Source organism: Vulpes lagopus, chromosome 3 (assembly GCF_018345385.1).
Source record: "Vulpes lagopus strain Blue_001 chromosome 3, ASM1834538v1, whole genome shotgun sequence".
NCBI lineage: Eukaryota > Metazoa > Chordata > Mammalia > Carnivora > Canidae > Vulpes > Vulpes lagopus.
In genome coordinates this window covers 28,291,520-28,435,289 of record NC_054826.1, presented here as the reverse complement: position 1 = coordinate 28,435,289, position 143,770 = coordinate 28,291,520, and the positions used below count along the sequence as shown (strand labels likewise).

The following is a 143,770-nucleotide window of genomic DNA, read 5'->3' as shown; positions in this document are numbered from 1 at the left end:
GGGGTCATAGTTTATGTCACTGGTCCTCTAATGGTGGCAATTTGGACAACTTTCAACATTTTGCTATTCTCAAAAATGCTGCTACAAATAACTTTATAAATATATTATTTCACATGTCTGTGACTATACATGTAAGATAATTTCTCCTAAAATGAAGTAGTGAAATCCTTAGGGTACATGCATTTGTGGTTTGCGCAGATGTTGAACTTGCCCTCCACGATAGTCCTGTCAACATGGGCTCCTCTAACATTTGAGGGGGCCTCTTTCTTCAGTTAACAGCTTGTTACCAAATTTTATATCTTTGTATATTTGACCATAGTGAGATGTTATCTCACTGCTTTTCAATTCAAACTATAGCAATAGAAACAATAACTGAATGCCCCTTCCTCAGTTCTTCTGAAGCCCATTCCCAGGATAAATTTCTATTATCATTCTGATGATAGCGCTCTCAGGTGTACTCACAACTTTTTGTCACTCAAAATACATCATTGTCATCACCCAGAACATACAGATCTGCTTCATTCAATCATACGATAGCCATTTCCTGAGCATGTATCAGGTTTTAGGCCGTGGAGATAAAGTTCCAAATAAGACACCCATTCCCTGTCTTGTGGAGCTTATACTCTAGTAGCAAAGACATTACAAAATGGATGAACAACTAGACTATCATTCAGGAGAAAGTAAAGTGTCCTAAAGAATAGCACTGGGTGATGTGATAGAGGGAGCGGAGGTGGGGGCAGGTGGTTCTCCTCGATATCATTAGGAACAACAACAAAAAAATCTGTGTGTAAAGTGAGCAAAGTGCTCTCACAATTGTAATTTTTTATTAGTTTTGGCCTGGACTGATCTGTTGCTTTGGTGTTCTGTCAACAGAACATTCAGATTGCCATTAAGACGGCTCAGGGGTGCTGAGCTAGAGACCGAAAAAGCCATTCCAGTCCTCCCAGATGGGCTGGCACTAATTCCTGAGATCATGAGGGAGAAGTCAGTTAAGAAAAGTTACCTCCTCCCTTTCACCAAGCACTCAAGAAACAGCTCATTGTCGACTGCAGGTTTAGAAAATCCATCTGGATTTGAAATCTAGTTCGGTTTGCCTCGCACGGATCAGGTCCTGCAAAGAGCGCGGCTCAGAGGATCTGGTCAAAGGAGCCGTGTTTTCTGAAGCCACCTTTGCGGCCCGGGTGACTGCGGACAAACCTCAGCGGGGATGCAAACTCCTGGACACGAAGCCTGAGTAAGTCAGCTTGCTGCAGTCGTGACTCCGACTTTTGTGTGGGTCATGGTTCTCTTCAGAAACCAACTGGGTCTCCACCTTGGACTTCAGTTCTGGCATAAATCTTGTCTCTCAGAACTGCTGGAAAATTCTCTGGCCACTGCCAGCTCTCAGGCATATGGTTCTGTGTGCCCAGGACATGGGGAGTGCCTGTCTCTACCTCACCTTGCTGGATCTCGAACAGGCTGCCCTCTGTCTCTGGCTAGCACCCCATTGCTGCCTTTCCTCAGTCATCGCTTCTCTTTCCCAGAGTGGCCTTCCACCACCTACAGCTGGCCTGCTTCTTCTGTCCCCAACACAGAGGCATGTCTAGTTTCTACCTTCTTCCACTCGGGCCCATACCTTGGCCAAGGTCAGTGTTTTCGCAATTTTCTTTCACACACAAACTTTTAAATGGAATCCCAAACAGAAAACAGTTAAAAAAAAAAAGGAAACAAACACCCAGACCTACTTAGACTAATTAAATCTTCCTTAAGAGAAACATATCATTGTTTGCTGAGCCAGGAGGACCACAGACCCCTAGAACATTCAAAATTTAGTTTAAAACTCTGAACTAGGTGATCTAGTCTATTCCTTTCTACTTTGTAGGCAGCCCAGAAAATAAGGGGCTTGCTGTGGTCACACAGTGAGACTGCTGAATCCAGTTTGAAGATTATGTTACTCTCAAATAGAATCCTACCTTTGGTAGGGTAGAGACCTTTGCTGCCATGTGTCACTTCTGAAGCCTCCGTGTAGAGTGCCATACTTGGCACCTTGCAGGTGCTTGATCATTCGTGGTGAATGAAGAACGCATCTTGTTGAAGAGCTCCCTGCCCTTAGCTCTGGGAATAGAACTGTGGATGAGGCTGGCCAACAGAGCTGTGGCTCCTTCTAAAACAGCACTTATGGATAGACCGGAACTTGGACCTGAAACAGCTTACCATGGAGGTTTGTGCAATAATCACAACTGACTCTTTACAGACCAGCAGAGAGGAGCCAGGCATGCCTCAGAGCTGCCCATGGGGTGAGGAAAGGAGGGGAGGTCCTCAGACCCACCTGTCCCCCACTAATGCCTTGTCTTGCTTCAGAGAGCTGGGCTGTGTCATCTTGGCTAAGGGTGTGGCGAGGCCTGCTCTGGGGGAAGGCAGTGACCTCAGCTATTCAGCTGCGGGAGCCTGGCCAGACTCTGTCCCACCTACAGCAAGAGCTGCCTGTGCCTGAAGCCCTGGGCTGGGCAGAGACAGGGCAGGTACTGAGTCTCCACCCGGCAGCTGTATGTTGTGTTCCCTGAGCCCTCCCACCTCAACCTCTGCCCAAGCTGTTCTTTCTGCGGGCAGGTGGCTGCGCCACTTTTCATCAGCCAAAAAAGTTCTTCCCGTGCTTCGAGGTGAAGTTGAAACACCACCTCCTTCAGGGAGCCTGCCCTGATTACTACCTGTACTTCCTCATTCAGGAGGAAGTGATTGTTCCTCTCCTGGCCTCACACAGTGTTCAGTCTCTCCTTTGCCTGTTGTGGCTACAGGGGCAATTTATGGGTTTTTTGGGGTGTGTGTTAGGTCATCTATCTATTCATTCCATAGCTATTTATTGAGTACCTACTATGGGCTGGGGGTTGTCGACAATGTTCCCACTTTCATAAAGTTTCCTTTTTGATAGGAGAATCAGAAAAAAAAGAAGCAAATAAAAAAAAAGAAAATATTTTTAGGTAGATAAGGGCTAAGGAAAAAAAATATGATAGTTTTGGGGTGGGGTGTGTGTGTACACTGGGTTAAACAGGTCAGTCAGGGATGGCCTTGCTGAGGAGGTGAGATTTGAGGTGAGGTATGAGTGATGAGAAGCAGGCAGCTGTGGAAGGAGCTGGAAGAAGGGCATTCCAGCTAAAGGGGAGAGCAGGTGCCAAAACCCTGAGGCAAGAAAAAACTTGGTGTGTTTGAGAACCAGGAAAAGGCTGGTGTCTTGGAAATGAGTTGGGGAGAAGGAAGAAGGCTCAGGGAGGTGGGCAGGGCCCAGGTGGGCCGCCAGGAGTCTTATGGGATTGCATAAGCCTGGGATACCACAGGACAGGATAAAGCAGGGGACAGGTGAGAGCTGACTGGTGTCCATTCATTCAGTCAGTGATGACACAGGCCTCCTTTGCGACAGGTACAGAATGAGGTGCTGGCCACACAAGGAAGGTGGAGATGCTGCTGGCCCCCCTCTAGGTATGTGTGTGGAGCGGATGCCTCCCCCGAGTAGCATCATCCCAGCAAAGTGTGGTTTTCTGCTTTGCTGACTCAGATATTCGATTTGTCAGGTTCCTCGTCATTGGGGTCCATGAGCTCCACCGCATTATCTGAGAGCATGTTAGAAATGCAGACCCCACCGCAGTTGGATGATGGAATCAGAATTTTGTATTTGTATTTGTTTGATTTGTATTCAACATTAAAGTTTGAGAAAGAGTGGTCTGGAAGCAATCAAAGCCTGGGGCAACAGGCTCTCACTAACCCACGGAGAGGACCCTAATGAGTCTAATACCAGCTCAACAATTTATAGTGGGGGCTGGTGAACTCTTACATTAGCGCTTCTCAAGACTTTAAAGTGTACACACATCACCTGGGAATCTTGTCAGAATGCAGATTTAACAGGTTTGGAAGGGGACCCCAACTTTTGCATTCCAACAAGGTCAAAGGCAATGTTGCTGCTCCAGGCCTAGGGAGCACAGAGCCAGGATACTGGGGTTAGCCACTTGATTTTCAAGACCACCCTGTTGTGAGAGGTCTGTTTGTATTATGTGGATCAGGAAACAAACATACAGAGCTTAAAATTAAGCTGTGTGACCTTGGGCAAGTGGCTAGACTTGTTTTCCTTACCTGTAAAATGGGGCTGATGGCACCACTGCTTTAGAGGGCCTCTTGCAAGAGTAAATGAACCAAACGATGCCATGTGTTCAGCACAATGCTTAGCACACAACAAAAGCTCAATATCTAGCAGCTTTTTTTGTTGTTTCCTGGGACTTAAGTCTGGGTTTTCTGATTCCAAAACTGGGGTTTTCTCACCAGGTTAGGAGAAACCAGGGTTTGGCTCAGCTAGTAGATGAGGTTAAGGCTGAAAATATTTAGTAATAATTGAATATGGGTGGAATTGGTCAGGTACTTTTCCCAGGGAAATGTGACAAGTTGTCTTCTCCACTTGGAATATTTGTGTCCTTGGAGCTGGTTGCCTATTAGGACCTCCCCTTCCTCAGCCTGTGCATGAGACACACGGACACGTCTTTATTCTCTTTTTCCCCTTCTACACCACATGCTCACAGCTTGTCTGTTCTGACAACAGTCATGACCTTTGCCCTGCCACAGTCGGATCGCAGAGATCTGCCTTGTTCTGAGCACAGTATCTCAAAGAGAGGCTCTGATTCCTAGCTGCTTCAAGCATGTCCCGGTGGCCACTTCCATTTCGACAAGGAGGCCACCTCTGAGAGCAGGTCACGGCTCCATTTATGAGCAGCTCAGCTTCAGCTTTAGAGATTGATATTTCTGGCAGTGTTCCAAATCCTGGGGATACACCCTATCAGTAGTTCCTTCACAAAAATAATCCATAGAGCACTCAATGACTATAAAATGCTTAGTTTTATTTCACCACCTTGACAGGGACATAGAACAGATATAATCCCTTTTGTAAGTAAGAAAATGAAAGAGGTGAAATAATTCACCTGTTACCACTCATGCAGTAGCTGCCTTACGAATCTGAGTTCACTAATTCAGTGTGAGCAGGTCCTGCGTTGGGCCAGGAGCATTTGACATGGAAAAAAATAGACATGCCCTTGCCTTCATGGAGCTCACAGTCTAGAGAGGAAGACTGGTGTCAAACAATCATGCCAACAAATGCAACCCTGCCACTGTGGTAAAGAGCTTTGAACGAGAGACACATGTCCCTGTGAGCATCTAACAGAGGCGATCTGGCCTAAAACAGAAGGCTGATGTGGCTGCTCAGATGACATTTGATGATGACAGGACAGGGCCTGACCAGGACCTTTGACTTTATCCTGACAATACTGTCAGGGAAATGTGACCCCTGATGGGGCTGAGGAGGAACGATAGGTCAGGCATGTGTTTTTCATAGAAAGTCCTTAGCACCAATCTTATCTCACCTTTTCAACCTTGGCTTATTCTCCTGCTTCCCTGAGACATCTTTGAAGAGAGAGATCAGGTCTTTAGTGGCATGAGACCCAACGAGATTACATTTGAGCTGGATGACTTAGTTAAGGCCATGGCTGTGCACAGCATCCTCGGTGAAGGCCTCAGGATGTAGGCAGCAAAAGCCAACATTCTAAACAGCCAGGAAGGTGGATAATATTCCGGCACCTGAGCCTATGCTTGAAAATGGGGAGAGCAAGGAATCCGGAACCCTCCATCTTGCCCATCCTTTCATGGAAAGTCAGGAAGCCCTCTCCAGTCCCATGGAATAGAAGGCAGTCAGGCATGGGTCTGTCAGATTCCTGGGTTCAAATCCCAGCTCTGCCACCTAGCAGATGCTAAGCCAATCGTGTCTCTTTTCATCTCCATTTCTTCAAGTGGGGAAGAGAAGTTGTCTTCTAAGAGTGCTGTGAGGATTGAACCATCCACCAGGATGGTGGCTTGAGCCCTAACTCCGTGTGTAGCACACAGTGAGTATTTAGAAGTGGCAGCCATAGCATTAATGGTGCCGACATAGAGGCTGAGCGATTGCATACAGTGAACCCTGATCTTCTGACTTGTCTAGATGGAAGACCTCTTGTGAAATAGCCTCCTCCTTCGGATGCAGATGAAGCATGACCTCATTACTGCCCTAGAGGGAAAAAAATGTAAAAACTCCTGAGGTTGGCATTTAAAGATGATCACCACGGGGTCCCTGCCTACTTTTCAGCCTCTGCTTGGAGCCCTCCTCAAGTATTTCACTGCCTGCCCATCATTCCCCTAATGTTCTTCATGTCTCGGCTTGGGATCTGCTCACCTGCATCCCTCTTCACCTGGAAACCTCCCAAAGTCGCATCCTCCCGAAGCCTTACCTGATTTCCTCACATAGAATACTCACTCCTTCAATGATCAAGCATTTGCTGTTGGCATATCTAATCTGTGCCAAGTCTGATCTAGACATTGAAGGTACAACGATGAACTCAAGATTCAAAGTTTGCGCTCTTGCGGCGATTACATGTTATTTGGGGAAAACAGACATGATGCAATATACAAATCAATAACCCAGGTAATATCAGATAGTAAAGCTTGCATCCCAGGGTAAAAGGTAATGTGATAGGTCGTGGCGGAGGATGTATAATCGAGGCTGTTTGATGATCAGGAGTTGGCCAAGTGAAGAGGTGGGGAAAGATCATTCCAGAGAGGGGAAGAAGAGGAGAACAAAGGGACGCAATGAAGGTCAGGGAGGCCAATGCAGAGTGAGAAGAGCACTGATTGAGCTGGAGAGGCAGGGGTGCCAGGTCATGCTGCCTCTCTGTGACTCCCACAGCGTTTCGATAATAACTCTGTGAAGTCCTCTCTATGTTAGAGTGCCACTGTGGCACCCGGGGGGCAGGCTCTCCCATGTTGGGGGCCACAGCACAGTGTGTTCCACGGTCAGGACTCACTGAATGTTGACTCAACGAGGTGCAGTTGGAGACAGGGATGGAGAGTCTGGTATGGATTCTGATGGTGCAGCAAGTCTGAGGCAGTCTTTGCTGAATTGGCACCCTCAATACGCTTGTCTCCAATTAACTCGTAGTCACTGGGCATGTGCCCCAAATTTGAAAAAAACAGCTCCGGAAGAAGTCCTGCCTCTGGTGGAGATAAACGTTAATCATTGTCTCTCCCAGATGGAGGCAGAGCGGCACAGGAGGGGTTCTGGAAATGAGCACGATTGGCTGATCAAGACCTAATCAATTTCAAAATAGAAACTGGAACTGAGTGTAAATGACATAAGAGTAAGGACAGAGGCATGGCCTCTGCAGGAAACAAAATGCGCTGGCAGGACATTGAGCATTGGCAAAGAGGGAATCCAACGGCTGAGCATGATAACTGGAAAAAAGTCAGACCCAAGTAGGATGAGTGAGTGCCCAGGAGCGAGAGTCTGAGTCACCACTAATGAAACATGGAGCCACACTCAGCTTTTCCTGTCCGCCTAGTGAAAACCGTTTGCTCAAATCCTGTTCTATTTCAGGCAACGCCAGCTGCATCATAGGAAGTCCTGCTCTTTCCACATTAGGAAGGAGAGCCACTTCTCTTTGCTTTGGGGTGCTTACACGGCACCAGCCCTGGGGCCACGGGGTAATGCTGCTCAAACACCGTGGATAGGTACAGCCTGTCCTGGGGGGTTAAGCAGGAATCCCTCTTTCAGGAAAGGCAGGGGAAAGCTGAACTGAAGAGTTGTCTCCATAAAACATGGATTTCGGTCTGCCCAAGAGTCTGAGCATGTTCCTATGTCAGCTTCAAAGGAAAGAAGAAAAAGAGGCCAGCTTTCATGAACCGTCATCTCTCCCCTCCCACCCCTCCTGTCCCCCAAGAGGAACTTTGAAACCCTGGCTTCATCTTCCCAGAGAAGCAGCGCGAGCAAGGATGCTGGAATGCACCCTCCCTGATAGGCTGATGGCTCATGTGTACTTTGACACCCAATTATTTCCCTGGGATTGTTGCTGAAAGCTGTTCCTTGAGGAGGACAGAGGGCAGGCAAATTGCACCTGCAATTTGACCTTCTCAGTGGGGGCAAGAGAGGAGTTTTTCTCCCTTTATCTCCTACAACTGACTTAAAATTTTGTAATCGGGGATGTCTGGGTGGCTCAGTAGTTGAGCGCCTGCCTTTGGCTCAGGCTGTGATCCCAGGGTCCCGGAATCGAGTCCCGCATCAGGCTCCCTGCAGGGAGCCTGCTTCTACCACTCCCTGTGTGTCTCTCATGAATAAAAAAATAAAATCTTAATAAATAAAATGTTATGATCAATATGCATTAATAAATAAAATGTTATGATCAATATGCAGTGAGGCCTGAGGACAAGATGTGCACATGGAGGGTTTTACAGGGCAAAGAGTCTTTAAGGGGTAGGGCTGGGTATTCTCTCCCCACTGAATTCTTTTTCAAAGCAGGTTAGTGAGGGATCCTCTTTGAACACTGGGATGTTCAGATGTCTCTACATACTTTCTAGATTTTATTTGGAATCTTAGTGGAGATTTCTATTACAAGGACCTCCCTAACACATGGAAAATTAATGGATGCAAAAAACAGAAAAAAAAAAACAAAAACCCTTTCCATCTTTGCTGAAGAGAGGGATTACCATGTCTGCCAGTTTTGAGATGAATTTTGGTTTCTTCTAGTTCAAAAGTAAGGTGGGTCAAGCCTGGTCCTCAACCATGGTATATTGAAAATATAAGAATTCTTTAAGATGCTAGTTTTGGGATCTGCAGCCCCCTGTAGCAGAACACATTGGTCTGGGCAGAAGGCAGGGACTTGGAGTTTGGTATTGACTCTACCACTCAGTTGCTGTTTGCCCTTAGTCAAGTTGCCACCTGTCTCTGAGCTCCACCTTCCTCTGGAAAATGAGAAGCTTGAATTAGATCACAATTCACTAAATGCTGTGACTAATTATCATAACATTATAAACCATTAAATCACATAGTAGAAACCTGTGCATAATTTAATCCTCCTTTAATCCTCCTGATTAGAAAAAGGAGAACATCTCAGTTGTATTCATTTATCTTTAACACCTTTCAACACCTCCTGATTTTCCTTTTTTTACAAACTGAGAGCACACTTTGGGCTCAGAGTCTTCCTTGGACTGCACGTATCTATCTGGATGAGAATTTAATCACACTGCTTTGTTTTCATTTTATTTATTTTTACAGTTACCTTTTTTGTTTGTTAATGAAAAGTGATCCTTGTTTTCTGTTTACAGCAGTGATGTTGAGTTTTCCCATAAAATAAAAGTGTTTGTGTAGATGAGAATATTTAGAGAAATATACCAAGGTGGTATTGGCATATGGCAAAACCCATGAGGTTGGTAGATGAATGGCTGACCTTTAGAAAACTCTGATCAAGATGACTTTTCCAGTTTTGAGGGTCCGTGGATGTGAATGCTCCAGTTTCACCATGGAGCACACATTGCTGGGCTCCAAGTGTTTCTTTCTCTTTTTTTTTCTTTTTTCTTTTTTTTTTTAAATTGGAGTTTAATTTGTCAACTATAGCATATCACCCAGTGCTCATCCTGTCAAGTGCCCCCCTCAGTGCCCATCACCCAGTTACCCCAACCCCCCGCCCACCTCCCTCCAAGTGTTTATTTATTTTTTAATTTTTTTTATCTTTTTTTAAATTTTTTTATTTATTTATGATAGGCACACAGTGAGAGAGAGAGAGAGGCAGAGACATAGGCAGAGGGAGAAGCAGGCTCCATGCACCGGGAGCCTGATGTGGGATTCGATCCCGAGTCTCTAGGATCGCGCCCTGGGCCAAAGGCAGGCGCTAAACCACTGCGCCACCCAGGGATCCCCCTCCAAGTGTTTAAGTGTAAGGTTTGTGTGTGTAGTCGACTGTATGAGACTTTTTGGCCACTGTCTGAAACATCTGGTTCAGTAGGTGGCACACGGTTGGATTTCATTAAGTGACTTTGAACGAATGAATGCATGATTCAGGTAGAAAATATGGGGTTGTGACACCTTTACATGTTTGGGAACAAAAGAGAAGGAAACCCATGCATTTCATACCCTGTGGAGCAGTGACAGGTGCAGGTGGGCACACGTGCACATGCATGCACACACACACGTGCAAAACCCCTTTACATTTTGAATGTCAACCCAAGTTGAATTTTTGTGATATCATTGAAATTTGTAGAACATATGTCATACTGTTAAAGAAATATAATTTGTCTCTTGACATCTTAGATCCTCTCTGGGAAAAGTCAACGTTTAAGTAATGAATGAATGAACAAAAAAATAAATGTATTTAGCTTCTATTTTCAGTTTTCTCTGTTTCCAAGTTTCATTGGTTCTCTGCCTGGAGTACTTTTAAATTGACTGGCTGTTTGGTTCAAATTAATGTTTTAAAGTTTTGGCGCGGGCTACAGACCTGGTGTGTTTGCTGAGTTGGGAGTTTGGGCGTGCCACCAAGTTGCTTTGGCTGGGTGACAGTTTAAGCACAGCCAAACAGCTGGTCTTGCTGGGAGAGTCATTGGTGGGAAGATTCCACAGAAACAATGTACTGGCCTGGGCATCCCTGCCCCTGTGTGTGGGGGGATCTGAGAGGCCAGGTGGTCTTTTCAGGTCCAAGGGAGAACACCGGACACAGGGGAACCTTGTGGACACCTGCCCATCTGTGTTTTCTTTTTCCTTCTTCACCTGGAGCTGTAGTTGGCTCTGACTTCCAGTAGTCATTGGGAACTGCTGCCTCTGGAACCAGAGTTGGTGGAACCGAGAGCCGGAGACTGGACTTTCTCAGAGAGGACCATCCTGCTGCCTCTGTCCAGCTCCAACCATTTGATTTCATTTAATAGCCTTTCAGAAGGCAAAGGAACATTAAGGGCATGGTGAATGGAAGTGGAATTCTTACAATGCACTGAAAAGCTGTCTAGTTGCTCAAGCAGCACAGACGGTTAATACAAAAAGAATCAAGTGATATGCTCCACAGGGCTGTCCTGGTGATGAATCGAGACAATGTGCATAAAGCATGCTGCCCATCAGAGGCCCCCCATAAATAATTGCTAATTTTTTTTTCACTCCTCACACAGTCAATGGCTCCTAGTGGGTCTCAGTATATGATTGTGGAATGAGAAAATGATGAGCTGGCTGCCTTAGAGGGAGGAGGCCAGAGGCACCCCAGCTGAAGATGTGTGTTACTGAGTTATGGTCTTGATACTCCCATCAAATATCAGAGCAGAATGAAATGAACTCAGAGACAAGCTTTAGATCTGCTATTTGTCAGCCAGTGCTGATGTCCTTTGGGCCAGGGTGGCTTTGACTGGCCAGACAGCTGCAGAATGCCTTTCCATCTAACCTCCCCTTTCTGCATAACTGATTTTCTGGTCAGAATACGCCTCAAGTGGAAACCACCATGTCTTCAGATGTCAGAGTCTTGCAGCAGCCCTTTAATAAGGCGTAGCTGGGTGCCGGGAAGCAAGTGGGTGAGGTGTCCCCTATCTGGCATAGGCTTTTGGCCAGAGGGTCCAAGGATTCTGGTCCCAAATTTGTGGAATAGTAAGGGGACACAGGTTCTCTAAGGCTGTGCCTTCTGAAAGGGTTTCTGAATCTCTTTTCCTGACCCAAGGGTGTGATGAAGCTAAGCTTTCAGCACCAAAACCTTTACTCATACTGATTAGATTAGAGGGGGCAGGATAGAGAACATTCCTGGAACGATAAAGAGAATAAAGTCCATGTGTAATTCTCTTTCTGAGCCGTCTGTCCCATTCCAAATATTGTTGGAAGTTCAACAGCATGGCCTACACATATGGTGGCCCGTAAAATCTTTGAAACTTCCCCCAGCCAAATGGGGAACCTAGAACCGTGATTCCAGGTTCAGTCTCAAGGGGAAGGGGAAAGGGGGTCTCACGGTCAGTTGTGCCATTGTGCCATAGAGGGGATCTAGCTCCACACTGGAGCACACGTTACGATGGAAGTCACTAAGGTGAAGAAAAGGCTTGCTCTGAACCAGGCAATACACAGATGTCTCTGTCAACCCTCTGAGCAGCCTGGGGCCGGTGCACGGTTGCAGATGTCCTTGCTTGTGGTCCCAGGCAGCTTTCCCACACGCCCAGTTCCCTTGGGGAGTTCTATCACATTCAGGGTTTACGGCCTTGTTGGGGGTAAATCAGATCTCTTCCCCTGGCACCATGGTGCCCGAGGTTTTCTTCAAATCATACTGGTGAGGCAAGAGAAAGTCCAACGGGAATTTCTTTCTTCCACGATTTGGGATCCTCAGCTTATCATCTGAGTGCAGAAGAAATCCTCAAGACTTGTTGATTGCAGCTTATTTTTGGACCAGATTGCGGGATAACTTCCCCTGCCTGCTCCGAGTTTGCCCTAAACCTTCTCTTGTCTTCCATGAGCTGCCCCATGTCCTCTAGGAAATTTCTTTTCAGCCAAAGTCTTTAGGTGGTCCTGAGTTCAGGTCTGTCTGCCTCCAGAGCCCATGAAACTGACCATTATGCGATTTGGTGCCTCTCTGTTTCCTCCTAGGCATGAGGTCCTAAGCTGCTGAAAATCTGAGAAAATAGGATTCTAATATGATATGATTAATTCCTTTTCTGTTCTTTCACATCTGCAAATCCCCCTCCCAAATTAGCTGTTGACTTGAGCTGGCAGCTGAGTCAGGCAGGGCGTGGAGGGCTTGGGGACCTGGGCTCAGCTGACAGACCGCCTCCCTTTACTCACCCCGCCTCTCCCTGGAGCTCCGCATCACACAGCCCTGCCAGCAGAGGCCCCGGGCCTGTCCACGAGACCCGGGCTGTCCACTTCCCTGGGAGAAGTCCTCAGATGACACGGAAGAAATCTGAACTTGAGCAACAAGGTGAAGATCCCAGGAGCTGGGACACTGCAATTGCTTTTGCCCCGTGCCATCCCTGGCGTGGCCTCAGGATGGTCTACCGCTGCAGGCTAAGCTGGCCCTCATGGCAGCTTCAAGAAACACTTCACACTCTACTTGCAGACGCAAGATTAGAAATGGTCCCTGCACAGGTGGCTCAGCGGTTTAGCGCCGCCTTCAGCCCAGGGCTTGATCCTGGAGACCCGGGATCGAGTTCCACGTCGGGCTCCCTGCATGGAGCCTGCTTCTCCCTCTGCCTGTGTCTATGCCTCTCTCTCTGTGTGTGTGTGTCTCTCATGAATAAATAAATAAAAACTAAAAAAAAAAAAAGAAAAAAAAAAGGTCCGCTGTACCACCACTAGGCAAATATAAACAGATCTTTGTATCAAAGTGGCTACAAAGTAATACTCACTTCCTCAGTGTTATTCTTCATTATTAACTAAGTAAATAATTTGAATTGTGTGAACCTTTTTCCCATTTGAGACACAATAAAGCTATTTTTATTTTGAACAAAATGAACTGGCTCAAGTTTTCCTGAATTGCCCTTGGCCAGAAGAAGTTGCTTACCATAAACTATCCTCTAGGCTCCTTTGGTGTAGGGGCTTGCATTCTTCCATCAGCTTCAGGCGCTGTGACCAGCATAGGAGGTTTCAAACTTTTTTTTTTTTTAAGACATAGAATCAGTTTGTGGATCATAGGTTTATGAGGAACTATAATGTATGAAAGAGCTAAAATGGAGCTGCTTTGTTGAAGTCACCCCTGACCTGTAGCATCTCCTATGATTAATTCTCCTACCTGGGTCCCTGAGGCATCTCTGAAGAATCATGGGTGTTGAGGAAGCATCGGACAAGGAATCATTGGACACCTGCTGGCCCCTCACGTAATTTGAACTGCACTGGATTTGGTGGTCATGGTTCTGAGCAATGTCTGAGCTAAGAAGCTTGCATTTTTCTTTCCCCTCCCTCTCTGTCTCGCCCTCCCCTCTCTGCCCCCAGACATGGCTGAAGGAATCCATAGGGTGGCTTACAGAGGGATGAGCAAAGGCCGGTCAGCACATCCTCTAGAGCTGAGGCTCCGGGCAAACAGGCCCGATGATGGAGAGGTGAGCTGGGCAGGAGAGGAACTCAGGGCATCTTGGATTTACAGGACCTGGTGGTAAGAACAAAGAAATCAGTGACTAGGTGAGGACAGTAACTCACAGACAGCTCAGGACTGGGTATCACACGCTGAGCTGTCTGCAGCCTGGGGCATTTGGGTGGTGCCTGGGCTTCCTCAGAGCCCAGGTGGACACAGATTAAGGGCCTTTGTACCAGCAAGGAATCTTGTTAAGTCCTTCTGCTTTGTGTCTGTCCTGCTGCTATTTTGACCTCTCTCTAAAAGATATACTTCTTCTCAGAACCTTTGAGTTAGTATCTGGGGCTAAGGAAGCCAGAAATCAGTCAAGGTGACATGTATGTAGTTTTATGGTTTGCAAAGTACCTTTCTACACGTGGCCTCATTGCTTCTCTGAGGACCATAAAAGGAATGTCACAGAACACTGGTGATGCCCCCACCGTGCAGGGAAAGGAAGACATTAGTGGGGTAGGGAGACAAATACAGCACAGACTGGCTAACATGCTGCTTTTTCTGTGTGAGGCCTCTGACATATGGCCGGCCACCAGGCAGGACGGTAGCCGCGATGCATTCCATTTGCAATAGGTCAGACTGGCTTTGTGCTAAGTTTCCTGGATTGTGTCACTCAAATATGTCATGTGTACTTGGTTGTCAGAGCATGTTGCTCAAGAAGCATGATCTTTTAGGCCAGAGGTCACAGACCGGTTGCCCACAAGCTGTGCTGGTCCCCAGATAGGTTCGGTTTGGTCTGCATTGGATTTAAAATTTGAATTGATTGCCATCGCTTAAAAATGAGAAGATAGAAATATCTGCATTTCTGCTTTGCTTGAAAAGTGGGAGGATCTGACAACATTGGTTTTTGCAACTGCCCCATTTCCATGAGTCACGTCTTCACCACATTGCCACAGACCCCACCCAGCCTGCTTCACTTCCACCTGTGTGGATTCCCCTGTGTTGGAATTTAAGACCTTTAGCCAAGGTCTTGGCTGTTGGCTTATGCAACTTGCCATATAGAGCGGGGCTTGGCAAACTATGACCCGTGGCCAAATCTGGCCCCCACCTGCTTGTATAAATAAAGTTTTATTGGAACACAGCCATACTTATTTGTTGACATGTTGCCCATGGCTGTCTTCACACTACTCAGAGTACAGCATCGCAAAAGTATTACATTGTCTACAAAGCCTTAAATATTTACTGTATAGCCCTTTATAGAAAAAGTTAGCTGATCTATTTTTTTTAATTTTTTTTTAATTTTTATTTATTTATGATAGTCACACAGAGAGAGAGAGAGAGGCAGAGATACAGGCAGAGGGAGAAGCAGGCTCCATGCACCGGGAGCCTGACATGGGATTCGATCCCGGGTCTCCAGGATCGCGCCCTGGGCCAAAGGCAGGCGCCAAACCGCTGGCCACCCAGGGATCCCAAAAGTTAGCTGATCTAGATCGTGGCCGGAGGGCTGACTTTTCACTGCAAAATGGCCCATCAGAGTGTTTTCTAAACAAAAGTTTTCTCCTCTCGGAGGGATTATATCACTGTTTCTTAAACTGACTTTATTTTTTTTCCCCCTCCAGGCTTTATTTATAACCCACAAACTGAGAGGGGAAGTTGGTGACCAATTGTTCCCTGGGTCTGGGTTATTGTGAGGTCATATAATGTCAGTGTTAGTGGTCAGGGTCATGAGGCAGTTGGCTTCCTTTCATTTTTCCCTTGCCTGCCTCGTCCATAGGGAAAGAACAGGACTACCTAGAATTATCGGCACCCTGCTTTTTCTGTAGCCTCTACCTCCTAGCTACAGAGATTAGCACTGCGGTTATTACTTATGAGAACAATATCTTCAGTATGTGTAGGTATGTTTCGCACCATTCGTGTACCTTTTCTCTGGTTTCCTTCTCAAGATTCTTCTGCAAGGCAAGCTGATTGCTCATTCAACAGCTCTTCTTCCTCCTATCCTCTCTGCCATGGAACTCTGTTGTAGGTAGCGGCTGAAAATAGCAGAATTGTGCTTTTCCAGCTTTCTACAGTGACTAGGGCAATCACATAATCCTATTCTGGCTAATGACAGATAAGGGAAGTCTTTTGGGAGGTTTCTAGGAAATATTTCCTTTCTTCATAAGAAAGCAATATGTGCCAGAGAGATCCCCACATTCCTTCCTTTCTGTTTGTGGGTGTGAGTTTATGAGGATGTGATGCTTGGAGCTGCTGCAGCCATCTTGGGACATGAGGGCTGCATAGATGATATGCAGAAGATATTGGGAGGAAGGATGAGAAAATCTTGAGTTCCTGAAGACATCTTTGAGTCTGAAACAATTGTCCTTCAAAGGGTTCTCATTATGGAAGAATAAAAAGCTTCTTGTTAAAGCCACTTGCCAGGCATTCTATTATTTTATAGCAAGTATCTTCATTCAAAGAATCAGGTACTATTAACTCAAGTTTGAATAATGTAAAAAAAAAAACTAACAAAAATGTATATGGTCCTTACCCTGTGTCAGGTACTGTTCTGTGTCACCACTTTTCAAATGGTGATTCATTTAGTCTTCATAACACCTATTTGATTGTATTATAAAATAAGTATTATTATCTTGATTTTACAGAACAGGCAAGTGACACTCAATAAATGCTAATACTGCATGGGGTCATGCATCGGGTGAGAGCAGAGCTAGGATTTAACCCTGGGCAGTCTGGCTCCAGAGGCTCTGGGTTTAATCACTCTCTGGTGTCCCCTCTGTAGAGGACAGGAAATGGTTTGCTCCACGTCACATGCCACAGGGTACCTCATAGCATCTGGTGCCACACTGAGCCTGGGACAGGAGTCAGAACAGTCTGTATGGCTGTCCAGATAGTGAGCACTCCGTCACTCCACCTTTATCACCCCAAGCTTGCCACAGTCTGGGACCTTAGTGGGTGCTCAATCCTAGGCCTGGATATCAAGCCTCCCTATTGCTCACCCACTCCTTCTTCCTCCCTCTCAGAAGCAGAGATCAAACCATTGACAGCCTGGATGAGCTCAGAGGAGGGTATTGCAGGGCTTGTACCCTGCACCCTGTGTCCTACTGAGGGACATTGCATGGCCCTCCGGGCTTTGGTTTTGGAGTCAGGCATAGTTAAATTCAATTATGGTGATGTAACTTCTGTTTGTACTCCCTTGGAAAAATCCTCTCTGAGCCTCAGGGTCCTCTTCCCTAAAGTGGCATAATAATGACCATCCAGGAGATCCCTGGGTGGCTCGGTGGTTTAGTGCCTGCCTTCAGCCCAGGGCATAATCCTGGAGTCCCAGGATCGAGTCCTGCATCAGGCTCCCTCATGGAGCCTGCTTCTCCCTCTGCCTCTCTCTCTCTCTCTCTCTCTCTCTCTCTCTGTTTCTCATGAATAAATAAATAAAAATCTTAAAAAAAAAAGACCATCCCAGTGAGGTGGTTTTGAGTAGTAAATGCTAGGCATTTAAAATCCCTCACAAACTACCTGGCACCTGGTGGTCCTCCAGGAAATGGTACATACTGTTGTTAATGAGGTTGCTTTTTTATTCTTACTGTCAACATTTGGGGTGATGTGTGGGCTAAGTTGTCTCAAGAACTCACTGTTCTCTGTGCGGTGGACCCGAAGCCTTGCAGTGTTTGGGAGTAAGGGAGCAGGCTCAGGGTGAGAGGCGGTACCCTAGGAGTCAGGAGAGCAGGGTTCTGTTGAAGCTTTGGGATCTCAGTGGCTCTCATTCCCCCTTCCTTCTGTTAACCCTATCTGTTAAATGTGTGTGTTGGTTGAGGTGCACCCGCAAGGGCGTGTTCCAGCTCAGACAGGCCACAGCATCAGATGCCTGCTTTCTCTCCAGCTCTCTGCACAGCCCAGGACCAGCTACTGTCCCCTTTGCCACCAGCAGGCCAAGTGCCCAGGGGCTGGCATGGTCAACAATCCTGAGCTGGATGAGTGAATGAACTCCATTGAGTGAGTGAGTGGCCCCTGTGGCCCCTGATGGTTGGACAGGTTAGGTTTCTTGCAGTATAAATATTTAGAATATGACTATGATTACAGTTTCTGGCAAGAGCAAATTACTTACTCATGGTCATGGCCTTGAACCTAACAGAACTGTGAGCTAGCACCAGAGTAAGCTGCACTGAACCGCTTGGCCTCAGAGCCTAAGGGAAACTAACTTTCCGTTGACCCAGGAGTCAGGTCTGGTTTTAGAAAACATTTTTTACAAACCAATTTCTAGCAAACCTGGTCAAACCAGATGCCTCCTTGTATTCTAAAACCTCAAAATGGAACAAAATTAGACCCCGAGTAATCCTTATTTCCAATATTGCACAATATATGCAAATAATATTAGTTACCATTTGCCGGGCAATCCCTTTGTGCTCAGTGCATTATCTCATTTATTCCTCAAACAAACCCATGAGGTAGGTACTATTTTTATTCCTGTTTTATAAGCGAAGAAAGTTGGACAGTAAAGTAGTTTTTGCCAAGGCCACATGACCATGGGAAGGCAGAGTGGGCATTTGAACCCTGGTCCGCTGGGTTCTCGGCATTGGTGGCAGCCACAGTTGCTGAGCAGGTGTGTGAGGTGGTCAGGGGGCTGAGAGGTTCGTATGGGTGAACCGTGAATCCCCAGGACAGTGTTGCCCAGACAGCCCCACTGCTAGCTCCAGTTCCAGCTCCAGCTCCAGCTCCAGCTCCAGCTCCAGCTCCAGCTAGCAGAGACGAGGAAACAGCTTTGAGAGATGATGTAACCTGCCCACAGAGACCTGCAGAGCAAAGCTATCACCGTGGGATGGCAGAGCTTGGGGAAATTCTCAGGAGCCATGAAGGAGGAGGGACTTTACCAAGGTCAGAAGGTGACTCCGAGGTTGAACTGGGGCAGGTCTCAATTGAAGACTTGATTCACTGCTGGGAGGGTGTTGTTGCAGCAGCAGCAGGAGGGGACTTGCCTTATGGGCCTCCTCTGTTGCCCTTGCCTTCAAGACAGGAAAGGGAGCTCAGTGGGCTCAGTGGATTGGAGTGCATGCTCTGAAGTCACACAGACCTGTGTTCAAATCACAGCTCCAGAACTAACTTGCTGGGTGACCTTGGGGAAGACCCTTGGTCTTCCTGAGACTCTGTTTCCCCTTCTGCAAAATGGGACAGCAGCCATGCCTGCCTCCTGGTGTTGCTGGAGTAGATGAGAGAGCACACATGAATTGGCTGGCACGATGGCTGCCACACAACTAACATGGGCTAGCTGTTGTTATTGTCACTGAAATGTTCTGAAAAGGTTGGAGAACCACGGTTCCATACAAAGAAGTCCTGAAATCTGCTTCATCATGACAACTTATTATGGTGGGAAGGAGGCCCAGAGGCTAAAGACTGTCTGATTAGGTAGGAGACATACATGCACTTGGGACCCCCCTCCCCTGCCCCACACACAGGCATTTGCACGCATGGCCACAGATACATTTGTAGTGCATGTGTGCATGTGGATGTGCACACAGGCACAAGTGTACGCAATATATGTGGTGTGTGCGCTCACACAGACATGTGCATGCGTGCACACATACAACACCAATGGCTATTCATGCTCACAAATGCTTGCGTGCACCTGTGTGTATGTGGGCACACACACATCACACATGCACATACTCTCCCTTTTTGCCTAATGAACACCTCCTCCTCCTTTAGCTCTCAACTGGAAAGTCAAGGTCACAGCCTCAGGGCAGCTGCCTGGCCTCCCAGGTGAGCCCAGGCCACTCAGGTTGTGTCCTCTTGGCACCTTGCCCATTTCCTCCTTGGTCTGCATCTTAATTATCCTCGAATCACTGTGTCATAAGTTGATTAATTCTGTATTTCTTGCTAGAGTGGTAGCTCTGCAGAAAGCAGGGATGAAGTCTGACTATTTTCCGCCTATTGAAAGCACCTACCACAGCGTGGTGCATGGTAGGCCTTCCATAGATGGGTGCCATTGACTGAGCAGAGCCACCAGGACCCCTTTTGCATGGAAGCTGGGGAGTAAGCTGCTTCACTGTGGGGCCACCTTGTATGTTTTTTTTAGCCTTGAGGTCTGTTCTGGCTTGTAGGTTCACCCACAGAGATCCAAACAGTTGGAAGCGATAAGAAAGAAAATGCAACTTTCAAGTGCATTCCTCTTCGCCAGGATAACAAGTGTGGTGGTAGACAGAAAGCCTGAGAAGTCCGAAATGCAGACAGCTCCTTACTGCTTCTCTCTCCACTTTCCCCAAGGGAGAGTAGGGGACACTCAGCAGCTGCCACTAGTAATAAGGATGACGAGTTGCTGCCTGGGCTGGGACGGAGCGGTTTTCTTTCTCTCAGACCAGATTATAGCAGTAAGCAGGCCCCCTTTAGACACAGGGGGCACAGAGGCCAACACAGACATAGAGTGTCTCAGACACTCTGACACAGAGTGACAGAGGCAAGAAAGGCAGTGAAGGCAGTGTGGGGTGGTGAACAGCAGGTGACTCGGGTCAGAGTAACCTATTTGCCTTCATTTATTTATTTAAGGAACAGTTCCGGGCACCTTTTAAGTGCCAGGCACTGAGCTAGCTGCTAGGAACACAGAAGAAAATGAGATGTATGGAGTCCTGATCTCCGGTCCTGACCTCAGGTCCACTTGAGTGATGAGCAAGGAGCCAGGCAGTTAGAAGGCAGCGTGATGGGTGCTCTGATGGGGGAGTCTGGCAGAGGGGATCCTGGGGGAGATGGAGTCCAAGATAAGAGCCAGAGCATGAGCAACAGTCAGCCAGGCTGTGAGGAGGGAAAAGAGGGGTCTTAGGGAGAAGTCTCTGCAGGCAGGAAGGAGGGTATAACATGCCAAGGGACACAGCAGGCATTTAGTGTGGCAGCAATTGGTGGGCACGGGCTGGGGCAGCTTGGAGGGCAGGGTTGGGGTGTATGGATAGCTCGTTCATATGGACTCTGAGCCCTCTGCCCCTGAGGGGGTAGCAGATGGATCCTAGGACTGAAGTACTCAGAGACTGAGACTTGGGCATTTTGAGGAGAGGTGGAGCCCTTTCAAAGAACTGGACCTTTGGCTGAGGCTGGGCTGCCAGGTTGGAGCATCTTGGCAACAGCGAGTTCTCCAGGCCTGAGCATCTGTGATGTGGGAGCTGATGCTTCTCCGTTCTCTGCTACATGAGCCCCCATTCTCTGGGTGTTTTCTCACCTGTCAAATGGACAGGAGGCCTAGGTGACCTTGCAAGGACCTTCGAGCTGTTACCCGAGTGCTTGTTGGGCTGGATGAGCTGTGTGGTCCCCTCTCTCATGCTCAGGTGCCTTGACCCCCTGGCTGACCACACAGCTCTTTCTACCCTGTGGTACCAACCCGGGCCACCCTTGTTCTCTCCATTACTGCTCTGAAGCCATGAAACCACAACTCGTGTCACAACTCTGGGCCTCAGTTCCCTAATTAATGGGAAAGTCATGGGAGTAATAATACCAACCTACTTCCTCAGTCTACTTGTCCTGTGCCCTTCCCCACCCCAGGATACCGGGCCTTCTCTGCCTCATGCTCACAGAACTCTTTCTTGCCAGGATTCTTCGCCTTTTCCTTCCCTCCCATCCACTCCTTAAGTTCATCTTGCTAATTCTTGTCTTTCCCGTCTAAGCGTAAGCATGATTTCTTCAGAGAAGCCTGCCTGAAGAGGGTCCACCGCTTGTCATATTTTATATTCATGTTCTGTATATTTTCTTCCTTACACTTGTTCCCAGGGGTCTCTCACCCAGTTTTGTGTGATGACTGAATGTCCCAATCCCCCTCTAAGACAAAAGCGTACAGGGGATACACCTGGCATGCTCGCTGCTACATCCTTTTACCTGGCACTTGTCCCAGGCATGTACTAGGCAAGGTGATTAGTTGTTGAATGGATCGACGACTAGCTCAATGGATTTAATACATTTCTTATATATGTAAATTATTAATTATAGACAGGCCAGGCCCACCTACAAATTTAAGGGGCTTTTCCATGAACATCACACACAGGTGACATATCCTGGCCGCTAGAGGGCGATGTGAAACCATAAAGCTGGGTGGCCTCAGGGACCCTGGCCCCTTTTGGAGAAGGGGAAGGGTGAAGTGAACTCTCTTCTGTCCATACTCTGGACTCACCAAATAAAAATTTAAAATATATAGGCTGTTATGACTTGGAGGGCTTGCTCTCAGAGCCTGTTTGGTCCAATCCTGGGCCAAGGCCTGAGGGAGACTGTTTCTTCTGGCTTCCCTGACCCTATGGCACGGACTTGCTCCTGGTTGTGGGGAAACCCCTCTCCTTTTCGATACTCCTATTTTCTGCTATGTAGGAGAGACAGCTGTAACTTCTGTCTGTCTATGCATCCAACTAATAGCTAGTGACTTTGAAATCCGTGCTGAGCCCTGGGTGAGGTGCTACAAACTCCAGGGTATAAAAGCAGGTCCCTGTCTCATGGAGTCCACTGTCTAGTGGGGAAGAACATTGAGAAACAATACATAGCTACTAACTGTGATCAGTGCGGAGGAGAAAGGCAGGGCCTGGGGGTAGGATGGAACTTGGCGCCTGAGTCTTTCTTGAGCTCACTCTCCGAGGAAGGGCCATTTCGTGGAGACCCGGAGGCCGTGTAGCCACTGGCAGAGGGATCAGGAGACAGGGCCTTCTTTGCCCATCTGGGCTGTCATGTGCGGTAGGACAAGTCATTTCCCCTCTTTGTCTTCTGCTCTCCCAACTGTATAATTGCAGAGCATTTCAGTCCTGAGCTTTCACCTATAGGAACTAGTACCTTACATATCTGGGGTGCTTGTGACTGAGAAGTCACAGGAGCTTGGGGTCCAACTCTTCAGTGAAAAGGGGATCTGACTTCATGGCCTCTGACTGAGAAGGTGCCAGGGGCTGAACCTCCAAACTTACAGGCTCTGGGGGAACTGTTCAGGTGAGGAGGACAGCCACCCGAAGAGTTATCTCCGGGCCTCTGACTGTGTGGTTCAGATTGGTTGCTTCCCATCACTGGGGAGCTGGTGAAGTATGCAGATTCTTGGGCCTCATTGCCCCAAACCTGCATGTTAATGAACTCTCTGGGTGATTCAAATGTACTTTAAGATATGAGAATTATTATCCTGCCATCATTCCATAGAAAGGATTTTTGACACTGAGGCTCCCAGTTGACCTTCGTTTATGTTCTATTATGCATATTCCAGAAAAGTTGTGTCTAAACTGAATTCTTGTAATTCAGTTACATTATATTCCCAACAGGAACAGGGACCTCACTTCAAAGAGTCAACCATTTGTGATGTGAATTCTCACGCCAGGGGAGTTCTTTCATGTGTGTTAATTTTCCTAAACGAGGTTCACGTCTATTTATGCTTCACGAACTAATTAATTAATTAATTTAAAATACCTAGAATTCAGCTTTGTGGAAGATTGGCAGTCTTAGTTTCCAGCAATGGGGAGACAGGGGTCATTTGTGGTGGAAGGCACAAGGAATTAAATTTCAAAGCCTAAGAGTTAAGCTCCTCCAGGTTAAGGCATTTATTTATTCATAATCACTGACCACCTGGGACAGGTGAGCACTGGCCCAGCAGCCCCAGAATGAAGCTAAAAACCTGATGCCCTTGAGGTTGCTATTGCTGAGGAGCCACAGTTCCTGCCCAGGATAATCATCTGTGGGCTTAGGGAATGGTCTGATCCCCCTCGTTCAGGGCTTGAAAAAAAAAAGGCTTGCATCATGCCAATGACTTGGCTCCGACAAGGAATATTTCAATCAGAACCCTTATCTCTTTGACCTGTCCCTCCAGTTGTTGGCTTGTCCATCTTTTCCCTTTCATGAGGCCATTGCAGCAGGTGGCTAGGCTGGCCCAGGGTGGTCCTCAGAGCTATGGTCACCCTCTTGTGGCTGCCTCTACTGAGAGCCTGTGAGCAGAGAGGTCTAACAATGGAGGTGTTAGGCCATTCAGCTTTGCCTGTCGAGGGATGGCCAGAGATCTCTGGGGAAGAGACAGAGAGGTGATGAAGACCAAGACCACATACATATGCACAGAAGTGGCAGATGCGTCTATGCTGGTAGCTACTCCAGGTCATGCCAAATCAGCTGCCAGGCTGTTGGACCAGAGAGGACAGGTTAGTGCCCAAAGATCTCCTATAATTTGCATCAATGGAGAGGGAGGAGATGGCATCCAGTGGGGCAAGGAAGACAAAACAGGCATGAACAGGAGATCAGCACTGATGGAAACCAGGATGTGCGGAAGGAAGGGGAAAGAGGTTGTTTCAAATGCTAGAGAGACACGATGCTTTTAATCTTAATGCTCTGTGGGTTTGTTGACATGTACACTTCATGTAAACTTTGCTTGTATACACTAGTCTTGTCCACTGTCTTTTTTTGCATCCCCCACCAGTGCTGTGACACAGGCTGGTCGTTTCCATGGTCCCAATGGAGAGACCGAGGCCCAGAGACACTACTTAGTGGCATGGCCAGGAGCAAGCTTGGGTCTCTGAAATCCATGCCCAATGCCGTTCTGTCAGTAAGTTTCCCACGTGCGACACTTTATGCAGGGAATACTTGTGTAGTAACGATGAAGCCGGCCTGCCCTCTCGGCTGCTCTCTTCTTGGGGCGCCACAGTGGAACTCCCTTTAGAAGTCACCAAGTTCACTGGTGCTTTGTGCCATCGGTCACCCAGAGCCACCGGCACTCTTTGGCAGAGGGAGGGGCATTGGCTTCCGTGATGAAGGCCTAGCTCAGGCACTTTAATCTGATGATGCATGCAGGAAGGGTCAGAAAGGAAAAGATAGGAAAAGGGTTGACTCAAGAGGAAGTTGACAGTTGCACGAGATAAGGCACGTGTTGCAGTGTCTTATCAGGAATTGTATTCACTTGTCGCAGGACGAGCAACGGAGCCTGTGGAAGGGAGTGGGTGGTCAGCTGCGAGCCTGAAAGAGTGATGACCACAGTGCCCAGTTCAGGAACCCCCTGCCATTGGGGTTGTGAGCAGGGGCCCTGGAGTCAGATAGACTCGAGATCAGTCCCTGCTCTGTCATGTTCTAGTTGCTTCCTTGGACCAGACTCATCACCTCACTGAACTTTTATTTCTTCATGTAAAGGGGGAATAACAGTGCTTGTGAAGATCAGTTGAAATCATGCTTCTGAAGCCCTTAACACAATAGTAACCGATCAGTAAGTATCAGTAATGACCGTCATAATTATATTGAACAACACGAATTCTATTGCGTAATGTGCATTATTGCGTAACGTAAACATGCTCCTATCTCTTCGGATAGACTCTTCTTTCCCTTGACTTCGAGCCTTTGGGGCTACCACCAGAAGTATCTTCTGCTTTTCTCACCCAAATTACTTTCAACATTTTTTTTTTTTCAGATTCCATTCACTGAAGAAAAAAATTAACCTCATTCTGTGGCTAAAGAAACTGATCGTGGAGACGGAAAGCAACACTACGTAAGGTGAGCGGGCTAATAATGTAGCAGCACCGCCTCTGGAGCGCAGGTTGTCTGGCACTACATACACTCAGCCACTGCACATGAGCAGGGAAAAGAAAGATAAACGACTCACTGGGGATGTGCAGAGGGAACTAGCTTGCTGTAGGGGATCAGGGAGGCTTCCCTGGGTGTTAGCAATGCTGAGAGGGATCAAGGCCTTTCACTGGCCGGATGCCAGCTCTGGAGACCAGTGATTGCTGAGGATAGGATGGGCGTGCTTGCAGGGGACTGGCATGTGAGAAATATAAAAATCGTAATAATTATGTGTTCATTATAAATTTTAACACAAGAGGCTCTCTTTTGACGTTTATGGGGGTGATAGAGAATTTCCTTTTTAAATATAGAAAGAGCGACATTGAATAAACAATAGTCACCGGGGTGCTTATGTACGGTGAAGCTCGTGATCACAGAAGTCTGATGCCTGGAGTTTGGCAAACTGATTTTGTAGCCCTTTGTTTCTCTCTGGAAGGGGGAACCGAGACTCAGGTGCTGAATGACTTGCTCAATGTCACGGAGTGAGGTGGTGACTGAGTTTGGTGAGATGAAAATGCATTTCATTTCTCCCCCATGCTAAGATAATGGGAAAAATGATGCATCAGGTTTGAATTCCAAGAGACACATGACATTCTGCTGGCAGCCCGATTCTCTGATTAGAATCCTGCTGTTGCTTTCTCTGTGTTTTTCAAATTAATTTCTCTTTCCAGTCTTTATCTGTCTCCCAGATCGTCCACTGTGGTGAGAGGGCCTCAGCTTTAGGAGGACCTGTGACTGAGTCGCTTGGCTCTCCCAGCCCTTAAATTATTTGGATAGGTTCTAGCTGTCAGCTGACCTTACCTGGTGATGGGGAAGGGCAGACACTCGAGTTCAAGTGCAGATGATGCCGGAGCCCAGCTTGCTTCTCCCTTGGAGTGGGGCCATGAGTTTAACCCCTTCCTCCCTGGCCGCCTGCCTCCTGGGGACATTAGACCGGATTAGCGCCCACCCCCCCATCAGCTGCAGTGAGGCACATGCCTGGTGACCATCAACCATCCAGGCTGACTCCAGAGCGCAACCCAGGGCTGACCCTATTCTGAAGTTGAGCCCAGAAACTGCTTACATTTACTTAATAGCTGGACTCCTCTTGCAGAGGATGAAGACCTGTCACTCATAAAATAATATCATGTTATAATATTTCATGTGGATTTTTGCAATAACCCTTGGAGTAATTATTATTACTACTGTTTTGGTAAGGAAGAAACTAAAGCTGAGACCTTTGAAAGAAATCTTCTCCAGGTCACCTGGCTGGTGAGTGGTGACCTTGGGACCAGCCGAGGGATTTCTGGCTGTTGGATGGGGCTCTTTCCTCACACCTCCAGTACTTTCCTCACACCTCAGCCTGCACTGAGCCACACGGGTGGCATAGAGAAGACCCTGAATGTCAGTGGATTCGCCAGCTCATTCCTGCATGGAGGTGTCATGTGGTCCGAGAGACAAAGACAGAGAAAGAGACAGAGTGAAAGTGAGAGAGAGAGAGAGGGAGAGAGAGAGAAGGAGATTTATTTTAAGGAATTGCCTCATGTGATTGTGGAAGTTGCCAAATCCAAAATCTTCAGGCAGACCAGCAGGATGAAGACCGAGGGAAGAGTTAATGTGCAGTTGGAGTCTAAAGACAGTCTGAAAGCAGAATTCTCTCTTCCTTGGGGGAAGTCAGGTTTTTTTCTGTTAAGACCTTCAACTGATTGGATGAGGCCCACCTACATTATGGAGAGTAATCTGCTTTACTCAAAGTCTGGATTTAAATGTTAATCTAATCTAAAAATACCTTCACAGCAATATACAGATGTGTCTGACCAAATACGTGTGGCCTAGCCAAGTTGCCATATGAAATTAACCATCCCAATAGATAAACATGTAATATGTAGAATAATATATGCTAATATCTGCAGACCGTTTATTATGGGCCAGGCAATAGTACTTTATTGGCTAATTCCCAGTAAAGGTTGTAGAGCATTGTACCTGACGTCTAGAAAGATATAGTGGTTTCAGGCTAAAAGGCGGATCAGAGTAGAGGTAAAGAAGGAAGTTTTGGCATGAAGCAGACCTAAATTTAAGTTCTAAAGTTGCCAATATCTAACTTGGGCAAATTATTTAACCTTTCCAAGTCTCTTTTCCCTCATCTGTAAAACAGAATTAAACATAATACCTAACTCATCCACATTGCAGGAGCTTGATAAACATTTATTGTCTAAATGACCATTGCAGGAATCTCTGCGGGAGGGATGTTTGAGAAAGAAAGGAAACAGTGGGTCCGAAGCCCCTCTCACAGTACCTGGCACATACCCGGAAGGCGTGAACTTAGCTGTGCCTTCCACTGGGCTTATTTTTCCTCTGGGCGTCTCTGCAAATAGAGTCCTGGCTGGCTGCCGTTGGGACCCCCCTCCCAGGACTTGGCCAGGGGTGGCTTTCAGGAAGGGCTTGCCTTTCAAGGCCAGGACAGAACAGACATCTTCCTCACCTAACTCAGAGGCTGCTTTCTCCTACTTCCTTGGCATCATTCCCCAGAGTGGCCAGGTCTCCCCTGCTCCCAGAACTCCCTTCTCAGAGCTCTGGCCCTGGCTGGGCTTGGCAGGGGGCGTTGTCCCAAGCACCAGGTACTGTGGTCTGGAGCCGGATGAGCTTCCCACATCGCTGCCAGCACACCGTGCCCTGTGGGTGCATAGCTTTGCCACCTTCCCTGTCACACAGAGCTTGATTCACTGCCTCTCGGGGGAGTACAGTGGCCTTCTCCTCCTCCCAAGGGCCATGGCCTCCCAAAACACACTTTACCGAGTAGGCTAATCATTCTCCTTTTTTCTAAAACAAATCGCACTTGCAATGCTTGGCTTAAAAGGACACCAGGAACACCACAAACCCGCATTATGTTAACTAATTAACCCATATTTAATAAAATATCGTGGTATACCGAAAGATGGGATTCCAGCTCCACCGTGTGACCTTTGTTAAATTTCTTAATCTCTGTGATGCCTCAGTTTCCTCATCTGTAAGGTGGAGACAATATTAATGCCCACTCAAATGGATTATTGAGGTATCTGAACGAGTTAATACATGTGAAAACATGCTTGACGCACAGTAAGTGCTCAATAAATAGTAGCCCTCCTATCATTATTGTTACCACTGCTATTCTACTTCTGTTTTGTGTCGGGAACTCTGATGGGCACTGGGGAACAGCATTTGGTAGCACATCCTGTTCCTGACCTAATGGAGTTTGCATACTCTGAGTGGCGGGGGTTGGGGGGGGGGTAAACTTTAAACAGGTAAAAGTTTAAAAAGCCCACAGATGGGATTACAAATTGTGACAAGTGTTCTGAAGAAGACCAAGGGGACACTTTAACAGACACTCGCAGTTGGCTGGGGAAGTGCTTAGAGGGCAGGCCATGGAGGGTGTCACAGAGCTGCTAATAAGTAAGCTGAGCTCTGAAGGATGAGAAGAGGAAGGAAAGAATGGTAGGAATAGGGACAGCACATATGAAAACCTTGAGGCAGAAAGCACTGAATGTTCTTGAAAATGGGAAAGGCCAATGTGGCCGGAGTGGAAAGCAGCAGTTCATTGGATCCCGCGCTCTTGGGGAGCACTCTATGCATGTTCACTCATCCACTCTTCACGTCCCCCAGGAGGAGGCACCATCGTAGCCCAGAATGGCCCAGTCTGGGGCCACTCTGGCCCACCTGCACACACCTTCCTCGGCTTCTGGCTGCCTACAGCAGCAAGCACAAATCTTTAGCTTGGCATTTCAGATGCTTCAAGATAGAGATCCTGCATCACCTACCTGTTCGTTGTATTTCCTTCTTAAAATTTGCTGCACCTTAGAATTAATTTTTTACTTATATAAGTAACATCCAAATGTTTTCCTTGTGGAAACTTAACACAGGTAAACTTAAAGTTCTTTTTTTAACCACTCTTCCCTCTTCCCCATCCCTCTTGGGTGCCTCCCCAGAGGTAATACTGCAGCTATATCCAGAGACTTACAGATGTTTCTAAAATTGACAGATTCATGGATACATTGAAAGAGTATGCAAAACTGTGCAAAAATAAATAGAATCATTCTGTGTTTTTTTAATAAACGCACACCACTTCCTCCATAACTCATTGGCTAAAACCATCATGAGCCTCCTCCATTCAACTGAGGGCAGCACACGTGGAGAGGGCAGGAAGTGTCAGGATTAGCATCTTCCCATGTGCCTGGAAAGGGAGGAAGACCAAAAAGAGTACTAGCAGTTTCTACCATAGATAGTGATTTTAAAAAAAGTCCTTTCGAAAATAAATTTCTTGAAGAAAAAATGGAGTCATTTAAAGAAAACATTACTGTCAAGAGGGGAATGGAGGGCTTATGCTTCTGGCAAAAGTAGAGAAGGTGGTACAAGAGCAGACTTTCCAGCCTGCAAGTCTGTCATCCTGTGCTCCTATGAATAGTCGTATGTGGTGACAAAGGCCACGGGTCTCTTCTTGCAGAGCTGTCCAAGACCCTGCAGGTGACCCCAGCCAGGCTTCCTATAGGAGGTCCAGTCTGAGGGACACAGGGACTCCAGTCTCCCCCCCCTTCTCTGCTCAGAGACTTCACCCCCTTCCCATCCTCCTCCAGGTGTCCATCTTAAGACCCCCTTCCCTCAAAATGCCTGGAGACCTTGGCCCTAGGTAATGACCCCTTGCTGATCAGCAGCAGCCCCAACACCTGGCTGACTCCTTCCCACTTAAGTCTCTTATGGCTCCTGAGAATGTGATACGGGACCACCAAGAGGCTCACGTGCTGTTTGGCAGGGTTCTGTTTCAAGACGCTCTGGAATGTGTCCAGAATGTGGAGCAGCTGCAGGTCGGGGAAAGGGAGGAGGAGGAGAATCCCTGCAGCTCACTCTCAGCTCCTCCTGTTTCTTTTCAGTCCTTATATTCTATTTTTTAAAAGATTCTATTTATTTTTTTTGAGAGAGAGCGAGCACGTGCGAGAGAGCATGAGCAGAGGAGAGGGGCACGGGGAGAGGGAGAAGCAGACTCCCCGCTGAGCAGGAAGCCCCATGTGGGGCTCGATCTTAGGACCCTGGGATCATGACCTGAGCTGCAGGCAGATGCTTAACGACTGACTCACCCAGGTGCCCCCTATTCCTTATAGTTTAAAATAAACAGCCCCTTTGGACCAATGTCTGTCAAGCAGCATAACAAGGCAGCTTTGCAGGAACTCAAGGTATGAGGATCAAAGGGCTGCTGTTCCATTCTACTGTTGGCTCCAGGCCCACTGAGCTGCCTGCGGAGTCTGGAAGGGGCCTGTGCTGGTAGGAGGCGGAGTGGTGCAGGAGGGAGGAGGGCAGAGGACAATGGGTAGGGTGGGCATGAGCTGAGACTTTGGCCCTGGGCTGGTTGCCTATTATGTTCCAGGGGCAAGTTACTTCTTGTCACTTATTCCTGTGCTTCTTCCCATGCTTTGGAAAGAACTGTACAGAGCACAAGCTCAGGGGATGTCAGAGGCTGAAAAGCCTGAGCGGTCAGCTTCAAGCCCAAGCCTTCCGTTTACAGGCGGGAGCACGGTGAATTGGCTTCTACTGCTGCGGTAACCCATTGCTACAGACTTACTGGCTTGAAACAACACGGATTTATTATCTTACAGCTCTGTGGGTTACAAGTCCAACACGGGCCTCGCTGGACTAAACTCAAGATGCCAGCGGGGCTGCATTCCTTTCCAGAGGCTGCCTGCATACCTTGGCTCCTGGCCCCTTTCCAGCTCCAAAGCCAGCAGTATGGGATGAGCGCTCCCATCACAGCACCTCACCCCCTGTGCCTGTCCCTTCCACTCTCAAGGACCCTTGTGATTACCTTTGGCCCAGATGGATAGTCCAGGATACTTTCCCTATGTTAAGGTCAGCTGGTTAGCAGCCTTAATTCCACCTGCCACCTGAATTTCTCTCTGTCACGTATCAGGACATATTCACAAGCTCCAGGAAGTAGGGTGTGGACGTCTTTGGGGGCCATTATTCTAGCTTCCCAGAAAGGGTTAATGACTCACCTGAGGCAGGGTTAGGGACACGTCTGACACTCAATATTCTTCTATTCCCTCCCACTGTTTTCAGCCTAGAAGGTGTAGAGCAGGGTGGTTAAAAGCATGGGCTTTGGGATCAGATAGATCTAGAGTCTGTGATCTGGGTTCAAAATCTAGCTCTGCTTTTACGAGTCGTGAGAACCTGGGAAAGTTACTTAAGCTCTCTGGACCTCAGTTTCCTCATCTGTTGAATGGGGATGACAGTAACAACTTCATAGAGTGAAAATCCACAAAAGGTGCATAGCATTATCTTTAGTGCACAGCACCCAATAAATGGTATCTCTTAGTATGGTTTATAGTCAAACACCACTCTTGATCATAAGCCCCTTGAGAGGAGAGCTTATCAGGTATCATAGCCATTTTATAGATACAGAAATGGGCTGCAAGAGTTAAAATGTCTGAAGTGAGGTTGCTCAGCAAGCCCTCGAGGTGGTGGGTCGGGAGCAAGGTCTATGGACTCCTACTAATCCTATGCTCCTTCAGGGGTCACTGTCCCATTTTGTTTAGCCTCTAGCAGGTGATCCAAGAAAGATGTTCATCTGGTTTTGGGTTTTTTTTCCCTTCTGCTAGAGAAAAAGACCCTTTACCTTTTTTTTTTTTTGAATGTCCTGTAGTTTTCAGTCTCAAAATATTAGGCTGAATTCCTACTGCAGAATACTTGGAGGTTAAGTTCCCCAGCCTTCTCCCTTGTGTAAACATGCTGTGGCTCACCACTAAGACAATATTATGCAGTTTGAGGCCGTAATTAAATTGCGGCTTCTGTCCATCATCCCCGGTGAGCGCACGTAGAACCCCTCACTGAATGATACAGCCATGATTCCTATGGTGGGATCGTAGCTTTTCATTAGAATGACACACATGTACCTGACCATTTATTTTTGATATTCTCTGGGTGCTGAGAAACTGGTACATCAAGACATTTTAAAGGGTTGGAGTGTGAGTGTTGGGGTATTTTAGAGGCCTTGAAAAATAACACCCTTTTTTGCTGCCCATGTCCAGAACTGAGGGTTCAGATAGACGAAGACCCATGATTACTGATTAAAACTGGGTAGGGAGTGCTGCGTGCACAGGAAGCAGAATGCGGACGCTTTTTCCCAGTGCCCACAGGACAGGGCCACCAAAGGCTTCCCAGCCGGCCCAGAACTGGCCACCCCGAGCTTCCTGCAAAGCCTTGAGCACAGATTAGATAGTGGTCCCCTGTCTGCTGGAGCCCAGAACCCTGAGTCTGCGGCACTGACCAGTCAGATAGATCCGCTCTTCTGGAGAGAGCTGGGGTCACCGGAAGCAGACCCGGGGATGGAGTTTGGGGTGTGAGATGTTTATACAGGATCAACATCTATATAAGGACATGGGCAGATGCAGGCCTGGGCAGAGGCAGAAGTCAAAAATCCCAGACAGTGTGGTGGGGAGCTCGGGTGCGAGCATCACCCTTCTGCATCTCCCCAAGGTGGGCCCCAATGGCCAGGCCTTCCAGACCAGCCTGCCCCAATGGGTGGGGGCACTCGGGCTGGCCAGCTGAGGCAGGCTCTGATGGAACCGACGGCTGGGCAGCAGGATCTGGGCCGCTCCTCTGTGTGTCTGCCACATAGGCCCTTCATTTTCGGCCATCTGCCTGCTGCCTCACCCTTGGCCACTTCGTGCCTCTTTCCATCACCTTCTAGTCAAGCCCAGTTGCTGAAATGCCCACAGATCTCATGCCTTTCATTCCTCTGGTCCTTGTCTAGAACATCCTTCCTGCTAACTTAGTCTCATTTCTCATGGTTCAGATTGGGCATCACCTCTTTTTATAAGGCCTCCCCAACCCCTAGCCTGGGCAGAGTACCACCCCTCTGTGGGCACCTAGCATTCTCTTTGCACTTCCTGAATGATATACCATTTCAGAATCATTTTCTGCGGACAGCCTCATCTCCACCAAGATTCAGGTTATCTGCAGAGTCGCACTTTGTACCTTGAGCACTCAATAAATTCTGGTACATGATGGGTGTTCAATAGATGTTTGTGCTCTCATCTCCCTGTCAAGGCCACATCCTTACTCAACAAATATTCACTGGGCACTTTTGGGCAAGTATTCTATGGCACTCACAGAGGGATGGGCCTTCTCCTTTACTGTCACCACCGTGGTGCCAGCCAGCAGAGAATCTTGAACAATAGAGTTTTGGGGGAAATGCCATTTTTTGAAATGATTTTTGAAATCAGACCTTACTTCTCTTGCCAAAATGGCCCCAAGACAGGATCTGGAAGCAGTGAGGGGCTTGAACAGGTATCCAGACACTGGGGCGAGTGAGGTCTGGGACAATATTTGAAAAACTCCCTAAGGAGAGGAAATGGTTAAGGTAGACTCATTTCTTGGTTTGTTTTATCTGTCCCACGGAGGAATTACTCGGGGCTCTGTAAGGATAGACCAAACCTAGACTAATAGATCTGTAAGGGGTTCCAGGGCAACGAGGTGGGGCAGGGCATGGAATCTGCACTCAGTGTCCAAGATCACACACTCCCTGAGAAAGCAGAATAGGGAGCTGGAGAAAGCTCTTGACACTCTTATCCCCTCACATCCAGTCCTGCGGGGGATGGAAAGTCATCCCATGAAGTGCTCCGGAAGAGCAGGAGAGGCCACGAAATGCCAACGCGCTCGCCCCAGATTGGCATGGAAATCTGAAAACAAACTTGCCTCGGTGTGCTGGCTGAACCATAAAGCCTGCACAGAGGCGAGATCTGACGCGTGAAGGCCAATTAGGGGCTTCAAACCAGCCAAACGGGAAAAGGAAAGGCCCCTTCAATTGTTTAAGGGAGAAGAGGAAGACCAAAGGCAATATTATCTTTCATCGGCCACTCCCTGTGGGGGAATGAGCTTTCCAAAGAGCACAGCCTTCTCTTAGCAGGGCAGGGAGGGGCCACCTCCTTCATCACTTAAAAAAGCCTCATTCTGGCACATGTCAAGTCAGTGAGCACTGGGGCTCCCTGGGATCAAAACCACAGCCGTTGACTTGGCCATGAGGGTCTCCTCTGTCCTGTCTGTGTGTGGGGACTGCTCACATTCCTGCTGCAGAAGTGCACCGGGTTGCTAAGGAGTCCTGGCTTCTGTGCTGTGGGCTGGGGACACAGACAAGATCCCACGCCAGTTCTGTCCCCAGGGAGCCAGAGGCCAGTTGTAAGGACAAATTTGTAATGATGATGGCATCAGCAGTAATCGCCGCCTTGCTGAGGGCTCACTCTGGCCCAGGATTACCTCCTTTATTCCTTATGACAACACGCTGGATGTTATTCCTTCTAGTAACACCCCATTTCACACAGGAGAGAAGAGGCTCCGAGGGTGTAATTACCGATCCAGAGTCATCATGGCGAGTCAATGGTGGAGGGGAAACTCAAACACAAATCTGTGGGACTCACATTCAACTGAGGGTGGTTTGGGCCCCTCTGGCTTCTCCAGAGGGCACTGACAATGTCTTGGAAGCATTTGTGCTTGCCACAATGCAGGAGGCCATTAGCTACTGGCATCCAGTGGGTAGAGGTGGGGGATGCTGTTAAACATCATGCAATGGGCAGGATGGCCCCACCTCCACTCCAGACATCAGCCCAGAAGGGTCAAGGCACTGAGGTTGAGAAATGCTGCTCTAGGCTCTCATGTCCACTGTACTCTACAGGTCTCTGCTCCCCACCTGTGACATTGTTGAGCTCCACTCCTGAGTGTCTTGCTTGTAGTGCTCATTGTGATGTATTGTTTTGTTACTGTTTGTCTGTGATTTCACTCATTCTCTCCCCACCCCACCCCGCTCTAAGTGGCATGAGAGCAAAGGCCGCCTGCCTGTTTCACTGCTCTACATCCAACACCTGGCAACAGCGCCTGGGACTAAGGGCCCAGTACCTCTTTATTGGATGAGCACGTGGGCGGATGAGGGTAGAGAAATCGACCAGTCCATGCAAGGTCCCAAGAACAAAGTAGTGGAGATCGTCTTGAATCCTAGGTTGGTCTGACTCCAAATCACATGGTCTTAACCCCCATGGCAAAGTGCCAAGACAATTCGGTGTAATGGGCCAGAGGGCTGTCCTCCAGGAGCTGGGAGTCCAGAAGAGGAGAGAGAGAAAAGGTCAGTGGTGTCAGGGTTAGATACCAAATTCAAACTGGGAAAGAGACAAGGGATGAAAAAAGGAGCTAAGAAGAACCTGAGAGCTCAGCCACGGGCCCCTGCTCTTGAGATGGAGTGACCACTCAGTGCAGAGTTTCCCAGATATCAAAAGAAGGTCTTAAAATGACCAGAATCAATCTTTCTCCCCCACCTTTTTCCTTTAGCAAAGATGGGCAATACAACATTTATCCTCTTCTCATCCTCAGGGACTTTGGGTCTCTTATGGTTCCCAAAAATAATGGCCGGTGGTTCCATAAATGCATATTTAAGTCCTAGAAGTAGCCTGAAGTCAAGTACCAGGCTGGCTCCATCTGGCAAGTTCTGGCCCTGGCAGCTGCGCCTCCCGCCCTGGGCTTGTGTCTGCCCCTGCAGCCTGCCAGCTTGCTGGCCAGAGGCTTTCGGGAGCCAGTGTGGGAGCAAACTCCCATGACTCATGGCTGGGGAAGCTGTCAGGGTGAGGGGAGGTAGGGGCACATGAGGGCAAGGGCAGGGAATGAGAGGAAGGCAGAAGGCAGGGGCTGGGGAAGGAAGGAGAAGGCCAGGGTTAGTGACAGAACAGGGTAAAAAGGAAGCAAGAGGTAGAAGGAGGGACGAAGGAAGGGAGAAAAGAAGTGGGGGAAGGAGGGAAGGAAGGAAATATGAGTAATAGCAACTGTAATAGGTCCTTTCTGAGTATTGAGAATTGCCTTGAATTGTGTGAAGTCTTTAGGACGCAGAATCACCTGTAATCCTGAAAACAATCCTAAGGGGCAGATTTTTTTTATCATGTCTTTTTTATGCATTAAAACAGTCCATGAGTTACAAAGATCTTAACCAATCTGAGGACACACAGGTAGTAAGTGGGGGATTCAGATGTGAAAAGCATGGGAGGGAAAGAGCTGGTATGGCAGGTGTGATGGAGGAAGAGGCACCCTGGGATGAAGGACAGAGGCTTGTCTAGGCTTAAAATTTCCAGGACGTGGGCCACCTAGGTGCGTCAGTGGTTGAGTGTCTGCCTTCGGCTCAGGGCATGATCTTGGGGTCCTGGCATCAAGTCCCGCATCAAGTTCCCCGTGGGGAGCCTGCTTCTCCCTGTGTGTGTGTGTGTGTGTGTGTGTGTGTGTGTGTGATGAGTAAATAAGTAAAATCTTTAAAAAAAAATGTTCCAGGAAGTGTGGAACAGACAATTGGGTCCTGGGAACTGGACTCTGGCTCAGAGTGGCTGTCTTTAAGCAGATGGGGATGAGGAGGATCCTACTCACCTTGGATCTTAGGCTGTTAGTATCAGCCCAAGGAGGCTCTTTGAATGGGCTTCCCTGACAGATTGTATCAGAGATTCTTTGGTGACACGTGAGCCCAAGAGAATTGCAATGCCATTGTTAGATATCGATCCTTCCTTCTGAAACAGAACAAATGGGAGCCAAAAAATTTATCCAGTTTCATTATACTCAGGAGCAAGGAAAACAAAGAAAGAAAGGAAGTTATTAAAAGAAATACAAATGGCTTCTATATGTCCTAAGGTCACTTTCCCATCTGTTGTCTCACCTGGTAGTCCTGTCTTGTGGGGAGTGTCAGGCTTCACATTTTACCAAAGAGGAACTGGGTTGAGAGACAGGAAGTTCTATTAGCAAGAATCTAGGGTCCAAAGTTGGGTCTTCCTCATATCTTTAGCTCTTTCCTGGGCCCTCTATTGAAAGTCACTCTCAGTGTCCCTTACAGGAAATTAAGTCTTGTCAAACTAACTTCCCAGAATGAAAAGTTCTAGTGAAACAAGACTCTGGCCTATTACTCAGGAAGAGAAGATTAATGCTAGGACCATTCAAAATCATGTTGCTTATGTCAAGTGTCCCTACAGTAACTGTTTATAAAAGAGCTTATTTAGAATGCAAAAAGTTGGTTCCCAAAAAAGCAGTGTGTGTCCTCCTAGAGGAGCGAATTAATAGAAGCAAACAGTAGTGTTCTTGGAAATCCCTTGGATAAATAGCTTTGTACATGCTGTTCCCTTTAGCCCCACCTCACCTGGGGTTACACCCTTGTTCCGCTCTGGAATTGAACCCTGCCGAAGTAAGTATTCTTCTCTGCACTATGGATGCCTTTCCTTCCCCCACTCCACTTTTTGTATCCTCAGCTCCAATGAATCCTTCTTTCCACATAATCCCTATTGGTACCCCTTAGAAAGCAAGCTCCACATGACGGGGGGCTGGCTTTTCTTCATTGTTGCATGTCCTCAGCATGCTGCCCCGCTCATAGTAATTGCACAATAAATATTTGTTGGACAAATGACAGCATGGGCCACTAGGCACTAAACACAGACTGGCTGCTTTGTTAATTTGAGTTCTCTTTTTCTTTACTTGTCCCTTCTATTTTTATTCCCAGTACCAATCCCAGTATACAGAATGGAAGCTCTGTTTGTCAGAAGAATCAAGGAATGCAAAAAATATTGAAGTATTGTTTTATAAAACATGCTTTCAATAGAAACAGAATTGATCCATCTTATGATATAACATTATATCTCCTCTTGTGTCCATAAAAACAGAGGAGGGGCCCTAATGGAGGGTGGGGTAATTAATAATTTTTGTACATGGGCTCATTTTTATGACATATCTGCACGATCACAGATTCCTAATGTTTCTGGGTGAGAGGCACCTTGGCCATCGAGTGGCGGTACCAGTACTAGTGATGTTTAACAGTTCTTGAGTGCTTTTAGTACAGGCACTATGCTGGGGGCTTTATCCATGTTACCTCATTTAATTCTTACAAACAACCTTGTGTGTGGTAGTAGTTCCCACTCAACCACTGAGGACACTGGCACAGTTATGTAAGCAGGACTCTACGAAGCCTGATGGGTGCCCATGGGAGCTTCTTGGCTGCCCTGGGGATGAGGCATAGGGACAAGACCGTGCGAATGCAAGAAGGACTATCTGGCCCCTTCTATATACAGAGCTGTTGTTCTACTAGGTATTGCATGTATTGGCCTTCTGCAGAAAATTTCCTAGAGAAACAGGTTTTTATCTAGCTAGAAGAAAAGGCTTATAGACAAACCATCCAAAAATAGATGTTTTAGTTTTATAGATAGGAAGACTGAGAGGTCAGGGATGTTAAATCCTATGGCAATTCTCACTTTGGCCAAGCTGGGTCTAGACATTTCAACTCCAAGGAGTCTGGGACTCGATTTCCTGTGCCATGTTGCCCCGATGCCCAGGGATCGCCATCATGGTGCTTCAATTTGGTACACTTGTTGACCAAGAGACTTGTTTGTCTAGAATTTTTGTTTCCAGAGGCATTTACTGAGCAATACTGAGTAAAATTAGGTAAATTATAAAGTAAATTTAGAAATCTTTGTCTAGCAGTGTTATTAGAGGAAAACAGGAAGGACAAGGCAAGGCTAGACAGGGCAGGAAGTGGAAAAAGCACTCAGGGAATGCAGAGAAGACCAGGGTGTGTGTGAGAGACCTGGAATATAAATGACAACAACAATAACAATAATAATATTATTTTTAAAATGCCTACCACGTGACATGTTTATAAAACTAAATGCAGGGGACCTCTGGGTGGCTCAGTGGTTTAGCACTTGCCTTCGGCCCAGGGCGTGATCCTGGAGTCCCAGGATTGAGTCCCACATCAGGCTCCGTGCACAGAGCCTGCTTCTCCCTCTGCCTGTGTCTCTGCCTCTCTCTCTTTCTGTGTCTCTCATGAATAGATAAATAAAATCTTATATATATATATATATGTATATATATATATAAAACTAAATGCATTATATCCAGCGTAACTTTTAATATGCAGGGCAAACAACTCTCTCTGTTTTCTTGAAGAGCAAACTGAAGTTCAGGGAGCCTCAAACAGCAGAGAGAAACTCAATCAAGGCCTGTTTGGAAAGGTACACAATTGAACCCCTCTGCTACATCAGGGCTTCAAGGTCCCCAGGATCACAAGGCCCCAGGTGCTTTTGCATCCAGCTCTTGGAACCGAGCTCTGGCATAGAGCTCAGGCCCCTGACCCCAACTCAGGGACACTGTGTAAGGCTTGAATTAGGTTTACCTTTAGGGCAAGCTGAGCCAGTCCGGGGTGATTGAACCACCTGCTACTTGGATGCCTGAGATTTTTTGACCTGGGGACCAGGCTTTCCATTTCCCAGTGAGAGAGAAAATGCTGGGCCTCTGGGTGGCCACGTTTTAGTCAGCAAGCCAGCCAGAAACAATGGCCAAAAGTATGCCTACCTTTATGTAGCCCTTTAAGATTTAACAAATATTTCTCCTCTGTGTTTTTCTAAGGTCATCAGAGCAGATGTTATATCCTCTATTTGACCGATCAGATCAGAACAAAAGAAAAAGTTGTGGAGGGTTACACATATCTCAGAAGAGGCATCTTCTGACACCAGTCCCTGGTCTTCCTGGGTCATTTCTCCCTTTGCGAGGCACTAGGACACTGCAGGTAGTGGCAGGGATTAAAAGTCTGAAAGGTAGGAGAGAAGTCCCCACTGAGGGGCCCAGTATGGAGAGAAAAAGCCAGCAGCTAACTCTTCAGAGGGCATAGCCTGTCTGGCCCTGCTTCTCCTCAGCTGGGTGGGGGCCCGGAGGAGCAGTGCCCAGAAGTATTTTTGTCTTGTTGCTTCAACCCAGGCAGCTCCACTTGGAATGATTTATGATGATTTCTTGGGTTTGTTTTGTAAACACAGCCCACACCACAGGGAGGGAGTTACATTCCCAGGGTCTTCCTTCATGGTGCTCTAGAATGATTATGCTCAGAGCTGATGCTACAAGTAAATGTTCTCAAGTGGAACCTAGAAATTAGCATGGTGAGAGGCCTCAGCCATGGTTAGCATGGCTCAACCACAATTAGCATGGTGGAGGTCCTTCAGCCATCTGCCTCCTTTTAGCTGGTGAAACTGAGGCCTAGTGTCTGAGAGGGAGTTGCCCGAGGCAGACACCAACTAGAGCTTGCAGCTGGGTGAGAACGCTGCATACAACCAAATGTTGCCTCCATGATTACTGTAGCTCTGGGGAGAGAATGGTGAGCACAGTAGATTGGTCCGTGGCTTCATGAAGCTTAGACTCTAGCAGGGGAATAGACATTGAACGAACAACAATTAAAGGCATGCAGTGAGGGAGTGGAGGTGCTTTCGAGGCCTTCTGTTAGGGGAATAATCCTGTGTTGAGTGACGCCTGCTTGGAGGACATGAGGTTCAGAAGGAACAGGAGAGAGCTTGTCTGGGCAAAGGGACCAGCATGTACCTTGAGGCTCTGAAAATTGGCCCATGCAGGAGCAGGGACACAGGTGAAGCTGGGCTGGGGGCAGGTAGCAGATCTGATGGGCTTCCTGGGATTTTAGTTCATATTCTAAACACAGTGGACAGCCATGAAAGTTTCAAGTAGAGGAATAAAGAAAGCGATGAGGTTCAGTTTGCTGTTGATGTGAGATCTCTCTGGCTGGACTGAAGGGAATGGGCTGGGGAGCACAGGCCTCTTGATATGGGCACTGGCTCCTCGCCCTGTGCAAAGTGCCTGCATGGCTCAGTGTCATTCATCCGTGTATGCACAGCTTGGATGGGGGATTTCAGCTGTGATTTCTTTTAAGACAGGTGTCAAACACAAAGCTGGACACAGGACGCACAAAGCTGTGCAAAACCCTTGTGACCTAAATTGGGGCAAAAGCCAGATAATGTTTATGTTTAAGGGATGCAGTGGAGGGTAGCAGATCCTGGAGGAGTGTCTGGGGTAGAGGAGGGCATACCTGGGGGCGAGGATGCACCCTACTAGGAGTGTACCAGGACTTTGGAGGCTGGCCTGGCCTCACTGTAGCTAGATCTCTCGACCTGGACGGGGGCAAAGAGTTGTGTTTGCCAACTGCACTTAGAGAAAAGGATGCATGTCTTCACGTGCCTCCAGATCTCTGAAAACTCAACCCCAAAACTGCCTGCGTGCCAAGCACGGACATCAGAATCTGGATTTTCCACCCCTGATTTCTAGGTTAGAAAACCTGGATGGGGACTGGTCTAGAGGGGCCCTTCTCTCACACTGGTCCTGATGCTTCCTTTTATGGAGAGATTGACAGTTCACAGAGCTGTTTCCCATGCTCTTTCTTTTTCCTGGCCCCTAGTCTTTCTACCTGTCTCCTTGTCATCTTTCCTGTCTGCTTTTAGGAGGCGGTATAGTGCAGTTAAGCATGGGCTTTAGAGGTAGGCACGTCTGGGTTGGAACTGTGGCTTTTCTACCTACTACTGGTTGAGTCACTTTGGGCATACTTCCCAACCTCTTGGATTTGTGGTTTCCTTGTCTGTAAAATGGGTATATTTATAATTTAATCACCACTCTGGAAGATGTGCATCAGATGATATGTATAATGCACAGAAGAACTTGGCACACAGTAGGAACACAAAAAGCTACTATTGCCCTTCGTTTGTTTGGTGTTTCTCTGGTTGCCACTGTGGGCTAGGCCCTGGGCTGAGGCACTGGTGTTATAACGCTGATCCCCAAAATGCCCCCTTTCAAGTGCTGGGCAGGGATCAGTGCCCTCCTACCCCAACTACAGCATGTGGGGAAGATGGCTTCTCTCAGGGAGGATCTGCAAAATTGCCCCAGATCTAGACATGCACCTGAGTACTGTCTATGCAATGATGCCGACACCTCAGACTCTTTTTTTTTTTTAAGATTTTATGTATTTATTCATGGGAGACACACACACACAGAGGCAGAGACACAGGCAGAGGGAGAAGCATGCTCCCTGCAGGGACCCTGATGTGGGACTCGATCCCAGGACCCAAGGATCATACCCTGAGCCAAAGGCAGATGCTCAACCACTGAGCCACCCAGGCATCCCCAGACTTGCATTTTTTGCTATATTTTCCTCTTGCAGTTTCCTTGTTCAGTTTAATTCAAACAACCAGTCCTACTGTGCCTACTACCATGTGGCAGGTCCTGGCCAGGTCCTACAGTGGACACCATGGTGAGTAGGTTGTGGCCATGGCCAGTCTAACAAGGCCCATAGGATGGTGATGAGGTGGTGATGGGCAAGAGCTGCCCCGTGAGGAACATCCACAGCAGCCAGGCTTTTTATTTAGCTTGGTGGTAAAAGACTCAGTGAGTCTCCCAATTTCTGCGGCCTATCATAGGAAAGGGGGAGGATCACATGTCACTTTTGGGTCCCCCAGAGGTAGAACCAGGGCATAGAGTAGAAACCACCATAGGACATATTTTGTCTCATTAAAAGGAGCAGAGCTTTCTAATATCTTAGGGTGTCCAGCAATAGAAAAGGTTTTCTGGTAAGCAGAGCAAGCTTCTCTGGGAAGATTCGGGCATGGCTGGGTAAACACCCACCAGAGGGTTGTAACAGGAATGCCTGCTTTGGGTGGGAGTTTTGAGGGGATGACCTCTAGGCTTCCAAGTAGCTGGAAGACGCATAGATTCTAAGTTTCCACTGTCAGGTTCCCACCACCTTCCCTTGGATGCTTGCCAACTTCCTCTCTCTGGGGCTTGCCCTGCACTCCTCACTCCTTCTCGAACCCAGCTCCGGAATCTTGCCCGGGCAACTTAGCGATCCTGGGTGCAACATGTCAGGTCGCTGGGCGTGTGTGAGATAGATTCCGATCTCTGTTCTGGCTGGACAGTTTAGTTTTGTTATCACCCCAGCCCCTTTTAGACATCTTTCCCCTTTAGGAGTTTGTATGTTCTTTCCAACCTTTATATTTCAAATGCATTTCATATGATAGATAAACACTCCAGCTTCTGTTACTATACTTCTAAGCTTGATATTTTGGGAAATCAACAGCATTGTGGTGTAGAGTCAGCTTGTTGGATTCAAATTCCAGCTCTACTACTTACTATCAATGTTGTCCTGGCCAAGCAACTTAATCTCTGTAACAGATTAATATCTTAATATCTGTAAAACAAGCTAATAATAACATCAGCTCACAGGGAGGAATGCTGTAAGACTAAATAGATAATAACATGCAAAGAACTTAGAACAATGCCTGGCATGTTGTTTTAGATAAACGGTAATGGTAAATAATAATGATAATGGTAATGGTAATAATTTAAAATAATAAAAAAAATAGCTATTTTGTTCATGATGCTTTATTTGCTTCTTAAACTAATTTTATCAATTTAGCAATAAACTTATTTAAAATGATTAAAGATTTTATTAATGTATTAATTTTAAAACTAACTTGTGCATTTTTAGAAAGCAGAATAGTATTTTTCACTTACTAGAAATCAGAATAGGATTAGCATTGAAAATGTTCTACAAGTTCCCAAATCTAACCTATCTTTTTGCTGCTAAGGACATTGAACCTCGGAGGGGGGGCAGGTATTGCTCATCTAGTGGCAGAGTCAGGAAGAGAATGCAGGCATCTTTGCTTTTGTCTGATGCCCTTTTGTACATCAAGATTTCCCTAATGAGGATTAATTAAGGGTTACCGTATTTTTCTGGTAGGTTGCTTTAAAAAATAGCAAATCACAAGCACGTAATTAAATAAGTGAACATTGAAATCCTTCCAATGAAATGTGTTATTTAAGTCATTGGAAACAGGAAATTGGGATTTACATGCTACTTCCCATTGCTGTGTTTCAGGGACTTCAGACATCGGCTTCCAGGGGTCCCGCAGGCCTGCCCATCCCTGTCCCATTCAGTCCTGCAGGCCTCCTGAGGGACAAGAGCTGGCTCAAGATAACCTCATGAGTACCTCTTCTCCACAGTCCTTCTTCTTGGAATACCACTTCCAGGGCCAGTGCTCTCAGCTTGAGTGGTTTAAAGCATTTACAAATGCGCTGCCAAACATCGATGTGTGTAAAATTTATTTTTGTTTCAGCTGCACATCACACCATGCAATGATGCCTACTGGGGAGAATACTGAGCTAAGTGGATGACGTGATATCCTGCAGAGTGGGGTCAGCTGGCTTCAGAGAGGTGTGGTGTAATGCCAAGGCATTCCAAGGAAGACTTTTCTGGAAGGTGTGACAGCTTGGTTTTGGGAGTTAGAAAGCTTGATCAGGGCAGAGCCAAGTTCAAGTCAATCTTTAGCTGAGGACTGAGGGGCGGAGTGAACCACGCAATCTGACTGTCCTACAGAGAGACCTTGTTAGAAATTAGTTGTGTCCATACACATTGCCCATATTACTGATTTTAAGTGTGTTGCCCTAAATTACAGAATTTTTTTAAAGGGTTGGGGAGAGAGTAGAGGCAGAGGGAGAGAGAGAATCCCAAGCAGACTCCACCCCCAGCCTGACATTGCGCTCAATCTCATGACCCTGAGATCATGACCTGAGCTGAAACCAAGAGTCGGACCCCCAACCGACTGAGCTAACCAGGTGCCCCACAAATTCCAGAATTTCAAATTGTACTGTGAACAAAGAAAGTCAGAGAGCCGTTATCCTAAGCATGCCATGGGAAAAGTGCTGACATAATTTTGTGTAATACTGGGTTGAGCAGAGTTCAACCTTAATTCCTCACTGCAGGATTTCTCAGCACCTTTAATGCACTAATGCATATGATGGCTCCTCCAGAGCAGGTTCAGACACACACAGCATGTGTCCATATTTCTTGTTCACACAAAGCAAAGTTTTTCTCTCCAAGAATATGCAGGGACTAGTGTTCTGAGGGAACACTTCAGCAGGTACTGTGTCAGAGGATTCCATCCTCTCTCTTTTTGTCTAAGGGCAAAGGCTGTTATGCAAGGAGTGAATCCAAAGACTGACCCTTCACGGTCCCTGATACACAACTCAGCCACTCACCTGGACACCTTACTCCCTTAAAGCGCTTTCTGAACACATCTGAGAAGACTCAACAGGCAAGAGATGGAGCCCTTCCTCATGCAAGATTGATCTCATATATTCTACTGTTAGGGTGAGAGCATCTTTTGGGGGCCTGGCCTCCTTAGCCAGATACTGTGAATCCCTTTTGCTTATAAGGCAGTTTTCAAACTGTAGCTGCCAGGCTGTGCCTGCGCTGTACACACCGTGTGTTTAGACCGATTTCTCTCCATTTCACCACACAGTATGGAAAGCTTTCATGTTTTGGCCTGATTGCTACAGGCTGGAGCTAAGCCTTCAGCCAGCATGTCAATAGCCTGGGCAAGTTAATACTTGGAATGTCTCTTCAGTTTTTTGGATTTCTTTTTTCTCATTGGTAAAATGAGGGGGAAAGACTTAGGTGCAACAAACGCTCACAAGCATTCACAGAGTGGACTCTGAATGAGATCGCGTTTCGGCAATGCACCAGTGGATAAAATAGGGTTTTTTGATAGATGCATGACCATAAATTATAGCACAGCATGCTATCTGTGAAAAGGGCTACAGAGACAGAGAGGAGGAAATCATAAATTCTTTCTGGAGGATCTTTAAGATTCTTTTGAGCTCTGGTATTTTTAGACACTGTGCCTTTAGGGTCTGGTCTTCTTGTTGCAGTTGGCCTTCTGAATCTCAAAACAGCAGAGAAGGTCCAGCATCACTGTCATTGGGTGCTAGATGATGTCAGCTGATCTCCTCTGGACTAAACTTCCTCTGGCATAGACCTCTGCTTAGCCCAGCCCAGGAGGACTGCCCTGCCCTACTCCTCCAAGTGGGGTGGGTATTCCTTAGATTTTTGGCTTGAGAAAAGTTTGAACTGTGTGCTTGTCATTCCTTCTCTTGAGCCAGCCTCCAAGGATGAGAGGATGAGGATGGGTCCCTGCATGGAACCCTTCAGCTCCATAGTGCTTCTCAATGACCTAGAGGAAATAGCCCCAGGTTTCTACTCAGCATCCTCAACCCTCCCATCTGGCTGCAGGCACACATCTCTCTTTATCACCTACCCCTTCTTACCTTCTGAGATTTAAAGAATCATCTTCCCTTCTGTTCTCATTTCTCCCCTTCTTTTCCTTTTTCCTCATTCTTCTCTCTTGCCACATTCCACATACTACTTGCTGAGGATGATTTCAGCAATTGTGAAATTATCAATACGAATGAGTTGCTGGTTATAGTTTCACACAGAAGAATCAGGGTCTGACCAACCCCAAGGGATCCAGGGTGTGAAGAAAAGCTTTGGTTCTGAGAACTTTCAGGCCTTACTAGTATACTCTGGAGAGCTATGTCTCCCTCCCTCAGCAAAAAAAAATTCCTATTCCACCAGGGACAAAATACCCGGAAGCAGCATTGTTAGTAGCTGTAGCCACAGGCCACCCACCCTCTGGCCTTCCTCACCTTCACATCCCTGGGGACACTACAGAAAACAAAGAGCTATGACTGGAGCGAGCACAGGGTGTTGGCACAAGGAAGCCTGGAAATCTGGGATGCAGAGTCCGGGAATAGGAGCCCCCCCCCCCCCCCCCCCCGCAACGCCTATTCCTCCGGGCTTTGCCAACTGGGATGCCTTTCGCTGGGTCCAATTAGGAGCAACTGCCTCCTGTCACTTCGGGGTGCAGTCAGAAATCAGGTCCCCCAACCTGAGCTCACCACACTCCTCCACCTCTCCTGACCAGGAAACCACCTCCTGCCCCCTTTGCCACTCACCATTTTCTCAGAACTCAGGATTGGCGACCACTGACCACCGTCTCCTTCTTTCTCTCCTGCTCTCTTGCTCCCTCCGTCCCTCTCTCCCTCCCTCCTTCCCTTCACCCTTCCCTCCCTTAATGTATCCCTTTCACTGGATTGACCTTATTCTTATTCTTCCCTTGTCCCTCCCTGGACCTTCCTTCAAGGTTTCTGCAGCACACCCACCCCTTTTTCTTTTCTTCTCTGGCTCCTTCTCTAAGTACAATAGATACAAGACACTAAAAAAAATGTCCAGTGTCCCATTATATGGCCATATCATAATTTATTTAACTAATCTTCTTTGTGTGGATACTGAGATTGTTTCTATGTATGTATGCATTTGCATATTCGTTTATTCATACATGCATTTATTTTTATTACAAACAGTGCTCTGATGAATTCCTTTTATATACATCTTTGCATACGTTTGCTCAGAGTACTGACCACTGCCAAACACTCCTTTTTTTTTTTTTTTTTTTGTGATACTCTTGTGTCTCCAGTTGTGGCCTTGGTTCTCTTCTGCAAATCCCTCTTTTTTTCTGACCATGCAATGCACGTTCACCCCTTCTTGCTTCTGTCTGGAGTCTCTCCTCCTGAAATGGCCACTTTGTACTCAGCCGTCTTGGCCAAGTCTTGTGTAGAAGCCTCCCTGATTCCCTAGACCAGCCTTCCCTAATGGCCTCCATTTATGGAGCACTTACTGTGTGTGAGGCTGTGCGCTGGAGCAGGCGTTATGTTATTCCATGGAAGAGTGGTGTGGTGCAGAGACTATATTGCTGTCAACATTTAAAAGTGATAATAATTGAAGCTCGGGAAGTTGAGGAACCTGTCCAGGTCACCCGCCTCCCCTTGTATGTGGAGGGGGAAGGATTCAATCTCAGGTCTCCCCTACTCTATAATCCATGAATTCACATAACCACCATGTCCCACTGCTCCTGGGACCCCACACCTACCCATCCTGTGGCACCTACCATATTGAGTGGTCACAAGGCAGCATCTAGTCTGTTCCCTTCACTAGGCTGGGAACTCCCGGGGGAAGACCCTGTGTCCCTTCTTTCTGCATAATCCATATTAAGTATAGAAGCTGCCCTGCCGAAGCCGCTGGTAGGGATCTGAATAAAGGAACCCGTGTTTGCTGAATGACGAGCCCCAGCATTCTTGGGACCAGGTTGAGAGCCAAACTGTGGTACTTAAGAACACATGCTCAGCTTGAAGTTTATTTTCTGCTAATTCATGAAAGTAACATACTGTCCACTGAGGGCCCTCATTAACTAAATTACCAGAAACTCTTTAGATTGGCAGGCGGTAGGACATAATGATTTAAGAAACAGCCTCTGAAATAAGATGTTCTGATCCCAGCTCTGCCATTCAGTAGGCCAATTTCTCACTTTCCCTAATCCTCAGTTACTCAGCCAGGAAAGTGGAACTAACGAGATGGTTACTGCGCACAGGGTGATGGTGAGGATGGGATGCAGGAGTTGATGTGAAGCACTTAGCTCGGTACCCGGCACACAGAAGGTACTCAGTATGTGTTAGTCGCACCATTAGCCTCTCACAGTCTTTGTTCAAAGAGACATGGAGCCAGCATTTTCCATTTCCCTTAACACTCCAAAGCTTTGACCAGGATTTTTTTTTTTATTGTAAATTTCCACAAAAATTATTATCTTTCTTATACTTGCTTGTAAAACAAACATGAATTGAGTGCCTTCTGTTTACCAGACCTCTTCATAGTTGGACTGTCACCTGACCGAGAGAGTCTACATTGGGGAGGATAAGCATTGCCTAGGCTAGCAACTACAGGAAGGTAAAGTTTTCCTGCTTTTTGCTGTTAAGAACATTCCTTGGTTCTCTTGAAAACACACATCTCTTTTTCTTTTCAAACTTCAAGGATTTGGTTTAAAACATGAACGTCTGAAGCTTTTGAATGTTGGTGTGTGAAGGAATATATGGTTTCAAGAGTGATTCGTGGAAGTGCCTATGCTATTTTTGTTCTTTGAGACAAAAAGCTTTCCTCTATCAGCTATTCCTGAAGGTGACTTTAGGAACCAGAATTTATTTTGTGATTCTGTGCATGGTTTCTACCCACATCCAAGAATTCGTTTCTTGGAGAGTTGTTATTTTGTTTGTGGGTAACTGAATCACCTCTTCAAGGACTATATTTGGAAGGGACCCCACTCCTGGCAACCAAAACCCAAACAGAAAAGTCCCACAAACCCGGAGCTCAAATCCCAAAAAAAGCCAACGACTCCTATAAGCAAGCTTTCCAGACTTTACCTATACATGGGTTATTCAATTCCAGAAGTGTACGTTCTCAGAGAACCATGCCTGCCATTTTAATAAAATTGCCTCACAAGGAAAAAGAAATTCCTCAGTAATGCCACTCAGCTCCAAGACTTAGGGTTGTCTCGCCTTGCAACTAATTTACATGGCTCCTATTGTGAACTAAAGTGTCCCTTCTCCAGGTGACTTCTCTGTTCAGGAAATCCAGCTCCAGGGACGCGATGCAGGCACAGCTGAAGGGGAACAGCTCCTTCTCCTTTTGGTGCTTGTCTGAGGTAGGTGTGGCTCCGGGTTATGCAAGCACCTGGTGGCAGCAGCAGCACGGGGCTGGGCTACCTGCACTGTCAGGTGACACAGCCCCCTGGGCTGCCAAGTGCTCCCAGCAGCTTGGTCTGCTGGGCGCTTCTGCCTGCTCCCTGCTGCCCTGGAGCTCCGGTTCTCTGTCAAGATGCATTGTCATCTGAACTGCTCAGGCCAACGGGGGAAGTCAGGGGAGATGGTGGGCCAAACGGCCAGCCCTCTGGCCGTGACCCCACCGAGTGACCTTGGACAAGCCCCTTCTCCCTCTGGGCCTCTGTTCCCCCCCAGTCGAGAGGTAAGGAGTTTGACCAGAGCCTTCCTGAGCTGTTGCCCAGCTCGGATATCCTGGGGTTCCAGAATCTGTTCCCCAGCCAGGCCCATGACCTGGTTGTGAAGGACAGTGAGAACGGAGCCGGAGCCGTTGTTGGGAATTCGTGGGTGGGGTGGTTGGGGCACCTCCTAATAAACCTGACAGGGGATTAAAGCAACCTGTTCCTCCCAACCTGCTGAAGGCCTGAAGGCTGAGTGAGGCCTGCCCCTCCGTTGGCATCGCAGCCCAGACATCCGGAACGCACTTCTCAGAGGGCGGCGGGCTCAGCAACCTGGCACTTCGCTGTCGCAAGGCCGACAAGCAGACAAGTTGTTCAAGGCGTGGAGCCCAGATGAGGCGCTGATGGAGTCAGTGTCTCAACTCTGGTTCTCTCAGGAGCTCCTGTCTGGTGGGACACCCTCCTCTGCCATTTCAAAAGACTTAATACAGTTTTCTCCCTGAGTAATTTTGCCCTCAGGAGGAATCGTGGGAGGGCCCGTGGGGATTTAGAAAGCTTAGTGCTGAACTAATTCTGTCCCCTAATGATTTTGAAATCCTGGGTAATGAGGGAGGTGGTGGCAGGGAGTCAGGGGCTGTGTGTCAGGAGCTTGAGTTCTGGTCCTGGCTTTGCCACCACCTGGCTGTGCAGCGTCGAGCAAGCGGCTTCACCTCTCTGGGCCTCAGTGTCTTCTACAGCAGCTTCTCCCTATGGCTTCCTTCAGCCCTCGGCGCTCCAAAGTCGGAAGCGTCCAGCCTTGGGTGTAGAATGGAGCCAAATCTACCCAGATGTTTTTCATAGTCTTCCCTCGTGTGGAGACAGAGCTCTGGAGCTTGTGTTTCCTTCCCAAGTTTCTCCCCCGCGAAGGCTCTTGGGATGGATCCCAGAAAGCAGGTGAGCGGCGTGGATTTGAGGCTTGGAAGGGGCTTCAAGGAGAATCACCTGGCTATTTCAAGAACGCCTTTTACCCCGATTGTCTGGTGCCAGATGCTTGGCATGTGTGGACGGCAGTGTTTCATAAACGTAAAGAGCGCTGGCTTCAGAGGTAGCCGGCCCTTCCCGCACACCCCCACCTTGCCAGTTCATTATTCAGCAAATATTTATCAAGTGCCTCTTTTGTGCCAGGAACTGCACTAAGCTATTTTGCCTACTTTATTGCAGGGAATCCTCCGGGGCCGTCTGAAGCAGGTACTAATTTTATTTACGCTTCACAGATGAGGACACCGGAACCCAGAGAGGTGATGTGACTCGTCCAAGGTCGCACAGCTAGCACATGGCAATCCTGGGGCCTGATTCCAGGGCCAGCGGCTCCAGAGCTATGGCTCTCAGCCACGACACTCTGCCATTTCCCAAACCTTATTCTACTTAATCCTCATTTAAATCCTCATTTGCTTTATTGCAAAGCTTCTACCTCAGTGCTTTAGAAAAGCCCCAGTGAGTTTTCCAGGCCACATCATGGATTAATGCGCACATCCACTTCTGAAGGAGGACGGAGCGGACAGACCTTGGACAGGATAGTGGGAAAAGCCCTGAAGTCTGCTCGCCTCCAACAGCTCAGCTCCTAGACCTGCCTGGCCCTCGCCAGTCATCTGATCTGAGGCATTTGCCTTCTGCACTTTTGCACCCTGGCTTTCCTCGCAAGGATTTTTATAAGAACCAATTGAGAGTATGGCTCTGAAAGGACTTCATAGATTTGCAAGTGGTGAAAGTAGGCTCCGCATTGTTGGTGTAAAAACATGTCTGTTTTTATCACTTACCAAATTGGACAGTAAATTGCATGTGGTCTTCGAGAATCTTAAATTCCCCCACCGAAGGGTTGGAGCCCTGGGGTCCCCTGACGGAAGAGGAGCGTGAGGCAGGTTTTTCTTCTTGAATGCCTGGTACTCCTGCCTGACTCATTCAGAAATGCCACATTCCGGGATGCTCGGCATTACCACGGCTGCCACTGTGACATGTGGTCGGCCCAGAAAGGCTGGAATGTGACATTCCTGAACAGATTCAGGCATGAGAAGGGAGAAGAAGAAAACACCACATTTGTAAACAGACAGCCCTGGGCTTAAGAGAGACAGGAGAAGCCAATGTTCATTTTCTGTATATGCTTGTTTTGAAAGTCTGGCTGCGCCAGCTATCTGCCCATCCCTGGATCTTATCATCCTTGGGGAAGCACAGCTTGTCACACGCCTGCAGGCAGCCCCACCCCAGGGCCCGAGCTCCGGGACCACGGACTCCTGGAGGGCTGGGTGGGGGGATCACTGCCTCAGCCACTCAGACCTCCCAGGAGGTGGTGCATGGAAGGGGCCATCTGCAGGTAGATGGAGCTCTGCACCCTGGACCACTGTTCCTCCACTGTGCCTCCGTTCTCTGTCCTCTCCCCCAGCTGTGCTGAGAGGGACCCAGGAAGGGGACCTTATTTCTTTTGAGACTTTGTGTGTGTCTAGTTTAGGGCCCGAGGTGGAGAGAGGAAACAGGCTCCCTAGTGCAGGCTGGAGACCAGGGTGTTTCATAGGGTACAGAGGCTGCCAGAGAACAAGTTGGAAGGATTCCTGAGGCACTGCTGGACTCAGACAGGCAGAAGAGAGTGCGATGCACAGGGCGGCTCTCTTGGGGTTTCCCCCCACTTTGACTTCCACCCCTCTGGACACTGGAGTGTCGGGGAAATTTTGACATCCGTCCCATGTCCCGGTTAGCAGTTCATCAGCTGTTGGCGAACCCCCTGCTTAGTGTGTACCAATTGGTAGCTGTAGTCATGGAAGTGAAGAAGGCCAACGTCCAGAGGATGCTGCAAGACAGCGCCATCGAGGGAAGGGCTGCAGGCTGGATGGTGACCTGGGCTCCAGGCCCAGCTCTGCCACTGGCTTCTGTGGCAACTTGGCCCAATCATTTGCCTCTCTGGGACTCTATTTTATGAAAGAGGGTTAGGCAATGATCCCTCAGGTGGCTTCCAACTAGGCTAACCTGCCATCTCCGTTTGCTCACTGCTGTCCTGGTTTGCCTGTGGAATTAATGTTTCATGTCTAGGAATCCCTGTTTCCACTGGAAACCTCTCCTGCCTGATGGTTCTTGTACTTCTGTTTTGGGTCCCAATTCCCTTCCCCTCGATACTGTAGATGTCTCTTCTCTTTAGAAAATCACTGGGAAAAATCCCCTCTGCTAAAAGATGTGGTCACATGTGCTACTCAAAGCAAGTGACATCCTCTATGGCAAGACACCCACTCATCAGAATGGACTGAGCCACAAGCCCCAGGGCCCCACCAGTGGGTGCTCTCTGTCCCCAGGGGCTTCCATCTCCAGGTGTGGGATAATGTCACCTGTTTCCATCATCATGCCGGTGACTTTAGGGCCAATGGATCTGAGGGATTACCTGGCTTCTCTCTTGATTCTTGTTCTCAGACCAAAGGTGATGACTCCCCAGCTCAATGATCAGATCGTCTTCCATCTACCTTCTTATGGTCTTTAAAGGTGATACTGCTCTGGGCACTGCTGACTCACCCCAGAGAATTATTTCTACCCTGATGGGGTGCAAGCATTTCTTCACTCAGAGAAGAGCCCCTAAAACACTTGGGATTGAGGAAGTTTAAAGTCTCAAATAATGGTTACTGTACATGTATCAAAGGGCAGAGGGAAGAAAACTCATGTGACCCTTGGTTCCTATTCACCTCCACATCTGTTACGCCTATCTCACCAGCTCCCCACCTGTTCTGGTCCTTCCTTCGGTGTGCTTTCTCATTTGTGTCTGCTGTGTCTTGAGCACAGTCACTTGCATGAGGCACCCATGGTGATCTAGAAGCTGGCCATGACCGCTATGGTGATGCTGCAGCGTATGCTGTGATGGTGTGCTCTAACACGCTTGGGGGCCATAGCAGCGTAGAGAAGGGTGATTCATTCTGCCTGGAGTGACATCTGGGCTGGGCCTGCAAGGTGAAGAGGAGCTACAGGTGGACTATGGGTGGGAGGAAGCAGGCACGCCAGGCTCAGAAAACAGCGTACAAAAGGCATGAGCTTCCTCCCGCCCCTTCCGTGGGTGGCACTGTGGGTGGCGATGGGTCAGGGATTGCTGGGCCAGAGGCCAAGGCAGGCAGAGTCAGCCCTCAGGAGACTGCCGGGCTCAGGGAACCCTGGCATACCAAGAAGTTTACTTCCTGTTTCCTGGGTACATGGAGGCCCAGACGCGAGATTCCTCTCTTCCCTCCTCCTGTCTCAGAATACCTGCCTCCTCCCGCCTTACAAACCCAGCTCCAACCCTGCCTTCGTCCCTCAGGCTGTCTCCCCTCTGTGGATCCAGTGCTGTCAATCCCTCCCTAGCCCTCTGGCCTGCACCCTCTCTCTTCCAGTTCCCCACCCACCACCATGGTTCAAGTACCGGCTGTCGCCCACCAGGTTGGTTGCAACAACCTTCACAGATCTTGTGATTCGGGCCTCTCTTCCTCACCGTCCTTTGGGTGCTTCCAGATGAGGTTTTTCAAAGCAGTGTTTTCCGACCTCATGCACCTGTTCTGAAATCTTTGTGAGCATATTTCCTTAGACCTTACGATCCACTACGTACAAACAAGGGCACGTTCAGGTTCATAACCCAGTTGTCTTTGACTCCAGCCTTGTCTGCCTACACTGGGCTGTGGTCTCTCCCAAAGTGTGTCCCAAGTAGTTGCAGGGCGCCCAGGGCAGTGCTCTGAGCTGGGCGAGTCTGTGCGTGTCTGCTAGCAGCCTGTGACCGGGTGAGCACATATACTGAGAAGTGTCTAGAGACTTTCATAGCAATGTGACATGCTGTGACCTCTAGCACATGTGATTTTTTATTTTATAAAACAAACAAACAAGGAACAACAATAAAAAGGCACCTGGCTCTTCACCACAGATGATTTGAGAAGGACTACTCTAGGAGTGTCTCCTACACCGACAAGTCTGGTCCCTACGTGTGCATTCCCGTTATGGTTATCCACTGGGAGCTCTGGAGGTGCTTCTTTGTGAAACTCATCCCTACGGCTTCTCCTCTTGGAGCACAGCTGCCAACAATGCTCATGGAAGAAGCAGTTTGCTTTAAAAGAGACATCAGCAATTTAGAATATCTGCCCTTTTAACATTAAATTTAAGATTCTTTTTTTTTTTTTTTCAGTTTTTTTTTTAATTTTTATTTATTTATGATAGTCACAGAGAGAGAGAGAGAGAAGCAGAGACACAGGCAGAGGGAGAAGCAGGCTCCATGCACCGGGAGCCCGACGTGGGATTCGATCCAGGGTCTCCCGGATCGCGCCCTGGGCCAAAGGCAGGTGCCAAACCGCTGCGCCACCCAGGGATCCCAAGATTCTTTTTTTTTTAAGTTTAAGATTCTTATTTCAAATCCTATATATAGATTTTTTTGCCTTCTTTCTCTAAAGGATTTTTTTTTTCCTGTTTAGCTTGGTAATTAAAAGAGGAACTTTAAAATCAACTTTACTGAAATACAACTTCATAGAATAATGTGCACTTAATTCCAGAGTACAGTTTCATGAATTTTGACCAATGAATACACTTGTGATATCACCACCCCAATTAAGCTCTGAAACCACCCCCAAGCCAGAAGGATCCCCTGTGCTCCTTTGTAGTCAGTTCTCATTTCTGCCGCAGTGACAGGAGATAACTGATCTACTTTCTGTTACTGTAGATTGGTTTGGCCTTTTCTAGAATAGCACATAAGTGGGATCATCCAGAAAATACTCTGACGCCTGGCTACTTTCAGTCACCCTGATGTTTCTGAAATTCAGCTATGATGTTCTATGTATCTCAGTTCAATCCTTTTCCTTGTTGAGAAGCATTCCATTGTATGTACCACAACTTGTTTATCTGTTCTCCTGTTGATAGATATCTGGGCAGTTTCCAGCTTTTGGCTACTTGAATGAAGCTCTCTGAACGTTCATGTGCAAGTCTTTGTTTGGACAAATGTTTTCATTTCCCTTCGCAAACACCTAGTGGTAGGACTGCGGGGTCATAGAGAGAAGATTGTGTTTAACTAGAAGGGAAACCAACATTAATGCACAGGTCATGTCTCTTTTGACGGGAATCACATGATTTCTCATTGGACCCCAGTTCCCGCTGCCCGCTGGAGGGCATCAGTTTTGGCCTGCTTCACCGACTCACCAAATCAAATGTCACATGAACTTCTCTATCTTAGTGTCATGACGAAAATGTTGTTATGATCTGTTCTGAGTTGCGCTGTGAGTAACTCGTGATTAAAAAATATTTGCAAGTTTGTTGTTTGTGAAAGATTGGCTGTGAAAAATATGTGAATACGTAGAAGCTATTGTGTGTCTGTGTAGGGTTTTAGGCTATGTTTATAATACGCACATTTTCACTTACCTGAATTCTTGTAGGCTTATCTTCTCCATTGCTATTAACTTGTAGTAAATGGCTGAATAAGCTAGCCTCTGCTTGAGCTATATATAGCAAAGACCCATAAGAACAGTGGCTTAGGGGATCCCTGGGTGGCTCAGTGGTTTAGCGCCTGCCTTCAGTCCAGAGCATGATCCTGGAGACCTGGGGTCGAGTCCCACATTGGGCTCCCTGCATGGAGCCTGCCTCTCCCTCTGCCTGTGTCTCTACCCCTATCTCTCTCTTTCTCTCTCTGTGTCTGTCTCTCATGAATAAATAAAATCTTTAAAAAAAAGTACAGTGGTTTAAACCAGAGAGAAGTCTGTTTCCCCATCCTGTGAAACACTCCCTGGGGGAATTGGTGACTGATATGGGACCTCCACAGTTATTTGGGATGCAGGCTTCTTTCAACTTTTTTTTTTTTTTTTTATCACCATCCCTAGGGCTGTCCCTGTCCTCAAGCTCAAAGATGGAAATCCAACCATCATATCCACAATCCAGACAGCAGGGGATATGTGGGTTCGAGAGGGGAAGGAAGGACACACTCCCTCCCTTGAGGACACATTCCAGAGCTTGACTTTACTGTTTGTTTCCATCCCATTGGCCTGAATTTAGTCACGAGATGACTAAAAACCTGGCGACAAGGAATTCTGGGAAGTGTAGTCACGTTGCTACCTAAAGTTGGGTGGCTATATGACAGAGGAAGAAGGGAAGAGTGGATTTTGGACACATGAAGCAATTTATGCCATATTAGCCATGATGGAAATATTATTAATAGTTATTCTCAAACTATTATGATTTCTTACACCCAAAAGCATTTTGTGGGTAATAAAAGTGGGCATGCCAGTGGGAGTGTGCTATACCTGGGAACAATGTCTTGTAAAGTATGATAAAACAGGGCAAAGACTAGTCCCAACCTCACTACCCTGATATTCAAGTGGCCTTTGTGTACTTCCCCAACTTTTCACCTTCCATTTTCATATTTGAGGGCTCAATTTGGCCAAAGGGGACCTCTGATGAATCTTAACTTTCTTCCTTCCCTGTCGTCATTAATGTTTCCTTCTTTCCCTTGAAACTTCCCTGGGTTCTTCCAACATCCTGGGGTCCCTCTCTACCTCAAGGTTCTTGCCACTTCAGGATGTACTTTCTTTCCCCGGACAGCTTTGCACCCAGACTTCTCCTTTCTGTCATTCAGATCTCCTTTCAAACATCAAATGTTCAGAAAGTTCTGCTCTAGTCCAGTTCTCTAATACCGCCTCTTCCCCAGCCCAGCCTGTCACCCTGCTTTATTTTCTCTCATAGCATTTTCTTCACTATCTGAAAGAACCTCCCTCCCTTACTTGCTTATGCTGCTCTGTGCCTTCCCCACTGGAATGCTCTAGAAAAGAAAAGCTTTGTCAGTTTGCTCACTGCTGCATCCCTAGCTCAGTGCATCACCTTAAGGAGCTCAATAGCACAGAGCTTAAAGTAATAAGTGTCCGAATACCCTTTCTTCCCTCCTCCTTACTCATGCTGTAGAGTCCACCCTACCTCCCCAGATTGCCCCTGAAATGTGTTTGATCCTTTTCCCCCAATCACATTACATCATGCTTGGCTTCTTGTCACCTTTCAAGCTGAAATGTAAAAATCACTGCTTTGGAATGGCCACCAGTGTTAACTCCAGCTCAAGCAAGTGTCCCCATCCATTGTTTTATCAGAGAACCCTGCATATTTCCTTCAGGTAGCTCTGTACAACTTAGGAGCTCCCTGAAGGAATTCTAGGTTTACTCACTCGTGCAGTTATTTTGTTGTCTCTTCCTGCTGGCAGTCAAGCTCTGGGAGTGGAGGGCTACTTCTGACTTGTATGTATAGTCCTAGGGCCCAGTACGGTGTCTGCTACATACTAGGTGCCCCCAGAAACTTGCAGATTAACTGATGAATGCCAGCATGCTCTGTCTGGACCACTTCCATGGAAGATAACAATCTCTTCCCATTATGTTCAATTGTTCATTAAATCTTGTGAAATTCTCTATCTAGAAAAGCCTTACTAACTCGGGGAAACGAACTAGGGGTGGTGGAAGGGGAGGAGGGCGGGTGTTGGAGGGGAATGGGTGACGGGCACTGAGGTGGACACTTGACGGGATGAGCACTGGGTGTTTTTCTGTATGTTGGTAAATTAAACACCAATAAAAGTTAAAAAAAAAAATAGAAAAGCCTTATCCCACTAAGCTGCCTGAAAACGAGAACGAGTTCCCCCCTTATACCTCTTCACCCTAGTATCCTGGGTTCCTTTAGACCAGTTTTTCCAACTTATATACTGGGAATGTTAATAAGAATTACCAGAAAATCAGATCCTAGGGCCAAGTTTGGTTAAGATTAGGTTGAACTTAAATATCTATTTGTTAATTGCAGAACTTTACAAGGATTTTAGCATGCTGCTGCATACTACAAATCTCCAAGAGGAAGGATAAGGGCAGTCAGCATTGTCCAAACTTATTTTGGGTATTGAACCCTCCATGTTCTTTATTCAGAGACTCATTTGAGGCACCCGGGTGTTCCATGGTACACCCTCTTTCGTCCTCTAGTTCTTCCTTTTTTTTTTCTTTCCTCTCCTTCCCTTCTTTTTCTCCAATCAGCCTCTTTTCTTGTTAAATTTCCCTTATAAGTGGCCTTGACACTGAACCCTCATTTGTGAGATGCAGAGCACAGGTGTAGTTTCTTGGTCTCACAAAAGCACCTCTGGGTCTTATTTTCCACTCACAAGACTTAAGAAGTGGGGTAATAAGCAATGACATTGCTAGTAAGTGTTCAGGAGATGCTATCTGGATCTCAGACCCCCTGTGGGGTCCATCTCTGGTTTGGAAGATAGAGCTGGTGATCTATCAGGGGCCACGAGCAGGGCATGAACCTGCACTTTGTCCTCAAGGTAAAGCACCAGTGGCTTGGACAGCTCTGCGAGGCTTCTTGGGCATTCGACTTCATGACATTTAAATAAAAGTAAACATCTGACCTGCCTACTGGGATTCGAGCATCTGATCTGACCCAGGAGACTGACCCCCGATGAACTGTCTGTGCGAAGTATTGACTCCCCAGCCACGGCAGGAGACACAAAGCAGTAACAACAACAACACCACCAAACCACAAAGCAGACACACACCTAACTGTGTCTGCATCTAACAAGGGAAGCCCCCCACAGCTTTGGGAAGTCTTCTTCTACAGGTAGCATTCTCAAAGAGCAGAGTCTAGAAGAACTGAGAGAGACATGTGGGACAGCTAGCCAAACTGAGGTCCAGCACCCAGGCAGCTGCCTCAGGCCACTCCAGGCTGGGGCTGGGACAGGGATGGGGTGCGGGAAGTTAGATGGGGGCCCTCTGCCTCTCCCTAGGCCACCCCGGGAGGCACACTCACTGCAGTATGCTGTGCTCATTGAATGCCACTGTCTGTTCTCTGACCCTGCCTTCTAAGCATGGGAGCCAAATATTTTATAAGAAACATATATTAAATTGTTTATTCTATGTACCCCTTAACTGATTCCACAGAACTATTTGCAGGCCCCGCTCCAATGGCCATGAGAAAGCACAACGGGTGACTGCAGGGCAGGGGGAAGATGACAGCATTCACTGTCCTGTCCCTCTGGGCTTCATTCTGAAAGTAGTCAGGGACCACCTTAAAGTTGCCCTAGAATCTGAGCACATTAGGGCCAGAGGGCAACTGCATAAAACCCTCATTTCATCAGTGAGGAAACTGAGGCCTGGGGAGGGCCAGGTCTGCCCTCGGGCTCACATTCTAGGTTCATTATATGTGTAAGTCGGTGTAGACCTCGGCCTCGGGTCTCCCAAGGGATGCACTTCCATGTGCCACACCTCACCACTTCTTGAAGTGGCAGACAGGCAGTTTATTCTAAACTTATTTTGGCCACTCTGGGAGCCAACACAGAAAACATGGGATGCCAGGGGGTAGGAGAGGCTGTGCTTGGAACCCGTGGCTGGGCATCTCCTGTCCTTTTCTCAGGAGAGGCTCCATAGGCCCAGAGAACTGCAGTCTTCTTTATCTGGGACTTGGCTGCAGGCTTGTGTCCCTGGGCCTCACCGCAAGCCTTCTTTCACCTGTGCCCCAACTTGCTGAAGAGTGAGGTGTGCATTTTCTCAGAATGTTCCTGCGAGATACCAGCAAGTCCCCCCGCTGGCTGCACACTGTGGACCATGGCGAGAGGCTGGATCCGCCCGTGCGGCCTGTGCAACCCACGGGGCAGGCTCCGGTCTCGCCCATCCTTGCTGCCAGGGGCTTCGCTGATGCTCCGGCTCCGAGAGCAGACGGACAGGAAGGCTGGCAGGGCCTTTGGGGAGCCGGCCCAGGGCTCTCCCTTCACAGACAGAGAAACTGACCCGAGAAAGGGAGATGGCTTTCTTTTTACCAGTCACCCCAGAGTTAATGACCTGCCACAACGAAACTCCTCAAACATGCTCTTTGGTGGTGCTCTGCATCCCCTTAGTTGTTCACGTCCATAGTCTTGGAGCTGTGGTGGAGTCCTCTTTCTCATCTTCCCCTGTATCTGATCTAGAAGCGAATCCCTCCAGATGACATTCTAAATGCACCTAGTTTTCCCTAGTTCATGCTACAGTTACCTCCTGCTGGGGCTCAGGCATTAGCTCTCCCACAAGTCTCCCCGTTTCCATGCTTGCTCTGCCCAAATCCATTGTCTTCAGCACAGGCAATGCGCTGTCAGGGCAGGTCACCATTCCCACCTGCTTAAAATCCTCCCTCGCCTCATACTCAACTTAGACAAAAACCTGCTATCTCCTTCCCACAGTTTAGCAAGCCCTGCGCGTTCTGGCCCCGGTGTACCACCCTGATTTCAACTTGTACTCCTCTCGCCCAGCTCACTCTGCTCCACAGTAAGGACCAAGTGTTGTTCCTCACACAGAAAGAGTTCGTTCTCACCTCAGGGCTCTGGCACTAGAGCCCTTCTGCCTAGAATACCTCTTTCTTGTCCCCTGGCCAGGCCCTCAGGTCTTAGCTTGAAGGTCACCTCTTCAGACAGACCTTCTCTGATCATCTAAAGTAGTCACCCAGTCACTCAGTCTATCATTCTCTTTTAATTCTCTGTATGTCATGTCATGTCATGTCATGTCATGTCATGTCATGTCATTCATTCATTCATTCTTCATTCATTCATTTGCTTAAGGCCAGGATCCTCCAACTAGAATGTAGACCACATGAGAGCAGGAACTCATCTGTCTTGTGTATTTCTGTATGCTTGCTGTCACAAAGGGTACTTGGCACACAGTAGGGTTTTAAGAGATATTTGTAAAAAATTGGCTATTTCTTAAAAAGCTCTAGGAGATAGAACCTTAAATTCCACTTGGCTGTAAATCAGATATTAAGCCATTTCCTTTTTTCAGACCCTGGTTTTCCCACTTTTTAAGATGAGAGCTTCTCCCCACATCAGCCACTCTTGTGTCCTCTATCATCATAGATCAGTTGCCCAGTTTCTGAAATTCCTCTACATGAAAACAAACGTTAGATACTCTTTTCTATCTAGCTTTTTGACTCAGTGTTATTTCTGTGAATTCATCCATATTGTTACGTGTAGCAATACTGCAGTTTTTCTTTGTTGTGCTACTATTTACGTATGTCAAAATACAGTATCCACCCTTAAAAAAATGAGGGGTTTTGGTGATGCATACTAGAGATTTACAAAGTCTGTTCCGTGGAAGTACCCCTCCCCCAGCAGGTGTAGCATCGGGGAGAGGCCAAGAGAGTGGGGCTTCCATGTCCCCTCCTTTTGCCAGCCCCCTTTCCAACTAGAGTGATGTCTGGTTTTGTCTACATTATAGATTGGCATCGAGATATCTAGTACTGGGTTGGATTGCACCTGGAAAAAAAGTTTTGCTGTTCAAAGAAAGAATTTAAATAATTTTTGATGTCAGATATGGGATTTTGAGCTCTACCACCATCAATCCGTGTGATTTAGGGCAAATGAGTTCATCACCTTGTGCCTCTATTTCCTCAAATGCATAAATTTGACTGAATAATAACACTAGTAGATTATCCGAGCTAATTCATGTAAAACACTTCTCACGTGCCTGACATGCAGTCAAGCTTCAATCAACGCTAGCTGCTGTTACTGCGATCAGTTTCCTTGTCATTGTCATTATCAATTTCATCAACCCTGCCAAGGGCTCTTTCCACTCAGATGTTCTACGTTTGTTCCTGGCTTTGTTGCAATCACAGCCTGAGCTTGGCAGGAGATGGAATGTTTCCTAATTCTATTTCTAGCCTAGTTAGGTCTTCAGACTTGCTCACCTGGGACGCCAGGAATAAGCCAACCTTAGGTTGAGGGCCTGGGAAATGCATCCTCCCTCCCCCCTGCTGCCAGTTCACATTTCTCGAGGAGAAGAAAGAAGGAAGAAAGAATATTTTGTCTCAGTTAAGCTCCTTAAGTACATTATGAACCTGATACTCTTAAGGCATCCAAGTCTGAACCGAATGTAGTCCTGCATAGACTCCAGCAGACAGATACCAACCTTGACTTTCCTTTTTAATTCAGTCACTGGGTGACCTTGGCCAGGTCATTATTTCATTATCACAGGGACTCTGGGTTCTCTGGCCATCTCTTCCCCTGCTAAGGATCTCCTGGGTGGGGTAGAGTGGTGTCATATGCCAATAGGCAGTTGGGGATGAGAAAGCTGGTGAACAATGTGCAAGGCACAGATGTTAGGCAGGAAGGAGGGCCCTTGTTGATGTTACACTTGAGAGACTGGGATCCCCAGGGAGTCTCAAGTCCTGAAGCAAGTACACCAAGGCATGGTGGGTGATGCTCCAGGACCTGTGCCCAGGGCTGCTGTCAGTCGTTCTGGTGCTTGTTTTGCTACCTGCCTTGGAAAGTCTTTCACCCACCCCTGCCTTCTCTCAGTTGCCAACTTCAAGTAAACGATTCCGTGAGGTCATGCCATTAGAAGGCAAGGCACGCTGGTTTGCTATGCTCTTCATTTGAGACTCACTTCAAACACTGATGTACTCACTGCTAACGACTTTGGGCATCTCGCCATGATGGGGGTGGTGACAGGGTAGTGGTGGAAAAGAATCAAGCTGTTGATAAGAGCAGTTTCCCATTGGTGCCATGAAGCATACAACAGCCTTCAGAGGGGCAGGATCCTGTACGCACATGTTTCATTTGCCTCTGGCCTGGAGGGCCATTATAGGGTTTGGACCACACACTAAAACAATGTATGGCTTATCTCTAAGTAGAGACCACCCTGTTACACAGCCCAGATAAATGAGAAAGTCTGTGTTTGAATCCATAACTACCCTTCATCTCTAAGCTGCTCATTCAAGGAGCCCCTCATGGGTTGGGACTGGATTTTGACTCTATCACTTGTAGCTCTGTGATCTTGGGCAAGTTTTTTCACTTTGGTTTCCTCATTTGTTGATCAGGGACAATCATGCCTACCTCACAGAGAGGTATGAATACTAAATGAGGTAATGTGTAAAGATGTTTAATACAGCACCTGGCACAGAGCAAGTGCTCAAATACACGGTAGCTACTGCTGCTACTGCAGTAGCAGTAGCCTACTTCTAGTAATTGGGAAAGAGAAATAAGAAAAATGGGGAGAAGGGAATCAAACTTGGGCATGTAATCCCATCAGATATTTATCACCACACTATAAAATATGCACCCTACAACTTGGCTGGCAGAGCACATCGCCTTTCTTGCTTGAGGGTTGGAACACAGAGCCCACGTTCCCTAACACAGTATCTCTAAATTTTTTTTGTGATTGTGCACCCTGACAGGAAAACAATTTGAAGGACTCTCCATAATTATGTGCATTCCCTTATTTGTAAACTGCGTACATTGCCAATATACAATCAAGTACATTATAAAACTATAAAAGTTTTTTAAAAAACTGAAATAAAAATAAATATCAAGAGAAGCTCTAATATTTCCTCCCATTTTGGGTGACCTCAGTGCTTGCCTGTTGTTGGGATGGGGGGATTCGGAAAGGTCGTTCCGTTAGGACCCCTGTTGCAAGGATCAAATGAAATAGCATCCTTCCTAAAGAAGTCATAGGATTTTAGTTATGTTTATTAGTATAGTTGATTAACTCATCTATGCACACAAATGATAATAATAAGAAGAAAAATCTCCTGAGGGTTATAGTTCAATGATAGAGTGACACTTTCAAGAGTCTGGTCATCACAACCTTTCTGAGGACCTACCACACACCAAATGCTATTATAAGAATTAGGGATGAAGGTGAACAAGACACAATCCCAGCCACCCAGGCAGCCAGCCACCCAGCCTGTGGACTTTTACTAGGGAAGATATGGGAAATAAATATAGCGTGTAACATATGCAGCAAAAGAAAGTACAAAATCAGAAGAGGAGTGAGAGCTCTCAGGGAAGACTTCTCAGAAAAAGTGATACCTGAATATGGTTTGAAAAGATAAATGAGTATGCAACAGATTGACAAAGGATGGGTATTTGGGTTAAAGGCATGGAGGTGTGAAACTGCCTCCACATCAAGCACTTACATGCTGTCTGGGGTGTTTGATATAGCTGATGCTATTGGACCATCAGGGTGGCAAGGAGGCCAGAGATGATTTTGGACAGGTGGTCAAGTGCCAGGTCATGGGCCTTGTGTCCCTTGGACTGAAACTTAAGACAGGGGAATTCATTAAAGGTTATAGGCAGGGGAATGGCATCATTGGATTTGCACACTAGAAGGAGCCTTCTGACTGTTCTCTGCATGGAGAGTTGTAAAGCATGAAGCTGGGAGGCTGAGGACACCCAGGTTCTGGGAGGGAGGGAACAGAGCCTGAACCGACTATGGGAGAGACAGTGGGGCTGAAGACAAAATTGGAAATTAAGAATCCAGTCTTGAAATCCATATGGCTCTCTTGGCTCCTTCAGTTTCTAACTCCTATAAGAGAGTACATTGTCACTATAGCCAGGGTGGTGTGATTGGCTAACATGCCCTCTAGGATTGGAGATTGTCTTTTAAGAATTATTGCAGGGAATTTAGGAGAATCTTGCTGAGAAAAAGTCTAAGGCATTGGAGTCTTCATACGTAAGGCTTGGAAGCTTTCTGCTCGAGTCTCACTGCCTCTAAAAAATAAGGAACTTCTTTTAGTTTCCTATACCTGGACTCCTCATACATACATTTGTATTCTTTGAACCTTTAATTGGAATTTACTCAAATACTGTCATCACTGGTGTCATCACTGCCACTCACTGTGTTGACTCTGTTCAGATGTGAGGTGGCAACCGTAGGTTGGGTTCTATACAGTTGTAGTTTCAAGTTCCAAAGTAAAGAAAGAGACTTCTTCTCCAAAGTCAAGCAAATAAAAAGCCCCCAGATTGAGTCTTGTTGACTCTGCTGGCCTGTTTGGGTGATACACTGGTCCTAGAACGGAGAAGATCGCCTTAGACTCCAATGATATGTCCAACCTGCAGGAGCAGGTGAGGTGGATCAGCCCTGCTCAAATCAAATGGACCAAGAGTGGAGGCAGATTGATTTTCCAGAAGGAAATGGGGGTAAAATTACCTAGACGATGGAAGGGTGCTGGAAAGCAAGTTCAGCAATTGTCTACTATATTTGTTGCTCCAGGGCTAAGGCCAAAAACGCTGGAATTATTCCCAAGTTTTTATTATTCTTCACCCACCACATCCATCAATTGTGACAGCCCATCAATTATACATCCTGAGGAGCTTCCCAACCTATTCACTTTATCACTACTGTCACTATTCCAGTCCAAGTGAACATTAACTCATTCTTTGACTCCTGAAATATTTCCTTATTCCTTCTTCCTTTTTTCTAAACTCTAAAAATAACAGCAGTAATAACTAACATTTGTTGAGAACTTACTGAATACCCGGCACTGGCAAAGCACTGTATGTTCATGATCTCATTCAGTTTCCAGAACATCTCTGTGAAGTAAATAACTGCCATATTCCCCATCTCTTGATATTCAAAATTCTTCAATGGCTTCCTCTTTTCCTATATTCCTGGTATCTATTATTATGTAACAAAGTACTCCAAATGTGAATAGTTTTGAAAACAATACAACCCATTTGTTTACATTAAGAATCTATGATTTGGGCAAGGCTCAGCAGGGAGGAATTATCTCTGTTCCTTGCAGCATCAGCTGAAGTGGCTTGACTAGGGGATGGAGAATCTACTTCCAAGATGGCTCACTCATATGGCTGGCAAGTTAGTCCTGGTTATCCTCTCTCTGCAAGTTCAGCTGGGTCTAAGGACCAGGGACCTCAGAAGTGGGTTTCTCCATAATCTGCTTGGGCTTCCTCACAATATGGTGGCTGGGTTCTAAAAGCATCCCCAAAAGACATGAAGTAGAAGGTGCCATTTCTTAAGACTTGACCCCAGAACCTGGCACAGCATCAGAAAGCCCAGATTCAAGGTGAGAGACCTGGAGCTCTTTTCAATGGAAAGAGTATCAAAGAATTCTTGGGTCAAGTTTTAGAACTGCCACATCCTAACTATAAAAATCCATAGAGTGAACTAAAGGTCTTTCCATGGTACTTATTAGCCAATCTATTATCTTATTCCATGATAAGAGCTGTCTGTGTACAATGGCCTTCTTTTGGTTTCTCCAAGGTACCATGTTCTCTGTCCTTTCAGTGCTGTTGTCCTGCCGTTTGCACCCACCAGAATGCTTTCCCCATCTTTACTCTATATCCTAGTTTCAGAACTTGGCTTAAAAGACCTCTCCCAGGACTAGCCTAGGTTAAACTCTTTTGTTTTAAGCTCTCATATAATTCCTGGCTCACAGTAGGGGGGTGGGAAGTAAATTTTGAAAAAAGCAATGACTGAATCAATGAGAAAATTCACTCCCCCTTCAGGCTGAAATTCCTTTCCCATCTCTATGTCCTCTCACAATGCACTGCAGCCCCACTCAATGTCTAGGTTCCGGGTGGATGGACTCTGTATTTTGCAGCATTTTGACTCTTCTTAAAATCCCATCTCCTCCAGGAAAGCGATAATTTTTTTTTTTTTTGAATCTACCCAGGATAAACATGCAACTTTCAGGACTCACTGAATCCATTGCTTGTATGAATGGAAAATCTGGAGTGCTTATTTTTATGGGACCTTTGTCTAATGGTCAGAGTGTCCCTATCTGTATTGTCACTATTTACTTTGAAGCTCCTGGAAGGCAGGCACGATCTCTCTGACTCATTCTCTTCTGTATTCTTAGAAAACAGGAAACAGATGGCCTGAGGACCAGCAGAGTAATGTTGAATTTTAATAGGCAGAGGGTACAAAATGACCAAACTGAGTGGTCTCGGTGTTCTCTCTGTTGTCCGGTGGGGACAACTTGGTTCTCATCATGCCATGGCTTGGGATCAATTTGTGGTCAGAGAAAGAGACAGATCTTATAATGGAAAACACACTGGACAGCAAGCCAGAGTTCTGGTTTACTGCCATCGGGTTATCACTTAGCCTGGTTGGGAATTGTCTCCTTACCCATAAAGCAATGGCACTTAAATAAGAGGGTGACTAGGGCCGCTTCAGTTACAGTGATGATGATTCTGACAGTGGTCCAGTTATTGCACACAAATTCAGCTTTGCCCCTTTTGATCTCTGTGACCTCGGGTAGGTGACTTCCCCTCTTTGAGCCTTACTTTTATCATCTATAATCTGGGAATAATAGTTTTTCCTTCATAAAGCTGTTTTGAGAATTCAAATGTGACAAACTATTCAAAGTATTCAGGTTATGGTAAGAACTTTATTAATTAATTAAACAAATGGCCATTGACAACTGCTTACAGATACAGTGGAGTGGTTATAATCTTGACTTTGGAGTTAGATAATACATGAGTTTAAATAATTGTTTTGGGGCACCTGGGTGACTCAGTCAGTTAAGTGCTTGCATTCATCCTAGGTCATGATCTCAGAATCCTGGGATCAAGCCCTGCATCAGACTCCCTGTTCAGTGGGAAACTGCTTCTCCCTCTCCCTCTGCCCCTTCCCCCTGCTAGTGCATGTGCGTTCTCCCTCTCTCATTCTCTTAAATAAATAAATAAAATCTTTAGAAAAAAATAAATACTGGTTTCATCATTTACTAATTATGTGATCTTGGGCAAATGACATCCTTTCTGAGCTTCAGTGTTCTCTAGAATGATGGTAAGAGATGAGAACCTGGTCCCTTATTATGGCTTGTCATTGTGATGATTCAGTAAGATGTAGTATATATAATGTTTATCATGGTGCCTAGTGTATGATATAGGCTCAATAGATAAAAGCTGTTTTTAAAATATTATGACAAATAATCATTCTTCCTCAGGGAATAACCCACGTATCAGTTTGGTTGGTATATAGAGGCAGCATATAGAAGAATCCTGGAAGATGTTGAGAAAAGATAGGCTGTGATCATATGTGGTAGTTCTTGAATTCCCAGGTGAGGATTTTGGATTTTATTCCACTGGCAATGATAAGCCACTGAAGGATTTTAGGTTTTCAGAAAGGTGATTTCAATGTAGAATATAGATTATATTGAAGAGAAAACACACTGGAAATGGGGAGACATCATTCATTCATTCATTCATTCATTCATCCATCCATTCGGTTGGTCAATCATTTGGTAATTTGGAGCCCCTACATGCCAGGCACTAGTTGGTGAGGTTGCAGAGAAAAACAGATAATTAAATAATACCTAAAATATAACAAGTGCTAGAAGAGAGAAGCATCCAACTCAGATTTTTCGAAAGATCCAAATATTTTTCCAGAAGGAAGTGATATTTAAATGGACACCTGAAGTATAAAAGAGGGGAAAAGCATTATAGGCAGAAGTAACAAGTGCCAGGGATGCATAAGCCAGAGAGAGCAAGGTGAGTGAAGAACTTGAAAGATGTTCAATCTTTAAGACAAAAGGTGAGGAGAAGCAGAGCTTGGGTGATGAGCATAGAGAGAGAGAAGAGAAGATGAATGTGTGTATCACTGTGGAGATTGAAGCTATAGAATATGACGACTGAGCATGGGGGGCACATAAGGGGAGTCAGTGGTCTCATATGACATTCCTTCCCAGCTAGTGTGTCCTTACTTCAGTTTGCCTTTTACTTCTTTAGGGTGTGTGCTGGATTTTGCTGTGTCAAATTTATTTAGCTGGAGATGACATATGGTTCCTTTTTAGGTCTTAGGCAAGAATTGTGCAAAAGAGGAACTTGTACAAGATTTGGAAGGAGGAAGTGAAGCAGTAGCCATTAATCTATTATTACAGGGGCAGAGGTACCTGGTAAAGTTTAGCTCATCTAGCTCTTCCTCTTGATGTCCAGCAGCTCTGGGCCTGCCAGCTCATCTTTGGACTACCAGGGGCCATATGTGTGAGAGGTCATGGCTTCCCACAGACTTCATGCACTATCCCTCTGCGAACCCACTTTGGTGGTTGGATGTTCTTGACTTTTCAGATTACCTGTGACTCTGTTTTTGACCCTTCAAATATGCTTTTAAGACTCTTACTTTCCCCACTTCTCTCATAATTGAGGAAGGTCTAATTTTTATAATACATCTTTAATTCTATGATACTTATAATGAATCTACCCCCAACGGAACCCTGACTGATACAGGATCATAAAGTCCTAAGACAGATTTCACTCACTTTCAACTATATCTGATGTACTCAGGTAGCCAAAGGTGGACTGATATTGGTATTTCTTCCCTTTAAGAAGAAGTACAGATCATAAGCTCACTTAGTCTAGAACCAACACCAAGAGCAACAAAAGATATTTTCTGACTTTTCTTCCCTCTCTTAAGTCAGTGGACCAAAGCGTAGGAAATGATAAACTAGATAATTAAGCAATAACAGAAGAAAAAGGAGAAAGAGGATGTTCCAAGAAGGGGGTACAGGATGTGCAAAGATCCAGAAGTCAGAACTCCGTCTACCTTAGGTTTGTTGTGGAAATCCAATGAGATCACGAGCACGGAGGTACTCAGTAAATGGTATGAAGATGTGCAGATACGCAATCAGATTGGGAGGACCACTCATTAAAGACTTTTTGTCTTCTGCTCTTTGGTAGTTCTCTGTGGTCTTCAGCTCACCTCTGTGCTCCAGCCATCAGACAACTAGAATTTCAAAGGACATAATTATGTGGTTAGTGCCAACAGGGCCTAGAGCATTTGGCTCCGAGAAAACCATTGTCTGCTTCTGAGCCACTAGGAAAAAAGGAACTGACAGTACCTAAAGACCAGTTTGTTCTCCTTTCATGCCAGGACTTTTCTGGAATGAAAGCGTCCTGGCAACCTCAGAATTACTTCACCTTTCCTGCCCTCGACGCTTTCAATTTATTTTTTCTCCTTTGTCCCTAGGGCAAGCCAAGGAGAAACATGACTATAGAATCTTGACTCCAACACTTGCTGTGTGACTGTGGATGGGTTATTTCAAGTCTCTGCCTCTCAGGTTCTGCATCAGCAAAATGGGGATTTAGGGCTGACTACATGAGGTTGTAGGGAGGATTTACTTTTTTTTAAGATGTGCTTATTTATTTTGGGAGCGAGTGAGAGCACATGCAGGAAGGGGCAGAGGGAGAGAGAGAGAAACTTCAGCAGATTCCTCACTGAGATTGGAGCCTGACACGGGATTTGATCTCAAGACCCTGAGATCATGACTAGAGCCCAAACCAAGAGTTAGACACTTAACTGACTGTGACACCCAGGGGCCCCTGTTGCAAGGATTAAGTGAGTTATATGTGTCAGGTCTTGAGAACAAAGCACAGTATACATTGAGTGATCAGCAAATGTTAGCTGATATTATTATAATAAAACTAATTTTTATTATTACTATGGAATCAAAGGTCATCCAAAGCTTCTTCGGCATGTTGCGATGTTCTCCATAATCTTTATTTTCAGCATTTTCTTCTTAGAGAAATTAAGTGACTTAGAAGATCAATGTTTCCTGACTAGTAGTAACATGGCTAACCAATTCTAGTGCACGTGAGCAGATATTGGTCCAGTTTATCTACGCAGGGTGTAACTTTGAGGTGGGAAGGAACCAGTATTTATCCTGGGCTTTCCCCCAGCTACTGCTCCAGTTTTCTCCTTGCCTGTTCAGCAGGGAACACATGTGTCTCTGTGTGCCTTCTCCACTTGCTTCCCTCCTACTCACCTGTTCCTCAGCTACCATTCAGTCTGGTTCCCACCCCCATCTGGCCACTGAAACTGCCTTCCCAAAGGTGATTGACAACTTCCTTATTTCTAAATTCAGTTAACATTTCCTTACCTACTGACGACTCCCTCCTTCTGGAATCATTCTCTTAGTAGCCTTCTAGGATACCACACTTCCTCTGTAGGCATTTTTCTTACTACCTTTCTGTTCATTTTCGTCTTTTTCATCCTTTGCAGCCTTATTCTTTTGCCCCACCCTTACACACTGGTGTTCTTCAAGCTCTATCTGAGGCCTTCTTGTCTTCTCAAGACACACCTCTCCCAAGGGAATCTTATCTGGTCCCAAGACCCAATCCTCAGATATACAGACTTCTAGCTCAGTTCCTTTATCTGAATTTCAGATACAATGTTCTGTCACTGGGCATTGCCACCTAAATGTCACAAAGGTGCTTCAAGACCAGCTTGTCTTAAAGTGAGCTCATTATCTGCCCCACTCCTGTGTTCCCTCTCTGAGTGACTAGCACCTCCCTTGGTAGATCGCTTGATCTGCCTACACTTGAGAGTGAGCCCAGCACCCTACTGCTTCTTCTCTCTCACTTCCCCATATTCTATTAATTTCTGCATCTGTCAACTTTACTTCCAAACATATACCTGGACACCCCAGAAGTTTTTTCTCCTTCGTTGTTGCTTCTGTTCTGGTTCTGACCACCATTGTCTCCCTACTGATAAATGGCTATAGCCTCTTCATTGACCCCCAGGCCTTCATTCTTGACTCTTTCAACTTATTCTCCACTGAGTTGCCAGAATTAAATTTTGTAAATGGAAAACTGACCCTGATGCTTTCCTACTTAAAACACTTCAGTGATTTCCAATAGTTTCAAGGATAAGATTGACATATCTTACCTCATATTTCAAGGCCATGTATCATCAGTTCCCTGCTTACCCTTCTGACCTCATTTCTCCTGCCCCCAGTCTCCTGGAGTATTACATGTGGCAGGGCCACTGATCTTTCAATTCTCAGAACGTGTCCCCAAGTCTGGAAGCCCTTCTCAAATAACTTCAGCTCATTCTTTAGATGGCAGGTAGAGGTTGCTTCTTCCCATAGTTATTCCTTACACTCGAGTCTGGCCAAGTCCTCTCTGGTGGGGCCCTGGATGGGTCTTCTGAGAGCTCTGTATCCTTCTTTATGATTTATTTAAACTTTGAGCATTGGAGTCAGGCCACTGCGATCTGAATTCCAGCTCTGCCTCTTGTTGCTACCTTTGAACCCAGTGAACTTATCTGGAAAATGGGTTTAATAATAGAATCTATTTTACAGAATTGCATGATTCTTCATTAAAATAGGGATTAAATGGCATTGAATTCATTATTTATATAATTAACTGTTTAAAATCTATTTTTTAATTTGAACTTAAGCTATAGAACAGCAGGGACTCGGGACACCTGCACCCCGATGTTTATAGCAGCAATGTCCACAAGAGCCAAACTGTGGAAGGAGCCTCGGTGTCCATCGAAAGATGAATGGATAAAGAAGATGTGGCATATGTATACAGTGGAATATTACTCAGCCATTAGAAACGATAAATACCCACTATTTGCTTTGACATGGATGGAACTGGAGGGTATTGTGCTGAGTGAAATAAGTCAATCAGAAAAGGACAAACATTATATGGTCTCATTCATTTGGGGAATGTAAAAATTAGTGAAAGGGAATAAAGGGAAAGGAGAGAAAATGAGTGAAAATATCAGTGAGGGTGACAAAACATGAGAGACACCTAACTCTGGGAAATGAACAAGGGGAAATGGAAGGGGAAGTGGGTGGGGGGTTGGGGTGACTGGGTGATGGGCACTGAGGGGGGCACTTGGTGGGATGAGCACTGGGTGTTATGCTATATGTTGGCAAATTGAACTTCAATAAAAAAAAAAAACTAAAAAAAAAAAAAAAAAGAATGGCAAGGACTATGTCTACCACCAAATGTCCACTGCTATAGTTCAAGTAACAACTCAATAAAAGGACAGTTAATAAATTACTAAATGTGATTTGGTATTTTGATTATTTTTTTTTAGAAATTTAGCATTATCTCATGTTTCCCATGCAATTAAGTATTTATCTATTAATTGGTTTCTATTTGGTTGATAAATAATCTATTGCATAAATGCCCCAGAAATAATTTAACTATTCATTTATTGTTAGATATTAAGGGTATTTCAGTTCTTCATTATTTTAAATAATATGACAAACATTCTGGTGTATAATTTTATATCTGTATCTTAGATTATTTCCTTAAGTTCCCTTTCTAGAAGAGAAATCTTGTTAACATCTTCTATTGAAAATGTTCTAGGACTCTCTACATTACTACTTTATTTCCTGTCACTGTTTACAAAACATCACAGTTAACCATTTGGTGACTTTTGAATAAGTGATACTGAAAGCCCAAGGCTCAGCCTAACTTATCCCTCCTGTCCTCCACACTAGGAGTCAATGTACTTGCACCTATATTGGGAGCTGGCAACATTTAAACCTCTGTCTTTTAAGATTTTATTTATTTTAGGGGTTTTTGTTTTTAGAGAGAGTGTATGTGAGTGAGGGAGGGGCAGAGGGAAAGGGAGAGAGAGAATCTCAAGCAGATTCCACCCTGAGCATATAGCCCCACATGGGGCTTGATCCCATGACCCTGAGATCATGGCCTAAAATCTAGAGTTGGACACCCAACCGAGCCACATAGGCATCCCTAAACCTCTGTCTTTTAAAAAGATATTATATATTTTTTTATCATGATAAGTATACTCTGTAATCCCTTACTTTTATTTCACTCATCCCCCCACCCCCCCACCTCCATTCTGGTAACCATCAGTTTGTTCTCTATAGTTAAGATTTTGTTCTTTGGTTTGTCTTTCTCATTCTCTCATTTTTCTTTTGCTCATTTGATTTGTTTTTTTGAATTCCACATGTAAGTGAGAACATATGGTATTTGTCTTTCTCTGACTGACTTACACTGCTTAGCATTATACTCTAGTTCTATCTATGTTGTTACAAATGGTAAAATTCTATTCATTTATATGGCTGAATAATATTCCATTGTCTATATACTATATCTTCTTTATCTATTCATTCATCTATGGACACTTAGGTTGCTTCCATATCTTGACTATTATAAATAATGCTGCAATAAACATAGAAGTGCATGTATCCCTTTGAATTAGTGTTTTTGTATTTTTTTGGTAAATACCCAGTAGTATGATTACTGGATCATAGGGTAGTTCTGTTTTTAATTTTTTGAGGAACCTCAATACTGTTTTCCACAGTGGCTGCACCAATTTGCATTTCCACCAATAAATAGTACATGAGGGTTTCTTTTTCTCCACATCCTCACCAACACTTGTTTATTGTGTTTTTTATTTTAACCATTCTGATAGGTGTGAAGTGATATCTCATTGTAGTTTTGATTTGCACTTCCTTGATGTGAGTGATTTTGAGCATCTTGTTATGTGTCTGTTGGCCATTTGGATGTCTGCTTTGGAGAAACGTCTAAAGTTTTGTCTTTTCTTCCTTAAGATAACCACATGCAAAAGAATGAAACTGAGCCACCTTCTTTCACTCTGCACAAAAATAAACTCAAATGGACTAAGGACATAAATATGAGACCTGAACCTATAAAAATCCTTAAAGACAACATAGGCAGTAACTCCTCTAACATCGGCCATAACGATGTTTTTCTAGATAGGTTTCCTGGAGCAAGGGAAACAAAAGAAAAAAAAAAAACTATTGGGACTACATAAAAATAAAAACCTTCTGCACAGTGAAGGAAACTCAACAAAACTAAAAGGCAACATACTGAATGGGAGAAGATGTTTGCAAATGATATATCTGATAAAGGATTAGTATCCAAAATATATAAAGAACTGACACAACTCAACACCCACAAAACCAAATAATCCAATTAAAAAAATGGACAGAAGAGAGGGGCTTGAGTGGCTTAATTAGCTAAGCATTTGACTTTATCTCAGTTCGGATCTTGATCTCAGGGTCATGAGTTCAAGTCCCATATTAGGCTCTACACTGAGTGAGAGGTTACTTAAAAAAAAAAAAAATGGGCAGAAAACATGAACAGACATTTCTCCAAAGAAGACATCCAGATAGCCAACAGACACAAAGAAGAGGCTTGACATCACTCATCATCAGGGAAATGCAAGTCAAAATTTTAGGAAAGAAAGAAGAATTAGAGAATCAAAAAGGAAAAAAAAAAGTCTTACTGTAGCAAAACCCAGATTTGGGTCCATTCCACAGCCCTGTGGTTTACAATCTGTCTGGCAATCTTTCAGAGGTTTGAAGAAGTAACTGTAATTCCATAGCAGTAGTTTTGATTATTCTCTTGATTTTTTCTCCAGGGTAAATTTACCTAGTTCTATCTCTTGTTCTTCTGGGGACAGAGTTTCCATATCCCTCAATAGTCCAGTTCCCCTTTTTGGGTACTGTTCAAATTTTCAGCATCCCTATTAAAGTGTGCACTCAGAGGTGGACAGAGTATTCTCGAATGTTCCCGGTATGAGCTGGTGAACACAGCTTGCACGGCACTGTCCCTTCCTGTGGTTGGCACATGAAGCTTCTCTTTACTCTCTTTTGCTCTCCGTCTGTCCCTCTCTCAGACATTTATAGCAGTGATTCTAAAATATCTTGGTCTTAGATCTCTTTGCTCTCAAAAAATTGTTGAGGATTACAAATAGATTTTGTTTATTTAGATGATTTTTACTGATATTTACCATATAAGAAATGAAAACAGTAGTTTTGTAAATCTTGATTTATTAGTCATTCAAAAATAAACCCGTTACATGTTAACTTAATCAGCATATCTTTATGAAAGATTTTCAAAGCCAAAAAAAAAAAAATGGGGAAAATGGCATTGTGTTATGTCTTTGCATATCTTTTTAACATCTGGCTTTGTGGAAGACAATTTGATTCTCTTCCAATTCTGCATTTAATTGCAATGTTGCAATGTGTGTTTTGTTGAAGGATGTAAACAAAGGCTGGCCTCACTCAGGGGCATAGTTGGAAAATGGAGAAATATTTTAACGGTCTTTCAGATAATTGTGGATATTCTTTGATATTACACTAAAACTTGGCAAAGGTAGTTTCTAAAAAGTTAGTTGCAATGTGGAATTTGGAGGCTTATCAATGAACTTTTCATATCTTATGACATAGAATCCACTGGTCTAACTTATACTTTATTTAAGTGGATCTTTTATCCAAGCATGATTTTGTAACTTTATGCAATGGTGATCGGAGAAATACCAGTTCAATGCATTATGCTGATCTAAATGTTGGCACATTTCATTCTACTCTACCAAAAATAGCCACATTCATTAGTATAACCATCAATCTCTAAGTACTGGGAAGCTGACAAGCTTATGGTAGCAGATATAAATCTTCCAAAATCCACTTGAAACTGGAATATTATCATTGGCAACAAACATTTCGAGTGATTTTCCTTGAAATAACAGGCTCACTTCACTTATTTTTGAGAAAATGTCTGCCAAATGTCCACATCTGAATACCATAGTTTGTGTGTCAGTCATTCTCTCACGTGAAAAAGTGTTTTCATGACAAAGATAGTTAATTCTTATTGCAGACCAACAACCACCAGCATATTTTTCTTCCAGATGACTATCCCACTGCAGTGCCCAGCAGAAGGACTTTTGCCTGTCTGGATTTTGTCACATAGAACATTACTGAGACGTATACTCAAGGGTCAATATTTAATAAAATTAACAGTGTTAACTGTCTAATAAAACACAGTGTTAAGTGGATCAGGCTTTTTTTCTTTATTTTGGATAGGTGGTGCAGATGGGAAAGAATGCAATGATGAGGAATAGCACAGCTGGGCGCCCCTAGCTGGATCTGTATCTGGATCCGGATCTGTGCTGAGGCGCTGGCAGTTTTAGCCACCGTTACTTCTGTACCATCCGTGTAAAAGTGAAAAAGACAACATAGTATCTTGCAACTAGTTTGGGCTTTGTGGATCCCTGGAAAGGATCTCAAGGGCTTCCAAAGGTCTGTGGACACAGCTTGAGAACTGACTTTTCAGGATGATTACTAGTTGCATTAATTATATTGAGCCTTACACTGATCCCATCAGTGGTGTCTGGGCTGTCACCAACAGGTGGGGTGTTTTCAAGGAGGTAACACGAATTATAAAAGGAACTGACATATCTTAGGTGCTGCTTCAGGTGCTCTTTATATACACCATCTCACAGCCACCCTTGCGGTAGGTTCTGTTTTAACCCACTTTCAGATGAGGAAATGGAGAATCAGAGAGGTGGGTTAACTTGCTAAAGAACACACAGCTGGGAAGTTGGAGAGTCAACATGAAGCTCCCGTCAGTCTGACTCCAGAGCCTATGCCCTGGATTGCTTGTTATTGCTGGAGAGGCTAACAGGATGGGCAAAGTGAAGAAACAACACGTCAGAGGGGGCAGGAGGTCAGGGTAGTGACTGAGAATGTTGGACCCAAGGGTTTAAGTAGCAATTCAAAGGTTTCCTCCACATCTATTTTCCCATCTCATTCTCACAAAGGCCCTCTGAGTTGGCCCACGAGAGTTCTTATTTCCATTCTATAGGTAAGGAAGTTGACTCTATCTAGCAGAGAAGGATCCCTTTGTAACCCCAGAGTCATATAACCAGGAGAGCTCCACCTTCTCACCCAATGCCAAGGACCCAAGGCCCTTCTTGGCAGTTTTTCCCCTTTGGGGTGTCCTGTTATCACATGCCTTGGAGGGGAACTTGGCAGTACAGGCAGGCAGTGATGCCGTTGCTTCTAGAGAGAGAGAAAGGAAGGGCGGGCCCATTGGCCCTGGTGCCCAAGGTCCAGGCACTGATTTGACCAGCAGACCTTTGGGTCTGTGAGGAGATTCAAAGGGGGTGCCCACTGAGGGGAGAGGTGCAATTTACATGAAATCAGGAACAGTTTATCTGTCAAAGAAGAGGGGAAATGGAGGGGTGGGGAGAAAACAGGCTGGAAAAAAAAAACACTGAAGTCTTTGAGGCCACTGACAAGGAGGTTCAAAGGAACAGAGGAAAAGGTCCCCAAATGTAGCCCAGATCTCTCTTTCTATAGAAGGAGAGACTGAGTCCCGCAAAGGAGAAGGAACTTGCCAAAAGTCACCCAGCCGGTAAAAATGCCCTGCTGGCCCCCAGACCCCCCTGATGATTCACAGCACTCTCAGAAAAGAGACCATATTTAGATAAATAAAAGCAAGCCGCCTGGTGTCTCCCTTCTGATGTCACAGAGCAAACGGTGGGGCGCAGCCAGTAGCCAAGGTTGCTTTGCAAGGAGCAGCTCAGGTTCTGGGACCCACGTTCCTTCTACAAAACTCTTGTGAACAGGGACTGAGAAGCAGGATGGAATTTCTTGGATTTCTCGGGACTTCTCCCGGGATTGGCCACGGTGTTCCTTCTGCCTACCACTCTGGGTGTTGAAATTCCGAGCGGGCTTTGTGCGCAGTTCACTCTGAGATTCTTTCCCTTTCAATGAGTTGATTTTGCCTTTGTTCTTTTGTTTATATTCCCTAGACAATCAACGGTTCCTGAAAGTTAACAGGCCTCCTGGATGCGGAAGAGGGGAAATTTCAGGACAGTTCCTGAATGTCCAAGCCTTCAAAGCCCCATGCAAGGCCAGGCCAGCACACAGCCTCCAGCGTACAGGGGGAGATCCTTTCCGGGTCAGGGTCCGCTCCGGATGGAATGCCTGTTCTCACCTCAGCATCCTCGGTGGTCTCCTTGCCCCAGGGCCCTGACCCCCCCCCCCCCACATCCCTGTGGATGTGTGCAGGGAGATCTTCCCAGGAGTGAGGGGAAGATCACCTGGTCCCTCAGCTCCTTTCCACTTTAGGGAGCTGAGTTCGGAATTTTAACCATTAGAGATTAATTCTTCAACTTCAGGTTTTGTTCACTAGGACAAAAGGCAGCATTATATTGTGGGAACATCCCCTCTCCCTCCTTCTCCCCTCTCCCCTACTTCTTCTCCTTCTACCCCCGACCTTCTTCTTCAGTTCACAAATATTTATTGAGAATCAGCTATGTCCAAGGTCCTGTTTTTAGAGCTGAGGTTTCAGCACTGAAAGTATTCTCTGGTGGAGCTGAAAGTATATAGCTGGGGGAGTGACATGAACCTATGATGGGATGTCAGGCTGTGTGCAGTGCAACCGTGTAGGTGAAGGTTCTAGAGCATGGCAGAAGGAGGATTTAGACTGGATGGTTAGGGATGGGCTTGGTTAGGACTACAGTCAGGAGGAGAGTGCACAGGAGATGAAATTTGACCTGAATGAAGGTAAGACACCTGAAGGAAGCTAGAGAATGTGCCCTGAAGCCATATGGGGAAGACTCCTCCACCAGTCACCCTAAAATGGAGTGGTCACCCCAAAAATGACTCCCCCCCGGATGTCCCAGGACCAGCTTCATCTTGTTTCTCGGTGACATCCTCCTCCACATTCCTGAAGACCATGCTCAGGTCCCAGTTAAACCTTGTTATCCCAGAAAATCTGGCTGTTATTTCCACCTAAGTTTACCTTTTGTGGTAAGTTTCCCATAAAGAGCCCTCCCCAAACAGCCATTCTAGAATCTGAGGTTAACTGACTGAGTCTTCATTTCTTCCTCTTCTGCCATTCTTGATCTTTTCAGGATTCCAGAGCTTCAGAGTCATACATGTCCTCTGAGCCCAGATGGCCCAAACCCCTCATCTTAGAGATGGAGAAAGTCAGGCCCAAGCCCAGGAATGGCCTGGTTGGTGGTTGGTCATGGAGTTAGTGGCAAAAATGGGCTAGTGGGGCCCATACCCAGCTGTGCTACTGATACAGGGCTCTTCCTCCTTCCACTTCCACTCCATACCACAACACACAGCCCCACTGGTCCACACCTATCTTCTATCCTTGGAGAATAACAATAATAGCACATATTTCTTCAGAACTCTGGTTTCCTTTTGCAATGTTGTTCTGTTCTTCTTTTCTGAGAAGGGAAACTCTCTGTAGGTTTCTCCTTTTTTTTTTTTTTCTTTTAAACTAAATATTATCTTTAGCTCTATGCCAGCCTCTAAAGGCTTTCCACCCAGGATCTCATTGAATGCTCACAACCCTCTTGTGAACCATCTTATTATTGAGAAACTGGAAAGCCCAAGTTCAGAGAGGTTGAATAACTGGCTCAAGTTCACACAGCCAGAGAATTGATGGAACTGGAATCAAAACCCAGGCAGTGTGACTCCAGAGCTTGTACCTTCACACAACAGGCCAGTCAGTTCTTTGGGTGTAGCATCTGCCACCAGCTAGTGTGGAGTGCTCCCGTGGAGCCTCTATGACTTTGGACATTTTGGTTACTTTCCTCACCTCCATTATCATGGCAAGTAGACCAGGCAAGGAGCCTACTAGCCCTCCGCTTTTTTCCAGGAGGCTCGTGACACATAGGTTAGCATGCTTAGCATCAATTGGCCTTAACACCCTGGCCACAGGTGATGCAATTCAGAATGGTAGCTTGACCCAAAAACTACCATCTTTGGGCTGGTTGGCAGCTATGGAGTGAACGCTCTGACCAACAGGCTGGGGAATCACTGAACTTGTCAGAACTTGTCTCTTGGAGATCAGTAAGATAGAGTTAAGGCACTGAATGGTGCTCATGATCAGAGGGGGCAGTGACAGATGCCCACTGCTTACAGACACGTGAGATAATCCAGTCACTCAAAACAATCACTGAAAAACTATCCAGTCAGCAAGATTCTGGCCTGCACAGGGTTTGTCTCTGTGGTTCAAATGGTTTCTTATCTTCTTTACTTTTCTGTGAACTCTTAAAATAAACCTCTGGTAAATGAATAACATGAGTGCAACTCTGTCCATGCTCCCTGGAAGGGGCTAGTAACGCTCCTCAGTCTGGGTCCCTTCAGGTGCTTCAACGGCTCAGTTGGTCACCCTCCCAGTACCAAGCACCCATGTCAGCCAGGATTCCTGCAATCATCCGTTTCACTAGCCCCTGGCTACACCTGAGACCAGTTTCCCAAAGGGAGGTCTAGGAGCCTTCTGGGAAGATTCCTGAGGCCCACTTCAGATCTGCTGAATCAGAATTTCCATGGGTGATGCTTAAGGATGGAATGTACCCAACCAAGTGATTTTTATGAATCCTGAAGTCTGAAAACAATGGTCATGGAGAGCTGCTATGGGGTCACACACTCATCTCAGGTTCTACCAAACGTAGATACCATACATTGCATGGAGAGTGAATCTGTGTTCTGTTGGGGGAATGGAGATGGGAAGCATTGAGTCACAGCAGTCAACACCTGCTGATATGTTTTAGGGACTGATTCTACCTGAGATTGCAAAATACCATCCATGAGCTTAATTTGTAGAGTGCAGATAGATTAGTTTTTAAAGATTGGAAATGATGTGCCAACTTCATGATCAGAAGATTTCATATATACAAAAGCTGATTTCTGGCTTTCCTCGAAAATCTGGGAGATCTAGTAGCACTGAGCCTTTATCCTATTTGGCAACAATTGACCGTTTCTGAAGAACAGACACCACCTCTATATGAGGCCTGGATGCCCCCATTACTACAGGTTCCCCTTTGCTCCGTATCTCTACAAATTTGAGACTGTGTCAGTGGTTCAAGAAAAATGGGAGTGAGCACGTTTTTTGGTGGATGTAAAAAATCTTCATGCTTACTAGGTCAGCTTTGTGATTGTCTTGCAAACACTTTGGCTCACCTTTCTCATGCTCACAATGGCTCACTTTATTCATGCCTGATGTGTGCCTGGTCCTAAAGACATTTGAGGTAGGACCCGGGACACTGACACCCAGCTCCCTCCCTTGGGCTATAACTGGAAGCTAAGAGAACAACATAAAACCAGAGACTATTAGCATCGGACTATGGAGTGCCATGTCATACTCCTACAGATGGAGAGATGGCAGCCCAGAAAGAGGAAGAGCCATTCTAATGGTTACCCAGGAAGTGGGGTGTGGCCGGGATGCCAGCCAGTCCTCCTCCAGAGCATCACCCAACACTTCCCCCTCTCTGTCTACACTTGGCACTATTTGCCTCGATTTCTCTTATGTATGGTCATTCCATTTTTTTTTTCTGGGTGTTTACCATATTCCAAGTACAGTGCTAACCAAAGTGTTTTACAAGCATTGTCTGATTTAATCGTTATTCCTGTTTGATGAATAAGAACACCGAGGTTTACAGTCACTTGGCTTATTAGTGGAAAAGGAGGGACCTGAATCCAGGTGCAGGTAGGTCAGGCCTTCTGCCCTGTGCTACCTCATACTGTAAACCAGCAGCGCTTCCAGGGGGACACCATGTCGTTCCCGGTCTATAGACGGTGGGAGCAAGAGGCTAAGTGGCTTGCCCGGGATCATGCAGCTGGCAATTGATACAGCTTGGACTGCAGGCTAGGTCTGACTCCAGGGCTTCTAAGCTATGGTCTCATTCACTGCTCTTCTGCCTCTCCTGAAATCCCTGGAAATCTTCCAAGAGTTCATTTGCATTGCTTGGTCTGAGGATACTCTTAGCATCATATGGAAATGTGGGTGTATGGAGGGGGCCGGGTCCATTCAGTGGCACACTGAGCATATCTGTAATGGTTTTGTGATCCTGCAACATTTTGTGCCGAACACAGTGAGTGGCAGGCACAGCCTAAGACCCTCATGTGAAGTGACTCCCGTGAACAGGGGATTTGAGTGTGCAGACAAGAAGGAGCTTCTCCACCATCACATAGTGAGAGCTAACTCTCAAAAGACTACAGAGCCCACACTCTGCAGAGCCCAAGCCAGAACACAGGGCCCAAATTTTTTTCTGCATCTCTGTTTCTCTCTCCAACACACGATGCTGGTTCCCTCCTATTCCAATTTAATCAGTAAAATGCTGCGCACTGCTGCAATGCCTTTCTGTTGTCCTTACCTGATTTTGTGAAACATGATGGCAGTGGCCTTGCATCTTTGTCTCACTTTGTGGAAGATGAGACAATGAGCCCTGATCATTCAGGATCTGATGGCCCAGAAAGAGTGGCCTTTGTAAGTGGTTTTGCCATCATGCTCCAAAGAACCCTCAGGTTTCCTGTAGCCACTTCTGAGATTTTGAAGATAATAACATCTTTGCCACCAAAGAATAAAGATTCAATTTAACTAAGGAACATGTTAATCACTCATTCAAAAATATATTTTATTGGGGTGCCTGGGTGGCTCTGTCAGTTGAGCATCTGCCTTTGGCTCAGGTCATGATCTCAGGGTCCTGAGACTGAGCCCTGCGTTGTCGGGTCTCTGCTCAGGCGGGGAGTTTGTTTGCCCTTCTCCCTTTGCCCCTCCTCCTTCCTTGTGCTCTCTCTCTCTCTCTTTTTCAAATAAATAAATAAAATCTTAAAGAAAAAACCCAAAACATATTTTATATATTGGGGTTTAGACATCATTTAAAGAGAGCATTCTGCTAAGAAAGCGAATCTCATTTTCTAAAATGTCACGGGCCATTAAGCTACAGGATACATCTGTTCAGAGATAGAAAGTAATCAGGGATCAAAGTCAAATATCCCAATAAAGAGAATAAATCAAATCTTCACCTTGAGCTCACCAAGTACCTCGCTGAAAGATGATCCTGCCTTCCCAGCATCTCCTCCTCGGTCTGCTGGGACAATGACAGTGTTTCTTCTACCCCTGCTGGACATGCATGACCTGGCCTTTATTCACTACGGAACCCTAGCATGGCCAGCTATCCCTTGGCAAGAGGGTCTGAGCTTGCTGGTGGCTCTTACTACTCAGGCTGACCTATAGGATTCTCTACTATTTCCACTCTGCTTCTAGAGCCCAGAATCTGCAGATTCTGGCCCTGGGACCTGGAGGCCAGGGTTGCTGGGGAGGGGGTGCTGTGAAGTCTTCTGGAAGTGCAGCTATGGCTGATATTTCCTCCTCTATGAGTACAAGGGATTAGGAAGGTCCATTCACACAGGAACAAACTTGAGAAAGGCAAACAGATGGAGCAGATATACACTCAGGCCTGTTCTCCTCTGTCTCCTCAGAGCCTCCCCAGTGTAGGCAGGCAGGCGTGCACACACACAGAGTCAGATTCAAAGCTAATTCAGTTGTAGTTCTTAGTAAAGTGGTTTAACTAGTCAGGTCAGATAGCCTGCTTGTCTGCTCTCCAGCCAGACTTACCTCTGTCTTTTTCTATTGTAGGTAAATAACCATGCAGCCCTGCAGCCAGGCCTGGCCTCCCTAGCAGCTGGCCCAGCCATGGACCCCTCCCAGGGCTCATCTCCTCAACACCGTCAAGGCCAAACTCCATATCATCAGGTATTCAAGATCTCAGAAGTGTAGAGCTGGGCAGGATTGAGCCATCCTCTGCAAGCCTGTCATTTTTACGTGTGGGAGAGGTGGGGGCCCAATATCTCAGGAGGAGGACATGGCACTTCTATCTTCCAAAGAGGCACACAGGATTTCTGCATCAAGCTGGAAGCCTGTCTTAAAATTCAGACTGCACAAATGCCAACCCTTGAGCTGCACCAGCCCCACACACATGTTTTGTTTGGTCCATGCAGTGTGAACTGCCACATATTGTTTTGTAATTTAAATTTAAATTTTTAAATGGGAAATTTCAGTACCCCATCCCCAGCAAAGTTTAGATTTCTGATTTCTCTTAAAAATTGGACATCTTGGACACCTAGATCGCCATTCCCACGTGGCAGGAATCTGCTGAAGGCAAAGAGCCACAGTTCCTTTTAGGCTTAATTTATTTCTCTTTCCAGTTGAGCACCGGTGGGCATTTGTATCTGCAACCTCTGTCTGAACTAAAACAACAAAAGAATATTGATGATTGTTGATGTATAGTGAGTATCCTACTGGTAGTAGACACCATGCTAGGGACTTCCTGTATGTATGCTATCTACTTCTCACTAAAGCCCTGTGAGACTGATTTATTATAATTCTCCCATTTTACAGATGGAAAATAGAGGCTCACGTGAGTTCAGAGATTTGTCGAAGGTCACACACATAAGAAGCAGCAGAGCCAGGGTTAGAAGTCAGATTTTCCCAACTCTCGAAACTATGCTGATTCCAAGGTGTGGGTAGACTCTGTTCCTGGAGAGAACTTTCATGAAGATAACCCTCAAAATCTCTCCAACCCTCTCTATGTCTTTGGAGTTTGAGTCTCTGTTTCCAATAGCCAGAGGGATTTTGCTGCCTGCACGTCTGCAGGTATTCACCAGATGAGGAATGTGAGTGACAGACCGGAGTGGACTTTGCTCTAGTCTGCTTTCCAGACTCCCAACCGCTTCTGTTCCTCCTGACTTCTCTGCTCAAGTGGCTATCTCTCCCTTCCATGAGCCATGTGGGCACTTCGACTTCATCACTGACTCTCCTCTTTGCCGTTCATGTTTTCAATCAACATTCAGCCATATACCAGGTCCTGTTCATACTTTCTCCACATTTCTGGTTTTAGACTTTTGCTTTCTGTCTTCTGCCAACCTCAAATCCAATCTTCAAGGCATTGCCACATTAATCTTCTTGACACGTTGGTTAGATCCCATCATCCCCTCCTTATACTGGCCACCCACTGCCTGGGGAGGCAGGCGGTCCTTCTTTGGCATGGCCTTTGAGACCCTCTGCAAGGCTGAAGAAATTTCTCCAGGCATAGCTTTCTGCAATCCTCTTTATGTTTCCAGCCCTCCAGCCGAACCCAAATCTCAAATCTTCCCAGTGCTTTCCGTGTCTAGATGCTTGTCCTTTCTGTTTGGAATGCTCCGCTGTTCAGCCTTCCTTGTAGAATTCTACTCCATCTTTTAAGGTTGAGCTCAAAAGCCACTTCCAGGAAGGCTTCCCTGCACAAACTCTTCGCCTCTCAGTTCCTCAGTCACTTGTTTCACTGTTTGACAACTGTTTATGGGACATCTGCTATGTGCCAGGCACCATGGATACTCATTCAGGCATTCCTCCAACTTTTGGCAAATCCTTCCTGAGTCCTTACTACATGGCAGGCACCGTCCCTATATAAGAGATACAATACTCACTGCCGGGACGTAATATCCGTGCACGAGGGAAATAGAAAGCAGCTGAATCTGATTCACAAGACATGATATAAACACGTGAAGAATGAACAGGGCCCACCAGACATCAAGGGGCACATGCTCCAGAGATGTGCAGGCCTAGCTGGACCAACCCAGGCGCAAAAGTTCAGGAACAGCCTCTGGCCATTCCGTGGCTCCTCCTGCATTCTGACTTCTTCTTTGATGTTGATCGACACTGTGGCTGCTGGGCCTCTTATTTCACTCTCTCCCAGGGAAATGCAGCAGCCCCAAGAAGGATCTGCATCTGTGGATGCAGGAGTATCCCATGGCTGGACCCTGGACACTCTGTCCTTATGGCCACAGGCGGCACCATCAGAGGAGGAAGTGCAGAGCTGAACCACAGGGGTGGGGAGTGGGGCACAAGGTTGTGCAGTCAACCAGAACAGAGCCTGCTGAGACACATGAGGGTGGACCTTCTACAGTGAAGTCTGAAGTCTGCTGGTGGGATTGCAAGCTTCGGCGGAGAGTAGCTCAGGTGTGTTGGCAATGCTGCAGAAATCACAGGTAAATTGGCTGCCTGCTTCGTGCTCCACTCTCTCAAGTCCCAGCTGTAGGGCGTCCCATGCCACTCTCCTCTCTGATGCTGATCTCCTCTCTGATCTGATGAGGACTACCAGGGAATGTGTGCTCAGGCTCTGTGAGAAGGGTGCTATGTGGTTTTCTCATCTGAGGTTCATGCACAGTCCTTATCCTTATTTTGTTGGTGAGGATACTCAGGTGTGCACAAGGAAACAAACACAAGGGCACACCAAGCACACCGGAGTGTCAGAATTCAAACCCAATCAGACACCAGACTCCAGAGCCCCTGTGTTTAACCACATCAGAGCATAGCCAACTCTCCTGTTAAAATTACACCTGACCCAAGGCCTTGTTCAAATATCACCTCTGCTGTGAAGTTTTCCTTGATTACCTTATCCATCCTTGCCTATGGCACACCAAACTGCGCTGAGCAGTAGTTGTCATTCATTCATTGCATGTTTATTGCATGTCCACTACCCCTTCTCTAAGGGAGCCCCCTGTTCAGTTAGGATCAAGGCAAATTATGCATTAGAGCTGCTATGTTCCCACTTATGAAGTAGCTGCCATCACTTCCAAGGCCTGAGAAAGTCGTAGGTCTTTTCCTGTGGTGTGATGGCCTGGGACCATCCAAGCCACTTAAGAATTTAGGTCAGACATATGGAGATTCAGCAAGCTGCAAAACAAGCAGGTGGAGAAGCAGCAGGGAGTTCCGCTAGGCAAAGCAGTTGCTGGAGGGACAGCATTTATAATTCTTGCCCCTCTGCTTGCAACCATCCCGCAGAGTTGAGTTTCTGAGTCTTCCCCCAGAGAATGTGATGATCTCCTTAAGCTGTGCTCTGCAGGATTCTGGTGTTGGGGGAGTTTGCCAAGTGTTTACGAAATCACTTTAAGCAAAGCTCTTCTTTCCTCAGGGTGCTGTCATTCCAGCACCTCGGAGACTCCTCTGCTGGGATGTAGAGGGAGCCAGTGTCACGCTGTGCCAGGTCAAGTTCCCAGGCTGGGTCAGGCCCTGGAGAAGCCCATCCCACTTCACCCCACCAAGGAACCAAAAGGTACTTCCTTAGTCAGTTAGAAGACATTGAGAAAGAAAGGTGGGGAGAAATTTTGCTGAAAAGAGCCGCAGGCAAGCTATTTAGAAACTACCGTCCTTTTGCCCCATCCCTTCTCCAGAAAGCTCTGACAGGTTCTGGAGAGTGTGGTTCTCAGCGTTTACATGCAAGAGTTGGACCTTTGAGGATCACGGCAAATTTATATAATTTCTCTCCCCAAAAATCTCCCCTCTGCCACATGCAACTTAGTGTACAGTTTTAGGGTATTCAGGGGTTTCCCTGAAAGCCACCCATGAATCCCAAGTTTGGTGTCCCTATAGTGCCGTAAGCAAACAGGATGATTTAATTTTATTTTTTAAAAATTTTTTATTTTTTATTTTTTAAATTTTTATTTATTTATGATAGGCACACAGTGAGAGAGAGAGAGAGAGTCAGAGACACAGGCAGAGGGAGAAGCAGGCTCCATGCACCGGGAGCCCGACGTGGGACTCGATCCCAGGTCTCCAGGATCATGCCCTGGGCCAAAGGCAGGCGCTAAACCGATGCACCACCCAGGGATCCCAAAAAGATTTTATTTATTTATTCATGAGAGAGACACACGCACACACACACACACACACACAGAGAGAGAGAGAGGCAGAGACATAGGCAGAGGGAGAAGCAGGCTTCATGCAGGAAGCTCGATGTGGGACTCGATCCCGGGACTCCAGGATCACGCCCTGAGCCGAAAGCAGATGCTTAACTGCTGAGCCACCCAGGGATCCCAAATAGGATGATTTTAGGAAGTGTGTGGAGAAAAAAATTTAAAATTTCAACCCCTGAGTATTTACTTGAATATGTATGCAAATCATAATTAACACATTAAATCTGCGGTCTTATAGATGTTTGGGGGATGAAGCTAACCTTAAAAAAATTGAAGACAATTTTAAACAGAGCATTAAGTAAATGGGCAGTGGTTCTGGGAGCCAGAGCTGGAGAAAAGGCTGGAAGGTGCTGAACATAGTGGACGTTTTGAATGCACAGTCCTGGTTCATGGAATCTCCAATCTGATTCGATACTTTTACCATGGATGAGGCACTCAGGGCCCGGCGGGTTTAACTGTCCTACCTGAGTGCTTGGGGTAGTCAGAAGCAGATTCAAGGAAGTCCCCAATGCAGCAGATTCACAGGCCAGGGCTTTTTTCCAGAGCCCCATTTGTTTTCTTATTTTCTACCCATTCAGATTTAACCTCAGAGGATAAAAGACAGTCCACCCTCATTCAGGGAGCAGAGTAACTTCAAGTAGCCAGTTAGAGCACTGTCATTTTACAAGGGCTTTTATAAGTATTTTCTTAGACTCTTCTCACTGTTTATACTTATAAATGAAAAAAATGTTTCAAGATGCTTGTCATTCCTCCCACATTGTTCCAGGTTTGCCTGTATAGAGTCTCAGGAAATGATCTGATGTCTTCCCCCGGGGGTTTATTCTATTTAGCTAGAGTCATAAGACAGAATCAGTTTCGTATGTTATGAGGCTTCTTTCCATTTGGATTGACATTGTGCTTGCTGGTCTGGTTACCAGGCTGAAAACTAATGGTGTATCATATAAAGAACTTTCTTTAACCCTGCCCAGGTCAGCCCCACCAGCCCCTGCAGGGAGCATTGTTCTGACCTCTGAATGCATTCATTTAAGAGGGACATGGACCTAGGGGAGTGTGGCCAGAAAAGGGTACAGGACAGGTAGGAGACTGGGGGTTGAATCAGAGGAGCGACAGCTGAAGGAACTGGCATTGGCTGGCTTGCCCACAGAAGACTCCAGGGCCCCGTCCAAGGTCATTGCCTGCAGATCTTTAAAAGCGTTATTGTAGGGCAGCGCAGGGCAGCACAGGGCAAGCGGACCCCACTGCAGGTCAGCGGGCAATGCAGCGGGCAGGCTGAACAGAGGGGGTGGGTGGGCACTTGGTGAAAGCAAAGAGCAACAGGCAACAGCTCCAGGTGATTGTTCTCACGTAGGAATGCAGGCTAGAAACCTGAATGTTTTTTTTTTTTAAGATTTTATTTATTTATTTTATTTTAGAGAGAGAGAGAAAGAGATAGAGAAAGAGCAACTAGTGGGGAGGGGCAGAGGGAGACAGCAAGGGAGAAGCAGACTCCTTGCTGAGCAGGAAGCCCAATGCCATGTGGGGGCTCAATCCCCAGACCCCCAGACCCTGAGATCATGACCTAAGCCCGAGGCAGATGCTTAACCGACTGAGCCACTGAGGTGCCTTGAAACCTAAATTTTTTTTTTTAAGATTTTATTTATTTATTAGAGACACAGAGAATGAGATAGAGAGAGAGAGAAACAGAGACAGAGACAGAGACACAGGCAGAGGGAGAAGCAGGCTCCATGCAGGGAGCCCGACATGGGACTCGATCCCGAGTCTCCAGGATCATGCCCCGGGCTGAAGGCGGTGCTAAACCGCTGAGCCACTGGGGCTGCCCAAAACCTAAATTTTTGTATGAAATCTGATTTTCAAACGGTGGCCATATATCTCGAAAACATCTGAGAACATTGTGTGGCCAAAGAAAACACAACTATGAGTCAGATCGGATCTGTAGACTATGTTGTAACTTCTGCCTCTGTGATCATGAGGTTATTTCAGGGCTCCTGGTTGCTGATCCAGTGCTTATGCCCAAGCTTGGACTCCTTTTTGGGGGGAGCCAGCTCCTGTGGCATGGTCCCATGCTCAGCACTCAGGGTGCACATGGACTTAGGACAGCATTTTCATTCCTCTCTAGGACAGAGTGGAAAGCCCTAAGAGTTGGAAGACTCCTTCTGGAGTGGAGGGAGGGTCAGTCTATGCTGGGGAACATGGAGGAGGCGCATGGTCTCTGGAAATATGGCTAGAGAGGCAGGATATCCGAGTCCTCATGACACTTTTGCCAACCCCTTGCCTGTGTGTCCTAGAACACATGCCTTCTCCCAGTCTATTTCTTTCTCTACCTAAGGAGGGACAGGATTGGATGGTGTTCTGTAATTTTATGATGGTCACGCCTCCCAACCCTCAACCTACCCCCTGAGGACTTCCAAGTCCCTATATCCTATGTCCCTTTCTAGGTTTCCACCAACCCTAAGAAACCCTTCTGCAGAGCCAACCTGGAAGCCTGCCTGCTTCCTGCCACCTTAGGCTTCTCTCTGCTTGTAATAGCTTCCTGTTTTCCCTACCTGCCACCCCCTGTTCATCCACTTCCTGGGCAAGGGCCTCCAGAACCCAGTCTCTTCCCCATTCGTATGTGCCTTTCCATCAGAGCACTCATCATGGTTGCACCAGACATTTATTTGTGTGATGATCAGATCAATATCTCACTGGGGTAGATTATCCTGATGGTCTCTTCTAATGCTCATATTCAGTGATTCTGGGACAATCAGCCAGTGAAGGGCAGAGCCAGAGCAGTGGTTCTGAATCTTTTTTTCTGTCCCATGCATCTCAGAGATTTCAACACCCACCTAGTGTGAACTGGCCAATGGGATTCGGAAACACTCACATGAAGATGAAGAGCACATTTTCTCTGCCACTTGTTACTTGTATGACTTTTTAGACAAGCCACAGTGCACCTCACTTTTCTCATCTGTAACACAGAAACAATGATGCTGTTCTACAGGTTCTTGTGAGGTATAAGTGATCTAAATCACTTAGCTACTGTGTCGGGTACAGAAGAAACATGCCATACATGAAAGCCATGAGAATAGTTTCAAATCTCAGGTCAGAGCCATCCTTATGGTATAGATCCCAGCAGGACTTTTGAATATTTGCTCTCTTCACTAATTAGCATCCCCTTGTCTACCAGAGGACCAAGGGAGACATGAGCTAAATCAGGGTTCTCAGCTCGGGGAGATTTTCCTCCAGGGGACGTTTTGCAATGCCTGGAAACAATTCTGGTTGTCACAGTGGTGGGCAGGAAGGTCCTATTGGCATCAAGTGGGTAGGGGTCAGAGAGGCTGCTAAACATTCTACAATGCACAGGGCAGCCCCCATTACAGAGAATTACCTGGTATGAAGTGTCAACAATGGACTAAATGGTAACCAAGGTACACAGACTACAATGAAATAAAAAAAAAATTCATGAGGTTTTACATACGTATAAATTATACAGGCATATATACATATACATACATAAATGTATATATTTACTGTATGCATATGGGCTGTATTCTACACTGTATGCGTGTGTACATACCATGCCCTATGTCATAAAGCCCTAGTGCTTACAGTACTGACAGCCAGCACAAAGACAAAGGCATGGCACAGACTCTCAGCCACGAGCCAAACTGACTCACCCACCGGAGGCTGATTTTACTGGAATGAGAAATTAAACATTTGATCTACGCACAACTTTTTAGGAAAGTTGAGTTTCAGGGAAGCTGGGGTGTCCCTGGTGTCCTATAGAGTGTGATCACGAAGCATGCCATACATTCATGCCCACACCCTCTTCCTGCCTAAACTTTCCAGTACCGAGCAACTCTTGAGGAAAGTGAGAGGCTGAGAGGTCGCAGGCAACAGCAAAATGGCGAGGGGCTGCCCTTTGTGCTGGGCCATGAACTGGCCAGGCCACCAACGTTGACTCCCTTTCCCCTCTTCGGCTTTAAGCCTCTCGTGGGTGAAAGGAGGGTGTAGATGAAATGACCTTGTAAATGTTCTTTTTGTCTGCACAGCATGGACTCTTAGTAAGGGAAGAATTCAATTCCCTCATGGAGGGCCTAGTCTCCCAGACCCCGTGCTTGGAAGTAAATCCAAAAAGCTGGGAACAATAGCTCAGGAATTACAGAATAAGACGAACCGAGGCTGGAAATCCTATCATCTTCTCTTACTTCTGTATAACCCTTGGAAAGTTACTTAAATGACAAGAGCTACTTATCTCAATGTCTGATACAAGGTTCAAGAAGATACTGTTTGAACAGTCTCTAACACAGGGTAAGTACTTGATAAATAGAAGTTGCTATTATCATTATTATTAATCATTATTATTAGGTATTGGGTGATGGCAGTAGTGTGATTGAGCAATGGTGTTTATACTGAAAGATGTTATAATCTACCAAGAGAACCCGAGAAGTGGCATAGAAAATGATGAAATGGTAAATAGAAGCATGACCACTGAGATGCGAGGTAGGGTTTACATTTAAGAAAGAGATATTCATTCCAACTGGAGAGATCAAGAAGGACCTTGGTTGTTGGAAAAGGCACAGAGGGGGTTGGGAGCGTTCTAGAATATGCTAGAAAATTCCATCATCTAAACTGTTGTCTGGATTCTAAATGCCATCATCTTTCCTTTCCTGGCCACAGTGAAATGGGACAAGTAAGTTCTCTCTGTGGTCCACAAGCTGTCTGTGGAACTGATGGATTCCACAAATACTTTATGATCTGCTTGCTCCTTCTGTCAGAAAGAACTGGAAAGAAAGAAGGGGGGAAAAACCCAAACACCAAATACATTCCATGTCCAAAAGGAGTACTTGGTGGCAGGATGCAAGTGTACAGATAAGGGTGGGGGCGAGGGTGGGTCACAGACAGAGAAGAGCAGGACCGTTGGCAGTGCCTCTTCTAACCGGGATTTAGAGGGAGTGTTTGAAGAGTGAATACCTTCCCCTTCAGCCTGCGGTTGCTCTGGGAGGCTCACGTGCACGTGGAGCGTGGTGCCCCCCCGACACCCAGGGCTGTCAGGGAACAAAGTGACTTCCATAGGAAGAGGGGACGGTGGGCATGAGGCCTGGAGGCCAAGGCTTGGAAGCAGATCCCACACTGCGAGACAGAGCCACAGGGTTGTGTCATAGCCTGGCCTCCCAGCGAGGGGGTGGGACGAGAAGCCCTGCCCCTGCTGCCAGCAGCCCCGGAAGGTCCTAGCTGTCCTGCGCTGGCATCTCCAGAGGCACAGTGAGTGTGGGACAAACAGGAAGCCCCAGGTGAGATGCAAAGTGCTCCACGGGGAACAGACTCTCTTATCCTTCTTTTGGGAGATGAGGAACTGAGAGGCGTTGAGGGAAAGCTCTTTGTGGGGTCTCACACAGTAAGTTAGGAGCAGGGCTGGGGAGGGGTTGTGGGTCCCAGGCCTGGGGGGCCGGGTGCAGCCAGGCCGGGCCACCTGCACAGCCCATGGGGTCACCGGGAGCCGGGACCGGTCAACACGGCCCGGCCTGCTCGCCGCCCAGGCACGCAGGTCCGTGGTGGGAAGCCCTGGGGAACGGAGAGGAAGAGTTGGGAGGACATGTGGGAAATTGAGCCCGCCAAGAGAAATGAAAAACACGTTAGCTGGTGTGAAGGGAAGAGGATGCAGAGACCATCCGTCGCTTCGAGGTTTCCGTCATCTGCGGCAGAAAGGGGAAAGGGACCTTCTGCGAGGCCAGCCTGAGTCCCCAGCCCAGCTGCTCAGGCTCAGAGCTGCTGGATCTTTCTCTGGCAGAACCGCTGCGCAGCCAGTCACCGTGCAGAATCTTCTAGGTCGGTCCCTGGCAACCAGCTCGTGTGTACTTGGGGGCGGGAAGGCTAGTCTAGCGACAGATTTCCCAACCTTTTAAGTCAAGAGACAGAGGGACACAGGATGGCTTCCATGCCAAGTGGCTGTCGTTTGCTGAGCAGAGCAATTGTCCTATTTCTGTCCTGGATCCCCCAGTGAGGCATCTGGATGGGAAGAGTGGTGAGGTCCTCCCAGGGTCCAAAATGCAGGGGGTGCTCCAAAGGGACAACCCATGCGTAACCGAGTACGACCAGGTGCTGAGGACGAGCTTGCATATCTTACGTGCATTCTATCCTTCAGCCGTTGAGGTTTCTCTCGAGTGACTAGTTTCTCTTGTGTGTTACTAGCTAGTCCTAGGTTAGATGTGGAGAATCTGAGGCCCGGAGGGGTGTGCGATTCAAGATCCCGCAGCCAATAGTCACAAAGTTGGGATTCAAAGTCCTGTCTCTTGCTCAAGAATCATGGTAATTAATGCTCTTCCCCTGGAAATGATGTTCTCATAGCATGTACACTCCTTGTTTCTTTTGAGAGCCTGTCCCTGTCCCAGCTCTGGATATTTTAGGGGAAAGATCCCAGGCTTTGGAGATGGGACGCAAAAGACGTATGCGGGGGCTGCTCACACCGTCTCCAGAGCTCCGCTTGTGCGCATCTTTTCCTCAACAACATGTTCAGTGATGCGATGTCAGTAGCTTGAAACTGGCCACAGTCGGAGTATTCCCACCACAGGAATAGGCATACTACAAATCAGCACCCCCATATCCCCCCACACCCTGTCACCAAGAACTAGCTAACTGGCACACTATGGGATGGTGTCTTGTCTCCATCACCAGTTGAGAGAAGAAGCATTTGGAAAGCTATGTGGAAATGTGATGATGTGATGTTGCCGTGACCCCCAAGTTCATGGAAAGTGGACTGCTCTCGCCGAGCTGGGTTAGGCGGGCTGGGTGTCAGCAAGTGTCAGAATCACCAGGAGTGCTCATAGGGAGGTTTGGGACCTGGGCTTGTTGAGGTAGGATCGGGCCTGCTGTGTTTTCGCCATGATTCTGGTGCCCACCACAGCCTGAGAACTGTTGGCCTGAACCCCCAACTGGGACTAGGACTCCCTCCTTGACCTTCCTCATGAGGATGATTAACATAGGCATAAACAAACAAAATCAGATCTTTAAAAGGAAGGTTCCTTATAAGCAGCACTCTGAGGCTCCAGCTCCTTGCCTGTAAAATATGGATAATTTTGTCCTCGTCTGCCCGTTATGGAGATGGCGATTCTTTTTTTGTTTTGGGTTTTTTTTTTTTAGATTTATTTTGGCAAGAGTCAGCCAGTGAGTGGGGAAGGAGGTAATGTAGAGGGTGAGGGAGACAAGCAGACTCCCTGCTGAGTGGGGAGCCTGATGGAGGGCTGGATCCCAGGACCCTGAAATCATGACCTGAGCCGAAATCAAGAATCGGACACTTAACCTACTTAGCCACCCAGGCGCCTCCGGAGATGGCAATTCTGAAGTAGTGATTTTGTAAGCAGGGAAGCTGTACAATGTGTGGCATTGTGATGGCAAAAATAGGTAGATGAGCTCTACTTTGGCTTGATTTTCCTTGGAGTGCTGGGGAACACCCTCCTTTCCCCTCCTGCTTCCACATCCTATTTTTGAACCTGGCATATTTTGGCCTAGGGATTAAATGACCAATGGAGCCAAGAAACCTGCATGACTGCCCTGCCTCTGAGTTTCCCGGCACCTCGGCTCCTCGGATCTGCCTCCCCCAGGGTCGACTGCTGGCCTCCAGCCTGGGCTGAAGAGACCCAGCAGCCCCATCTCCCTTCCTAGACTCACTTCTCAAAATCTGGCACTTAGCTTCTTACGGAGTAGCTGCCCCACCTCAGGAGGCTACCTGGCTTTAATTTGTAAAATATCCCTTTCTGCCCTGTGTTGTGGAGGAGGGCCAACGTGGCCCCAGCCAGTGACCTTTCCTGACGGGTACAGATGAAGTCCCCAAGCCTGTGGGCAGGGGCCAAAGTTCTAGTGTGCGCTTGCCATGATCTTGCCAGCCAATTTCTCCTCTCTGGGTCTCCAATTCCTCATCTGGTGTTTCCCAGCGGGGGAAGCTGTTGGCATTTTGTGTGGGATGATTCTTTATTCAAAGTCCTGGACATTACAGGAAGTTTAGCATTCCTGGCACCCAGCCACTAAATGCCGGTAGTGTCTGTTTTGTCACCAACTCCAAATGCCCCCACGTGCGTGCACACACACACACACACACACACACACACACACACATTTCCAAATGGCTCCGTGGGGCTGATTCTGCTCTGGGACTATATTCTGAAGGGCCTCAGTCTCCTCATCTGGCGAATGGGCCAGTGTGGTTCCCCAGAGCCGGAGGGGCCTCTTCAGGAGCAACAATAAGAACTGCCCTGGGCTGGAAGGACAGGCTGAGTGTGCCTCTGCTCTGTTCCCCACAAAGTTCCACTTAGATTTATTAAATCTATATCAGTTCCACAAAATAGCTTGTTTGGAGGAAAAAACCCCTGTGGCTAAAAAAAGTGTGAAAACCACTGGACTGGATCAGAGGTTGCTAAATGACAGCCCAAGGGTCCAGAGCACTCCGCACACATGTTTTGTTTGGCATGGGATTTTAAGATTTTTGGAGCTTACACTAAAAAAAAAAAAAAAAAAAAAAAAAAAAAAAAAATTCTGGATTTTAGGCTTCTTGAGAGGAAAAAAACAACAACAACAAGGAAGTGGGAAGATTTCTGGCAACACTGAGCCCAGATCTCTACAGGGTGATAGTGGGCTCCAGCTGAGTACAGACTGGCCACTGCGATGGGGCCTCCCAGTCCCTTGCTTCCTTTATTTGTCTGCCTCTGGAAGCTTCTGTGTTCAATGCTTGGATTAGATCAGTGGTTCTTAACCCAGAATACCTGGAGGGGCTTTAAAATTCCAGTGCTAGGGCCCTAAGCCAGAGGAACTTAATAACTGTCTTTGGGGGTGGGGCCTAGGTATTAGTACTCTTAAAATCTCCCCAGGTGATTTTACTGTGCAGGCAGTCACGTGAACCAGCAGACTCTAGAGGATCTCTAGTTTGGGAACTGGTACTTGCCACCCACCCTTTGGCCCCTTAGGATCTCCAAGCCTCTTTCCCTTCCTCTGGCAACCCCTGATTCCCCCAGAGACACATCCCCATTGGTCCTCTTGCTCAATAAGTGAGCTCTCACTTGGCAGTGCATCTATCTGGTGTCCCACTGGACTTAGTGCTCTCTGGTCAGATCCAATCAATGTTCTGCTTTTACTAAGGCCCCACAGGGCTCAGACCTCTGTCTTGGGGTCCCAGCCCCACCACAAGGAAACTGCTGGTCTCATATTCACTAGCTACTCTCAGCCTCTTGCCACAGAAGCAGTCTGGACTCCTTCCTAACACTGGAGTGACACCTTTCAAGACATTGCTCTCTGGGCATGATTCATTTGTATAAAACCCCAAAAGTAACCTATAGAATTCTCAAATTCAGCACTGTTGACATGTGGGGCCAGACAAGTCTTTGTTATATGGGCTGCCTTATAAACTGAAGAATATCTAGCAGCATCCCTGGCCTCTATACCCTAGACACCAGAAAAACTACAATCCCTCCAAAAGTCATAACTAAAAGAATCTCAGGACATTGCCAAATGGGTCCAAATCACACCCACTGAATAACACCACTGTAAAGTCATTCATGGTCTTACTTTCTCTTAAGGCATAGATGATATTTGGTAATATTGCAATTCTTTTTTTTTTATTTTAAAGGTTTCATTTATTTGAGAGAGAAAGAGAGAGAGAGGATGAGTGGGGAGGAGGCAGAGGATGAGCAGGAAAGGGGCAGGGGTGGAGGGAGATGGAGAACCAGACTTCCCACCAAGCAGAGGCAACTGTGAGGCTTGATCTCAGGATTCTGAGATCATGACCTGAGCTGAAGGTAGACACTTAACCGACTGAGCCACCCAGGCACTAATATTACAATTCTTATGCCACCCTCATACCTGTATACTCCCCAACCTTGTGTCCCCTGGAACCCCAGTTTCCTTTTACAGTAAATAGATCTCTCTAATCCTACCCACCTTTAATGTTTGTTACCACATCTGTAATGAAACATCCATTCACCCAGTTGCTCAACAGCCTAGAAGTCTTTTTTGATTCCTCTGATCCTCAGTTTATGTAGCCAAGTAAGAAACAAGTCTTAGAGGCTCTATGTTATTCCAAATCCTCCCATTTCTTACCATTTCCGTTGCTGCTAATTTTGTCTATCATTTCTTTTTTGTCTGGACTATTTCAGTAGTCTCATTTCCTCTTTTACAATCCATTCTCCTTTCTGCAATCAGAGGAGTCTTTAAGAAATGTAAGCAGAACATGTCGCTTAACTGCTTAAGAGTTCTCAATGGCTTCCCATTCTCAGAATAAAACCTAAACTCCTTATGAGGGCCTATGTGGTCAATCTGGTTTCAGCCAACTCCTCCAGCCACTTTTCACCTATTACATTCCCACTTGACTCGCTGCCTTTCCACATCTTGGCTACACCGAAAGCTTTCCTGCCCCAAGGCCTTTGCACATGTCATTCTCTCTGCCTACTTTCTTACATCCTGGTTTCCACAGCTGGTTTCTTCTTAAGCTTCAGCTTAAGGGCTACTGTTGCAAACAGTCACTTTCCCCTGACCCAAGTTATTCAATAACCATTGAGCAAAGTGAATTAATCCAATATATTTTTATTGCCTTTCAAACAATTATTACAAACTATAATTATCGTACCCATTTTTTTAGTTCCCTAGTTGTCCTGCATCTTACCCTACAAGCATATGTGAGGGCAGATCCCTACTCCTCTCTATTACTGTACCCTAAGACCTAGAACAGTGCTTGGCACATAACACGGGCATAGTCAATTTCTGCTGAAGGAATCGGTAAATGGATACTTGCAAGCTTCAGGTCCCAGACTCCTCAATGTCCTCATGGTAGAGGATGACTGATGCTCTTCTAGCTCTGACATTTTAAGATGCCACAGACTCTGCACCAGTAAAATGTCAATTCACAGTGGACCATTGGGAATTCCATGAGTCACTCAGGGGATTATTACAATCTTAGTGCCTCTGTGACCATAATAGGACTTCTTTGGTGGAAGGATACTGATTTCTTAAATGTCAGTGCTGGAAGGGAACTTACAATCAAGGCACAATCTCTTCATATGACAAGTTAAGGAATCCGCCCTTGAGCTTTATCATCCACTCATCAAGGTTAGCTGGCACTGAAAGATACAGAACACAGACCCATTCTTGCCGAGAGGGTTAAACCACCTCGTGCCATTGGTAGAAGTCCTACCGTTCTCATGGGCCTGGTTGGAATGGCCTGGCGCTTACTGACCATGGGCTGGCTGTACTTTCTGCCAGTAGAAAGGAAGAGATGGCACCTTATTATTTTCACCGTAAGCCCTGAGGTTGGCAGAAAAACTGGTCTTCCAAGAGTTTGTGATGATCCTTGCTCACTCCCGCCATCAAAGGGGAATGGAGTTATTTAGAAGAGTTTACACTCTCAACTTAAAATAGATATGGCTCAACACTCCGCTTCTGATGTCCATCAGCAGAGTGGAGCGAAAGAACCCCATGAGAACGAGTTGTCAAAGACTACTAGGAAGAAGAGGTTAAAGACTAAAAAGAAAGAGAGGAGGCTCATGGAAAAGAAGGATCATGGCAAAGAACAAGGAAATGTTGCAGTATCAGCTGTTATATGGGGCTGACTGAAGACCCGAAGGCCCAAGGAGGAGGACTGGAGAAAGCAGTGAGTCTCCTCCAGCGCCGTGCATCTCTCTCTGCCAATAATTTGGCATGGGACAACAGGCCAACCCCGTCTCCTCTCTGGTCCTCTGTAAAACAAAAGGGGTGGGGTGGAGGTAATGGCTTTGGAGTAATTTCTAGAGTCCTCTCTATGTGTCACTTTTTGATGCAAAAACCACAGAGACCTCCCCAAACAGAACCGAGAACACACTCCAACATCCTTTCAGTTATGTGCCAGTTTATTCAAAGTCAGTCAGTGGCTTTTGAAGCCTGATGGAGCAGAGTGACACAATAAAATAAGTGGCAAAATGCAGACCTACTTCCCTTCACCCGGGCAATTTGGGAGGCATCACAAAGCTCCTGATGACACCTGATCACCACCCCGCTTTTGTCCCCCCCAGAGGCTAAAGTGAATACTTTGAATTAAAACCAATAATAAAAGCCAATAATAAAATACTTTGAATTAAAACCAATAATAAAAGCCCTTCCATTTATATACGTGCCTTTGAAGCTTCTCACAACAAACGTGAGAGGTATTATTTTTCTCAAATTATCCACAAGGAAACTAAAACTGAGAGCAAATGATTTACCCAAGGCCACCAGGGTGCCTGCTCTCCGTCCCTTTCCTCATGCTTCCCCTGCCCTGCTTTTTGACATGAGGACCTACATGCTGCAGTTTGGCCGATGGGAGTGTATGACAGAAGAATGGAGGCGAGGTGGGGACAAGCTGACTGTTTCTCCTTTCTTTCTCTACCTCAAGGGGCATCTCTGGCAGTGGCTTTATGTGCTCTGTGGCTCCAGCTCTTGCCAAATAATCCCCTGGCTTCTGGGATCTTGTGTCACCACCTTCTCCTGTGTCCCTCCAGGCTCAGGAGCAACAGCATCCTTCTGCTATTGTTAATCTCTGATTCCTTACCATCCCTGTTTGGCTTCTCAGCTCTTCTATCACCTGTGCATCCAATTCTTTATATTGAATTTCTTAAGTAGAAAGACCTAGAGTGGTTTCCATTTTCTTTTCTTTTTTTTTTTTTTTAAAGATTGTATTTATTTATTCATGAAAGACACAAAGAGAGAGAAGCAGAGACACAGGCAGAGGGAGAAGCAGGCTCCATGCAGGGAGCCCGACGTGGGACTCGATCCCGGGTCTCCAGGATCACACCCTGGGCCAAAGGCAGGTGCTAAACCACTGAGCCACCCAGGGATCCCCGAGTGGTTTCCATTTTCCTGGTTGGACACACATCCTCTAGCTGGGGAATCAGTGCTATGAGGAGCTCTAAGCATGGCAGAAACGGCCTGAGATAGTGTACCAAATGTGTGCGTGTGCATGTGTGTGTGCGTGTGTGTGTGTGTGCGTCTATGTGTGGTAAAACAAACTTGGCCAGAGTAGCTGTTTAGTTTATCAGTCTATCTCGAGCTGTCTATTAGACGTAAGAAATACAGGTCCTTCGAGTCTGTAAAATGTACCAGCGAGCCATTTGACCACACTCCACAGAGCCACACGGGAACAGCATCACTAGTGATTTCTGGGGATCTTTCTGACTGAACCATATCAGTTATATTTGATGAAAGGTATTAATTACTTGAAACTTGGGGAGTTGTACAATTGCCCAAAAAAGAAAGTGGGTGAAAACTGGATGAAAGGCATGGGGGAAGAAAAAAAAGAAAAAAGAAAAAGAAAAAAAAAAAGAAAGGCATGGGAAAACATGGGGGAAAAAATAACTCATTCTTTAAAATGATGTCGGTTTTGACGCACTTATGCAGGCCGAATTTAGCAGAGTGTAGCTCTGACCTGGGACTGAATGAGAGATCTCAGTGTCAGCTGGTGTCCGCTCTGCCATTGACCTACTGCATGGCCTTGGGCAAGTCCTTTCTCTCTGGTCCTTGGTTTCATTGCTGGTAAAATGAAGAGGTGAGATGAAATGATTTTGTGCTGAAATAACCAAAAGCTTGTCAGTGTCTAGAGAATAAAGCCCAATTTTACTATTCTATAAAATAAGACCTCTCCTAATCTGACTTGTGATTGGCCTTCCCAGCCTCTCCATGCTCTCCAGCCCTCTGGGACAATATTTTTGCATTCTCCCCAAATCCACATGTTGAAGTGTGAACTCCCACTACTTCACAAATTGGCTGTATTCCCCCCGTTTGAAGAGTGGAACTGAGTTCGGGTGGGGCATTAGGGTGGGCCCTGCTGCAATCTGGCTGGGGTCCTTCTGAGAAGAGGGGATCAGGACCCAGATAGAGATGGTGGCAGGGGTTCGGGTGTAGAGCGTAGGATGCTGTGAAGAGGCAGCTGGAGGGTGGCTTCAGAGGAAGCCAACCCTGCCAGCTCCTTGATCTTGGACTTCCAGCCTCTGCAGCTGTGAACAAATGAGTGTGTGTTGTTTAAGGCACTCAGTCTGTGATATTTTGTTATGGCAACCCTAGCCAGCTGATACAGAAACTAAATGGGTTTTTGTTTTATTTTATTTTTTTTTCAGAAACTAAGTTTTTATTCACGTATTCAGCAAATATTTACGGAACATCTATTATGGACTAGGCAATGATTTGCTACAGAGTGCTGAAAAATCAAAGAAAGAGAAAGAGCTTCTGATTTCAGGAAGCTGCTGCTCTAGAGGGAGAGCTGGTAATCCACAGGCCGCAAGAGGAGTGTGGCAAGAGCGAGCAAGGAGAGGTCCTTGGGACTCTGAGGGCGTAAAGTGCTGTAGAGCTGGATTGGGGTGGGGGTGGGGGGCTGACAAGAAAGGGATGTTAGGGTGTACGTGTTGTTTTATGCCTGGCACCCCTGTGGTGCTGCACTCACAGCAGGGCTTCCCTGAAAGCTCTGACTTTCCAATCCTCTGTGTGAAGTGAGGACATTTCTTAACAGTCAAGGAAACAGAGCCCAAGGGCAGACTCTGCTGCTGAGTGTTGGCTGGTGACGAGGCCCCACAAAGCTAGGGCAGTGGAAAGACTGATGGGTGCCAAGGAAGAGGAAGTGGGTTCTCATTGCAGCCCCACCACAAGCTGGTGGTCTGGTGACCGGGTACGACACCCTTCCTTGTCTGGACCTCTGTTTCCTCATCTTTAGAACATGACAAGGTCAGGACAGTTCATCTCGAAGGTCCGTTCCAGCTCTGAAAAATCTTTTCTGAAATCTAGTTCGCCAGAGATACGGTTTGAGTCTCAGTTTCCTTTTTCATCACTTGAAGGTAGTTATCTTTACTTTTCCTTTTAATTCACAGAGATTTTATAAGTCAGTGAGTATTTGGAAATGCTCGAAGCTTCGGTCCCTAAGCACTGATTAATTTCAACAGGCAGTCACCCCTGAGTTAAGAGTATGCACTAGATGTGACAGGGCCTGGCCTCCGTTTCTCCATGGACTCTACTCGGTTGTGAACACTGAGAGTACTTTATCTTTTGAACAGGAAGTCATTGAAACACAACCCTGTACTAAACACAAGTCTTTGACTTAATAACTAGATCATCAACGAAGTCAATCCCCACTGAAGGAGGTGATGGGAAAACATACAAAATAAAGGCTTGATCTGTTGACATTTCCTGGAAAGAAAGTAATGTCTTCCACCCAGCTACTCAAAGTAAGAAATAGTTACTGCAAGTACCTTAAAAGCCAAGTTCTACTAGAATAGTTTGGAGAGGGGCATCTGGGTGGCTCAGTTGGTTAAGCCTCTGCCTTCTGCTCAAGTCACGATCCTAGGGTCCTGGATTGAGCCCCAGTAGGGCTTCCTGTTCAGTGGGGAGCCTGGTTTTCCCTCTCCCTCTGCACCTCCCCCAGCTCATGCTTTCTCTGTTTTTCTCTCTCTCAAATAAATAAAATCTTTTTTAAAAAAATAGAATGGTTTGGAGGGAAAGTAGATCACTTAGGGAAAAAAAAAATTGTCAGTGTCCAGAATTAGAGAAATGCTTTATAATTTTGATATATTCGTATGTAATCTATGCAGTATTTAAAATATTATTTTAAAAGATAATTCCATAGCATGTAGAAACACAACATAATGAGAGAAAAAAGCAGGATACAAACCACAATTTAGTATAATCTTATTTCCTATTAGATATTATACTATATATCCTACATGTACCTAGGGAGAAGAAAAGATCTGAAAAAAAGAAATACTCCAAAATATTAACAGACGTAATATCCAGAAGGAGGAAGTATGAGTGGTTTTTATTGGTTTCTTTATACTATTTTCCATCTTCAAATTTCCTTCAATATGCATTCATTTGTTTGTTTGGTTAGTCATTTAGCAAATATTTATTATGTACCAACTGTGAACCACTGTGTTGTAGACACTAGAGTTAGAGGTGAACCCCAGCCCTCCTGCAGTTTACCCTCTAGTGAGTGGACACAGATAATAAAGAAGAAACCCAAATGAATCAGCAAGATGGTGCAGATGGTGGTCTGGCCTGCGAATGCACCAAGGGATGGTAAAGAGAAGGAGAGTGAGTGGGGCCGTGTGTCTACGTTGCACCCAAACCACACAGCTCCCTGGCCCCAGGAAGATGCCTGGCTTCTTCAGTAGCTGCATTGGGGCCACAGAAAACTTTCACATGGGGAGTGACAACATCCCATCCCCCTCGGAAGGATGACTCTGGCTGCAGAGTGGAGAGGGGCCCCTGGTAGTAGAGGCAGAGTAGAAACCCGGTGACCTGGTAAGAGACATGGTCTCTCATAATTTGCCAATTCTGGGGATCCCTGGGTGGCTCAGTGGTTTAGTGCCTGCCTTCAGCCCAGGGCGTGATCCTGGAGACCCGGGATCAAGTCCCACATCGGGCTCCCTGTGTGGGGCCTGCTTTTCCCTCTGCCTGTGTCTCTGCCTCTTTCTCTCTCTCTCTCTCCCTGTGTGTCTCTCATGAATAAATACATCTTTGAAAAAAATAATAATTTGCCAATTCTATGACATCCATTTCCACAAGAGAAATGAAGCAGTTGGGCCAGGCCAGTGATTTCTAAGACCATTTCCAGTACTTAAAAAAGAAAACCATTATTATTTTTGAATGTCTATTCCCTTTTTGGAAGGCACATAAGCTTAAACACATGGCCCGAGTCCTGCTCCCCTCTCTATTCCCACTGTACCCCTTGTCCCGTCCCAGTTCCCAGAGAAGGAGTGCAAGTCAGGGGGGCTGTATGTGCAGATGAGTCATTCATCTTCGGGGTGCTTCCTTGTGCCCTCGCTCTGCTGAGGTCTTTATCCTGAAGGTAATAGGGAGCCATGGAAGGCTTTACAGCAAAAGTTGACTTCTGTGTTTTAGAAAGTGCTGTGTCTTGGGCAGTAATGAAGGGAAGTCTGGAGGATACATACTGTTTTCCTAGAGAGTGCCCTGGGGCTATGATAATCGAGAGAGCCCATCTGTGAAAAGAGGGGACACTCTGCACAAAAACACCTCTCTGGGGGTGGGGGGGCAAACACTGGGAGGTGAGAAAGTGTGAGACTCCACCTATTTATTACTGGGGGAAACGAGGCACAAAGAGACAAAGTGAGTCATGTGCCAAGGATTTCTGACTTCAGGGCCTCCTCTCGACTAATGTGAAAAGCAGACTCCACTTAGTGTGTCATCCAGCGGGGAGGAGGGAGTCTGCTTGTGCCAGAATGGAAGGGAGTGTCAGAGTGGGCGGGGCGGGGAAGGGGGAGACAAGCATCCTGGGCAGAAAAGGAGACCAGTGCTCTGGTACCTTCATGTAGACACTCCCATAATCCAAGAAATGCTAAAATTGGCTGAAGAGCTTGTGTTATGAAACCAGAGCAGATGAAACAAAAGAAAGAAGCAGAACTTGAGTCATCCCGATGAGAATCCTTGCGGAGAGCGTGCAAAGCCAAGCGAAAATAGATCAGAGACGCTTTCCCAGGAGACACAGAGCTTGGAGACCCTGGAGCCAATTGTCTCACGTGAAAGATGGGGGAGGCCAAGGTGGGGGCGGAAGGGAGTGTCACACCCTGGAGATGGGGAACAGGCTCTGCCAGCCGAGTCAGGACTGGGACTCGAACCCAGCTCTCCCCATTGGGAGGTCACCCCTTCACAACTAATTCTGGGTGCAACTCTTTCTTTGCCAAACTTAGAGACAGGCACAAGAGCAGGGGGCAATTAAAGTGACTTCAAATCGCGTTGTCGTGTACACACATGTACACACACATTGCTTTAGTTGGGCAAGGTCTTTCTTTCATTAGGGACCAGGGGCCATTACTTACACATCTGCATCCATCGCCCCCAGCTCAAAGGCACAGCTCACGGAACCTAGAGAAATCTCAGTCCAACCTCTTTATTTTACAGATGAGGACCAGAGTTCAGCGCGGAAAAGGAAGCAGAGTCACTTAAACCAATCTGCCCCCTAATCCAATGCCTTTCCTAGCCCTGGCCCAAGACCCGCAGGAAGGAAAACTGTGATGTTTAATACACATGCATAACTTTCCGTTCTCAAGCACAAGTTCTGAAAAGGTGTTAGAGCTTTAGACAAGAGCTAGATTAGATTTTGGCTGGGGCCTGAAATCTTGGCACACCGATCGTTGAAGTTCTACAGAAATCTTTTAACTTCTCTGAAAGTCTTTACCACAACGGTAGCAATCCCAGTCACACATTAAATAAACATTTACTTAATGTCCACTTTGTATTGGCACTCTGCTGGCTTTTTGGAATGTACTCTTTTTTTTTTAATAATTAATTTATTTTTCATTGGTGTTCAATTTGCCTGGAATGTACTCTTAATCTCTTTTAATTTTCATGATATTGTGATGCAGTTATCATCATTCTTGTTTTTTTTTTTTTTTTTCACAGAGGGAAACACAAGTTGGAGAAGCCAAACAATTTTCTCCAGGTCATAGACTCAAGAAGAGGCAGGGTTGGGATTTGACCCTCTACTGATTTTTGTTATGTGGAGCACCTCAGGTATGTGGTGGTCTCTACCACACTGTGGACACCCACCCGGGGGAAGCTCACCGGTCCTGGGGGAGCATAGGGCCAAGTTTCTCCATACCCCATCCTCTTCCGAGGTACTAAGCTCAGATGTAAGCCTTAGTTTACTCTTGAAATCTGTAAGTCACTCCCAGAGGCTCAGGGTGGGGTTCCAAAGAGCCAAGACCCCAGGTAGGCTAGGCTATGAAGAGGCTCAGATCAGACCAAAGATCGTTAGCTTGAGAGGACTAATATTCTTGAGAGGTTTGGCCCAGAGATGGGAAGGGAACTCAGTAACAATGTATTCAAGAGGGATAGACTCAGACTGCAGAAAGGATATAGAACAAGGGACATAATTTGAAAGTCTGTTTGCTGATAGAGACCTCTCTGTGTTTTATGTGAATACACCCTTCCTAGCAGATGCAGAGAATTTCCCGCACAAAACAAGAATTTCCTACAGTGTCCCTGATAGCATTTCATTTTTGCCTTAAGGTCTCCAAACGGGGAGCTCATTACCTTTCAGACTATTATAATTGTTAGAAAGTTCTAGTCTTTATACCAGGGCAGCAATCTGTCTCCCAGATGCATCTGTGCATTGGGTACAGCTCGGCCCTTTGGTTTACAAAGACTAAATATGTTTCCTCCCTACCCGGGAGCACTCTGGATATTTGAAAAGAACTTTCATTTTTTTATGCCACTGTCCCCCAAGGTGTGCTGGGCAGAGTAGTCAGTTTGCACAATGTTAATAGCTGTCCTCTATAAAGCAAACATATCAAAACAAACAGACAAAAGACCACAAATGGCATTCTGTAGGCATGCTAAGCTAAACCAGGTCAACCAGGTCTGTTTCCTGCAAGTCTACTCAGAACGTTTACCATGTTTCTGTATAGTGTGAGCTCCAAAACGGGAAGACTGGCCATGTAATGTTTCCCCAACTTTTGACCTCAAAAGATTTTTTTTCCCTCCCAGTGTACCTTTTACTATTTTCCGTATATGCCTTTAGGGAAAATGTTTGGAAAATGCTTCCTTACAAAAATCTAGGTTCTTACTACCATTGTCTCCAAGCTAAAAAGTCAGGTTCCTCTTAAGTTTCCTTTTGAGACACATTATTGAGATTTCTTCACTATCTTTGCTCTAGTGTAGGGCTGTTGGATTAAAACACAGGAAGCCTAGTTAAGTTTGAATTTCTGATAAAAAAAATATATTTTTTGGTATAAGTATGTTCCATGCAGTATTTGGGACATATTTATATGAAGAAAAGAATGTGTTGGTGATCCGAAATTAAAATTTAACTGAATGTCTTATGTTTTTACTTGCTAAATCTGGCAAGCCTGGAAGGGCCCCAAATGTCCCCCTTCCCTTGAAAAATGTGGCCTCAGAATTTGGCACGGTACTCGAGAGATGTACCAAGACAGAGATCATTGATAACTTTGGAAGCCACTGTCAACTATGCTTTTCCCTGAGGTGCATTTGTTTATTTATTTACTTAAGGTTTATTTATTTGAGATGGGGGGTGGGGGGTGTGTAGAGAGAGTGTGCAGGTGGAAGGGCAAAGGGAGAGAGAGTCCTAAGCAGACTCCACACAGAGCACAGAGCTGATGCAGAGCTCTATCTCATGACTTTGAGATCACCACCTGAGCTGAAACCAAGAGTCAGATGCTTAACCCACTGCCCCACCCAGGTGTCCCTCCCTGAGATGTTTTTATTTAAAAAAAATTTTTTAAGGATTTTATTTATTTATTAATAAGAAATACAGAGGTGCAGAGACATAGGCAGAGGAAGAGGCCGGCTCTCTGTGGGAAACTTGATGCAGGACTCAATCCTAGGACCTTGGGACCATGACCTGAGCCAAAGGCAGATGCTCAACCACTGAGTCACCCAGGTGCCCCCCTGAGATGTTTTTAAAGGGAAGACATTAATACTTTTATGGATGGGTAGGAGTCAGTCTGAGGTTGACAGATCCTTCAGCAAATTTCTTAGTCCTAGCTAGCAAAATCGTGAAGCCAATTGCCCATCTCTCACCCCTTTTCATCAATATATTTAAGTTTCTCTGGTGTGCATATTAAGGAATGTGATCCACAAATGATTTATAATTCCCTTTTCATTGTCTGTCTTCTCCATTAGACTGTAAGAAACTAAAACACGGGGACCAGCCAGCCACACCTATCTTGGTCATAGTTAGCTGACCAAGATAGCTAGATAGACCCTTGTAGCTAATACAGGCTCTGGCATTTATAAGTGTTCAAACATCTTTTCAAGGAATGAATGAATGAATGAATGAATCAATCAATCAATCAATCAAATGTTGTTTGGAGAGCTAAGTAAATCAGATAAGCTGACACTCTGAGAGGAAGCAATTGCCAACAGGGAGGTTTCTCATGGTTGGGATGTGGCCACTATCTCAAGCTTTCCCAGACCCATTAAATACCTTTCACCTGTGCTGAAGGCGATTCTGTTGGAAGTGTGTGCAAAACAAGAACATCTAATTGCTCTGACTAAAATAAGACATTTATGCCAAATACAAGCTGTTTTCAAGAAGCTGAAATACTTCCTGGAGCCTGCAATTTTTACCAAGGTGTGGAACTTGGCCCTTAGAAGCAGGTTGCGCTGTGCCCAGTGGGTGTGGGATTGGGGCAAATCATACCAGGTCTTCCCACAGAAACATCCTGATGCAAGAGGAATTGGGAAAAATGAACAAGCAAGGCCTCAGTAGAGCCCTGAGCTCCAGCTGGACAGGTATGTTATCCGGTAACTCTCACTTGGGGAAAGTGCATCTGGTGACTGGCATGAGGAACCCAAAAGGCTTGGAGCTTCTGCCCTAAGCCACAGTTGACAGAGCTGAGCGTGGTCTCCTCCCAGCATGAGCTCACCCTAGCCTGGGGCTTGTCAATATGGAAAGCATCCCGGGGACTGTCTCTGGAGCAGGCAGTCACTTATCTGCAGCTTTGCAGCTGTGGCTTCGGTGCTGGGGAGTGTTAGCACTGAATTTATAAGATAAAATGCAGCCGAAAGCAGGGAAGAACAGTGAGAGGAGCCTGAGTGAGTCCTAGGAGGGCAGTTGAGCGCAGGACAACTTGTGTTATTTCCTGACCAACTATGAAGACCTAAGTTCAAGTCCCAACCCTGCCATGTGGTAGCTCCATGCCCTTAGGCAAATCTTTTAATCTCAGTGTTTCTTTGTTTTTTTTTTTTTTTTTTTAAGATCTATTTATTTATTTGAGAGAGAGAGAGAGAGAGAGCAAGTGGGGTAGAAGCTGAGGAAGAAAAACAAGCAGACTCAACTGAGTTCGGAGCACGAAGCAGGCCTTGATCCCATGACCCTGGGATCACGACCTGAGCCAAAATCAAAAACAGGACACTTAACTGACAGAGCCACCTGGATGCTTCTAACCTTGGTCTTCTTATCTGTGAAATGGGAACGAGCATGCTGACCTCAGAGTTGTAAGGATCAGATAAGATGGCAGATATAAAAGCTCTTTGTAAACTGCCAAGTGCTAGATCAATATGAAGGATTGTTATGACACAGTGTCCCCTTGAGCACAGTGCTATGGTCTGCAGCACTTGATGGATCTAGTAGCTCACTGCCAGGATAGCATAAAAGAGCTGGGAGAAAAGAAGGATGTTCCTTACACAGCCTGAAGCAAAATAAGAAGAGCTTCAAGTTACATTACATAATTCTTTTTAATTATAGAAGAAAGCATTTCTAAGCACACACTGGAAAACAAAAAATCTCAGTGGGTAGGAGTCTTTAAAATATCAAAAAAAAAAAATCACTTGGGTCCATCTTTATGGCCTTAGAACGTAAGGCTCTAGGTGAGCCTTTCATTCGGCATGAATGTTCCTACTGATTTCCCTGGAGTCTGTCACTGGCTCAGGTTAAGGCCCTGGAGGGCTTACTGGTAAACAGGAGCAAAATACACACAAATGTAGTTCCAGTTCTTCGGAAGGAAGAGAATGCGGACTGTTGTGGCTGATAAATTTCTTGCTACCTTCTCTGTGGAGAGATGTGACACCCACCAGAGCAAGATTTGTTGATGTGTAAATATGTGCGTACACGCGTTCACTGTGCCAGGGCAGTGGGGCCACGGTGGGACATCTTGCCCTGAAAGGCTTTCCTGCCGGGCTTTGTCTGTTTCCTCCTCCAGTGTCACATTTCGTGCAGTGAGTGGTTCCTTATGGAATGCACTGCGTGGAGTCCCCCCACAGTCCCCACCAGGACCTGCAGACCTCTGGCTTCCCATCATTACATTTACTTCTTGATACCACCAACTTTGTGCAAAGGGTGCTCCGGGCTTGGTGCTGGGCAGAGGCTCTGCTTACAAATCTGAGAGGGCACAAGGCAATCTTTATGCAACCTGACCTGCCCATCCTCCCCTCCTTGCCCAGGCCAAGAATAGTCAATGATCATGTTCTGGAAGAAACCCCACCTTGTCATGGTGTGCTCTGAGCCAAGAGGAGTGGGAGCGGAGCAGGAGGTGAAGGCAGGAGGCCAAGCCTAAGAGCCCGAAGCTCCAAAGTTAGAGGGTTTGGATCAGGTCTGATACATCACTAACCTAGCCCCCACCCCAAACACTGGCTTAAGCCTGATGATACTCAGCGAAGAGTATATTTCCACACCTCTGATGCTTGCTGGGTTTCAATACCATGCACATAAATACATGAGTGTGTTCAGAGAGGCTGTGTTTTTAAATGAATATTTACATGTAAACGTGCGTTTCTAAGAAAACAACACCCAACTGTCTGTGCGAACCCTTGTGTGCACCTTTATCTACGTGAGAGTGCTTTTGTAGAGTAGATACAAATCTGATCCCTACTGTAAACATCAGTGGCTTCTAAAAGCCCTTGGGATAAAGACCCAAATCTTTAATGTGGCCTAAAATTCCCTTCACATGTGGCATCTGTCTGCCTCTTGCGGGCTTACCCCATACCCTGCTTCATTCTCCCTCTCTGCACACCAACTAAACTGACCTTTGCTCGGTTGTCTCATGCACCAGGTTTCCTCTTACTCCAGGACATCTGCACAAGCTTTTCTACCTGAGTGGCATGCTCTTATCTCCTTTCTTTTTCAAGAGATTATCTAGCTATCCTTCAGCTCCTAGTTGAAACCTCACTTCTTTGTGGGGTTGTGAGCCTTTACCGAACTCTCAGAATTAGTCAGATTCCCTCAAAACACCACAAATCTCTTCTGTAGCACTAACGACAGTTGCAACTTGGCACGCATTTTTTAAAATGAGTTCTCTCTCATCACATACAAACTCCATAAGGGCACAGATGAACTGTTTTTATTCACTCACTGTGCTTCAACACCTAACAGTTCTTGGCACTTAATAGGAATTTAGTACGCATGCTTTATTTTTTTTAATTTTTATTTTTTAATTTTTTTTTATTTTTTATTTTTTTTAAATTAATTTTTATTGGTGTTCAATTTACCAACATACAGAAAAACTTATGCTGAGTGAAATAAGTCAATCGGAGAAGGACAAACAGTGTATGTTCTCATTAATTTGGGGAATATAAATAATAGTCAAAGGGAATATAAAGGAAGGGAAAAGTACGCATGCTTTAAATCAAGGACATATAGACTCACCAAGGAAAAGGGGTCTGCACACGGACTTGTGCCTATGTAGGTAGCAGTGGGACCATGATTACAAGACGTGGCATGTTTGCTCACACAAAAGTATGCTTAGGAATCTCTATGTGTATATTTCTCTAAGGTTTAGGTCTGAGTCTATGTGGCCATATAGCTATGTGGAAATGCGCTTGTGTGGATTTATGTTGATATAGGTGTAGGCATCAACATAAAATTCTGTGTGTGTGTGTGTTTATTTGGGTGTGTGCAGCTGTGTGTAGAGGTGTATGGGTCAATATGTATGAATCATACTCTTCTCTGTAGTGGGTGGGACCCCCATCAGGTTTCTAAGTAGGAGGGTTTATGTACATTGGGCAAATAGATTCACATAGACTTTAATATAGTTTGATTTAACCAAGGTTTGGTGTCAGGGAGGAAGGGGCACTGGAGTAGTAGTCTATCACTGCAGCAAAATCCCTTGTCTTCCTGTGCTGCTACCTCCCGGTCTATTGAAGAGGGTTTGGGACTAGGCATTTTATTGTCAGTCAGAGTAATTCTTTATCACATACAAATTGTTTTCATCTACATTGTTTTATTTGGCAACACAGGAAAATCAGGATTAGATTTATTTGTTTATTTATTTGATAGGATGATTTTTTTTTGATAGGATGATTTTTTTGTGTGTGAACGTATGCAACTGCACAGGATCATTTCTTTTGTATGCCTACATTTTGTGTTCTTCAGTGGAAAGGACAGGGAAGGGAAGACAGTGCTAGCATTAGGTCCCCGAATTGCCTCAGAGCACCTGCGTCGCAGTCCTCTGGGAGTCGTCGTGGCAAAATGCAGATTGCTGGCTCCCAACCAGAGTCCTGTCAGATCAGAGTCTCAGAGACCGGGGGTCATGAATGTGCATTTTCTCAGAAATTCCCCCAAATCATTTTTGGGACCCACCGCAGTAAAATAAAATAGCGCCAAGAAACTCCTACCTATACTGACATCACTAACCCTTCCACAATCCTATAGAAAGAGATTTCTAAGGCTGGCCACCTGAGGCCCTTGAGGCTGGCGCTCAGTTCTGTTAGGTTGAGGAGGCCAGGTGATTATTTGGAATCACAGAGACACAGAAGTGAAACAAGAAAGAAATCTGAATGTTGTGAGCAGAACAGGCTTAGAGTTGGCAATGCATCTCCGCACTGTGGGCACTTCTCAACCAAATCGAAAACAATGAAAACCCACCAACAGATTATCAGGGTTGTCTGCAGTATTTAAGACTATCTAATAGGATTTTTATAAATAAAGAGGAACACTAGACGGTAGAACAGAGGCAGAATGGGTCCAATGAAGAAAACTCTCCAGACAAAGGCAGTTACAGTTGAAAGAAGGCAAGAGTTCCCTAGGACTCTAATTTTGCTTTGTCATGAGTATTGCTGTTGTGATTTTAAACACTGTTTTCTCTTCCTGAAGAAGTGAATATATTTAGAAACACCAGTCTTCCCCTCTCAGCACTGGAAAAATAATAATAAAACAAGCCAGGAGAGATGGTCCTCTCCTGGTGCCTGGGCTACCTTAGTACACTTAGGAAGTAATGGGCTTGCTCACCGCCCATGCCATCTGGATATTCTCTAAGGTGAAGCCTCAGACACGAGTACAGACCTGGGCAGAGAAATGGGAAAAGCACCCCAAAGCCAGATGTCATGGGCTTCCTGCCATGACAGTCAGGATTTGACTCAGCGCAAACCAATGTGCTGGTACCAGGCGGCCCACCTCTGCTTCCTACCTGGTGGGGGAAGCTCAGAAACACTGGCTGAATGATGGTGAAAGACAGGGTGCTGCCCGCCTTCAGGGCAATCTTGTGTCCTCGTTCATACTTAGCCACAGCCTACCCTCGATGGCAGGGGTTTGCCTCTCAGTTGCAAGGCTCAGAAATTAATCAGGCCTCATGAAAGAATCTCTGGAGAATAAAACAAAGCATGCCCATTAAAAATGCCTTCTCAGGACACCTGGGTGGCTCAGTGGTTGAGCATCTGATCACGGCTGAGGTCGTGATCCTGGATCCTGGGTTGGAGTTCCCACATCAGGGTCCCCATAGGGAGCCTGCTTCTCCCTCTGCCTATGTCTCTGCCTCTCTCTCTGTGCCTCTCATGAATAAATAAATAAAATCTTTTAAAAAATGAAATAAAAATAAAAATGCCTTCTCATCATCTTCTTTTTCTCTTAACTGACCCCACAAGGGGGGAAGACGGCATATCCTAGCAGTGAAGCACATGGGCTCTGTTTCACTCCAGTGGACTGTGTCATTGTTGGCAACTTAGTTAACCCCTTCAAGTCTCAGCTTCCCTATTTATAAAATGGGTAGAAACACAATTGTGCCCATTCTGTAGGGTTAGGGTAAGCACTAAATGAGATCACTCGCAAAAACCACCAAGCATGTTACCAAGTTCATAGTATCCCTCTGGAGTTCATAGTCATTATTCTCCCAAGAGGTGCTCTGTGGATAGAAATCTGCTGTTATACTTTTCATATAGTAGGTATTGGTCACTATGTAACTTGAATGGACTTATTTTAACATAAATCAACTGGCTGGGTTGGAGGCATTTAACGATGCAGCAAGAACCTCACCCGAGGAGTTTAGTGATTATGCTCTGAAAGCAACTAGAGCCCATTTGCAGAAAGCATGCTTTCAAAGAGACAAGTATGGCAACACCTTTTTGTCAACTAGCAAGGAAGAGAGGGGACATTCTGTATAAATGACAGAATTTATCTCCGTAAACTTATTCATCAGAATGTGATCCTTGGGGATCAAGGGAACTTTAGAATGTTAGAAACACTTGGGGGAACTTGCTAGAATGCAGATTCTTGGGCCCCTGCTCAGATTTCCCAATCCAGATGCTCTGGGAGTGATGGTCCTCTGTACCCCCAAAGTTTGAAAACTGCTGGCCGCTTCTATTGTCAGGCCAATTATGACACCTGGATTATATTATATATAAAAGATATTCAAGGAGGCATTTGCAAAATTATTATCAGTGGGATCAAAGTTGTATTCATAATCTAATTCTTTTTCGTTTAAAAATATACCCATACGCATTGCATCGCCATGCTCAGGACAAAGACTGGAAGCATATACAACACATATAACAATGGCTCTCTCGAGGTGCTAATGTTATGTGTGATTTATCTCATTTTGTGATTTCATATATTTTTAAATGTTCTACAAAGAGCATCTATTACCCTTCTAATGAGAAAAAAATAAAATGTGCTTTTGAAATAAAAGCATTGCGGCCAGATGTGCCGCATCAAATACTTCCTGAAATCTTACAGAATTCTGGAAAAAGGAAACACAAGATTCATGGAAACCAAACTATCTCTCATCACAGATGATGAAAACAGGTCTAGAGAAGGAGAGTGACCTGTCCGAGGTGGCCCTACTGGTTAGTGGCTGGGCTGTGAGAGACCCCAGGTCTCTAGGCTCTTGGACCAGAGGGCTTTGAAGTGCTCCGTGCTTTCCAGGGACCTGCCTCCCTTTCTTCCTGCCCTGTGAGGGTGACGGAAAAACTACAGGAAGTGCACTGATTCTGAGGGTGGAGAAGTATGTAATAGCCTTTGCAGAGAGGACTTTGCAGCTCTCATTATTCTCTCTCTGGGAGTTAGTAGGTCATTTGCAAAAGGCATGGGAAGAGCAGCTGATGAAAAGGTCTAATAGTTTGGAAAACTGCTTAACCTTATTTCTCTATTTCTGGATTTCCCCCCATGGCCAAGGACTGTTGAGATCCTGATTTCCCCCGGAGGTTTCCTGTTTAGGAATGCAGTGAAACCTCTGAAATCCAGAGGAATTGGGGAGAAGGCCAGCTGGAATTAGGGAACGGTCTGAATACTTTTTAAGAACATTCAGGTCTATTGTTTTCAAGGACATGGAGGCACAGATTTGGAAGGAGCTTAGTCCAGCTCCTGCTCTGCGCAGGAACCCTTTGTACTTCACACCACACAGAGCTTTATTTGGGCTTCTCCGAATGCTTCCAATGACAGGAAGCTCACTATTCTGATAGATAACCCACTTCACTTTTAAAGTCTTTTTTTCACCTGAGCGGGGAATCGACCTTTCTCTGAGCTTCTGCTTGCCTTTCGGTATTCATGTAAAATTGATATGCTCCTTTTCCCCAGATGGTCCTTAAATATTTGAAGGCAGGTATCATGCATCAAATAGGTCTTCACAACATTCTCCTCTGCCAGCTGGCCACCCCCAAGATACTCAGTCATTATTTATATGACAAATGTCATCAATTCTAATTAGAATTACAAACTAGTGTCTCTACTTAGCTTCTAAATTAATGGTTATACAAATTCATACCTGAGCAGAGCTTAGAGACCACCTGCACTGGCCTCGTGATTTTACAGACGAGCAAGATGAGGTCCACTGAGGAGAACTGCCTGACCCAACATGAGAGAGAGAGAGAAAGAGAGAGAGAGTGGAGACCTGGAACCTAACGGCATGAATTCCCAGTGCCGGCCTCTTTCACCCTGCCTCCTATTATTCATAAGATACCAGTATTTCTTAAGCCCTTGAGAGTGCTTGGGAAGTTTGTTCTCTTAGGTATTTCAAAAATGCCTCCTTCAAATGATATTTGCACTGTCAATGAAGGAGGGATTAGAGCAGGGCAGAACTTATTGGACATTATGCTGTCCGTGCAGTCTCGTTCCAAGTGCATCCATGGCTCTCTGCTGTCCAAAGACTATCTCCCTTGCCCTAGAATGCGATAGCTCCAAATGGATGGTGCACCTCCAGGGCCGCCTAGCCCTGCCTCACTTCCCATCGGGTCTAGGTTCCCGCTCCATTTCAGAGAACTTCCCAACTTCAGAACCAAAAATGATTTCCCAGGATGTGAGGCAGGCTGCATTTCTGCTCTAGCCCATGCTTGTTTTCAAGTGTGAAATCCTCTTTTCACCTTTGCCCAATTCTCGATGAAAAGACAAAGCAAAGGCTCAGAGAAACAAACTAGACACTTGGGTGATTGGTTTCCTGTCCCAGTCCCCAGCAAGCCTGCAGTCACATGCTTCGAAGGGCACATTCCTCCCTGCCCCAGCCCATAGCAGCCTCCCTCTTCTCTCACCGAGGTATTGCGTTTCCAGTTCTTATGCCCGTTCTGGCATGGATTATGAGCTGCCTTGTGCTGCTTCCTGGTCTGCATGGGTTTGGACCCACGGAGACCTGGGTTCCAGTCCTGACTCTGCAGCTAGCTGGTTTGTGAGGCTTTGGAAAGTTAATCTTTCAAAGCCTCTGTTGTCACGTCTGTTAAGTGAGGACAATTATATTGCCTACATCATAAGGCTATCAAGATGATGTAATGCCTAAAAAGGTGTCTAGAACTGTCTGGATCATTTAGTAAGATTCCAGAAAAGGGATCTGTTTAGTATTATTAATCTTATTAGCGCTATAGAAGTGTATACTCTTCTCATGCTGCACACAGTAGGGGCTGCATAAATGGCCCTGATCGATCCAGCCTGAGTTTCTTTTGGTAGTAGTTTCATCAGAAATATTCTAAGCATTGCTTGTCAACAGTCCCCACTTCCCAGCTCCTTTTTCCCCAGGTTCCTTCCCCCCCAAGAGTGACCTCAGTGGGGAGGCCCACCCTGGCCTGCCACTTTGCACACCTGTCAGCTTGCATCTCAGGATAAGGTTCTCACTTGACAGACTCTGAGAACTTGCTGTCCAGGCAAAGAAAACTTTAGGATGATGAATCCAACACAAACCTTATGTAACCAACCTGTCAGCAAACAGAGGGACAGAGGGACACTGACAAACGCCTGCCCGCCTCCCCCCACTCAAAGCGCAAAACAAAAGATGACAGAAGGCAAGGGATTGAGCAGTACGTAAAATGCTGTTTTGTCAAGACCCTTAAAACTCATCGAAGTTTTTATATTTAAAGGATTCCTAAAGGAACACGAATATGGCTAAACGTCCTTGTACCCAAATTTTAAGTGAAATTATATTAGATGCTTCTCTAACCAAAAGAATATAGATACAACTTTTTTTTGTTGTTGTTAATCACGTTTATTGTCCACAGGACTTACAACGGTGACAGAAAAGTTTACATTTTTTCTCCTTGAAATTTCTACCTGGAGTGGCTTATAATTCCTGGTTGGGTTGAGGAAGCACGCATCTCTTCCCCGCTCCTCCCTGCCACCCCCCCCCCCCCCCCCCCCCCCCCCAGCGCTGAGGATATCCTAGTAGACTCTTGCTGAGTAAAAGAACAATACTTTCTCTTATCCCTATTGTGGTTATTTGGTCATCGCCTGAATTCTGCGCTAAGGACCTGAGAGCAGTAACACCCACTGAAATGAGTTTGTTCTGTGACAGTCCCAGGGAAAGAAAGCTGCCACCATCGAGGGCGAGGACAGAAGTCAATGGCCATGCAGTGGAGGGAAGACATCTGTTCCAGGAATAACAGCTGACAGCTGGGTTCTACGGCTGCAGCCCCGTCTCTGACATCCTTGGCTTCTTACCTTGGGCAGGTCATTCCCCCTCAAAGGTTTTTTGTCTTTTTGGATGCCAAATGCTTTCTATGGGCTCTTTCAAGTCCAAGATCCTGTGAGGCCACCAGGAGGGTGAAGACTGGCTGGAGAAGCTGCCCGCACCTCTGGGTGTGGGGCCCAGAGCAGGAGGAGAATGTGAGAAGAGGCAGCAAAGCCCTTGGAGAAAAAGTAAAAGTGCTGAAGGGCACACACACACTCTCCAATTTGCCACGGCACGTCCTGAAAACTCGGGCACCTAGCTTTCTCCCGAGAGCTGCGTGTGCACCCGGACACCCATCACTGCGCTGACAGGAAGCAGAGGAAGCCAAAGCTTCTCTGGTTGGGGACCTTGGCTGGGACAGAAGGGAAGAGAGAAGTGGAGTCGGCTTCGTGAGCGGGTGAAATGGCAATGAACCTGCAGGCTGATCCTCTCCAGGCTGGCGTTGCCAAGGAGGACGGTCCACTCGGTCAAACCTGGGCCAAGCTCTGGCTCAGACACACGGGCAAAAATAGAAAGGGGGTGGGAGAAGAAATGTGTTTACTTTTGTGATTTTCCCTCATGTGCCTCTTAACGGTACTAGAATCTCTCCACACAAAAAGGCAGTAGACTCACAGGCCTCGCCTCCATGGATAAACCCTACCAAACAATGCACATCCCCACAAATACAGTCAGTGTCGGGGCGGCTGGAAGGTGAGTTGGGAAGGCAGCATGGCAGGGTGGAGGGGTGGAGGGAAGAGCGCCGGCCCGGGGTCCGTCACTAACCCAGTGAACCACGGAAAATCCCTCTCGGATGCTCTGCAAAATCAAGTGGCTGCCCTGTTTAGATTTTGGAACCTTGCATCTGTGGTTCTCAACCAGGGGTGATTTCACCCCTCACGGAGTATTTGGCAAGGTCTGGAGACAGTTTCGGTTGTCACAGTTCAGGGGGTGCTGCTGGCATCTGATGGGTAGAGGCCAGAGATGCTGTTGAACATCTGACCATGCACAGGACAGGCCCCCGCCCAGAAAATTACCTGGCCCGAGATGTTAACAGTGCCAAGGCTGAGAAGCCTGGCTTTATATCGAAGTGAGGAAGAGAGGCAGAAGGAGGAGGAAGGTTTACAATCTCGTTTTGAGGTCATGAGGTATTTATTCATCGGTTAAGTGTTTTCCAGCTTTCTCCCTAAGACCAATGCCCTTTTCGGTTTCCCTTGGAATGACAAGGGCTCTGTCTGGGTAGCTTGTGCATGAGAGCTTCTTCCTTTATCCTTAAAATGCCAAACCTGACACAGTACGAAGATCTCCACTATATATAGATCTGCAGCCAATATATGACATAAGCAGCTGTTAAACAAGTAGGACTAGAAGGTGAGCGGTGGGGGCGCGTGGAGGGACAAAGCAGATGCCTGTAACTCCGTTTCTGTGAGTCAGTGTTTCTGATGTAACAACACAGAATCATCACCATAGGACCAGCGAGACAAGCTATGCTGACGGCAGGCACAACTGCTCTGAGGCACTGGCATTGAGAGAGATACAGGTTCGCAGCAGCAGATTCAAAGGCAAAGGAAAGGGTTAAGCAATCAGTGCGTGCCATTCCTGTATCATTCCATATTAAGTCCCTGGGCAGTTATTTATTACAAATAGTTACCTGCGGTTTCCAGTGGGGGGAGGCGACCACACTCCAGTCAAGGGGTTTTGGAGAAACAGGTGCAATGAAGTCATGGTCAAACAATTTATTTACTGTAAACTTTAGACTTTGCTCAGGAACACAACTGAAGCTGCCCCTCAAATCCCTGCCTACAACAACACCCTGTTTGAGCAAATAAGAGGGGCCAGCAGAGTCCGTGTTCACAGCTGAAAGGTCCGAGATACTCAAGATCCTCCAGTGCAAGGGTGCAGGAAGAAAAGACTCCTTCACATACAGATGACCAGCAGCAATATATATTACCCCTAATACTTGATCAATGAGGTAGATCCACAGAAAAGTCATCAAAACATAGCAGCCCCAGGTCCTCTGGGACCAAAGCCCTTCAGACACAAACTTACACGTTCCATGCAAAAAAAGGAACTGAACTGTACAACAAACAATCACTCGGATATGCTTTCTCTTATTTTACAGCTTAAAAAAATAAAAAAAAAAAAGGCAGAAGGCCGTCCTTCCTCCTGCACATCTCTATACAATGTTATTCTAAATTTATTACACTCAAGTTAAATAGTCTGTATAGTGTTTCGTTGCGGGGAGGGGGTTCATAAAGAGTAGAAAAGCTGCATTACAGCAGTGAGTCGTTTGTACTACAATTCCTCCCTTGCGAATCAACACTATCGCTAGGCACAGTACCTTGACGGTCTTCCGTGCCTGGGGGGTCCTCACACAGCAGTTCGCTGTCTTTCTCCTGCCCCAGGTGACATCCACTGTGCTCCCCAGCATAGTCGCTTCTGCTGTTACTGTTGTTGGAGTAGCCATTCCCATAGGCCTTCAGAGAAGACCTGCGCAGGCACAGAAGCTCCTGGAAGGCAATCCTGAAGTCAGGGCTCCGGCAGTAGATAAGGGGATTGAAAGCAGAGTTGACATAGCCCACCCAGTTTAGGAGGATGTAAACTTCCTTAGGGATGAGGTTATCCTGGATCACATGCACTATGTTGACGATGAAGAAGGGCAGCCAGCACAGGGTGAAAGTGCCCATGATGATGCCCAGAGTCTTGAGGGCCTTGTGTTCCTTCAAGCAGAACTTGGAGGACCTCCGATGTCCGTGCCCGCTCCGCCCATCCTGCTCCACTTGGCTGAGGTTTTGGGCATGGAAGCGGCCCTCCGATCTGTCGATCTTCTGCAGCTGCCTTTGGGCCACCTGGAAGACCCTGGAGTAGACGAAGACCATGACCACCAGGGGCAGGTAGAAGGACACGATGGAGGAGGCGATGGCATAGGCTTGGTTCGTGAAGAAGTCACAGCACGTCTCCTTGGCGTAGCAGTTGATGGCTTCCTGGTGGGTGGCCCGGTACCAGTGCATCTGGATGGGCAAGAAGGAGGTAAGGCCTGACACGATCCACACCATCAAAATGACCACGCGGGCCTTATTCTTGGTCAGCAGGCTCTGGTACTTGAAGGGCGAGGTGATAGCGAAGTAGCGGTCCACCGCGATCACGCACAGGGTCTCGATGCTGGCCGTGACGCACAGCACGTCGATGGAAGTCCAGAACTCGCACCAGAAGTTGCCGAAGGTCCACATCTTCATGAGGATGTGGCTGGCCCCGAAGGGCACCACCGCCAGGCCCATGACCAGGTCCGCACAGGCCAGGGAGGTGATGAAGTAGTTGGTGACCGTCTGCAGGCGCTCGAACCTGGCGATGGCCGTGATGACCAGCACGTTCCCGAACACGATGGCCAGGACGATGAGCGACATGACGATGCCCATGCCCACCACCCACGCCTCGTCCCGCTCCTGCGGGTCTCCCTGCTCCGGCGCGTGGCTCCCGTTGGGCGCCAGCCAGAGGACGCTGCGGTTGGCGGGCTGGCCCATGGCGCGCGGGCCGGCGGGGAGCGCGCGGGCGCCTCAGCGGGCGGACCTCGGGGGCGGCGCCGCGGGCAGCGAGCGGGCGCCGGGAAGCCGCATCCAGCTCGCGGGGTGCAGTGCGCTCGCCGCGGCGGCCCCCGCAGCCTGCGCCCCAGAAGCCGCCCCGCGCCGCGCGCCGCCCGTTATGTGCACCGGCCCCGGGAGCTGCCCCGCGTGACGTGCGCCAACTTTCCGCCAATGGCGCGCGGCAGCCCGAGGGCCCGAGCGCCCCGCCCCGCCCGCCCCGCCCGCCCCGCCCGCCCCTTGCTCTCCCGCCCGCTCGCGGGGCCGGCCCGGGCGGGGCCCAGCCGCTGCCGGGGGCGCGCGGGCGGCCGCCTCTCCCCGCCGGCTGCGCGGCCGGCCCCGGAGGCCCGCGCCTGGGGCTGGCGAGCTCCCCCGCCGCGCCGGGGCTTGGCGCTCCCCGGGGGCCGCCACCTGTCCGGCCCGGGCGCGGGGCGGCCGCTTCGCCCCCAGCTCTCGGAGGCGGCAGCGACAGGCAGGGGCAGGCACACGTGCACCCGGCGGGCAGGCTCAGGCTTCTGCGGAGACACGCCCGGCCAGCGCACCCCCCAAGCGCACTGGTGCGCGCGCGCACAGAAGCCCACGGGCGCAAAGTCACCCCTGCCCGGCGCGCACAGGAGCGCCCAGGCACAGAGCCAAGTAAGCAGGACGCTCAGCGCTCACGTGGAGGCAGGCAGAGAGCCACAGACCCGGACGTCCCCCTCCAGGTACCGCAAACCCCTCACTGGGGCGCACGGCACCCCCCTCCCCTCCCCTTCCCAACACACACACGCACACGCACACGAGGCACATTCCCTTTCAAACAGTTGGCAGGACCGCAGGAGGTGACTTCAACAGCGGCCCGATTTCCTTAGCACACTCACTGTCAAGCACTTTGGGTGCCCTCCTTGGGAATTTGCAGGCGTTGAGACACAGGATTGCACCCTCTGGATTTCCCTGGGAGCTGGAGCTGGGGTACGCAGGCCCGGGTTTGGGGACCCGGAGACAGGGCTGTGGGCTTCCATTCGTAATTCTTGGGCGTGTGCTATCACTCCCTCCTCATCTGTGGGAATGAAAATGAGTTGAAAATAGAATAATTTTCCTTTCAACCTCATCTTCTTCAGCAATCCCGCTGCCACTAGAAAAAAAAAAAAATGCTTTCAGTCTGCCCGGTAGTGTGTTGATTTGTCCCGTTGAGCCATATGAAACCGCCTCTCTTCTGTGGCATTTGACTTTAAAAGTGGCTGTTTCATAGGGCTCAGACCATTAGAATGTGTTAACATTCAGAAAGTTTTGAAACCACAGGACAGAAGATAATTTCTCCTTAAAAAAAAAAAAAAAAAAAGTCATACCGAGCCTTCAGACTAGGGTCTTCGTCCATGAAATATTATCCTTTGCATCTGGCATATGACTCGACTGTTAAGAAGAAATTAATTTTCAGGATTTGATTTCACATGTATTAGTAGCTTCTTTGAAAGACTAAAAGTATTTCACGCAGTGTAACCAAACATACTTTGTAGATTACATAATAACATAACAATGGCTAACATTTAGGGAACACTCTGCTATGTGCTTTTCATGCATTATTCCATTTAATCCTTCCCACAGTCCCATGGTGGGGGGAGCACTATTTTTAGCTTTATTCACAAATGGGGCTCCAAGAGAAAAATAGCTTGCCCAGGGGCACGGGGCCAGGCACTGCCAGAGGCAGGAGGTGAACCCAGGTCTTCTTGACTCTAAAGCTCATCTTTTAATCCTTTCGAGGTACTTATTATCACTTGCAGAAGGGAATGGGGGCCAGGCAAGAGACTACAACCAGAATTGGAATACTCAGGTTCCAGATCCCCTGTCCTAGCACTTTCTAGCTCACCTCCCTTAGGCAAGTCAAAAAGAGAGAGCCTAATTTCCTCCCTCTCTAAGTGGAGAATAAAGTCACTCCCACTGGGCAGAGTGAGAGTGGAATATATAATAATAAATGTGAAAGTGCTTTTGCACATGTATGCACCACACAAATATGGGTTATAAAATGAAATATATAAAGATCACTTAGTAGTTTAGAATGTGTTGTCAGTCTTCTCTAATAGAACAAATACTTAAGGACAAAAGTTAACTTGGCTGTTTACTATCCAAGTAAAGCCCAGAAACAAAATTTAATCTGCAATGCTCCCTTTAACTTCCTTGACCAGCCAGAGATTGTTTTTGCAAGACAAATGCCTTAAAAAGGAAATATTCCCCATAAAGGTGCAAATATTAATTAAAGATCTATTATGCTCCCATAGCTTTCAAAATATACCCACCCCATATTTGCGTTTTCCAAAATTGGCTCTGGTGTGATGCATTTTAGGAAACGGCAGTGTCTGTTATGCAACACAGTTTCTTTAAATATACATCTAGCCCAAATTGTGGAACCAAGCCTTTTAAAACCTCCTTCCTGTTTGCGAAGCTATGGAATAAATAAGCGTATTGTTTAACCTTCCCATAACAACAACAACAAAAAGAACAAAGAAAGCCCTTTTAGGATAAACACTAATTGATCATTTAGATATACACATGAGTCATCTAAAAGTTTAACTTTGAATATTTTGGGAAACACCTTTTAAAAAAACCTACAAACACTAAATCAAAAAGGGAAGATGGCTTATGTCAACGAGGAGGTTCCAGGCTTTTACCCATCATCTTTCCCAAATGGGAAAGATCTTCTCCTAGCCCCTGCTCACCACTTTTTTCTCTCTCTCTCCCTCCCTCTCTCTCTCCCTCCCTCCCTCCCTCTCTCTCCTCTCTGCTTCATCACCAAGCTGGTAGGAATTTCAAGATGCTGCCTTCACACCAAGAGTCTTCTCCTGACCTCCTTTTAGAATTGGGCAGCCCGGTGGCTTAGTGGTTTAGCGCCACCTTCAGCCCGGAGCCTGATCTTGGAGACCCGGGATCGAGTCCTGTGTCAGGCTCCCCCTACATGGAGCCTGCTTGTGTCTCTGCCTCACTCTCCTTCTGTGTCTTGAGTAAATCTTTAAAAAAAGGAATTGGAGTAGAGAGAGTTAGTTAGAATGGGAAAGAGGCCAATAGATCATTTAGTTCATTTCCCTCCATGGTGCAATGAAGAAACTAAAGTGCAGAAGTAAGAAGTGTCTAGTCGAAAGTGGCAGGCAAGATAAAAAGATCCAGGCCTGCTCCCCGCCTTACATATGTCCAACGCAGTCACTTCATTTCCCAGCAGAGGACTTTGATTGGCCCTGCTTGCTGGGCTCGTGGCATTAGAGACTTAATGCTTCAGCTGAACTTGGAAGTTCTTAGTAGTCTAAATGCACCTTGATCTGATGTAAGAAAAAGCAGGCTCTTTTATGGTGATTGATAGTGTCTAATTACATATTTTGTTCAATCCCTTAAGACACTAATTTGTCGTTTCCTGCCTGCCAAACAGAAACAAAACAAAACACATTTTGATTTACTGAACAAATGTTTGAATAGGAGTAAGGTTCTTTGGTGCCAGGGAATGTCCTCACACCATTAGCTGGACAGCTTAGGAAAATCTTATCCTGTTCTTGGCTTAGATGAGATTCCTTCCATCTCTATGACCTGAGCAGATAAACATCTGTAGATTTCTTTCTAAATAATGGTCTTAAATGTCTTGTCTTTAATATTCTCTCTGGATACCTTCACCCCATTAAGTTTACATTAAATGAGATTAAATGTAATGTTCCGTGTGCTCCCTTGCAGAAGAGATAACTCTTACTGTTTCCTTATTTTTGAATCAAAATGTACCCGTAGAATGCACATTTATCTTATCGGGCGCTATGTGTGAAAGGCCCCTTTGAAAGTGAATAATGAGTAATTTGCTTGTAATTTGAGTTTTGGTGAAAAAGAATGAAAACAGGAACAAAACTTGGTGCCTTAGAAAGAAAAATGACTATGGGGACACCTAGGTGGCTCAGTGGTTGAGCGTCTGCCTTTGATTGAGGTTATGATCCCAGGTCCCGGGATTGAATCCTGCATTGGGCTCCCCACAGGGAGTCCGCTTCTCCCTCTGCCTGTGTCTCTGACTCTCTGTCTGTCTGTGTTCTCATGGATAAATAAATAAAATCTTAAAAAAGAAAGAAAGAAAGAAAAATGACTGAAAATTACTGTCACCGTCGAGTTATGTAGCTGGGTAGAATGTTTTTGGTTTTTGAGTGAAATATCTCACAGTCTGGTCAGCCCCTTACACAAGGCATCCACCAAAACTCTCAGCTCTAGCAAGGGCAAGCTCCCCACATCCTCCTGCCACTGTGTATTTCTGACTATGCAGAGAGTGAACTGCAGTACATCTCGCAGCTCCGGCCCAGGGATTTAAAGTCTGCCCCCTTGAGGCCACTCAAAACAAGTTTCCTTTTTCTTCCCCAAGACCGTCCTCAAGGTTTTGGGAGAATCCCTTGGCGGTCTCCGGAGCCTTCCTTTCAGCTTAAATAGCCCTTGTTCCTTTGGGTCTAGAGTCTCCTTTACCATCAGGGCAGACCTATTCATGCTTGGGTCTGTCAATGTCTGAACTTAACATCAATACCTGGAATGATCATAGAACAAGTCCTCAAATAATCAATTTGCAGTCACTGTGGCAACCAAAAAGTAAGCAGAGCAACCAGCAAAGCTTTCAGAACGGCTGATTATACCGGATGAATTTAATTTCCTGCTGTGCTAGCGTTTTATGAGAGACATGCTAATAAATTCTCCACGTCTCAGGGGGACCCAGTGAGGGGAGATGGCTTAAATTAAAGCCAGAGAGACTTCAGTTGGTCCTCTGAAGGGCTACTTGGCCTGAAGACTTCCAAAGAGGCTAATCTCTACCAGCTCTTCTCAGTTGGGACTTCATAAGAGAATTAACCCTGCAAAAACTGAGTGACGCTTCTTACTAATTTTCCCAAGAACAGTACCTAGCTATATTACCCACCTAGAGCTCTAAGAGAGAGGTTAAGTTGTTACATGCAACGTAAGGGATGCCTTAGGGCATAGGGCTTAATTCTTTGGCTGAATCTGAGTGGCATTGCTTGGAGTTTCCTGCAGATAGGGAATGAATGGTGTGTGATGATTAATACTTCTGTGTGATGGAAGCAGGTTGGGGCAGAGGAGGTAACATGGATGGGGGATCAGGAGACCCAGGCTCTGGGCTCAGGACAGCTATAATGTTATAAATAACCTTAGTCAAGTCACCTTCTTTCTTTGAGCCTCAATATTCATCCATGACACGAGGTTGGCCTGGGTGACATCTAAGACCCTCCTATTCTATTCTAAGCTGAACGAGCCTGTTGTGGGAAGGAAGCAAGTGGAGGGTCACTGAGGAATTGGGTTCCTGACTCTGAGGCCACCAAGGCACTGGCAGGCAAAACCCATCAATACTCTACAAAACAACTTGGCCATGCTCCCTTCCTCACGCCAAAGTTCACCATTGTGATTCTTGCCATTCCAATTAGCAGGTGTACCATTATTTGCTGAATACTTTATTGACATTGACTTCTTTCTAAAACCCAAATACATTTATTTTTAAAGAAAATTTTGTGTTGCTGCCATTGCTACACGTGGTAAACCGGTGTCATCTGCCATAAATAGAAGGTAACCATGAAAACAAAACAATGTTAATAAATTCTAGCTAGATTTTGCCGCTTGCCAAAGTTCTGAGCCTGGGGCTTGCTCTTTTTATTGAAAAGGAAGATTAGCAAGTGCTGGGGAGATAATAATGGTTTTCTAGCACCAAATGAGGCTTTCTCCACCTATCTGAAAAGACCGAAAGAAAATTGAAAAGGGGATCACTCTTAATAGTAGTCACTGTTTTTAATGTGGTGTTACTAAAGTATTTATAAAATAATTTCTTATTCTACCTAAACGGATCTCAGCCCCAGACTTGTGCTAATGCGACCCACCACTGCGATAGAAAAAAGCATGGGTTTGGGAACCAGTTGGGTCTGGGTTCCAATGGTGATTCTGACCTTAAACCAGCTGAGTGCTTCAAGCAATGTGCTTAAGCCCTCTGGGTCTCAGAGTGATTCTTTGTAAAATGAGGATAAAAATCCCTGAAATGGTTGTCGAGGGAATAGAAAGAATGCACGAAAAACTGGGTTTGGAGGGGAAGGGAGAAAACCAGGAGACATGACAGTAGAAAGGTCAGCATAACTTGGATGGGTTGAGAGTTGGGGAGTTGAATCAGAGGAATCAGGGCCATCACCCAGCAGGGACTAGACAAGGAGAGCAGTAGTGTAAGTGTCTGTAGGACAGGAAGTGGTGATGAATTCAGATATGGCCATATGGAATTTGAGGTTTTGACTGGACATCAAAATAGAAGTTAGAATATCATCATGATTAGGAGATTAAGAAATTTGAGGTGATGTGTCTGCCAGTGGTTGTCATTTACACTGAAAGTGTTCTCTGAACTGCAGTACCCACAGAAGATGCCTTTGGTGGTTAAATGAAATAATGCATCTAAGGAACTTAGCACAGAGTTTCCAAAAAAGTGTTTATCTTCATCATCATCTCCTGGATTTTCCAGCATACCTCCAATTTCAGGACATTGTATTCATTTCTCCGAGGGCAATCTTTCAAATGAAAAAATAAATTGATCTAACAGGGAAACAGAATCTTTCGTATACATCATACTACTGAGAGTAGTACAGCCTTTGGTATGGATTTTTGGGAAATGTCTTAGGTTGGATTTCCTAGCATCTGCTGTAAGGATGAGGGTTTTTGTGCAAGTGATTGATGAAGAAAGGGAGAGAAATAAGCCAGGAAAGGGAGAGGCAAAATCGGTATGCAGCTTTAAGCAATGACCCCGGCACAGCTTGATCCTCAGAGGAGCTCTGGAGTGACTCTGGTGCCAACTGCTTGGTTTGAAGGCCTGGTTACTCTGATTCTTAGCTGTATAGCCCTGAACAATGACTTAATCTTGTGTCTCAAACTCCTCACCTGTATATTGGAATTGTTGGTAATAGTGTCTCACAGTCCCATGGGGTTGTTAGGAGAAATAAATGAGTTCATATCTGCAAAGTGGCTAGAACTAGCTAAGCACAGAGTAAGCAGTAAATTCACTATTGGTATCAAATTCAGAGAAGCTGTGGAAAGTTCTGTTAGCTATGGCACTCAGGAAACCGACCACGGGGAGATTGTATACGCAGCCTCTTGGGCTGAAGGACTAAGTGCAGACCTCCCAGTGTTTGAGCCTCAGGAAAGAAAATGCCTGAGAATGTGTGGTGGGCCCTGTAGGCAAGAAGTAAAATGAATGTGGGGATCAAGCAATGTCAGCTGGAGCAGAGGAGGACATGAAGCAGGGCTGAAGGGAGAATAAAGAGAAAAAATAAAGCCGGCTGTGGCCAGGAAAGAAGGGCAGAGGAAGAAAATTGCCTTTGATCCGTTCAGGAGAGGAGGAAGGGCTTATCTCTCCAAAGCGGTGCCTTGTGCTGGGTGGCACAGAGGGAAAGATCTCACTGCACCAATGAGAGAATATCCAGATACCCCAGCTGGGCTAAGCACTGTGAGGGCAACGAAACAAGTCCAGGGGCCAGAGGAAGAGGACCCCTGTCTTGGCCCTCACACCTCTGTGTGGCTGTCCCTCCCTGGGTCTCAGTCTGGTCTTCAATCTGTCAAATAAGAAGGCTGAATCGATGGACAGCATCCAAGCCAAGTGGTTGTCAAGGGGTCTGAGAGACAGCAGGCACAGTTCTTATTAAACGTGTGTGTATTAATAATAGGAGCTGGACGTAGCACCTTATACATATCCTCTCCTCTTTTCTCATTTCTGTGTAACATGATGAGGCAGACACATTTATCCCCATTTTACAGATGGGAAAATGGAGGTTTAAAGAAATCACAGCCCACCTCAGCTAACATGAGAGGTAAAAGGAGCAGAAGAGCTTCAAACCTAGTTCTGTCTGATTGGAAGACTGACCCTGATCCACGATCGCAGGACCCAGATGCAGAAGCCCAGCCAGTGCAAGGACTGCATGCCCAAGCTGGAAAGGCGGAAGCGCCCTGGTTGTCAGAGCCTTGCCACTGACTTTTACCAGACTGTTCGGGTCAGGAGGCAGCAGTTTCCAATGCTTATGGGAAAAAGGCCAAGTGACCAAGATTTGGGGCCAAGCATCCTTGTCACAATTTCTAAAAAGAGAAGAGAGGATGTCAAAAGTTGGAAGTCACTGGCCATGAGCTGTTGGGTTTTTCTGACATTCCTTCCTCCACTCCTAGTGCTCTTCCATTCCACCCCCTTGCCTTCTCCCCTCTTCCTGTACCAGTCCCTACGCCCAATACACACACATATGCACGTGCACATGCATACATACACACACATGCACACACTCATGCTTGTTCAGCTTCCTTCAGCAGGACTTGCTGACTATGAGACTGGATTAGATGCTTCTTCTATTGCTTTTGTGTCACCCCACACACTAGCACTTAGCCCATATTATTATTACTCCTCATTTTGTTCGCTAATATTACTTTATTCATCTTCATGTCCCCAACCCTCCAACACAGGGACCAGAATACAGAAGGCAGGTGCTCACGACACGTGTGCATGTGCACACACACATGCACACACACATTTACCTAGACATTCTTAAAGTAGCAGAGGGACATTACAAAATGAACAAGTGAACAAAGGTCCTTATTTTTAAGAAACTCAGATGCTGGGAAGGGAGGTTGGTACATGAACTTCACTTCCATGTAATGGAGTAAATACTGTGACAGAGCTGGGGAAACTAGCTCGGTACTCTGTCTCCCCATGTAAACACTGAGGAGGAGGCCTAGGGAAAACTTCCAAAAGAGCAGGCGAGCAGCAGATAACAAGGAGTCTTTAGCCAAGAGAGTAAGGTGATTCTTAAAAAGAAGAACTAATTTAACAGAGCTGTTTGGAGACTAATTTGGTAGAATTTACTAAAATGTAAAAAGTATATATCCTTTCATCTAGCAATTCCCTTGCTTGAAATGTGTTCCTTAAAATGTTGGATGTTTTACCTGAACGTCTAATTTCAATTTTGTTTGTAAAGGAGAACAAAACAAAACCAATTGTTCAGAAAGGGGAAATGATTAAGTAGACCAGAAGAAACACATAATCATGATGGGTAATCATTAAAGAGAATGAAGTAGATCTAAATGTGTAGACTCAGGAGCTTGCACCGTATTTTATCACTAAGGTAGAAAAGCAAATTCTATACCAGGCTGTATAAACTTATTTCAGTTGTGTTATGTTACAACCATATGTGTGGGAGTTTTAGGTATCTTAGTTACTACTGGCAGATCCTGCTGAAAGCCCTAGGGGGGCAGAGTTAGCACTTAAACATGGTGCTGCTTCTCAGGGATTTACTGGAACATGGTGAAGATAAGGAGGATAATGATATGACAGGGTGTGTGATAAAGGCTATAAAAGAGGTTTAAAATAGATCTGCATGGACAGAAGCCTGGTCTTGTTAGTTTGTGACAGACGGTGAAGATAAATCAGAGTTTCGTTCGGTTGGTGGCCATAAGCTGGGCGTGGAGGATAGACGTGACTTTGGTAGTCAGGTGGTAGTCAGGTCACATGGAGAAGAAACATGTGAATGGATGTAGATGTGGGAAACTTTGAACTGTGCTTGAGAAACAGCAATTACCCCAGAAGAGTTATGCCACCTGGCCCGTGGGTAGGGGAGCTGTAAGGTGAGATGTGGGCTATGTATTTTGGAAGTCTCAAAATGCCGGGATAAGGAGTTGAGGTTTACAGGAAATCATGGAAGGGGGTGGGACAGGCCACGGAAAGCCACAGTCCAGGAAAAAGCCCACCATGGGATAATGGAGACTATTTCACAGAAGCGTGCCCAGCAGCCCTTGCCAGAGGGGTGGATTAGGAAAGAAACCAAGGCAGCAAGGGAGTGACATGGTGCTGCCCCTATGGCTCTTTGCTTGGTGCCAGGTCTTTGCTTCCTCATTTGTAAAGCAGTTTGGACTCTTCTCCTCTCTGCCCCCAGACCGGTGGTGAATCAAATGCACAAATGTGTGTGTGACTGTGGGGCTGGTTGCCAGGAAAGGGCTGCTTTCCTATAGGGACTGTGTTTATTGCTGTCAGAAAATACAGGACAGAGCTCAGCAAGAGGAGAGTTCAGGCTGCCACAGGGGGAGGGACGTGTGACAAGCTGTGGGAACATATGGGGTGGTCATCTGGGCCACAGAGCCTGAGAGGAAGTGAGTGGATCTACATGCAAAGTCCAGAAACAAGAAGAAACCATTTCTGACCTACCACACTGGCAAAATTTAATGCTTTACAAAAACCCAGGGTTGAGGGGGTGCCTGGTGGCTCAGTGGTTGAGCGTCTGCCTTTGGCTCAGGTTGTGATCCCAGGGTCCTGGGTCAAGTCCCGCATTGGGCTCCCTGCATGGAGCCTGCTTCTCCCTCTGCCTGTGTCTCTGCTTCTCTCTGTGTCTTTCATGAATAAATAAATAAGGTCTTAGAAACAAAAAACAAAAAACAGGGTCGGAACAGGACTCAGGAATATGCTGTCGTCACATTTTACACAGTTACGCAGGTATTGTCCTAAGCACACAGATCTGTACAACATATATGAAAAGGATGGTCACTGCAATTTAGCATAATAAAAAAAACCCAAAAATCTGTTTAACATAATATTGTTTAGTGCAGTAAGAAAATAAAAGCTGGAAATAAGGCTACATAAATTAATGTATTGACATACATGGATTATTATGTAAATGCAGATATGTAGCAGCTTTATTCATAATTGCCAATTTATTCATATTCTGGAAGCAACCAAGGGGTCCTTCAGTGGATAAACTTGTACATTCAGACAATGGAATCTTATTCTGCACTAAAAGGAAATGAGCTATTAAGCTATGAAAAGATATGAAAGAGGGCAGCCTGGGTGGCTCAGTGATTTAGTGCCACCTTCAGCCCAGGGCGTGATCCTGGGGACCCGGGATCAAGTCCCACATCAGGTTCCCTCCATGGAGCCTGCTTCTCCCTCTGCCTGTGTCTCTGCCTCTCTCTCTCTCTCTCTCTCTCTCTCTCTCTATATATATATATATATATATATATATATATATATAATGAATAATAAATAAAATATTTTAAAAAGAAAAGATATGAAAGAAACATAAAAGTGTATTACTAAGTGGAAAAAGCCAATCTGAAAAGGCTACACACACTGTTTGGCTCCAACTATATGATACCCAGGAAAAGCCAAAATTAGGGACAGAATGAAGAGACCAGAGATTATCAGAGGTTAGTGGGAAGGGAGGAATGAAGAGGCAAAGCTCAGTGGATTTTTAGGGCAGTGAAAACTACTCCGCATGATACTATGATAGTGGATATATGTCATCGTACATTTGCCAAAATCTTTAGATTGTGCAACCCCAAGAGTGAAGCCTAATGTAAACCATGGACTTTGAATGATTATGATCTGTCAATGTAGGTTCATCAACTACTACAAATGTACCTATCTGGTATATATATGCATAGGGCAGGGGGTGTATGGGAAATCTCTGCACCTTCTTCTCAACTTTGCTGTGAGGCTAGCAGTGCTCTAAAAACTAGAATCCATTATTTTAAAAAAAGAGGAAGTTTTGTACCAGCTGGTATGAAGCAATATCCAAAATACATTTTAAAGTATAAGGGCTCATTGTACAACAGCATAACATATCCTCATTTGATAAACCACAGTATGTGCCATCTACTTAACAGCACAAATATGTATCAATAGGGAGGTGTGTAAATTAAAAAAAAATGCGTATGGCTGTACAATGGATTTTATCCTGCAGTTCAAAAGAATGAGATAGATATGTGTGATAAAGATCTCCAAAAGGTCTCTAAGATACTAAACGAAAAGGGTTGAAACAAAAGTAGTATGTATATCACCTTTCTGTATAAATAGCATAAGTTTTTATTTTCACAAATATACTCTGGAAAGACTTTCAGAAAGTTAGCAGTGTTTACTATAGGGGACTAGTGACAGGGAGATGGGGCTGGTGGGGAGGACAGGACAGTAGGCTTTTACTTTCGTCTTTCACTCATCTGTTCTGTTTGATTTTTCACTATGAGTATGATTTTTTTTAAGTGTAATTAACATACATTAGTTTCAGGTGTACTATCTAGTGATTCAACAATTCTATACATTTCTCAGTGCTCATCATGGTAAGTGTACACTTTAATCCCCTTTGTCTATTTTACTCCTCCCTCCATCCTGAGATGTGTCCTATTAGAAAGTGTAATTTAATAATACTTTTTTTTTTTTTTAAAGTGTTGCTCTCGGATTTCTAGAATGTACTGTTATGGCCACAGAGTTCTTCCTCATGACTACCCTTCTCTGGTGAAGAAGCTGAAATACAATTTAACCAAACGTGAGTGAACTTAATAATAAGTCTTGTCTATGGAGGCGAGGGGTGAAGGTGGGGAGAGAACATGCAACAGATAGCAGCCAGGATATAAAAGTAGACATTGTTAGAATTTTTAGTAACTCCTTTGGAGGGGGAAGAGGAAGGATGTGAGAAGAAACCAGAAATGAAAATAGAAATGGCAAAAACTTGAACAAATGAGGAAGCCCTATGAGAAAAGCCTGAGCTTGCCAAAGCTGTTTCTGGGGCCTGGGTTCTCTTTAGAGTGTACGTGTGTGCACATCTCTGACTGTGTCTGCTCATGTGACCCTTTTTGACAGTCCAGGGGCTTAGCAGGGCGAGGCATCATTCTGCCTCAGAATCGGGGTGCCCCTCTGGTTTGCCCAGCTCAGTGGAGCCGAGGGGTTCCTCAATGCAGCCTCAGACAGCAAGGAGCCTGGTGGGAGGCCCTGGCTCTGGCTGCCACACTCCTAACTCCCTTCTGTCTCCTGCTTCTGTGTAAAATTAGGTTTGTACAGGTCTTCCTTTGCTAAAAAGATACCCACTGATAGTCCAACTCTTTCACGGTCCCATGGGGAAACTGAGATCCACAGTGAGGAGGGAAACTGAGAAATATAATAGAGGGGGAGGCATGAGTCAGAGGCCAGGGGTTCTGATTCTCAGTTCCCTTACAGCTTTTCATTCTTACATTTTAGCTGAAACTGAAAAGAAGACGAGAAGACCTGGGGCGAGCTGAAATTTCAAAGGCTTAAGTTGAAAGAGAATGTTCCTGGGGGGTGGGGGTGGGAGGGTGGCCCGGAATATTAGACTCACAAAAAACCAATAGGGAGAGAAAAGCATTATCAAGGAATTAGAATAGACAAAAGAGGAAAAGTGAACCGAAATATTTTTGAGGATAAACCGGATCCTAAAATGGAAACAATGAATTGAAAGGCAGGGTTTAAAAAAAAAAAAAAAAAGCTGGTGCAACCAACAAATATGTTTTGATCGCCCGCCACGGACGCCACTGTTGGTTCCCTGACCGGCTGAGATCCTGGCCTCGGCGGGTTTGCGGCCTGGCGGCCAGTCCAGTTGGGCAGTTGGCACCGAGCAAGAGCACGGATCCGCTTCTCCGAGCTCTTGTTGGACGTGCTCTCCTGATGGACGCGGCAGTTATTTGCCAAGTGCAGCAGCGTGTGATGTGCCCCGTCTGGCATAACAAAGATGTTGGCCTCCGCCTCTGTGAGGTTCCCAGTGCAGAGAGTGGAACTGGCCGCGTCGGGGAGGCCGGGAGGGGAGAGACCTAAGGCCTTGCTTCCTGGTTCTGATTACAGGAAAGTGGGGGAGAGCCGGGTAAACACAGCAGCCCCGGAGGGTTGCTAAGAGGGAAGGAGAAGGACGTAGGGCAGAGGCGCCCAGCTGACATACCGATGCGGCCCACCTGCTCGCCCAGGCCCTCAGATCCCCAGATTCCTACACTGAGGAGGGGCCCAAGGCCCACAGGCAGGCAGGGGCTCACCCAACGTCACACAGCCAGTCGGAGGCAGTGCTGGCAGCGGAATCCAGGACTCTTCCCATTGCCCCATCCTGCCACACTGAAGGGACAGCCCAGTGGTTAATTAAATGCAGGATGTTCTGGCGTCAGGCTGACCTGGATCTGTACCCTGCTTCTGCCACTTGCTGGTGGTCTTGTGATCCTGGGCAAGTTTCTCTCTCCACCTGGATGTCTCCATCTGTTAAATGGGGACCGTGATTGTCATTACTGGGATGGCTTCCCTCCACCATGGCCATCCTCGCTTCCTTCCCTCCTGTGTGTGCCATTGCCCCATCAAAAGGTGGCGTTTATCTTTCACCCTCTTGGATCTGGTCTGACTTGTGACTACCGCGACCGGCGACTACAGCCGACGTGACACTGTGGCAGTTCCAGAGCAAGTCTTTGTAAGGACTGGCAACTTCTGCCCGTGTCTCCTGAGTTACTTGCTCTGGAAGAAGAGCTCCACTGAATACACGAGCCAAAGACGGCCATGCAGAGAGGCAGCTCAAGCAGGCTGGGAGGTGGAGAGGCTGCGAGGAGAGAGATGCTTCTGCCCCTCTTCCAACTATTCCAGTGTAGCCTCAGCCTTTGGATGACTCCAGCCTCAGGCCCTTGGGACTGCAGATGCATGAGAAGCTCCAAGCAATACCTACCTAGCTGAGCCCCTTCCACAGTCAAAAGAGGTAATCGTACATTGATGTTTTTAAGCCACAAAGGTTTAGGGGATGCTTGTTACACAGCAGCGATAAGGGGACCACGTGCTTACTGAGGCTATTCGTGGATCCATGAGACAATTATGTAGAATAGAAGTGGAGACACATGAAATATGAATGGTAGCTTTTTATTTTAGTGGACTAAATGCAAACAACAAACTCCAAACACCTCCATCAGTCTCTACTAAAAAGCACATTACAGCATCCCTGAATGATGCATTTGCAGACCACACAGAATAAACTTCCTTTTCCCTTCACCTGACAGTCTTTGAAGACAGCCCAGCCCCTACGCCCTGCTCTAGCCATACCAGCCTCCTCAGACCTTCCTATGAGTCAGGTATTTGCACATGCTGTTCCCGGTGCCTAAAAGCCTTTCCTTCCCCCTGTTTACATCTTTACTGCTTACTCACCCCTCAGATGAATCATCATTTCCTCTGGAAGTGTGGGTCCCCACCCTCTGGGGAGATGCCCTCAGAATACGGTGCCCCTCTCCTTCCAACACTTATCTCAGTTTTGCACCTTTGCATGTATTCGTGAGATTATGCAATCACCATCTTTCCCAGAAGACTCTCAGGGCAGGGACAACATTGATTTCATTTGCCTTGGCTTATCCCTATATCCCCCCAAACTAGCCCCAGTTGGAACCCGGCCACATGTGGATCCTCAGTAAATGCTTTCAGTGAGCCAGCAAGTCAGCTCCCACTTCCCTTATGCCTTTTCTTCTTCATATTGAGCATCTCTAGTCCCTTTGGGGTGTAGGACTTGGTTTCAGCTTCATTCCTCTTCCCTATGCTCAGCTTCTGATCTAGGCTCCTCAGCCTGTAGGTCCTGCCGTCTCATCACCTTTAGGACTCTACCTTCAAGCCCTAAAACCTGAGGCTTATTTAGTCTTTCTGCTATTTTGGAAGGAGGCATTTCTAATACTAAGAGGTTCCTCTTCCATGGTCATCTGTTTCCAAACAAGGCAGTTTCTCCCTCAGACTTGAACAGTGGGTACCCAGGGCTGTTGACAACAATGCGATGAGCATGCCCTTCCCTGCATCAATTCTTGCAATACCACACCCTGTCTTCTTTCAGCCGCCCTCTCCACTGCCCTAGCTAGAGCACCAATCATCCCTCATCTGGGATGTTCTCTCTCCCTCACACCAGCTGCCTCAGGAATTTCCTGAACTACAAATCTGCTCCTGTTACATCCCTGCATAGACTTCCAGTGAACCCTGCCTACCTTCGTTGTCTTTAGCAGAAGTTGCAAACTGGTGGCCACATCTGGCCTATAGAGGTCTTCAGCTTGGCCAAGGGAGTTGAAAGTAATGAGGCACTAATGTTTAAAAATTTGGGACTTATAAAATTCCAGATGCTCAATTTCTCTTAAAAATATCAACGTGTGGGCAGCCCCGGTGGCGCAGTGGTTTAGCGCTGCCTGCAGCCCAGGGTGTGATCCTGGAGACCCGGGATCGAGTCCCACATCGGGCTCCCTGCATGGAGCCTGCTTCTCCTTCTGCCTGTGTCTCTGCCTCTCTCTCTGTGTGTCTCTCATGAATAAATTAATAAATAAAATATTTAAAAAAATATCAACGTGTGTCTCAACTATACCTCAACAAAAAAGAAACAAACAAACAAACAAAAAGTAGGCAGATATAACCTCAACATACAAAAATCAATTTTGCATTTCCAGTAAGGGGAGGAAAGACAGAATATTGAATAAGTGACGTTGGAATGAATGGCTAACATTTGGGGGAGAAATTAAGTTAAACTCCTGTATTATATCAGATGTAAAAATTAATTCCCCACAGATTAAGATACCAAAGATAAAAAATAAAACTATAACAGTACTAAAGGGAAAAAAATACCAATGATCCAGCCACATTGGAGACATGGAAGAATGAGTTGAAGCGAAGGAGTCTGGGGGGCACAAGGTCTTGAGTTTGTCGTAGTTCCCACCATTCCCTAAGGAACCCCATGTTCCCCACCAGTGGTCAGCGGTTATTCATCATTGCATTGCATGGCCCATCCCAGCTGTTTCACCTGTTATACTTCCCCCCTGGTTTCCCTCAGTCCTTACATTGCCACCCCTATCTGGCATAGGAGAATTCTCAGTTTCTGAGTCTGTTAAGAAGTAGACAAGAAGGAAAGAAATACAGAACACTTTCACCAGCCAGTCCCTCTTAGTCCAGAGCCATGTGTAATTAAGGGAGAAAATTTAATTTTGTGTGGGGGAAGAGCGAGATTATAGTCAGTCTTTATTTTCTCCTCCATACTTTCCCAAATTTCCTACATTAAGCATGCTTTCCTTTTGCAAAGCTAGGCTGAAAGACGGGATGTCCCTGCAGATTTTAGCTCTGTCTATAAAATTGAGGGTACTTGGTTTTCCTTCTATAGCTACTTGTACTCCTGGATCTGTTATCTAAGTAGTGGCTTCTTACTGCATACTACCATCAGCTCATAAATCAAACTAAATTTAAATTACCTTTTACTTCTCTTTCTTGTAGTTCTACTTTTTTGAGGGTAATTGTTACCCTCAAAAGGTAACAGTTGGCTTATCGAGGTATAAAACGTACATATAAGTGCAAACATCTTAAGTAAATTTACTTTTTTTTTTTTAGGGTAATTGTTACCCTCAAAAGGTAACAGTTGGCTTATCGAGGTATAAAACGTACATATAAGTGCAAACATCTTAAGTAAATTTAACACATTTTAAGAAACGCAATTCAATGCTTGGTGCATTTTTATAAAATTACCACACTCTTGCAAATGGCATCAGCTCGAGAAAGTACTTGTGAACACATAGCTCTTTTGATCCTTATGATCTTGAGAGGCAGGCTGACTTGCAGGTGAGCAAATTAAGGCTCACAGGAGGCCAAAATAAATGCCTTGCTTTAACCCTCTGAGCTGGCATGCAGCTGAGCTGAGACTTGAACTGAATCTCCCTGCACTGTGATTAGACTCCCAACAAGGCCATGGGAGGCAGAGAGCAAGGACCATGTAAGAGGACTGGAGGAAATATTGTTGCTGTGAATCAGACACATGTTAGACTTACGCCCATGCGCACCTACAGCATAGGCTCTTCTCAGTTGCCTCCTCTTGACTTGCTCCTCCCTCTCCTCCCCGACACTCTGCACTTCAGCTCTCTGTTCCTTTAACTGAATGTGAAACATTCCCTTTCTTGGCTGTTTTGGAATTGCCATACCAAAGGTTTGTCTAAGAGAGTCACCAATTGGAGAAAGGCACCTCTGGCTTCCTTCCTCTGCCTTCTTTGGAGCATGTAAACAGTAGCTGGAGAATGGAAAAAAGGAAATGTCGTGTTTATTTGATGGCTAAAGCCTGTGATAGGGTCCTCTGAGTGACAACATCATTCAGAAATCCCCAGCAGCTCCTGGGTGCTTCTGTCAAATCCACACTCAGACTAGCAAAGGCCCTTAGAGGCCATCTAGTTCCTTCTCTCTGCCATGAATGGGGAACCAGAAGCTCAGAGGAGGGAAGCTGCTCACCCAGGGTAAGTCAACCTGAGGCAGAGCTGGGATTGGAAACTCATTGGCAGGAATCTTTCCTAACTTTGTGAACTCGATAATTTTTGCATTGGGTTCTTTGCTTGTGCTGGCTATGTGCCTATTGCCTTCTCTGCCCTGTGACACTGGGGCTGGGTGTCTGGAGGTTGCATTGCCCAGAATTCCTTGCTGGGTGTCTTGGTGTTTCCCTCTGACAACAAAGGGCCATCCTAGCTCAATTTCTGTAATTTTCTGCACACCCTGTATCAGCTGTGGGTGTTCTCCAGGGCAGAGGCTTGAGCCACAGCCACCATCTGAGATCTAAGCCTTAGCCCATGCAGGGCACTCTCTAACTCTTGCTTTCTGCGAACCTTTCCATTCCCCTTCTGTTCCCTCCATCTTAGAGGTGGTAACTATTTCTCACAGTTACTCTTATATGAATTTTCTTAGCATTCTCTTTTTGCTTTTACAACCATCCAACAACTGCAATCAATTCCCTGTATTAAATGCCTGTTATTGAAATCCTACATGGCCACCCAGGTGCCCCAATAATTTCTCATTTAATTTTAAACTGTAAATGACAGCAAAGTACTAGGGGATATGTTAATGTTTGATGGGGAAAACAGTTCCCTTGAATGAGAGGGAGACATGCATATGGAAAGAACTAGTCCCCTAATTCTTTGAATGCTATTTTCCTCATGTTTAGAGTAGAGGGTTGAATCTGATAATCCTTCTAATGCTGTTTGCCTAATATCCTATGATTCATTCCCTGAAAATAGAAAGAGGTTTTAAACGGTTCATGCTTAGTATGAGTGAGAAGTTGAAGGAAGATAGTCTAGTGTCTCAATCCCTTCTTTTTATCTCTAGCAATAGCGATCACTTTGAAATTCACTTCTTTCTTAATGACTAGGCATTCCACGTCTCTCATGTGCCAGGCCCTGTGATAGGCATGAGATTGGCTTTGTCTATTGGAATCTAAATGGATGGGTTTTTTCCTGCTACTCTCAGGCACACAAGTGTTCCTGGGCCAATTGCTCCCTGGAGTACTATATTAATTTCCTAGGGTTGCCATAAACTGGGTGGCTTAAAATAACAAAAATGTATTGTCTTACAGATCTGGAGTCTGAAGGTCTAAAAATTAAAGTGTCAGCAGGGGGATCCCTGGGTGGCTCAGCAGTTTGGCACCTGCCTTCGGCTCAGGGCGTGATCCTGGAGTCCCAGGATCGAGTCCCACATCGGGCTCCCTGCATGGAGCCTGCTTCTCCTTCTGCCTGTGTCTCTGCCTCTCTCTCTGTGTGTCTCTCATGAATAGATAATTTAAAAAAAAAAAAAAACACTTAGTAGCATTGCTGTGAGCCTTAAAGAAGTACCTTATGCAGGGGCCTGGCGCAAAATAAATTCTCCATACATGCCAGATATTGCTATTTCTTCAAGAGAACCACCAGTAGGAATCATCATTTTCCTGACTTTCAATTGGCTTAAGTAATTTCTCATTTTTTAAATTTTATTTTTATTTTTTTGAGGGTGGGGAGGGGCCGAGGGCGAGAGAGGATCTTAATAAAGATTCAATCTCATGACCCTGAGATCATGACCTGAGCCAAAATCAAGATTCAGAGGCTTAACTTACTGGCCACCCAGGTGCCCCAATAATTTCTCATTTAATTTTAAACTGTAAATGACAGCAAAGTACTAGGGGATATGTTAATGTTTGATGGGGAAAACAGTTCCCTTGAATGAGAGGGAGACATGCATATGGAAAGAACTAGTCCCCTAATTCTTTGAATGCTATTTTCCTCATGTTTAGAGTAGAGGGTTGAATCTGATAATCCTTCTAATGCTGTTTGCCTAATATCCTATGATTCATTCCCTGAAAATAGAAAGAGGTTTTAAACGGTTCATGCTTAGTATGAGTGAGAAGTTGAAGGAAGATAGTCTAGTGTCTCAATCCCTTCTTTTTATCTCTAGCAATAGCGGATCACTTTTGAAATTCACTTCTTTCTTAATGACTAGGCATTCCACGTCTCTCATGTGCCAGGCCCTGTGATAGGCATGAGATTGGCTTTGTCTATTGGAATCTAAATGGATGGGTTTTTTCCTGCTACTCTCAGGCACACAAGTGTTCCTGGGCCAATTGCTCCCTGGAGTACTATATTAATTTCCTAGGGTTGCCATAAACTGGGTGGCTTAAAATAACAAAAATGTATTGTCTTACAGATCTGGAGTCTGAAGGTCTAAAAATTAAAGTGTCAGCAGGGGGATCCCTGGGTGGCTCAGCAGTTTGGCACCTGCCTTCGGCTCAGGGCGTGATCCTGGAGTCCCAGGATCGAGTCCCACATCGGGCTCCCTGCATGGAGCCTGCTTCTCCTTCTGCCTGTGTCTCTGCCTCTCTCTCTGTGTGTCTCTCATGAATAGATAATTTAAAAAAAAAAAAAAACACTTAGTAGCATTGCTGTGAGCCTTAAAGAAGTACCTTATGCAGGGGCCTGGCGCAAAATAAATTCTCCATACATGCCAGATATTGCTATTTCTTCAAGAGAACCACCAGTAGGAATCATCATTTTCCTGACTTTCAATTGGCTTAAGTAATTTCTCATTTTTTAAATTTTATTTTTATTTTTTTGAGGGTGGGGAGGGGCCGAGGGCGAGAGAGGATCTTAATAAAGATTCAATCTCATGACCCTGAGATCATGACCTGAGCCAAAATCAAGATTCAGAGGCTTAACTTACTGGCCACCAGGTGCCCCAATAATTTCTCATTTAATTTTAAACTGTAAATGACAGCAAAGTACTAGGGGATATGTTAATGTTTGATGGGGAAAACAGTTCCCTTGAATGAGAGGGAGACATGCATATGGAAAGAACTAGTCCCCTAATTCTTTGAATGCTATTTTCCTCATGTTTAGAGTAGAGGGTTGAATCTGATAATCCTTCTAATGCTGTTTGCCTAATATCCTATGATTCATTCCCTGAAAATAGAAAGAGGTTTTAAACGGTTCATGCTTAGTATGAGTGAGAAGTTGAAGGAAGATAGTGCTTATTTTGTATTCCTCAC

At 46.2% G+C, this 143,770-nt stretch overlaps 2 protein-coding genes across 5 annotated transcripts; one reads left to right on the top strand and one right to left on the bottom strand.

Moving 5' to 3' along the window:
- Positions 1-68,194: 68,194 nt before the first annotated feature.
- Positions 68,195-122,920, bottom strand: ADRB2 (adrenoceptor beta 2). Of its 4 annotated transcripts, XM_041748373.1 has the most exons (3): positions 121,472-122,920; positions 101,985-102,088; positions 98,096-100,284 (listed from the first exon to the last, which is right to left on the bottom strand). In XM_041748373.1, exons 1-3 carry the CDS (start codon positions 122,649-122,651, stop codon positions 100,138-100,140), a joined length of 1,431 nt encoding a protein of 476 aa, XP_041604307.1. In that variant the 5' UTR covers positions 122,652-122,920; the 3' UTR covers positions 98,096-100,137. The 4 variants fall into 4 exon arrangements, with proteins under 4 accessions (XP_041604310.1, XP_041604307.1, XP_041604308.1 ...); XM_041748376.1 differs by lacking the exons at positions 98,096-100,284; positions 101,985-102,088 and adding an exon at positions 68,195-70,257; XM_041748374.1 differs by lacking the exon at positions 101,985-102,088 and having other exon boundaries at positions 98,098-100,284.
- LOC121486976 (basic proline-rich protein-like) lies at positions 122,650-138,741 on the top strand. Its single transcript, XM_041748472.1, has 4 exons — positions 122,650-122,826; positions 122,897-123,412; positions 134,914-135,013; positions 135,703-138,741. The coding sequence occupies exons 1-4, from the start codon at positions 122,650-122,652 to the stop codon at positions 135,741-135,743; spliced, it is 834 nt and encodes a 277-aa protein (XP_041604406.1). The 3' UTR covers positions 135,744-138,741.
- Positions 138,742-143,770: the final 5,029 nt, after the last annotated feature.

Excerpts from the sequence above, each read along its gene's own strand:
- LOC121486976 (XM_041748472.1), top strand. The coding sequence starts at position 122,650 with ATGGCGCGCGGGCCGGCGGGGAGCGCGCGGGCGCCTCAGCGGGCGGAC. Across the intron at positions 122,827-122,896 it reads CCCCGCGCCGCGCGCCGCCC|CCCGAGGGCCCGAGCGCCCC; the intron begins GTTATGTGCACC and ends GGCGCGCGGCAG. Across the intron at positions 123,413-134,913 it reads ACCCGGACGTCCCCCTCCAG|TGTTGCTCTCGGATTTCTAG; the intron begins GTACCGCAAACC and ends TTTTTTTTAAAG.
- ADRB2 (XM_041748373.1), bottom strand. The coding sequence starts at position 122,651 with ATGGGCCAGCCCGCCAACCGCAGCGTCCTCTGGCTGGCGCCCAACGGG. Across the intron at positions 102,089-121,471 it reads AGGCACGGAAGACCGTCAAG|CAATGAAACCAAGGACCAGA; the intron begins GTACTGTGCCTA and ends TCATTTTACCAG. Across the intron at positions 100,285-101,984 it reads GATCTCTCATTCAGTCCCAG|AGGACCAGAGAGGAGACGGG; the intron begins GTCAGAGCTACA and ends TTTGTTTTACAG.